The sequence below is a fragment of the Heteronotia binoei genome, chromosome 15 (assembly GCF_032191835.1).
Source record: "Heteronotia binoei isolate CCM8104 ecotype False Entrance Well chromosome 15, APGP_CSIRO_Hbin_v1, whole genome shotgun sequence".
Lineage (NCBI taxonomy): Eukaryota > Metazoa > Chordata > Lepidosauria > Squamata > Gekkonidae > Heteronotia > Heteronotia binoei.
In genome coordinates, this window is record NC_083237.1 from 62,889,353 (window position 1) to 63,033,531 (window position 144,179).

General features: G+C 48.3%; 1 protein-coding gene and 1 non-coding gene across 2 annotated transcripts; one reads left to right on the top strand and one right to left on the bottom strand.

Annotated features, from left to right (window-relative positions):
- Positions 1-29,825: 29,825 nt before the first annotated feature.
- Positions 29,826-92,440, bottom strand: ITGB3 (integrin subunit beta 3). Its single transcript, XM_060256008.1, has 14 exons — positions 92,351-92,440; positions 77,229-77,415; positions 73,009-73,261; positions 67,781-67,952; positions 61,995-62,156; positions 59,311-59,406; positions 55,932-56,021; positions 55,688-55,822; positions 52,282-52,711; positions 41,859-42,087; positions 37,000-37,100; positions 34,417-34,536; positions 30,482-30,648; positions 29,826-30,330 (listed from the first exon to the last, which is right to left on the bottom strand). Exons 2-14 carry the CDS (start codon positions 77,263-77,265, stop codon positions 30,262-30,264), a joined length of 2,061 nt encoding a protein of 686 aa, XP_060111991.1. The 5' UTR covers positions 77,266-77,415; positions 92,351-92,440; the 3' UTR covers positions 29,826-30,261.
- On the top strand, positions 82,703-82,774 carry TRNAT-GGU (transfer RNA threonine (anticodon GGU)). Its single transcript has one exon. It is a non-coding gene; the product is annotated as a tRNA-Thr (tRNA).
- Positions 92,441-144,179: the final 51,739 nt, after the last annotated feature.

A 144,179-nucleotide genomic window follows, 5' to 3' on the forward strand; every position in this document is an offset into this window, starting at 1 on the left:
CCGGCAACAACTGTGACCTGGGTAGGACTGCCAGTCTCCAGGTGGGTAATAAACAAAAACAACCCATAGGTGATAGCGACCAACATAACTAAGTTATAATAATAACGTTGACGGAGAAATAGACATCAATAGACAAAATTCTTCCAAAAAGGAGTCCCAATGTACAGGAAGTCGACTTGACCAGTCCTGTTTCGATTATTCTTCTGGCAAGGGGTGCTCCATATAAAACTTGTTGATATCTGTAAAAACAACGTGTAAACCTAATAAACCAAAATAATATCTTCAAAAGTGTCCTGATTACAGCTGCGTATTAGCCCAAATGGAATCATGCTCACAACACATAGGTGTGGGCAGGGGAATCCCCCAGTTTGGAGTCCCTCCCCCCACTTCAGGGTCATTAGAAAGTGAGGGGGGAGGGAAATGTCTGCTGGGCACTCCAGTATTCCCTGTGGAGACCAATTCCCATAGGGTATAATGGAGAATTGATCCATGGGTATCTGGGGCTCGGGGGGGGGGGTTTGCTTTTTTGAGGTAGAGGCACCAGGTTTTCAGCATAGCATCTAGTGCCCCTCCCCAAAACACCCTCCAAGTTTCAAAAGGAATCGACCATGGGGTCCAATTCTATGATCCCTAGGAGAAAGTGCCCCATCCGTCATTATTTCCAAAGGAGGGAAGGCATTTAAAAAGAGTGCGGCCCCTTTAAATGGGATGACAGAACTCCCTTTGGAGTTCAATCAGGCTTGTCACAACCTTGCTCCTGACCCCACCCCCATGTCTCCTGGCTCCACCCCCAAAGTCCCCAGATATTTCTTGAATTGGACTTGGCGACCCTAGATCTGGGTCTCCATAGAAAGCAAGGCGTCCAAGATCGAGCCCAAATTCTTCACCGTCAGCGTTGGCGTCAATGGCACCCCACCAAAGGTTGGGAGCTGGATCTCTAAATCTACCCCCTTTATGACTCAGGCACAGGGCCTCTGTCTTTGATGGATTCTGTTTCAGGTGGCTGTACTGCAACCAACCAGCCACGGCTTCTAATGCTCTAGCCAGAACCTCTGGAGTGGTATCCGGTCAGCTGTCCATCAACAGATACAGCTGGGTATTAGCAGCATGCTGATGATAGAAGAAGAAGAAAAAGAAGATATTGGATTTATATCCCGCCCTCCACTCCGAAGAGTCTCAGAGCGGCTCACAATCTCCTTTATCTCCCTCCCTCACAACAGACACCCTGTGAGGTGGTGGGGCTGGAGAGGGCTCTCACAGCAGCTGCCCTTTCAAGGACAACCTCTGCCAGAGCTATGGCTGACCCAAGGCCATGCTAGCAGGTGCAAGTGGAGGAGTGGGGAATCAAACCCGGTTCTCCCAGATAAGAGACCACACACTTAACCACTATACCAAACTGGCCAACTGATAACCAGCCCAAACCTCCAAACCAGTTGAGTTAGGGGGCAGATATAGGTGTTAAATAACATATCTAAGAAGGGCCACTTGGACTCATTCCCTGAAAAAGGGGTGAAGTGATCCAGAAACCTATACTATATATGCCAGGGGTGGCCAAACTGTGGCTCGGGAGCCATATGTGGCTCTTTCACACATATTGTGCGGCTCTTGAAACGCCCACTGCCCCGTTGGCTGACTTGGAAAAAGCATTTGTCTCTTTGAATCACTTCAACGAGTCAAGCCAGCTTGCGGCTTGGGAAATGCATATAAAGTTGCTTTCTTTCTGTCAAGCAATGTTAAACCTGTTATGATGGTAAATGTTTTCTGAATGTATTTGCAAAGCTTCATAGATATTACTAACCCTGAACTAAGTTGGGCACATCAAAGTAGAGAACAACCGGCGCCTCTTTCACGCTCCCCTTTCGCTTTTACTAACAGATGCAGGAATTTGCTCTTTGAAGATAACGCCTCCAGGGACAGGTTCTCAGGCCTCGTCCCAGGAAGAGAAACCACAGGGGAGATAAGAAAGTAACTGTGTGAATCTTCACACGTGAATACTGCTTTGTTTAGACTTTGTAGCTTTGTTTAGAGAACCTTTGATGCGCCATCTTTAAGTATGCTCTCAACTGTTACTGTGTATCAGTTCCAATACCTAGCTCAATAGAAGCGTATGGATTATCAATAAAACCATACTTTGTTTCACCTCAAGGACTGCTTACGTTGAAATCTGCTTGCTTGACACTTTCCAACTCTCCCCTCTCCATCTATATTCCTTCCTTCCTTCCTTCCTTCCTTCCTTCCTTCCTTCCTTCCTTCCTTCCTTCCTTCCTTCCTTCCTTCCTTCCTTCCTTCCTTCCTTCCTTCCTTCCTTCCTTCCTTCCCTCCCTCCCTCCCTCCCTCAAACATCTGACATTCAAGTCTTGCAGCTCTCAAGCCCAAAGGAAGAGGAGGAAGAAGAAGAAGATATTGGATTTATATACCGCCCTCCACTCTGAAGAGTCGCAGAGCGGCTCACAATCTCCTTTACCTTCCTCCCCCACAACAGACACCCTGTGAGGTGGATGGGGCTAAGAGAGCTCTCCCAGAAGCTGCCCTTTCAAGGACAACCTCTGCCAGGGCTATGGCTAACCCAAGGCAATTCCAGCAGGTGCAAGTGGAGGAGTGGGGATTCAAACCCGGTTCTCCCAGATAAGAGTCCACACACTTAACCACTACACCAAACTGGCTCTCATACACCAAACTGGCACCCTGCCAAGCCCCCCCCCCCAAAGCATCAGCAAACACAAAAGGCTGGCGGTTCCCAACCATAAGGTGGGGCTTGCAGCCACGGCCAGCCCTAGACTGTCTGGCACCCTAGGCAAAGCTAACTTTTGCCACTCCCCTCCACAATGAGAAGGTCATTGAGTCATATGGGGTACCTAATTTGGTGCCCCCGGAAGGCCAGCGCCCTAGGCAGTTGCCTACTTTGCCTAGTGGCAAGGCCAATCCTGCTTGCAGCTCTCCGAACATTACTGCTCGCCAGGGCTTTTTTTGCAGCAGGAGCTCCTTTCCCGATTAGGCCACACATCCCTGATGTAGCCAATCTTCCTGGAGCTTACAGTAGGCCCTGTAAGAAGAGCCCTGTGACCTCTTGGAGGAAGGGCTACATCAGGGGTGTGTGGCCTACTATCATAGAATCATAGAGTTGGAAAGGACCTCCAGGGTCATCTAGTCCAACCCCCTGCACAATGCAGGAAACTCACAAATCCCTCCCCCTAAATTCACAGGATCTTCATCGCTGTCAGATGGCCATCTAGCCTCTGTTTCAAAACCTCCAAGGAAGGAGAGAGAGCCCACCACCTCCCGAGGAAGCCTGTTCCACTGAGGAATTGCTGTAACTGTCAGGAAGTTCTTCCTAATGCGGAGCTGGAAAGTCTTATTTAATTTCAACACATTGGTTCTGGTCCTACCTTCTGGGGCCACAGAAAACAATTCCGCACCATCTATATGACAGCCCTTCAAATACTTGAAGATGGTGATCACATCACCTCTCAGCCGCCTCCTCTCCAGGCTAAACATGTCCAGCTCCTTCAACCTTTCCTCAAGGGACTTGGTCTCCAGAGCCGTCACCATCTTCATTGCCCTCCTCTGGACCTGTTCCAGCTTGTCTATATTCTTCTTGTGCCCAAAACTGGACATAATACTCCAGGTGAGGTCTTACTAGAGCAGAGTAAAGCGATGCCATCACAGCACGTGATCTGGACACTAGACTTCTGTTGATACGGCCCAAAATTGCATTTGCCTTTTAATATGCAAAGGAGTTCCTGCTACGATAAAGAAAAAACCCTGCTGCTCATCTCCAAACTACATAGATCAGTTGCCCTGGAGGCAGCACTGGCCCGAGGTCACATGGCACCCTAGGCAGAGTGGGTGGCCTGCTGCCCCCCTCCACAGCGCCCCCCACGCTTTCCCCTGCAGCGCCACGCCTCCCAAGCCGCCTCCTTCCTCCACCTCAGGTCAATTTCAAGAAGAAGAAGAAGATATTGGATTTATATCCCGCCCTCCACTCCGAAGAGTCTCAGAGCGGCTCACAATCTCCTTTCCCTTCCTCCCCCACAACAGACACCCTGTGAGGTAGATGAAGATATTGGATTTATATCCCACCCTCCACTCCGAAGAGTCTCAGAGCGGCTCGCAATCTCCTTTCCCTTCCTCCCCCACAACAGACACCCTGTGAAGTAGATGAAGATGTTGGATTTATATCCCGCCCTCCACTCCGAAGAGTCTCAGAGCGGCTCACAAGCTCCTTTACCTTCCTCCCCCACAACAGACACCCTGTGAGGTAGATGAAGATATTGGATTTATATCCCACCCTCCACTCCGAAGAGTCTCAGAGCGGCTCGCAATCTCCTTTCCCTTCCTCCCCCACAACAGACACCCTGTGAAGTAGATGAAGATGTTGGATTTATAGCCCGCCCTCCACTCCGAAGAGTCTCAGAGCGGCTCACAATCTCCTTTCCCTTCCTCCTCCCCCCCCCCAACAGACACCCTGTGAGGTAGATGAAGATATAGGATTTCTATCCCACCCTCCACTCCGAAGAGTCTCAGAGCGGCTCACAATCTCCTTTCCCTTCCTCCCCCACAACAGACACCCTGTGAGGTGGGTGGGGCTGGAGAGGGCTCTCACAGCAGCTGCCCTTTCAAGGACAACCTCTGCCAGAGCTATGGCTGACCCAAGGCCATTCCAGCAGGTGCAAGTGGAGGAGTGGGGAATCAAACCCGGTTCTCCCAGATAAGAGTCCGCACACTTAACCACTACACCAAACCGGCTCTTAGCCACTACACCAAACCGGAAGGGTGATCAAGAGCCACTCCAGGCTGTGTAAAGGCCCCCCCCCTGCCAATCAACTGATCGGCGGGTAAAACTACATTGCGCGCTCGCTCAGTGCCTGAGCGAGCCAGCGGCAGCTCGAATGAACTGCGTCCAGAAAGGGTGCCGTGACTGTTCCCTCCTCCACACTTCCTGGATGAGAAGGAAGGGAGGGCAAACTAAGCGTTTACCTAGGGGGGAGGGTAGGGGAAGGCCGAATTCATCACCCCCACCCTGCCGGCGCCCTAGGCAGCCACCTAGTTTGCCTAGTGGGAGAGCCGGCCCTGCCTGGAGGAAATGGTGGCTTCAGGGGGTGGGCTCTATCACATCCCCACTGAGCGACCTTGTCTCCCCAAACATCACTCCCCTCAGACTCTGTCCCCCAAATCTCCACGGATTTCCCAAGCCAGAGCTGTAACCCGAATGCTAGGCTGCTCCTGCTTACTGTTTCCTTTACTATCCTCGGCTTATATAATAAGTGCCCAACTGAGCCGCCGTATATACCGTAATTTGTACGATCTGTCAAAGTGTATTGTCCACATCCAGGGCCGCATTAAACCCTGTGGAGGCCGCTAGGCAGTCAAAATTTCAGGGGTCCTCTCACAGATTGGAGCAGCCGCCCTGCCGCCTGTTGCCCCCGCTGCAGCCGGCAGGCCCCTTCTCAAAAGCCCCTTTAACAAAGCTGCAGGGGAGAGGCAAAGAGAGGCAAACTTGGCGACGACGCCAGCAGCAGCCGCACCAGGCAATTCGAGCAAAGAGCGGTTCAGTTGCTGGCTGCGTGTGCAGGCTGGGAGGGCTGCAAGAAGGAGGGAAACCAGGGGGAAAAAAGCTGCCCAGGCCCCCTAAAGTCATAGGGGCCTATAGGCCAGTGCCTACTTGGCCTAATTGTTAATCCGGCCCTGTCCACATCACTCTGCTTTTAACTGTTGTTTTTATCCCATGCTCAGTACTGGGTCCCATGCTCTTTAACTTGTTCATAAATTATTTGGAGTTGGGAGTAAGCAGTGAAGTGGCCAAGTTTGCGGATGACACTAAATTGTTCAGGGTGGTGAGAACCAGAGAGGATTGTGAGGAACTCCAAAGGGATCTGTTGAGGCTGGGTGAGTGGGCGTCAACATGGCAGATGAGGTTCAGTGTGGCCAAGTGCAAAGTAATGCACATTGGGGCCAAGAATCCCAGCTACAAATACAAGTTGATGGGGTGTGAACTGGCAGAGACTGACCAAGAGAGAGATCTTGGGGTCGTGGTAGATAACTCACTGAAAATGTCAAGTCAGTGTGCGATGGAAATAAAAAAGGCCAACGCCATGCTGGGAATTATTAGGAAGGGGATTGAAAACAAATCAGCCAGTATCACAATGCCCCTGTATAAATCGATGGTGCGGTCTCATTTGGAATACTGTGTGCAATTCTGGTCACCGCACCTCAAAAAGGATATTATAGCATTGAAAAAAGTGCAGAAAAGGGCAACTAGAATGATTACAGGTTTGGAACACTTTCCCTATGAAGGTGAAATTGCTGATATATATATATATATATATATATATATATATATATATATATATATATATATATATATATATATATATATATATATATATATATAAATATAAATTTTTGGCCACTGTGTGATACAGAGTGTTGGACTGGATGGGTCATTGGCCTGATCCAACAGGGCTTCTCTTATGTTCTTATGTGACACAGAGTGTTGGACTGGATGGGCCATTGGCCTGATCCAACAGGGCTTCTCATGTTCTTATGTGACACAGAGTGTTGGACTGGATGGGCCATTGGCCTGATCCAACAGGGCTTCTCTTATGTTCTTATGTGACACAGAGTGTTGGACTGGATGGGCCATTGGCCTGATCCAACAGGGCTTCTCTTATGTTCTTATGTGACAGAGTGTTGGACTGGATGGGCCATTGGCCTGATCCAACAGGGCTTCTCTTATGTTCTTATGTGACACAGAGTGTTGGACTGGATGGGCCACTGGCCTAATCCAACATGGCTTCTCTGATGTTCTTATACTGCCACAAGAGGTGGTGGCGGCCACAAGCATGGCCACCTTCAAGAGGGGTTTAGATAAAAATATGGAGCAGAGGTCCATCAGTGGCTATTAGCCAGTGTGTTTGTGTGTGTGTGTGTGTGTGTATATATATATATATATATATATACACACACACACAGAGTGTGACACACAGAGTGTGACACAGAGTGTTGGACTGGATGGGCCATTGGCCTGATCCAACATGGCTTCTCTTATGTTCTTACTGTTTTGGGAACATTGTGATCCGCCCTGAGCCCATCCTTGGAAAAGGGCGGGCTCTAAATTGCCTAAAATAAAATAAAACAAATACTTGGAGGAAAGTGAGCCGTGGCCACAGGGATGGAAGCACCTCTTGGTTCCATAGGAGCTGGGTGTTTCTGCCACCTTTTCCTTCTTTTTCTGCCCAGTAGTGGTGATCCAAGAGGGGGCCTTCTTCTTGCTCGGAGGGTATCGCTCCGGTTCCTCCCGTAAAGTGTCGATCGGAACACTGAGAGTTCGGGGTGGGTTGTCTGTATCCGGCTCTGCTAGGCCTTCAGCATTGCTGTGCAGGGGAGAAGGAAGAAGTAAGTCCGAATGACAAACTCTATGGTAAAACTGTCTAACTCTTACTCTGGGGGCTGCCAACCCCCAGGAGGCAGAAGAAAGACAGCACACCCGAAGTTATAGTGACCAAATAACTAAGAATGTATTGAAACAAGATCATACAAATATGTCCAATAGAAGACAAAAAAGCAATAGGAAAAGGAAAGGTCCCCTGCGCAAGCACCGGTCGTTTTCGACTCTGGGTGACGATGCTTTCACAACGTTTTCACGGCAGACCTTTTCAAGTTTCCACTGGAATCGAACTCAGGTCGTGAGCAGAGCTAGGACTGCAGTGCTGCAGCTTTACCACTCTGCGCCACGGGGCTGACTAAAGGTAAAGGTCGTCTCCTGTGCAAGCACCAGTCGTTTCCAACTCTGGGGTGACGTTGCATCACGACATTCTCACGGCAGACCTTTTATGGGGTGGTTTGCCATTGCCTTCCCCAGTCATCTACACTTTCCCCCCAGCAAGCTGGGTAATCATTTGACCGACCTCGGAAGGATGAAAGGCTTAGTCAACCTCAAGCCGGCTACCTGAACCAGCTTCTGCTGGAATCGAACTCAGGTCGTGAGCAGAGGGTTCTGGCTGCAATACTGCAGCTTTACCACTCTGCGCCACGGGGCTCTTAAACAGCAATAACCATTCCCCAAAAGTTTCACAGTTCCATCAAATGAGTCCCAATGAACAGGAAGCCGACCTGATTATTCCGGCTTCCAATCCTCTTCTAGCATAGGGGGCTCCAACCACATTAGGGGAAGGACGGTGGCTCAGTGGGAGAGCATCTGCTTGGCAAGCAGAAGGTCCCAGGTTCAATCCCCGGCATCTCCAAAAAAGGGTCCAGGCAAAACCTCAGCTTGAGACCCTGGAGAGCAGGGGAAGAAGAAGAAGATATTGGATTTATATCCTGCCCTCCACTCCGAAGAGTCTCAGAGCGGGTCACAATCTCCTTTCCCTTCCTCCCCCACAACAGACACCCTGTGAGGTGGGTGGGGCTGGAGAGGGCTCTCACAGCAGCTGCCCTTTCAAGAACAACCTCTGCCAGAGCTATGGCTGACCCAAGACCATTCCAGCAACTGCAAGTGGAGGAGTGGGGAATCAAACCCAGCTCTCCCAGATAAGAGTCCACACACTTAACCACTACACCAAACTGGCTCTCCTGGAACGGTGGCTCAGTGGTAGAGCATCTGCTTGGGAAGCAGAAGGTCCCAGGTTCAATCCCCGGCATCTCCAAAAAAGGGTCCAGGCAAATAGGTGTGAAAAACCTCAGCTTGAGACCCTGGAGAGCCATGAATGGGGCTGTGGCTCAGTGGTGGAGCATCTGCTTGGTAAGCAGAACGTCCCAGGTTCAGTCCCCGGCATCTCCAAAAAAGGGTCCAGGCAAATAGGTGTGAAAAACCTCAGCTTGAGACCCTGGAAAGCCGCTGCCAGTCTGAGAAGACGATACTGACTTTGATGGACCGAGGGTCTGATTCAGTAGAAGGCAAAGGCAAAAAAGCTCAGAAAAGATATCGAAGTGTTTCTGATGCATCAATCAGTTGCAAAAGGACACAAAACTCACACGATTCTTTTCCAGCGCGTCCAAAGACTGCACAAAGACTGCATATAAAGGCCTTGAGCCTTTTGGAGTTCAGTGGCGTTTTGAAATCTTGCCGGAGACTTTCTGCCCCGTTTGTCCACCGGGAATTCTATGTGCAGTCTTTGGACACATCAGTTCATACATATCGGCAGAGGGTGAGCAGTAAATTAGCATGCGGCATAATGAAGATGTTTATCAGATTCAGGAACAACAAGCATAGTTTATATCATTACCGTTTGCTTGGTTCCAATTCCGGGGGGGGGGGGGTGAGGGGAACATAGTGAAGGAAATATAAAAAGGTCAAGGTAGCCCCCTGTGCAAGCAGCAGTCGTTTTCGACTCTGGGGTGACGTCGCGTCACGACATTTTCACGGCAAACTTTTTACGGGGTGGTTTGCCATTGCCTTCCCCAGTCATCTACACTTCCCCCCCAGCAAGAGGGTACTCATTTTACCGGCCTTCGAAGGATGGAAGGCTAAGTCAACCTCGAGCCGGCTACCTGAACCCAGCTTCTGCCGGGATCGAACTCAGATCCTGAGCAGAGAGCTTGGACTGCAGTACTGTAGCTTTACCACTCTGCGCCAACTAAATTGGAGGTCGATGTATCCTTAATTGTGGGATGCTGGGAGCAATTAATTGAGACCCAGACATCAGGTTCCATCCATCTCCTCTCAAGCACGAAGGGGACCTCATAGCATCATCCTCTTTGTTGTTAGCCGCCCTGAGCCTGCTCCGGCGGGGAGGGCGGGATATAAATAAAATTTATTGTTGTTGTTGTTTGAAGTGGGGCAATTGGCTGTGTAGACTGAGCTCCCCGTTCCCAGACAGGGAGGTTGGTTTCTTATCTCACTACGTATGTTAACATAAGGCCAGTTACATTTGCGGCCTTCCAAAAACTGCATCGTTCGTTTCCATATCGGAAGGAACATTCCATTTTGGGTCCTATATTAATCGTTTATTGATTTATAAGTGTAATTGGGACTTCGTTGTATTTGAAGAAGACCTCTGAAGAAGGCCTGTGCTGGACGAAATGCTAGGGTTGCCAAGTACCATAGAGTTTTCCTCCCAATTTGCTAGAGTGTCCAGGAAACCATAGAGTTCCCCCATACGCTCCTAGAGCAGCCGGTGCGTGACATTGCTGGTGTGATGACGTCACTTGTGGGTGACGTCATCGTGCTGGCAATGTTGGGAGGGGATCCCCTCACTGGTCCACTGTGGGCCAGTGGGTTGGGGAGCTCCAAAGCAGGAGAACGCCCACCCCACCCGGGAGCTTGGTAGCCCTACGAAATGAATCAGATCATATATGTATCTTTCATGTGCATTTGTCACTTTGATGATTTTCTGAGGCTTCATTTGGGCCCTTACAAGGTTTTTATAAAGGTAAAGGTAGTCCCCTGTGCAAGCACCAGTCGTTTCCGACTCTGGGGTGACGCTGCTTTCACAACGTTTTCACAGCAGACTTTTACGGGGTGGTTTGCCATTGCCATCCCCAGTCAGCTACACTTTCCCCCCAGCAAGCTGGGGACTCCTTTGACCTTCCTCGGAAAGATGGAAGGCTGAATGCCAGAGACACCACTTACTCATCCGAGCTGGGCTTAGGGGCAGTAACGTCATCTGTGGGGGTGATTTCCTCTCCTTCGGAACTAGAAGGTAGTGGGAACTCCTCCTTTTCCAGCAGCGACTTCTGTGAAACATCACTTTGTACCTCGGTATCACTTTCCAGATCCTGAGTTGTGCTGATTGAGGGGACCTGATTTAGGCCTGGCCTTTTGCTGTCCTCATGCGTCTCATTTAAGTCTTGGAGTCTGTGGTCTTGAGCTGGCTGATCTTGGGGTTCACTGTCTTTGGCCTGTTCATGTAGGTTTTTGTGGCTGCTTTCCTTAGGTGGTTCGACTAAAATGAGTGGTTTGTCGAATGCGGCTGGTACGTTTAGGTCCTTGGTCTCTTTGTCTAGATCTTGGGGTCTGTTTTCTTCAGCTGCCTCGGTTATGACTTGGGGCTCGTTGAGTTTGACTGCTTCGTTTAGGCCTAGGGATGTGTTGTCTGTAGCTGGCTCATTTAGGCTTTCGGGTTGTCTGTGCAGAAGAAAACAAGACATGATATCCACATTCAGAATTTTAAGAACATAAGAACATAAGAGAAGCCATGTTGGATCAGGCCAATGGCCCATCCAGTCCAACACTCTGTGTCACATAAGAACATAAGAGAAGCCCTGTTGGATCAGGCCAGTGGCCCCTCCAGTCCAACACTCTGTGTCACATAAGAACATAAGAGAAGCCCTGTTGGATCAGGCCAGTGGCCCCTTCAGTCCAACACTCTGTGTCACATAAGAACATAAGAGAAGCCATGATGGATCAGGCCAATGGCCCATCCAGTCCAACACTCTGTGTCACGTAAGAACATAAGAGAAGCCATGTTGGATCAGGCCAGTGGCCCCTCCAGTCCAACACTCTGTGTCACATAAGAACATAAGAGAAGCCATGTTGGATCAGGCCAATGGCCCATCCAGTCCAACACTCTGTGTCACATAAGTACATAAGAGAAGCCATGTTCGATCAGGCCAGTGGCCCATCCGGTCCAACACTCTGTGTCACAGAAGAACATAAGAGAAGCCATGTTGGATCAGGCCAGTGGCCCATCCAGTCCAACACTCTGTGTCACATAAGAACATAAGAGAAGCCATGTTGGATCAGGCCAATGGCCCATCCAGTCCAACACTCTGTGTCACACAGTGGCAAAAAAATTTATACACACACACACACTGTGGCTAATAGCCACTGATGGACCTCTGCTCCATATTTTTATCTAAACCCCTCTTGAAGGTGGCTATGCTTGTGGCCGCCACCACCTCCTGTGGCAGTGAATTCCACATGTTAATCACCCTTTGGGTGAAGAAGTACTTCCCTTTATCCGTTTTAACCTGTCTGCTCAGCAATTTCATCGAATGCCCACGAGTTCTTGTATTGTGAGAAAGGGAGAAAAGGACTTCTTTCTCTACTTTCTCCATCCCATGCATTATCTTGTAAACCTCTATCATGTCACCCCGCAGTCGACGTTTCTCCAAGCTAAAGAGTCCCAAGCGTTTCAACCTTTCTTCATAGGGAAAGTGTTCCAGCCCTTTAATTTTAAATTTTAATTTTTGATTCATACCCCCACCCTATCCCACAAGTGGGCTCAGGGGTGGCTGACAACGATAGAAACAAACATCATAAAAACCACTTCAATAAAATCAAAACAGTATATTCAGAAGAAAACAAACACTATTTCCGGCACAAGCGACAATAGGGTTGCCAAATCCAATTCAAGAACTATCTGGGGATTTGGGGGATGGAGCCAGAAGACATTGGGGGCGGAGCCAGGAGCAAGGTTGTGACAACCATAATTGAATCATAGAGTTGGAAGGGACCCCCAGGGTCATCTAGTCCAACCCCCTGCACAAGGCAGGAAACTCACAAATACCTTCCCTTAGATTCACAGGATCTTCATTGCTGTCAGATGGCCATCTAGCCTCTGTTTAAAAACCTCCAAGGAAGGAGAGCCCACCACCTCCCGAGGAAGCCTGTTCCACTGAGGAACCGCTCTAATGGTCAGGAAGTTCTTCCCAATGTTGAGCTGGAAACTCTTTTGATTTAATTTCAACCCATTGGTTCTGGTCCTACCTTCTGAAGCCCCAGAAAACTATTCCACGCCATCCTCTACAGCCCTTCAAGTAATTGAAGATGGTGATCCTATCACCTCTCAGCCACCTCCTCTCCAGGCTAAACATGCCCAGCTCCTTCAACCTTTCTTCATAGGACTTGGTCTCCAGACCCCTCACCATCTTTGTTGCCCTCCTCTGGACCCATTCCAACTTGTCTATATCCTTCTTAAAATGTGATGCCCAAAACTGAACACAATACTCCAGGTGAGTCTCTTTGTACAGGTGAAATGTAAACTTCCAGATCAGAGGCCAGAGATCCTTGGTGGGGGGTAGGTTGCTCCCCCAGAAGCTATTCTGGTGGTGCTCTGGAGAGACAATGATTACCTGTCAGGGTTGTTGAGAGGATTCTCCATCTTGTAGGAAATCTGGAGCAAAGATGTCAATCAAATCTAGGGAAGAAAAATCAAAGGTCACAAGAAAGAAGAAGAAATTGGATTTATACCCTACCCTTCTCTCTCAGAGTCTCAGAGCAGCTCACAATCTCCTTTACCTTTCTCTCCCACAACTGACACCTTGTGAGGTAGTTAGAGCTGAGAGAGTTCTCCCAGAAGCTGCCCCTTCAAAGACAACTCCTATTAGAGCTATGACTGACCCAAGGCCATTCCAGCAGCTGCAAGTGGAGGAGTGAGGAATCAAACCCAGTTCTTCCAGATAAGAGTCCGCACACCACTATACCGAACTGGCTCTTAGGCTTTAAGGCCTAAGATTCAGGGTGTCAGCTGCAGATGGGAACAGTCTTTCATCCAGACTTAGCCCAGGCCTACCCCTGGGGGACAAAAATAAAATGATACTTAGAGCACAAAATGCCTCCTAGACAATGATGATTATGATGTTGGATTTATCTCTCGCCCTATACTCTGAATCTCAGAGTCTCAGAGCGGTCACAATCTCCTTTGCCTCCCCCCCCACCCCCCACAACAGACACCATGTGATCGAGGTGGGGCTGAGAGAGCTCTTGCAGCAGCTGCCCTTTCAAGGACAACTGCGACAAAAGCTAAGGCTGACCCAAGGCCATTCCAGCAGCTGCAAGTGGAGGAGTGGGGAATCAAGTCCGGTTCTCCCAGATAAGTCCGCGCAGTTAACCGCTACACCAAATTGGCTCTCGTTTACAATATGTATTAATTATAGGGTGGCCAGATCTTATTTGGCTCCTGGCCATTGAGTTTATACGCAAATTGCTAGAGCATCCCCTGGGTGATATTTCTGGGTGACATCATTGCACTGGGCACATTGGGTGCGGTGGACATCCTTGGGAACGGAGATCCCCCTGCTGGCCAGCTCCGTGCCGGCAGGTTAGGGGCCCCAAAACGGGGGGAACCCCTGCCTAATCCATTAGTTCAGTTTCTATCCCTCCCTTCCCACTGAGCTGTGCATCTATAATACAATTATAAGATTGCCAACTGCATGTTGAGAATTCATTGTGATTTGGGGGTGGAGCCTAAGAAGAAGAAGAAGAAGAAATTGGATTTATATCCCGCCCTCCACTCCGAAGAGTCTCAGAGCGGCTCACAATCTCCTTTACCTTCCTCCCCCACAACAGACACCCTGTGAGGTGGGTGGGGCTGGAGAGGGCTCTCCCAGCAGCTGCCCTTTCAAGGACAACCTCTGCCAGAGCTATGGCTGACCCAAGGCCATGCTAGCAGGTGCAAGTGGAGGAGTGGGGAATCAAACCCGGTTCTCCCAGATAAGAGTCTGCACACTTAACCACTACACCAAACTGGCTCTCTATTAGAGCTATGGCTGACCCAAGGCCATGCCAGCAGGTGCAAGTGGAGGGGTGGGGAATCAAACCCGGTTCTCCCAGATAAGAGTCCAGACACTTAACCACTACACCAAACTAAGGAAAGGAAGAGCCTCAGTGTGGTATACTGCCATAGAGTCCACACTCCAAAGCAGCCATTTTCTCCAGGGGAACTGATCCCCAGAGATCAGCTGTCATTCCAGATCTCCATGTCCTACCCGGAGGTTGGCAACCCTCTATGACCAACATTTAATACTTTCTGCAGCGTTGAAAACACAGAAGAGCCTTTTGTGAGCCTCAGTTTATAAGTCATCTCTAAAGGCCTCCCTGCTCCCATGACTCACTGGCTCAGGAGGGTTGTAACTCCTCTGTGGTTACATCTGAAGACCCAGAATGAAAAGAGCAGGCAAGAGAGGCAGGATAACTAGGGCCCTGAACGTGAACGATGGGCTTTGTCCAGGACTGCCATTGCCCCAAGGACCACCAAGTCTGGTTCCAGCCAGGAGAGAGCTCCAAGGATTTGGGCTGAGCTCTTCTTCACAGCCAGGTTCTCTCTTCCATGGCCTTGATGTTAACAGTGTCTTGAGAGGTTCCGGCCTGATGAGGTCATAGAGCGAATGGTGACCCAGGTGGAGTCATATGCTATAAAATATCCTTCCAAACAAACATTGTGGGGGTTAGATCAAGATGGGTAGCCATATTAGTTTGTCTGTAGCAGTAGAAAAAGCAAGAGTTCAGTAGTGCTTTAAAGACTGACAACGTTTGCAGAAGGGTATGAGCTTTCATGAGTCATCGCTCACTTGGAATCATAGAACCATAGAGTTGGAAGGGACCTCCAGGGTCATCCAGTCCAATGCCCTGCACAATGCAGGGAATTCACAAATACCTTCCTCCCACACACACCCAGTGACCCCTGCTCCCTGGGCAAACAGGCCTGGAGAAAATAGCTTCCTGACCTCAAAGTGAATGGTTCCTCATCCTCTTGGAGAGGAATGAGAAGTGGAGTGCCTGAAGGATCTGTCCTGGGACCTGTTTTGTTCAACATCTTTGTCAGTGATTTGGATAAAGGAATAGAGGGAATGCTTATTAAATTTGCAGATGATACTAAATCGGGAGGGGTTGCAAACACAGAAGAAGACAGAAACAGGATACAGGATGACCTTGACAGGCTGGAAAACTGGGCTAAAATAAAAAAAGAATGAATTGTAACGGGGATAAATGTAAAGTTCTGCATTTAGGTAGGAAAAATCCAATGCATGGTTATAGGATGGGGGGAGACTTGTCTTAGCAGTAGTATGTGCAAAAAGGATCTAGGGGTCTTAGTGGATCATACGCTGAACGTGGGTCATGAATGTGATGTGCTGTTAACAGATGTTAATAACAGTTTTGCTGTTTGGAATCTTCACTTGTGCGATCAGTGTTCTGTATATTCATTAGTCATTTCTAGAGGCTTAATTATAAATTATTTGGTTGTTTTTCTGTTCTCTGGTTGCCTGGACATCTGAAAGGAGCTTCAAGGGAATGGGGACTTTGTAGAGATCTAGAACTCCTAATCTAAAGAGCCTGTCCTATTCTAACATCCAATATAGGGCATATAGAGAGAGAGGGATGGAGGGTTTGCATTTTATCTATTTCCTTTGCATCCGTTTCAAAATCTGGCGCCATGATAAAAGTCTGCTTGTAAACATTTCGCAAGCCTTTTTTTTTTTGTAGCAAGAACTCCTTTGCCTATTAGGCCACACCCCTTTCATGTAGCCAATCCTCCAAGAGCTTACAGGGCTCTTATTACAGGGCCTGCTGCAAGCTCTTGGAGGATTGGCTACATCGGGGCGTGTGGCCTAATAGGCAAAGAAGAAGAAGAAGACTGCAGATTTATACCCCGCCCTTCTCTCTGAATCAGAGACTCAAAGCGGCTTACAATCTCCTACATCTTCTCCCCCCACAACAGACACCCTGTGAGGTGGGTGGAGCTGAGAGGGCTCTCACAGCAGCTGCCCTTTCAAGGACAACCTCTGCCAGAGCTATGGCTAACTCAAGGCCATTCCAGCAGGTGCAGGTGGAGGAGTGGGGAATCAAACCCGGTTCTCCCAGATAAGAGTCCGCGCACTTAACCACTACACCAAACTGGCTCTCAAAGGAGTTCCTGCTACAAAAAAAGCGCTGAACATTTGTATTTTAATAAATACTTCATAACTTTGACGCTGACAGTGGTTCTAGACATAGGCTTCTACCCATCTCAGATATGCTATTTTAAAAGGAACACCAGGGGCAAAAGTGGCTATCCCTCCAGGGGCATACAAGGCAGTTGCTGATCGCCATGGTGACCAGGCGCTGGGCAGCAGGAGTTACAGAGGCAAGGCCTCAGTACTTGGAAAGGAAGCTGGGAGTAGGACTGCTAAGTTCCCAGGCTGGGCGGGTTTCCCCCCGTGCCGAAGGCTCCCAACCCACCGGCCTGCATTGGGGCCAGTGGGGGGGGGGGGTTCTGCCCCGATGTCACCGGCACAATGATGTCACTCGCAGTGACGTCATCGTGCCGGCGACATCGTGTGCCGGCCGCTCGAGGACCTTCCAGGAAAATGCTATGGTTTCCCCAGATGCTGTAGCAATTTGGGAGGAAAAACTCTCTGGCACCTATTGTACCATACCGTTTTCCCTCCCAAATTGCTAGAGCGTCCAGGAAAACCATAGAGTTTTCCTGAAAGTGCCTAGAGTGACCAGCTTGCGGCATCACTTGCTGGAGGCGGCAGGGAACTTGGCAACCCTTGCTGGGATTCCTGACCCTTCCAGTGGGCAATTCCTTACAAAGATCAGGTGGGAGCACGCTACCATGAGAGCGGAAGAAAAGCCCCTCCTGGTGTGGAGAAACACCTAGGAGTAGGGTTGCCAATCCCCAGGTGGGGGCAGGGGATCCCCCGATTTGGAGACCCTCCCCCCACTTCAGGGTTGTCAGAAAGCGGGGGGGGGGGGGAAATGTCTGCTGGGAACTCTATTATTCCCTATGGAGATATATTACCATAGAATATCATGGAGAATTGAACTGTGGGTATCTGGGGTTCTGGGGTGCTGTTTTTTGGGGTAGAGGCACCAAATTTTCAGTATAGCATCTAGTGCCTCTCCCCAAAATACCTCCCAAGTTTCAAAAAGATTGGACCAGGGGGTCCAATTCTACGAGCCCCAAAAAAGGTGCCCCTATCCTTCATTATTCCCTATGGAAGGAAGGTATTGAAAAGGTGCGCCGTCCCTTTAAACGCGATGGCCAGAACTCCCTTTGGAGTTCAATTATGCTTGTCACAGCCTTGATCTTGGCTCCACCCCTAATGTCTCCTGGCTCCACCCCCAAAGTTCCCAGATACTTCTTGAATTGGACTTGGCAACCCTACCTAGGAGGGCAGGAAGGAATAGGGTCTGTAAGCCAGAACTTTCTGCCACAAAAGCTGTGCAAGGTTTTGTTGTCGATGCAGGGCTGCCAGGGTCTCACTGGAGGTGGGGGATTCCCGCCCCCCCGCCCCCCTTTCCCATGTAATTTTTTGTTTAAAAGGTTGTCACGCTGATGGCATGACATCACTTCCAAAGAAAACCTGGAAGGGACATCCGTTTTCTCTAGGAATCAATAGGCACTCCGTTTATCATAGAGTTCCTGCTGGCTCCTAGAGAAGTATGGCGTCATTTCCAGGTTTTCCCAGAAGCGGCATCCTGCTGCTGCCAGTTGCTGTCCCTCTGTGTTCCTAACCCCCTGGTGTCCCATGCCTAGCAATCCAATGTTGATGGGGAGTCCCTTGCAAGCAGCCCTCAGCTCCCCCCCCCACCCCTCCTTCCGCCAGTTTGGTGGGAGAACCGGGTTCGATTCCCCACTCCTCCACTTGCACCTTCTAGCATGGCCTTTTGGGTCAGCCAGAGCTCTGGCAGAGGTTGTCCTTGAAAGGGCAGCTGCTGTGAGAGCCCTCTCCAGCCCCACCCACCTCACAGGGTGTTTGTTGTGGGGGAGGAAGGGAAAGGAGATTGTGAGTCGCGCTGAGACTCTGATTCAGAGAGAAGGGCAGGATATAAATCTATGGTCTTCTTTTTCTTCTTCTTCCTCAAAAGCATTTCCTTTCAAGGCACAGAATATGTATTCAAGATCCTGGTGCCATCCTTGAAACAGTTTATCTGCCTTCCCCCGATTTAGGCTGAGATGAATTAGCCTAGATCCCATTCTGACATAGATGGCTTTGCAGAAAAATGAGTTTAAACAAGGAGCCAGTTTGGTGTAGTGGTTAAGTGTGCGGACTCTTATCTGGGAGAACCGGGTTTGATTCCCCACTCCTCCACTTGCACCTGCTGGAATGGCCTTGGGTCAGCCGTAGCTCTGGCAGAGGTTGTCCTTGAAAAGGCAGCTGTTGTGAGAGCCCTCTCCAGCCCCACCCACCTCACAGGGTGTTTGTTGTGGGGGAGGAAGAGCAAGGAGATTGTGAGCCGCTCTGAGACTCTTCAGAGTAGAGGGTGGGATATAAATCCAATATCTTCATCTTCTTCAGCAGGACCCTGGCCTGGAGCAGACAAGGGTCCGGGTTAGTTGCTGCTACCTCTCTGGTTCAAGAGTTTGGTCGGGGAGGAGGGCTCAGAGTACCTTCACTGCCCCTTGGATTTCCTCTGCAGTCAAGATGTTTCACACTCTCTAGAACGGGGGTGTCGAACATGTGGCTCAGGGGCTGAATCAGGCCCCCGGAGGGCTCCTATCAGGCCCTCAAGCGACTGGCAGTCATCTGCTTCCTTCTCCCTCTCTCTTGCTTCCTTCTGCATCACAGCTTGCTTTGCCAGGCTTGCTCAATCGCACAGGATGGGGAGGCAGAGTTTGTTTTGCCAGGCTCTCTCAATAGCACAGTAGAGCTGCTGAGCCAAGCCTCTCTTCCTTCTATTGGCTGAGGCTCCTCCCCTCCTGGTCCCCTGAGGAAGAAAGGAAAGAACCAGAAGCCCGCCTTCTGGCGGGGGAGGGCGGGATATAAGAATAAAATTTACTTTACTTTACTTTACTTTACTTACAAAGCTTCCTTTCCCAAGTTCCCTGGATCCCATGGGAGAAACACAAAGAAAGCACCTTTAAGACCAACAAGTGCTAATGTTTTCAGTTTTTTAAAAACAAACGGTGTGTGTGTGTTCTTTATAAAGTTTATATCTCTGCTACCTAATCTTCAATAGGTACACACATGGCCCGACAAGATCAGATCTGGCCCTCATAGCAAACGAGTTCGACATCTCTGCTCTAGAGCGTCCAAGTCAGGACAGTATTTCTGATTGGACTCAATTGGAATATTTGATGAGAAAATAGCCATCCGTGGCTATTAGCCACAGTGTGTATATATATGTATATATATAAATTTTTGGCCACTGTGTGATACAGAGTGTTGGACTTGATGGGCCATTGGCCTGATCCAACATGGCTTCTCTTATGTTCTTAAAGGTGTTAGGAGAGAATTGCACTCAGTTTCTTTGATTACATTAGAGCTAAAAGAATCCCTAGGGGTTTCCTGATACAAAAACCACTGGCCATGTATAATGAAGAAGACCCTGACTTTAAAAGTCATTGGGCATCCATTCTTAATAAATGTTCATTAGACCTTATAGTGCTTATAGTAGAAAAATCTTTGGAAGAGTCAAAGAACATAAAGAAAGGAATATCTACCGTACTTTACAGGATTCTCTTAAAGAGAAAGTGTCTACTAACTTGGGAATTAGAGGGAAGAGTGAAAGCATTTGAGGAAAAAAATTAAAGAAATCAAGGTTAAGAAATTTTGCGTGAGACCAAAAGGATTACAGCCAGTCACAGGTTTATACTTGGAGGATACCTAAGATGAAGAACAAAGTAACTTAGGCTGATCAAGTTAAGAGATTTTCTGATTTGGAGACATCAGATTGCCAGTTTGGTGTAGTGGTTTGATTTGGAGACATCAGAGAGCCAGTTTGGTGTAATGGTTAAGTGTGCGGTCTCTTATCTGGGAGAACCGGGTTTGATTCCCCACTCCTCGACTTGCACCTGCTGGAATGGCTTTGGGTCAGCCGTAGCTCTGGCAGGGGTTGTCCTTGAAAGGGCAGCTGCTGTGAGAGCCCTCTCCAGCCCCACCCACCTCACAGGGTGTCTGTTGTGGGGGAGGAAGGGAAAGGAGATTGTGAGCCGCTTTGAGACTCTTCGGAGTGGAGGGCGGGATATAAATCCAGTATCTTCATCTACCTCACAGGGTGTCTGTTGTGGGGGAGGAAGGTAAAGGAGATTGTGAGCCGCTCTGAGACTCTTCGGAGTGGAGGGCGGGATATAAATCCAATATCATCTTCTTCTTCTTCAGATGGGGAAGATTTGGGAGAAGAGGATGAATGGGAGCATTTTAAACCATAAAGGAATACCCACAATCATGGGTATGGCGCTCCAATCATGGCATGACGCCCCAGGCAGGCTCACAGCACACCCTCCCCCTCCATGGGGCCACACCCCGCTGCCTGCATGGGGGACAGGCAACTGGGCCCCCCGGTGACTTGAGGGCTGAGGGGGTCCTTCCCCGGCTTCCCAGCCTCCTCCCCCCTCCCTTCTGCACCATTTCATTGGCGGGGAAGGGGCGGTGGAGCGCCGTGGCTTCCCAGGCGATTTCAAGCTCCTGCTGATCAGCGGGTAAAATGGCGCCGGAGGCTCTCGGCTTCTATGCCGGCTCTATGTTGCCTAATATGCAAAGGAGTTCCTGCTACAAAAAAAAAAAAAGCCCTGACTAGGTTGTTGTGAGAGATGTTTTCCACACTTACACGCCCTATGAAGGTGACTCGTTATTGCAGTGTTCTGAATATAGATTCAGGCGGGTAACCGTGATGACCTGAAGCAATAGAACCAAGTTTTGAGTCCCGTGGCACTTTTAAGACCAGTACTGTTTAATTCTGGGTACAAGCTTTTATGTGCATGTTCCCCAGAGAGCACTGAGATCTAGTTCCCCAAATCGTTTAAAAAATCCCTGGACCAAGGGAGGCTAGATTGAAAACAACGAGGGAGCAAGCCTTCTCAACAATGCCCCCCCCCCATGGTGGAATCAACTCCCAGAGGAGGTGCGAGCCCTGCGGGACCTGAATCAGTTTCGCAGGGCTTGCAAAACCGTCCTCTTTCAGCTCGCTTTTAAGATGGAACCCGGCTAAATTGACTTCTAGCCCTCCTACACATGTTTCTGAATTGTAGCACCTTAATTAATAACTCATAATGGCTAACTGTTTTATTTAATTTTTAACTTAATTTATAAATGTAATTCAACTGTATTTTAATCTGTTTTATTGTAATGATTGTATTTTATTGAAATCATGGTTATACCATGTCCTGTGAGCCGCCCTGAGCCTGCCTTTGGCAGGGGAGGGCGGGATACAAAAATAAATTTATTATTATTATGCATGCATCTTCAGACACTTCTTCAGAATAGGCGTGTGTGTGCTTTTTGAAGAAATCTTGTAAATGACCAGTGGATGTCACTGTTGCTCCGAATGAGACTTTAAAAACTTTTCATCCTGCTAGCAAAACCCAGTTGCAAACGAAGGGTGCTCCCAAGTAAGAAAATAGCAGAACGTCAGCTACACCACACCTACACAAGCCTCGTAAGAACTGTAGAGAATCCTGTTTGGATCACCACTTAGATCACTACCAGAGGGGGTGATACTTGCATTTTACACCAACTCTCTAGATTTCCTACCATTCCTCTGCAATGTTCCCTCTAAGCTGCAGGGTCTTACGAGCAAAAATTCTACTTTGTGAGCTACTGCTATTAAAAATTGTGAGCTCCTGGCATTACAGTTATCTCCTCCAAATTATATAAAAACTTTGTTTTTATATAATGCTGTTAGCCGCCCTGAGCCTGCTCCGGCGGGGAGGGCGGGATACAAATAAAATTATCTATCTATCTATCTATCTATCTATCTATCTATCTATCTATCTATCTATCTATCTATCTATCTATCTATCTATCAAATGATAATTTTAGTTATCCTCAGTGTTCCCTCTAAACTGAGTTAGTAGAGCTCGCTCACAGATTTTTAGCTTCCAGCTGACAGTTTGGTCTTAGCTCAGGAAAAATGGCCCCAGAGAACACTCATTGATGCAGGAGCTCACCACTTTAATGCCAGCAGCTCACAAAATAGAATTTTTGGCTCACAAGACTCTGCAGCTTAGAGGGAATATTGGTTATCCTTATCTGTACCTATCACTTTTTAAATGAGCCAGTGTGGTGTAGTGGTCAAGAGCCGTGGACTCTGATCTGAAGAGCCAAGTATGATTCCCCCTCCTCCTCCCAATGAAGCCTGGTGGGTGACCTTATCTTCTCCATGTTGTCCTACCTTGTGGTGACGGGAAAGGTGAGGCAAATAAGCCAGACCCAGTTCTCTCTGCTCTCTCAGCCCCACTTGCCTCATAAGGGGCCACTCATAAGGGACCGTGAACTGCTCTGAGACCCTTTAAGGTAGAGGAAAATGAGGTATAAAAACCTATTCTTCTTCTTTATCCCTCCCTTCCCTCAAGAGCTCAATGCAGTGGATACACTTATCTCCTCCATGTTGTCCTACCTTGTGGTGACGGGAAAGGTGAGGCAAATAAGCCAACCGGAAGACTTCAGGGCTGGATACAGATTTGAATCAGGATCTCCCAGTTCTAGATAGGCACCTCGACCAATACTCTAAGCTGTGTGGTCTTGTGAGCAAAAATTCTGCTTTGTGAGCTACTGCCATTAAAGTTGTGAGCTACTGCATCAATTAGTTTGTTCTGGGGCCATCCTTCCTGAGCTAAGACAAAAGAAGAAGAAGAAGATATTGGATTTATATCCCGCCCTCCACTCCGAAGAGTCTCAGAGCGGCTCACAATCTCCTTTCCCTTCCTCCCCCACAACAGACACCCTGTGAGGTAGATGAAGATACTGGATTTATATCCCGCCCTCCACTCCGAAGAGTCTCAAAGCGGCTCACAATCTCCTTTATCTTCCTCCCCCACAACAGACACCCTGTGAGGTAGATGAAGATATTGGATTTATATCTCGCCCTCCACTCCAAAGAGTCTCAGAGCGGCTCACAATCTCCTTTACCTTCCTCCCCCACAACAGACACACTATGAAGTAGATGAGGATATTGGATTTATATCTCGCCCTCCACTCCGAAGAGTCTCAGAGTGGCCTACAATCTCCTTTCCCTTCCTCCCCCACAACAGACACCCTGTGAGGTAGATGAAGATATTGGATTTATATCCCACCCTCCACTCCGAAGAGTCTCAGAGCGGCTCACAATCTCCTTTCCCTTCCTCCCCCACAACAGACACCCTGTGAGGTAGATGGATATTGGATTTATATCTCGCCCTCCACTCCGAAGAGTCTCAGAGCGGCCTACAAACTCCTTTCCCTTCCTCCCCCACAACAGACACCCTGTGAGGTGGGTGGGGCTGGAGAGGGCTCTCACAGCAGCTGCCCTTTCAAGGACAACCTCTGCCAGAGCTATGGCTGACCCAAGGCCATGCCAGTAGGTGCAAGTGGAGGAGTGGGGAATCAAACCCGGTTCTCCCAGATAAGAGTCCGCACACTTAACCACTACACCAAACTGGCTCTCCAAAAATGTGTAAGTGCTAAAAAAGTGGCTAATGGCTAAAAAACTGCATTCGCTCACACTAACTCTGCTTAGAGGGAACGGTGACCCCAACTCATTTATAGCTTATAGGCAGGGGTCCTTTTGTAGAAAAAAGAGATGCCAGAGCTCATTAGCACAACTCATTTGCATACGCCACACACCCAACATAATTGGAAGATGTACTAAATTATATCAGCTCAGCATCTACCTTAAAATGCTTCTCAAATTGTAATAGTCGTAATAAAACCTTACTTCCATCATACTTTTAAAATTACTTTTTCCTATGTGGCCACAGCGGCATGAGAAAGATTTCCATCTGTCTGCTTTATATGTTTTGGTGATTTTCCTGCTTTTTTGTGCAGAAAAATATTAGAACGTTTGTCAAATCTTAAGAGTTCAGCAAAATTCTCACAGGGAGTTTGAACAATGGAGCTCAGAAACAGGTGCGGTTTTTTTTGTGGGGGGGGAGGGAAGGTAAAAAAGAAAGCACAATAAAATTTAGAGGTTCCAGCTACTGCCCAAAATGAGACCTGGCTACGGGACAAAGATTTACCTCAGCGTGTGGAGGGAATGTTCCCCTTCCCACAATACGATTTATATGGATCGGGCTAAACGTGTCATTGAGCGACAAGAAAGTAAAAAGAGACGAATGAATAAGAAAGGACAAATGTTTTGATTATTTTCCTGTTTTGCGCAGAAAAATATTAGACAAAGTGGACAAAGTGGCAAACTCTGTGGGTCGAGACAGATTTAGTTTTATTTGCTTCTGCCGCAGATTCAGCTTCACCACATTGTGACTACAAAGAACTTGTGCGTTCGTCAAATTAAGGCACGACAGGCCTGTTCCAATCCAGCTCCCGGAGGGAGCATCCACTCCCCAACATCTCTGCTTCCAGAAGTGACAGCACTTGGTGACACAACATCAGAAAAGAGAGCGGCTCCGTTGGGACTGGGCCGCGCAAGCAATAAAGGCGGTATTCCAAATGCAAAAGGAGTTGGTCACATATAAACTATAAAGGGATTCAACCTTTTGTGAACAGAGAACCCCTGTTCTGCTTTCCCAAATATATCGTGCTTAACTGAAGTAGAACCTCATTTTGTCAACTCCAGCAGCAGTTGTTTGTGACTGACATTTGCACACTCTTTGGCTGGGGTGTGGAGGATCGCATTAGAGCGGTGGAAGCATAGTGCAGAGAGTTGGCAGGGCACCAAGGGAAATTCATGTGCCGTGGCTCCCTTTTCTAGAAATTGCCACTGGTCTCGAGGCTGCTCTGTTGCAGAGGTCTTTGGATTACGAGGGCTTTCCTCACAGAAACAGTCAAACGTGAACATTTCCGGTTTCGCTTAGGGGGGTGCTGGAATCTTTATACCCGTATTATATACAGACCGGGCATCAGAGAAGAGAAGGGTCTGTTAGCCAGGCAGTGTTAATATTTGGGTCCCTCTTCAACTGTAGCCCCAACCCTGAGAGGAATTTTGGAGGGTGCTTTCAGCTCAACCTAAAACAGTGCTGGCATTTTTCACCTTCCGTGGGCAAATCTCTAGCTCCCTGAAAGAACAACAGGAGATGATGACACAATGGTCGTGGGGTGGGGGGGATGTGAGGGACACTAAACGCTCAGTGCCAGATTGAGGTGATAAGAGAGGAGGTCCTACAACTGATTGACGAATTAAAATCTAATAAGTCACCAGGTCCGGATGGCATACATCCGAGAGTTCTGAAAGAACTCAAAGTTGAACTTGTGGATCTCCTGACAAAAATATGTAATCTTTCATTGAAATCTGACCCCGTTCCTGAGGACTGGAAGGTAGCAAATGTCACCCCCATCTTTAAAAAGGGTTCCAGAGGAGATCCGGGAAATTACGGGCCAGTCAGTCTGACTTCAATACCGGGAAAGTTGGTAGAAACCATTATCAAGGACAGAATGAGTAGGCACATTGATGAACACGAGTTATTGAGGAAGACTCAGCATGGGTTCTGCAAGGGAAGATCTTGCCTTGTTCTTTGAGGGTGCGAACAAACATGTGGACAAAGGGGACCAAATAGATGTTGTTTACCTTGACTTCTAGAAAGCTTTTGATAAAGTTCCTCATCAAAGGCTCCTTAGTAAGCTCGAGAGTCATGGAGTAAAAGGACAGGTCCTCTTGTGGATCAAAAACTGGCTAATTAATAGGAAGGATATAGCATTGGGAAAAGTCCAGAAAAGGGTAACTAGAATGATTAAAGGTTTGGAACACTTTCCCTATGAAGAAAGGTTAAAATACTTGGGGCTTTTTAGCTTGGAGAAACGTCGACTGAGGGGTGACATGATAGAAGTTTACAAGATTATGCATAGGATGGAGTAGAGAAAGAAATACTTTTCTCCCTTTCTCACAATACAAAAACACGTGGGCATTTGATGAAATTCCTGAGCAGTCAGGTTAAAAGGGATAAAAGGAAGTACTTCTTCACCCAAAGGGTGATTAACATGTGGAATTCACTGCCACAGGAGGTGGTGGTGGCTACAAGCATAGCCAGCTTCAAGAGGGGATTGAATAAAAATATGGAACAGAGGTCCATCAATGGCTATTAGCCACAGTTTGTGTGTGTGTGTATATAGATATATATATTGGCCACTGTGTGACACAGAGTGTTGGAGTGGATGGGCCATTGGCCTGATCCAACATGGCTTCTCTTACGTTCTTATGTTGTTATGCTCATTTGTCATTTTTGATTCAGACTATTCCTCCACCTAGAACATGAATGACAGTGGTTCTCTGAAAGCCAGAAAGATCCTCCAAGTCCCGATACCCAAGATCCTTTTACATGTAGATACATGCTGGGCACTTCAGCAGGCAAAACCAACACAACCGCAAAAGTATGGTTGGAAGCTCAAGGTGAACTATTATTCAAGGATTAATTTGAGTCAGGACTCAGGCTGGAACATTTATTGGCACAATGCAATAAGAACAACAGAAAAAAAAGTAACTCTGAAAAAATGCTCAACAACGTAAATACAAAAAATATATAATAAACGTATTTATACAAATGACTGTTGTTTTTATACCATCACAAATCATACAGTCATAGTGACAGTCATAACAACTAGAAAAAGTCGATAGTTATTATCTGTAATATAATTTAATTCTACTATGAAAATGTTATGAATGTATTTTCACTGGAAACGGAAGTTTTATGGGGAGAAAAAAAGCTGATTCTTGGAACCATTTCTTTGGATTTCTCTTTCATGAAAACAATTCCTTGTGAATTTAACCTATTGACTTCTCCTGGATATTATGTCACTATAACTATGATTTGTGATGGTATAAAAACAACACTATTTATATAGATGTCTTTATTATATTTTTAAATTATCTACAATGTTGAGCGGTTTTTTTTCACAGTACTTTTTTCTGTTGCTCACTTGAGTATAACCGTGAATCCTCTAGTTGGATTACAAAGCAATAAAGTACTTTTAAATTGGAACCAGCCAACTTTTTCCACTCAAGCTTGTTCCATATCCCTCCTTATCACAGCCACCGTACCACATGGCCTTCTGTCCATCCATCTCTCGTGATCCCTTCTCGGTACTTTCAGGGGATCACTGCCTTCCTTTTTCATCATGGAAGAGCTGGTTGGATCCCACTCTTTGACCACGTGCAGAGTGCTTTTCCTTCCTGCAGCAAACCTAGGGAACCAACCTTAAGCAGCTTGGAATGACAACCAGGACCGAGAGGTGTAACTTTAAGGCAAGCTTGAACACACCAACACAAACACACAAAAGTACCTCTTTCTTTTCAGAAATTCAACGTTGGATGGCTACAATTTCCCACACTGAGGACAAAGGTAATGGAAAGGAAGGGAAGGGAAGGGAAAGGAAAGGAAAGGAAAGGAAAGGAAAGGAAAGGAAAGGAAAGGAAAGGAAAGGAAAGGAAAGGAAAGGAAAGGAAAGGAAAGGAAAGGAAAGGAAAGGAAAGGAAAGGAAAGGAAAGGAAAGGAAAGGAAAGGTCCCCTGTGCAAGCACCAGTTGTTTCCGACTCTGGGGTGACGTTGCTTTCACAACGTTTTCACGGCAGACTTTTTATGGGTTGGTTTGCCACTACCTTCCTCAGTCAGCTACACTTTCCCCCCAGCAAGCTGGGGACTCATTTGACCGACCTCGGAAGGATGGAAGGCTGAGTCAACCTTGAGCCAGCTACCTGAAAACCCAGCTTCCACCAGGGATCAAACTCAAGTCATGAGCAGAGCTTAGGACTGCAGTACTGCAGCTTTAACACTGCGCCACAAGGCTCTTCTCAAAGGTAATGAGGTTTATTCTAAAAACAATATGCAACTTTAGGGAAAAGTAGAGATGGGCTTCCCTCCCCGACTCAGTTTGGAATGACTTTTGATAAATTATTTTCTAACTGGGAAAGAAACTATTTCTTTGCCTGTTCTAAAGGTCAGCTCCATAGCACTCCCAAGGATGTTGCAAGAAAATAGATAGGACCACCCAGCTCCCACTGGAGCACCCCTCTTTCCTTTCCCAGAACTTCACCGATGGAAGGAATGCTGTAGAAACAGGAAGTCTTGCTGGTGGGCCTGCATTGGGTCTTACACATAACTATGCCAGCTTCCAAATGGCAAGGATTCATGAGAGATGTAACGCTTATGGATTCTTGTTTCAGAGGGCAGACATATTGACCAATTTTGCAGTAGGGCTTGTTCCGGGTGGGGAGCCCTTTTGCCCCCGGCACTTCTCTCGGTTTTTGCACAAGCTGCTCCGGAGCTGCGATTTGGCCCACTGCTTTTCCGCAGCAAGCAGAATCCGCTTGTAAGAGGATCTCGCTTGCTGCAGAAAAGCGGCGCGCCAACTCGCAGCTCCGGGGCAGCTTGTGCAAAAACAGAGAGAAGCGCCGGGAGCAAAAGGGCTCTCCGCCCGGAACAAGCCCTAGTGCGAAATCGGGTCATTGTTCTGCAACAGAAAAGCTCAATTTGAGTCTAGTAGTGCCTCTGAAAAGAAGATTGCTGCGATGCAAGCTTTTGAGCATCCCTCCATCAGATATAGGCACTTTGACTCTCAAAAGCTCATATCCCCAAAAACATGTTGGCCTTTAAGATGGCACTGGACTGGGATCTAGCTGATATTCATAGTAAGACATCAGAATCCATGGCTGCTAACAGACAGGCAGTTTGGGGCGCATGGGGGGCATCCCAAATGGGGCCAGCTCAGAAAGAAGAATGCAAAACCATCCACACGCTCCCCCGAAAGCCGTTCCCATCCCGTCAGCAAGGCGACTTGGCGCTATCGGACAGCTGTAGTTTGGTTTGGGTTTCTTTTTTTCCCATTCATTTCTTGGTTATGCGCACGTGCGCTCATGTGCCCATGCACTTGAAATCATCATCATCATTTTTAAAAAGGCCAGAAATGGCTTTGGGCAGCTTGGCGGATTCACACCGCCAAGGCACATCACTTGTGTGCTTCTGCGTCCAGACCCAAGTGAGGCGAGCGGCATGCAGCACAGAAATCTGCTACCGCTTCGGAAGCGGTAGCTTTTTGAGCCGCTCTGGGGATGCCGGAGGACACATTAAGGGATGGGGGCAGGCAGCAGATGTGCTCGTTTGGACAGGTTTTTCTGGTCAATTTCTGAGGCGTCGCTGGGTCACCTTAAACTGCCCGTCTGTAAGCAGCCCATGAGCCATGGGCACCGAGACCACTGGTGAGGTTTCCACAGTCACATGCTGGTAAACTAAATCAGAAACTTCTGGATCGTGGGGGTAGAACTGGACCCCATCTGCAGAGGGGGCTTTGGGCTCAGTTTGTAAGACGCGTAGGTATTCCCAACGGTAGGAGTGTATTTTTCAATCCAGTATTTCCAAACTTCATCAGTATAAAACCCTTCTGAGTTATAACGTCCCAGGTTCCCGCCCCCCCCCCAAAAAACCCCACCCTGCTCCTGAATTTTATTCAACTAGAGCATCTTATGTCCGACGGGGCCTTGCAGCACTATCCCCGTTGAAGAGCGAGTCCCGTTTTCTTCTTCTTCAGTGTATGCGTGTGGCCCGCGCGCGAGCTGAGGTAAAAGGAGATTCGTGGAAGGATCGTAACGTGGGCCCCTCCTCACCTGACAGCGGAACGTGCGGAGCAAAGGCCCTCGAGCAAACTGCCGTTAAAATATCACACACACGCAAGCGTACAAAACATACAAGCCCAGCAACGACACGTATTCTGTAAACACAAGCAAGGAAGGGCCTTCAAGGCCCGCGCTCCCTTTCACGAATTCCCACGGTACGTGATGTTGGTGAATGTGGAGGTGGCTCCCCTGTATAGTGGGTTGTTGGCCTGGAACAGAAAAAAAAAGACAGGATAAATGAGGTGCAAACTCTTGACTGGGAAATTCTTGGAGATTTGGGGGTGGAGTCTGAGGAGGGCGGAGTTTGGGAAGGTAGGGGAAACATCATAGGCCCCGTCCCATCACCCTGACATTTCTCACCGTGTCCCACTTTGCTCTAGCTCTCTCTTCTTCAAACTTGGCAAATTCTCTCCGGTCGTGAATTGTAACGAGTAGTTTCCAGATGAGCAGGGCAGCCAAGCCGATAAGCAAGATGGCTCCCGTCACCGAAAGGAGGACTACCAGGACGTCAGGCCCTTTGGGACAGTCTGGAAGGGAGAGGCAAGCCGTCACACAGAGCTCGGCATTTCCCCCCACTCAGGGGCGGTTCCAGATTTCAGAGTGGCTCTCTCTGCTGCTTACCACCAAGCACCTCACCTGCATCCCCTTCCCTGAACTGCCTGCCAAACTTCCTACTGTCTGCACCCCTTTCTTAACAAAGCTGGGTGGAATTTGGGGCTAGGAATATGAATGGTGAAGCACTCACAAGCAGGCTGAAAGCCACGTGGGTCGGTAGAAGAGAAACCACACGGGTTGTTGGCAGCAGGCCCTGCTAGAAGCCCTAGAACTGGGCTGTCAAACATGCAGTCCGGGGGCCGAATTAGGCCCCCAGAGGGCTCCTATCAGGCCTCCAAGCAACTAGCTGTCATCTGCTTCCTTCTCTCTATATCTTGCATCCTTCTACAGAACAGCTTGCTTTGCAAGGCTTGCTCAATTGCACAGGAGCTACAGAGCAAAACCTCTATTTTTCTCCACTGGCTGAGGCTCCTCCCTTGGGGAGGAGGCAGAGTTTGTTTTTCCAGGCTCTCTCAATTGCACAGCAGAGTTACTGAGCCAGGCCTCTCTTCCTTTTATTGGCTGAGGCTTGTCCCCCTCCCAGTTTCCTGGGGGAAGGAAGGAAAGAAAGAGCCAGAGCTTCCTTTGCCCAGTTCCCTGGATCACATGGGAGAGATACAAAGAAAACACCTTTAAGACCAACGGGTGCTAACGTTTTAAGCATATTTTAAGTTTAAATATATTTAATTGTGTTTGTCTGTGTCTTTTATAAAGTTTATATCTCTGCTACCTGATCTTAAATAGGTACACACACGGCTCAGCCCAACATAGCCCGGCCCAACATAGCTCGCCCCAACCCAACATGGCCTGGCCTAACAAGGTCTCATTAATGTCAGATCTGGCCCTCATAACAAACGAGTTTGACACCCATGGCCTAGAAGCTGCCCCATTTGAGAGTATGCTGCCCGCAGCAGTCCGAGGTCCTCTATCTGCCTGACTTTGCTACTCTGTGCAACTCTGTCTCCGTCTCTCTCCCCTTACCATATACCCATGTGCTTGATGCCAACTGCTGGGTGTGAAGCGAATGGCTTGAAAATGTCAAAACACCCTATATTGATTCCTCTACTGAACTTGTATTTATGGACTTTTAATATTTCTGCACAAGCACTTTCTTGTAGTGCAATGACTTGGCATTGAAAGGATTACTCACTGTGAATTGTTTCGGATAAATACACTTTATTGAGTGGTTTCTGTGAATTATTATTAGTTATTCCAACCAGAAGGCAGGAATCCGTAGGCCATATGGACTGTTCAGCTGTCTGTAACTTCATGTTAATATTTTGATGATACTGGATTTATATCCTGCCCTATACTCTCAATCTCAGAGTCTCAGAGTGGTCACAATCTCCTTTACCTTCCCTCCACCCCCCAACAGACACCCTGTGAGGTGGGTGGGGCTGAGAGAGCTCTCCCAGAAGCTGCCCTTTCAAGGACAACTCCTACGAGAGCTATGGCTGACCCAAGACCATTCCAGCAGGTGCAAGTGGAGGGAATCAAACCCGGTTCTCCCAGATAAGAGTCCGCACACTTAAACACTACACCAAACTGGATCTCTGGTAAATATTTTGCCATGTGTCATATTTTGCATTTCAAAAAAGTATTTGTTGTAATAAAAATCAGCTGACTGAAAATATAACCAGCTGGGCCTACGACGGCTCAAGCAGGAGGGTCAAAGGTTTGAATTACCTTTTGGTTGCCACCCACAAACGTTTTGGTGAGCTGTTGGTTGCTCTCACAAAATCCTTCCCAGAGAGTTTACCAAAGGGTGACACGGCCCCTCTTCAGCTTCTCCTTTGCCATGTTTGTTTGGTTTCTTTCATTCCTGTACTGGGTACTCAGCAGTTCTTGGCTGTGCGGCAGAAGCTGAGGTTTCCCAGGAGGCATTAGCTGGCCTCAAATTGCTTCCTCCCCAGGTGCCTCCAAAACCCACCCAAGCCTCACCCCTGAAGAGTGTTCCAGTGGGTCAGCCTCCGCCGGTTCCTGAGGTTGTGTGTCAGAGACACCAGTCGCATTTCTACCCTCTGTGGTCCAGGGCATGTCTCTTGGTTTGCTCACCTTGTGCAATCACACATGACTCTTCTATCTTGTTTGGGGGCTGGGATAGCCACAAGGCCTCTTGCTCACAGCCCCCATCTACCTAGCAGGCACTCCTGCATTGCCGGAGGCTACCACAAAACTAAGCGCACCGCCCCCACCCCACCCCGCCGCCCTCTCTCCTCTTGTCTGATTTACCAGCAAGATAGTCAGAGAGCTGACAGAACTGTTGAAATAAACTTAATCAGAAGTGCAGACAAAAAACACTGTGTGAGTCACAGGCGACAATATTTTGCAACCTGTGTAAGTTAGTTCAGGTTTCTGTGACTTAAGAGTTTAAAATCAAGAAATGCCAGTGAGTAAAAAGCACTCTCATTTTGATTCACTGCGAGGAAAAAAGCATTCTCATTTTGATTCACTGCGAGGAAAAAAGCACTCCCATTTTGATTCACTGCGAGGAAAAAAGCATTCTCATTTTGATTCACTGCGAGGAAAAAAGCACTCCCATTTTGATTCACTGCGAGGAAAAAAGCACTCCCATTTTGGAATTTCTTGTTGTGTTATTTCCTATTCCTTTGTGGCATCAGATCCTTAGAAATTCTGAACCTCAAAACTTTACTGTTTCCACATATTTCCCAGTCTCTTTCCAAAGACACTCCAGGAACTGAGAAAGAAGCATTTTTAAGCAGCCAAAAAACAACAACAACCAACTGGACAGTGGGGGAACACCTCCCCTAAACAGGGGTGCTGCTGCACGACACTCTCAATGCAATGACGTCACCTGGAAGTGACATCATTGTATGGGGAGACACTGTGGGTGAATGTTCTTGTTTTTTGGGCAAACTCGATGGTTCAAGCCCAATTTAACCATCACACCACATCCCCCAGGTGAACGCCCCCCCCAAATACCCTCGGCAGATGGGCAAAGGGACCTGTCAACTCTAGAAGAACAGAACCTAACAACTCACCTCCCTCTGTACATTCTTCTATCCCCTCATCGTTCATAACTTTTCTGGCCCGCTTTGGGAGGGTGTTTCCTGCTAAATCTGTGGGCGCTACGATGGAGCCGGCATAAGCCTTGTGGTTATGAATCACACAACGTTCATTTCACACTGGGAAATATGTGGAAACGGTAAAGTTTTGAGGTTCAGAATTTCTAAGGATCTGATGCCACAAAGGAATAGGGAATAACACAACAAGAAATTCCACAAAAGCCCTCACGGATTCCCGCCAATCCTTTTCTGCCGGCTGCACACAAACAAATCCAGTCTGAAACATTCTTTCCCAGATCCTGGCTCCTTCATTCATTTACTACATGACGGAGCAGATTTCCCCAGCAGATTTCACTCCCCTCCCCTTTCCCACTTATGTGAAGCAGCTGCCCAAAGTAATTCTGGCAATTTTTCACCACACGGTTTCAAACCTCCTCAAATGTATAAAACACATTAGATCAGGGGTGTCAAACATGTGGCCCGGGGGCCAAATCAGGCCTCTGGAGGGCTCCTTTCAGGCCCGCGAGCAGCTCACTGTTATCTGCTTCCTTCTCTCTCGCTTCCTTCTGCATCACAACTTGCTTTGCCAGGTTTGCTCGATCGCCACATCACACTTGACTGCTCTCTAAAGATCAAAGCGGAGTTTTGATCAAAGCCTCTCCGTGAGGCACTCACCTGGCTCGTCGATGACGTACAAGATGGACTTGCCGCTGGAGTCCTCATAATACTGGAAGCGGACCACGCAGTCATTCTCGTCCTTGTACGTACAGTTCACAGCGTCTTTTCCATTGTCTCCTGCAAGGGGGAAGGGGGCAGGAGGAGAGAATATAAGAGCAGTCTGTCATTCAAGGGCCCATTCCAGAGGAGCATTCTGGGTCGTCAGCAGCGGTCACTTGGCTGTCCGTGGCAAACTCAAGCACAGAATGATTCAGGCGGGGTAGCCGTGTTGATCTGAAGCAGCAGAACAAAGATAGGAGTCCAGCAGCATCTTTAAGACGAACAAACTTTAATTCCGGATATACCCTGAATAAAACCTCTTACGGGTGACACTGAAGTCAAAGTGTGTTCAGGCCCAAGGTGCAATCACACAAGAGATTTGGCCCAACCTAGCCACACCTCCCCTCGTTTTGGGATGGGATGGGACCAGATTAAATAGCTACTGGGAACGTCTCAGTAGCAAATCTTTAAAATGTAGGCAGGTCATGTTTCCCAGCTGTTTGAACAGCAGGGGGGGGGGAGACACACAATGAGAGCGCCCCACACGTGCAGGAGCAGTCTGAATGCTCCTCTTGCGCATGTGGCTCTCCGAGCAGCAGAGCGTGGGTTCTGTGATTGCCGCAGCTCGCATCAAAGAGAACCGCAGGGATACTGCAGCACCGATGATCCCATTGTGATGGATAAAACTGCACTCTCTGATTGGACCCTTGGTCATAAGGGATATACAGGCTCTACGCTGCATTTAGCCTGCACAGCCTATGATAAGATAAGGCAACGATATTTCATTGCTTGTTGTATTTTTTAAATGATTTATATATCGCCTTTTATGATATTATATAGCACCTGTCGGAGGAGCCCCGCGGCGCAGAGTGGTAAAGCTACAGTACTGCAGTCCGAGGTCTCTGCTCACGACCTGAGTTCGATCCCGGCGGAAGCTGGGTTCAGGTCGCCGGCTCGAGGTTGACTCAGCCTTCCATCCTTCCGAGGTCGGTCAAATGAGTCCCCAGGCTTGCTGGGGGGAAAGTGTAGAGGACTGGGGAAGGCAATGGCAAACCATTCCACAAAAAGTCTGCCGTGAAAACACTGTGAAAGCAACGTCACCCCAGAGTCGGAAATGACTGGTGCTTGCACAGGGGACTACCCTTACCTTTTTAATAGCACCTGTTACTGATTGTTTTATGATTTTATGTTTTATGTCCTTAATGGTTTGTTAGCCGCCCTGAGCCCGCCTGTGGGAAGGGCAGGATAGAAATCCAATAAATAAATAAATACAATTATTCCCTTTTCCCCCTGCAGATCGGTTGAGTTGGGTGTGTGGCAGTGAATGCTGATCAACTTAGCAGCTGCAATGGCACACAACACTCTGAGTGTATGGAACAAATCCATCAGTACATTTTCAATCCGCTTTTTGCAGAAGGAGATGCTGTCAGTTTGGTGGAGACTAATGTCTCACACACCGACCTTAAGGACAGGCACTCTGGGGAGCAGACTGAGGACAAGGGAGGGACGGTGGCTCAGTGGTAGAGCATCTGTTTAGTAGGCAGAAGGTCCCAGGTTCCATCCCTGGCATCTCCAACTGAAAAGGATCCAGGCAAGTAGGTGGGAAAAAACTTCAGCTTGAGACTCTGGAGAGCCGCTGCCAGTCTAAGCAGACAAGACTGACTTTGATGGACCCTCCACCTGTGAACATATGAAGCTGCCTTATACTGAATCAGACCTTTGGTCCATCAAAGTCAGTATTGTCTTCTCGGACCTGCAGCGGCTCTCCAGGGTCTCAAGCTGAGGCTTTTCACACCTATTTGCCTGGACCCTTTTTTGGAGATGCCGGGGATTGAACCTGGGACCTTCTGCTTCCCAAGCAGATGCTCTACCACTGAGCCACCGTCCCTCCCTATTTGCACATTAGGCTCCACCCCTGACACCAAGCCAGCTGGAACTGCGTTCCTGTGTGCTCCTGCTAAAAAAAATCCCTGCCTAGGATTCTCGTATGAACAGCTGAATGAAAGTTGAATACTTTATTGAATATGTGGATTTATATCGTATTCACTGCTTGAAAAGGTTATGTCGTCATCATTGACATTATTCTTTGTACCCCTGAGGTTATAAACACACACGTTATGGTGTTTTGTGGAATTTATTCAGACGCTGTTACAGCTAATTCTCCTGTTGTACTCACGTTCTAGATGCTGTAATCCTTAAATATATTAGAGCCTCTCTGACTAGCCTGCCTTGAAGTTTGTTGTGTGAGGATAAAGAAACGGAGGAGAGAAGAACCAAGAGAAGAAACAACATTCTGAGCTTCTCGGAGGATGAGTGAGATAAAACCAGGGCGCTTTTTTTGTAAGTGGAACTCCTTTGCGTATTAGGCCACACACCCCTGATGCAGCCAATCCTCCAAGAGCTTACAGGGCTTTTCTTACAGGGCTTACTGTAAGCTCCAGGAGGATTGGCTACACCAAGGGAGTGGGGCCTAATATGCAAAGGCGTTCCCGCTACAAAAAAAAAAAAGCCCTGGATAAACTCAAGGGGCAGATGGCTCACCCAACTCCTGCACGGACTCGATTTCATCCCGGCAGTTTCGACTGCAAGTGTCTTGCTCCATCAGGGTCCCCCTCTCAAACTTCTTGCACTCCACGCACTCCCTGCATAGGAGGAAGAAACAGGGGATATGAGAGGAGGAAAGCAGTGGCTGTCGCTGGACCTGCCCTTGCCAGTTCCTGGCCAACAGTGTCAAGGCCATAACAGGTCAGGACAGGCTCGCCCAGTAGGCAAACAAGGCAGTTGTCTAGGGCGCTGGGAGGGTGGGGGTGCCAAATTGGGCTCCCCCCCTCTCAGTGCCCCAGGGAAGTGCCTACTTTGCCTGCCTCCTCCGCCCGCCGCCACCACCCACCACTCCTTTCCCTTCCCGATTGCCAACGCCTGTTCCTCCTTTCCCTTCCCTTCACCGCCCTGCCACTGTGATCACAGCACACCATGCAGCGGCACCCCCTTCCCTTCGCTCCCCCCACAGCCCGCGGCACCTGGGCCCTCCCGGGCCCGACAAGGCATGAATCTTATCTTTAGAAGGACGGGGCCGAAGTGAAGGCTTGGCTCCCCTTCCCTTCCGGTTCCGGGGGGATGCGAGGTGGGGCGCAGGGCAGGGGGAGGCCTGCCTGGGGTGCCACACACCCTTGGGCCGGCACTGTAGCAGGTCACAGGCAAGGCTTGCGCTTGTCCTGGGCTCAGTTCTCCTGGCATCCACAAGCACAGCACAGCTCCCTGGCGTGCAAGTGCCTCCTTTCCCTTGGTCCAGAATGTCAGACAGTGGAGGTTCAAAGCAAGCGGACTTCCATCGGTTACAACGTTAAGGCTTTTATTTGATAATCCAAAGGTTCTGAACAACGAAGCATTGGGAACTGATGCTCTTTGGCGGGAGCATGAATGCTTTAACCAAAATACATCAAAGGTTTTCTAAACACATCTACGTTCCCACACTAGAGTGATAAATGTAACACCTTGCTTTCCCTTATCTCACTGCGGGTTCCCATTCTCACGGAAAAGCCCTGCTAGCTTTACTTGAGGCATTTTATCTTCAAAGGGTTGTTGCTTTTGTTAGTACCAAGGAGAGGAATTCACAGCAGGGGTTAGTAACCTCTCTGTTTCTACTTTGGTATGCAAGGTCCCTGTTGCAGGGCTAATAGTAAATGTTCTAAAATAGAGTCAGTTAGGTCAGTCTATACATTGCATCTTAAGCATACTATCATACTTAAATATCTTAAGCATACTATCATACTAGTTAAGCTATCAGGAGAGCCAGTTTGGTGTAGTGGTGAAGTGTGCGGACTCTTATCTGGGAGAACCGGGTTTGATTCCCCACTCCTCCACTTGCACCTGCTAGCATGGCCTTGGGTCAGCCATAGCTCTGGCAGAGGTTGTCCTTGAAAGGGCAGCTGCTGTGAGAGCCTTCTCCAGCCCCACCCACCTCACAGGGTGTCTGTTGTGGGGGAGGAAGGTAAAGGAGATTGTGAGCCGCTCTGAGACTCTTCGGAGTGGAGGGCGGGATATAAATCCAATATCTTCATCTACCTCACTAGGTGTCTGTTGTGGGGGAGGAAGGTAAAGGAGATTGTGAGCTGCTCTGAGACTCTTCGGAGTGGAGGGCGGGATATAAATCCAGTATCTTCATCTACCTCACAGGGTGTCTGTTGTGGGTGGGGAGGAAGGGAAAGGAGATTGTGAGCCGCTCTGAGACTCTTCGGAGTGGAGGGCGGGATATAAATCCAATATCTTCATCTACCTCATAGGGTGTCTGTTGTGGGGGAGGAAGGTAAAGGAGATTGTGAGCCGCTCTGAGACTCTTCGGAGTGGAGGGCGGGATATAAATCCAGTATCTTCATCTACCTCACAGGGTGTCTGTTGTGGGGGAGGAAGGGAAAGGAGATTGTGAGCCGCTCTGAGACTCTTCGGAGTGGAGGGCGGGAGATAAATCCAATATCTTCTTCTTCATCATCTATTATATCATGTGTTTTCCAGTGTCTATTATATCACTGTGTTTTCCAGTGTCTGACACAGACAGGCACTGCCCAGAGCGTACTGCAGGTTTGAAGTTTGGGCCTTGTCAAGTGCCTTGCCCTTATCTGCACCTGTTTGATGTAACCTGAGGAATGGATGCTTAGACTGCTGGAGAAACGATACTTAACGGCTTGCCTCCTGGAAGCTGGGAAGCGGCCTGGCCCTCAAGGCCACCGCTTCTATCTTGGGAGGCTTTGTAGAATGCTTGGTACTGAACGCATGCCACTAGATTTCAACGGTCTTCGGGCCCTGAGTTCAGGCGCACTTGTAACAGCCCCTGCAAGATTATATAACCCAATGCCTGTTTCGCTGTATGCCGGTTTCAACACTGACTACATCTCAGTGTCACGTTATCCTGCCTTACAATAAATGCTTATCCAAATACATGGAGAGTCGTCCTTATTGAAGGGAAACTGGGAACCTGACAGGCATCCCTCCCAAAGTCTCTGCAGAAGGGATGGGCTATATCCTAAAAAGGGAGCCTGGACTTTCACAGAACTATAGAGTTGGAAGGGACCTCCAGGGTTATCTAGTCCAACACCCTGCACAATGCAGGAAACTCACAACCCCCCCCCCCCCCTAAATTCACAGGATCCTCATTGCTGCCAGATGGCCATCTAGCCTCTGTTGAAAAACCTCCAAGGAAGGAGAGCCCACCACCTCCTGAATAATCCTAGAGTTGGAAGGGACCTCCAGGGTCATTAGTCCAATCCACTGCACAATTCAGGAAACTCAAAAACACCTCCCCCTAAATTCACAGGAACTACATTACTGTCAGATGGCCATCTAGCCTGTTTAAAAACCTCCAATGAAGGAGAGCCCACCACCTCCCGAAGAATCCTAGAATCTTAGAGTTGGAAGGGACCTCCAGGGTTATCTAGTCCAACCCCCTGCACAATGCAGGAAACTCACAACCCCCCCCCCCCAAAAAAAAAAATTCACAGGATCTTCATTGCTGTCAGATGGCCATCTAGCCTCTGTTGAAAAACCTCCAAGGAAGGAGAGCCCACCACCTCCTGAAGAATCCTAGAGTTGGAAGGGACCTCCAGGGTCATCTAGTCCAACCCCCTGCAGAATGCAGGAAACTCACAAACACCTCCCCCTAAATTCACAGGATCCTCATCGCTGTCAGATGGCCATCTAGCCTCTGCTTAAAAACCTCCAAGGAAGGAGAGCCCACCAACTCCTGAGGAGGAAGCCTCTTTCACTGAGGAACCGCTCTAACCATTCTTGAAATCTCGTCGGTCTTTAAGGTGCTACGGTCCTTGAATCTTGCTCTATTTTCCTCTGATTTGCTCAATGGATTTTTCTGCCCCACTGAGGAACCGCTCTGACAGTCAGGATGTTCTTCATCTTAGATCATTTAGGAGCAGAGTCTACTCAGAAGTAGAGGCCAAAAGGGTTTTCCCTATTACCTATTTTGATAGTTTTGATAGTATAGTTTCACCCTGACGTTTCTTCAATTATAGTCTTTCTTAAACTCAGGGAGCCCCTCTTTTTCTCTATAGTACCAGCAGAGGAATCAGCAAAGAGGCCACGACTTATCCAGAAGGGCCAATGGTGAGATAAGCCCTCTGTGGCCGCCTTGGGGACTTGCGGTGCCCAGTTGTGGGCTGAGCCGGGAAGGCCCTAGGGTGACTCACTGCCTGCTGCCCTGCACCCCCGGGGGCCCTAGGTGTGTGCACCCCCCCACACACACAGGCTGAGCTGCCCCCCTCCCTTCTGCATCGCCGCAACGTGCACCACCCCCCTTCCAGTGCACTCAGAGGAGTGCCGCTAGAATCGGCCCTATTCGCTTCGATACGGCCCGAGCATCTGAGCGCTGGAGAAGGCTTCGCTTCCCCCTCTTTTCCGGGACCGGAAGGAAGGGGGAGCGAAGCCTCCTCCAGCAGTCTCTTAAGGGAGAAAGCTCAGGTGCCCGCGTTGAAGCGGGTAGGGTCAAGCTTAGCAGCGCTCCTCTTCAGCATGCTGGGGGAAGGAGGGGTGTTGTGGCAGCGGTAACACTGCTGTGTTACGGCACTGCAGAAGGGGAAGCAGCCTGGGGTGTGCGGACAAGTGGCGGTGGCCAATGCAGCGGGGGTGTGTGTGTGGAAGTTAGGCATTTGTCTTGGGTACCAGGAAGGGGAGAGAGCCCAATTCGGTGCCCCTGACAAATGCCTAATTTGCCTAGCGGGTGAGCTGGCCCTGGGGCTGAGACTGCATTTCTCAAAGCCTGCAGGAAAAAAGAGGGAGAGGTACACAGATGCCAGCTCCAGGTTGGGAAATTCCAGGAGATTTGGGGGTGAAGCCTGGGGACAGGAGGGTTTGAAGAAGAAGAAGAAGAAGATATTGGATTTATATCCCGCCCTCCACTCCGAAGAGTCTCAGAGCGGCTCACAATCTCCTTTCCCTTCCTCCCCCACAACAGTCACCCTGTGAGGTAGATGAAGATATTGGATTTATATCCCGCCCTCCACTCCGAAGAGTCTCAGAGTGGCTCACAATCTCCTTTCCCTTCCTCCCCCACAACAGACACCCTGTGAGGTGGGTGGGGCTGGAGAGGGCTCTCACAGCAGCTGCCCTTTCAAGGACAACCTCTGCCAGAGCTATGGCTGACCCAAGGCCATTCCAGCAGGTGCAAGTGGAGGAGTGGGGAATCAAACCCGGTTCTCCCAGATAAGAGTCCGCACACTTAACCACTACACCAAACCAGCTTTGGGGGAGGTGAGGGGCCTCAGTGGGCTGGAGCACCATAGAGTCCACCCTCCAAAGCAGCCATTTTCTCTAGCAGAAGCCGGCAACCTTCCCTGGAAGTCCTGCTCGCGGTTGAGACAAGCGGTGGGTTTGGAAGCGGCTCATCCCTTACTCACTTCTTGATGGTGCAGGCATCGGGGCAGGTGGGACACTTCTCACAGGTGTCTCCGTAAGAGCCCGGCTGGGTGCAGACGCACTTCCCGCAGGCGCAGTAGCCCCGCCCCAGCCCGCTGCAGATCATCCCGTTGCTGGAGAGGCAGGTGTCGGTCCGGGTGGTGCAATTGCAGTAGGTCCCCTTCCAGTCCGGATCGCAGGCACAGTCCCCGCAGACGCACTTCCCGTGACCTGCAAGTGAAACCGCACGATGAACAGGAGCAAGAGCTCAAATCTATAACTAGAGGTCTAATTAAAAAAAAAAACCTCTCAAAAGGCCTTTAAAAAAAACCTAATCTTATCAGTAGAACAAAGCAGGAATCAAGCTTCACCTTTAAGGCCAACAAAGTTTTATTCAGTCTTAAATGTGCCACTTGACTCCTGCTTTGTTCTACTGCTTCAGACCAACATGGCTGCCCACCTGGATTTAATTTTATCAGTAAGAACATTAAGAGAAGCCATGTTGGATCAGACGAATGGTCCATCCAGTCCAACATTCTGTGTCACATAAGAACATTAGAGAAGCCATGTTGGATCAGGCCAATGGCCCATCCAGTCCAACACTCTGTGTCACATAAGAGAAGCCATGTTGGATCAGGCCAGTGGCCCATCCAGTCCAACACTCTGTGTCACATAAGAACATTAGAGAAGCCCTGTTGGATCAGGCCAATGGCCCATCTAGTCCAACCCTCTGTGTCACATAAGAGAAGCCATGTTGGATCAGGCCAATGGCCCATCTAGTCCAACACTCTGTGTCACAGAAGAACATAAGAGAAGCCATGTTGGATCAGGCCAGTGGCCCATCCAGTCCAACACTCTGTGTCACATAAGAACATAAGAGAAGCCATGTTGGATCAGGCCAGTGGCCCATCCAGTCCAACACTCTGTGTCACATAAGAACATTAGAGAAGCCATGTTGGATCAGGCCAGTGGCCCATCCAGTCCAACACTCTGTGTCACATAAGAACATTAGAGAAGCCCTGTTGGATCAGGCCAGTGGCCCATCCAGTCCAACACTCTGTGTCACATAAGAACATAAGAGAAGCCATGTTGGATCAGGCCAGTGGCCCATCCAGTCCAACACTCTGTGTCACATAAGAACATAAGAGAAGCCAAGAACATAAGAACATAAGAGAAGCTTGCAAAACCGCCCTCTTCCAACTAGCTTTCTAAAACAAAACCTGGTAGTAACATCAAGCCATCTTTGTACATACTGGAGATTGCGGCACTGTTAAGCTATATTGGTTTTAGACTATTTATTTAACATATTTCATCTATGAATTGCATTTTAACCGTATTATCTTGTTTTTATTGTTATAACATGGTTTATACCATGTCCTGTAAGCCGCCCTGAGCCTGCTTCGGCGGGGTATAAATAAAAAAATTATTATTATTATTATTATTCCTCATTTTTCTCTCTCCTGCTGCTCCACAAAGCAAGGGTCAGAGTCGGCGTTCAGGCGGCCAACCGCGGCATCCTTTGCAAGACCAGGGAAATCTGGACTTTCTGGGCTAGCCATTTCATCTTAGCTACGATCTTTCCCAAAAGATCAAAGTAAACCTGCACACTCAGAGGCAATAAGCCTCCGAATGCCAGATGGGGTTGCCAGGCTCAATGTTTTCGTCAGCGGAAGGATTTGAGGGGCGTTCTGGGAGAGGGCGTGGCTATCCCATGATGACATCACGCCACGAGATGTCACCGTGTTCCTGATGCGAGGGATTGCATTGATGCATTGTTTCCCGATGGTATTCAAGCTGAGTCAAACAACTCATCCCTTTGTGTATTCTCCCTGTCTCCAACAAACCTCCTTTGTAAGTTCAGTGCTGGGAGATTGAAACAGGACAGCCAACGTATAGACCAGGGGCGTCAAACATGCAGGTAGGAGGTTGAATCAGGCCCCCGAGCAACTGGCTGTCATCTGCTTTTTTCTCCCTCTCTCTTGCTTCCTTCTGCATCACAGCTTGCTTTGCAAGGCTTGCTCGATCGCACAGGAGCTATAGAACAAAATCTCTATTTTCTCCATTGGCTGAGGCTCCTCCCTTGGGGAGGAAGGGGGGAAGGAAAAGCTTGCTTTGCCAGGCTATCTCAATGGCAGAGCAGAGCTACTGAGCCAAGCCTCTCTTCCTTCTATTGGCTGAGGCTCCTCCCTCCCACCCCCAGTCCCCTGGGGAAGGAAGGAAAGAGCCAGAGCTTCCTTTGCCCAGTTCCCTGGATCCCATGGGAGAAATCCAAAGAAAGCGCCTTTAAGACCAACGAGCGCTAATGTTTTAAGCATGTTTTAAGTTTTTAAAGAAATATATTTGTGTTTGTCTGTGTTCTTTATCAAATTTATATCTCTGCTACTTAATCTTAAATAGGTACACACGTGGCCTGGTCCGACATGGTTCCAGCCCAACACGGTTTCTTTTATATCACATCCGGCCCTCATAACCAATGAGCTTGATGCCCCTAGTATGAACATTCTGTCTAAGCTGGCACAGGGCAAGGCACAGACAGGTGCCCTCTAAATACGCCGCCACATGCCAGGATCCGTCTAGGGTTGCCAATCCCCAGGTGGGGGCAGGGGATCCCCCGGTTTGGAGGCCCTCCCCCCGCTTCAGGGTCATCAGAAAGCAGGGGGAGGGGAGGGAAATGTCTGCTGGGAACTCTATTATTCCCTATGGAGATTTATTCCCATAGAAAATCATGGAGAATTGATCCGCGGGTATCTGGGGCTCTGTGGGGGGGGGCTGTTTTTTGAGGTAGAGGCACCAAATTTTCAGTGCAGCATCTACTGCCCCTCCCCAAAATATCCCCCAAGTTTCAAAACGATTGGACCAGGGGGTTCAATTCTATGAGCCCCAAAAGAAGGTGCCCCTATCCTTCATTATTTCCTATGGAGAAGGCATTGGAAAGGTGTGCCGTCCCTTGAAATGTGATGGCCAGAACTCCCTTCGGAGTTCAATTATGCTTGTCACAGACTTGATCTTGGCTCCACCCCCAAAGTCTCCTGGCTCCACCCCCAAAGTCCCCAGATATTTCTTGAATTGGACTTGGCAACCCTAGATCCGTCCCTGCATATAAATTCAGTTCAGCTAGTGAACGATTGATGCAGCTGAGCCATTAATATGGGAACATACGTGTCGCAAGGTCAGAGGCCCCAGGCACCCATGCATATCTTCTGGGATATGCCTCCACCTCTACAAGAGAAAAATAAACAGGAAGGCTAGTTAATGAGCAACTCGAGTGAATGGCGGAGAAAGAGGAGGAGGAGAAGCAGCTGCTTGTGTGTGGGGGTGAATTCACTGCTGATCCTGGGGAGAAAGTACACCCTAGAGAACAGGCTGTGGGGTCCGTCACATCCATCAGAAATAATGACTGCCACGGAATGAGCCAGGAGACGACAAATTAGTCGATGGGGGTACGGGGAGAAAGAAGAACGGGCGGTGCAGAAATAGATTTGGAAAAGCAAGCAGGGTTGGGGGGGACCCTCGGCTTTTCAAATTTGCACTTCAAAATCCACACGATGAGATCAGGTTTACATAAGTCCCCGCTGGCCCTCCTCTTGTGTTTTGCACAATGGCCGTTGTGGATCACAGCACCCGAGGACCAGAACGCTCCAGTTCTGCGTGAAGGGCAAGGCCAATTTCTGCAGCTCACAACACCACAGAAAGTGTTCCTGGCGCCTTTATCAGTCCCTGAGTCACCCTCACGCCTATCCTGGATTCTGGAACTTCCAAGAAAACCAAACACAAGCCATTCTTTCCCTCGTGAGATTTGGCTAAAACAATCTCCAGTTGAGATTAAAAAAATCAGAACATTCAGTCACAGGGCTGGAAGTTGCCACTTCAGTATTGTTGTTTTTAATCCCTCAGTCCTCTTTCCCAGGGTAGTTGTTAAATAAATCCTCTTCTCCCTTGTGCTCAGATTTCAGCAGGCTGTGTGCGTTTTTGACTCCTCCTTCTTCAGTAGCCATTTTGTATAGGGTTGCCAGGTCTGAAAGCCCCTGACCTTTTTTCACAGGGCTTTTAAACCAAAAAACCAAGGGATCCCCCAGTTTGGTGAGAGCCAGTTTGGTGTAGTGGTTAAGTATGCGGAATCTTATATGGGAGAACCAGGTTTGATTCCCCACTCCTCCACTTGCAGCTGCTGCAATGCCCTTGGGTCAGCCATAGCTATTGCAAGAGTTGTCCTTGAAAGGGCAGCTGCTGTGAGAGCCCTTTCAGCCCCACCTACCCCACAGGGTGTCTGTTGTGGGGAAAGAAGATAAAGGAGATTGTGAGCTGCTCTGAGTCTCTGATTCAGAGAGAAGGGCGGGGTATAAATCTGCAGTTTTCTTCTTCTTCAGTCTCAACTGGGAAATGGCAATCCTAATGTGGTTACATTCACTGCCCTGTATCAGAATTCCAAATGCACCCACAAATTCACCAAGGTTGGGGAGTCCTGGTTTAACAGATTCATTTCCTGTCCAAAGAAGGATTAAGCATAACTCCTCACAAAAGCCCTGTGAAAAGGGACCAACAAAGACCATTAAAACTTCCTGCTGTGGCAAAGCACAAGGAACTCTGTAAGATAGAACAACTCTGTGTGGCATCCACAAATTTGTTAACTATGACTTTTCTCCAGAGTCCCCGCTAGAACTGAGGCCAAGGGTGCACTCACTTCCTAATTCCCTTCCATATCCAAACCACACGAATCTTATTCTTCCTTCCCTCTTCCCAGTTTCGCTAAACTTATTCCCACAAAACTGCTTTGCTTAAGGAGGCAAGAGACCTTGAGTGGAGAAAGTAGAAGCAAGAACCAGCAGATATGCTGCTTAGGAAAGAGGGTCATCTCTATGTTTTTCAAACCAGGTATGATCAGCTACTGGGCATTTTAGAAACTTAGTGGCATACTGCACATTTACCCTACATACCTTACCGAAGGAGCTCAAGGTCTTTAAAGCTGGGCGACCACAGGGCTTTTTTTTGAGCAGGAACACACAGGAGCACAGTTCCAGCTGGCTTGGTGTCAGGGGGTGTGACCTAGTATGCAAATGAGTTCCTGCTGGGCCTTTTCTATTTAAAAGTTCTGCGCTGAACAATGGTGATGCCAGGGGTGTGTGGCCTAATATGCAAATGAGTTCCTGCTGGGCCTTTTCTATTTAAAAGTTCTGAGCTGAACAATGGTGATGTCAGGGGTGTGTGGCCTAATATGCAAATGAGTTCCTGCTGGGCTTCTTCTATTTAAAAGCTTTGTGCTGGACGATGGTGATGTCAGGGGGTGTGGCCTAATATGCAAGTGAGTTCCTGCTGGGCCTTTTCTATTTAAACATTCTGCACTGAGCAATAGTGATGCCAGGGGTGTGTGGCCTAATATGCAAATGAGTTCCGGCTGGGCTTCTTCTATTTAAAAGTTCTGCGCTGAACAGCGGTGATGTCAGGGGGTGTGGCCTAATATGCAAATGAGTTCCCGCTGGGCCTCTTCTATTTAAACGTTTTGAACAATGGTGATGTCAGGGGGTGTGGCCTAATATGCAAATGAGTTCTAGCTGGGCTTTTTATACAAAAAAAGGCCCTGGGTGACCAGATGCTCTCTCTCTCTCTCTCTCTCTCTCTATATATATATATATAAATGTTTGTTCTCTTCTGGCACTTAAAAAAAAATGATGAAAATTTTATCTTTTTTGTTGATGTCCATCCTCTTTGGAGCTCTTTAAAGAAATTGATGAAAAATGTCCTCTTTTGTGGGTTTTTTTTTTAAATTTGTATTTGTTTGTGTGCATGCATGTGAACCTGGAAGTTAGGTCAACCTCTGGTGACTGATCCCTGCTGGGGACCTCCTCTGCCAGAGCAGGCTCAGGGTGGCTAACAGGCCAGAGAGGTGGCTGAATAAAACCTGCTTCCGCCTCCCAACTGGCGGTATCCCAAGGCAGTCTCCCATCCAAGTACTTGCCGGACTTGGCCCTGCTTAGCTTCCAAGCTTTGACGAGACTGGGCTTGCCTGAGCTGTCCAGTTGGGGGAAAACGTCCTCTTTTTTTTATTGGGAGGCTGAGCCTATATTGCCCTACAGATCCCTCGTGGAAAGAAGCTTCAGTCTGGCCACCAGCACTTCTTCCTAGTGTGCATTTTGAATAGGACTTCCCAGGGGTCGTTTTGTAGAAAAATAGGCGGCGGAGCTCATTAGCATATCTCCCCCCCGCCCGCCAAAAGCAACCCGATGCAAGAAAGGAGAGCCCCGGGCAAGTGAGGCATGCTTGGGCTGGCTAGAGATCCAGCCAGTCCAAGAAGGCCTTGCTTGCCTGGGGCTTTCCTGGGTGGCCGCCCCCCAGTCAAAAGGCCAGCAAGCCACCCGCTGCCCAAAATCACATAAGAAGTGGAGAAAGGGTGGTGCAGGCTTCTCCAGGGGTTAATGAGGGCTGCTGGGGGTATAGCAAAGTCCCTGGTGGCTGGCTGGCTGGCTGCCCGCTCTCCTAATCCAGGGATTCTTATGCAGCTGCACTGACTATGCAATGGACAGGGCAGGTAGGGGGGAAGAGGGGGGGCCCTCAGAAAGGTTCAGGAGCTATGCTCCTGCGAGCTCCTGCTGAATCTGAGGCCTGGGACTTCCTATCCAATTGTGTCATTATCCTCATAAGCCTCTGGACCGCTTCATGCCCTTGGCTCCTTCCCTTCCCACAGCAATGGAACAGAGTCCTCACCTACGAGACCAGGAAGGGCCTCATTCTTGTTAGCTGTTAAGTCAAGTTAGCTGTTGAATCACTTGTTAAATCAAGTGATATATTCTGAACCAGACTCAACAACAACAAGCCTTTATTGGCATAAAAGAGATTTAGCAGTGCAAATAACAATATAAGTAATATAAAATCCTGGATAATAGATTACGCAGGGGAGCTAATGTACATAAAATGAGTAAAACATATGTAATTTCAAAGTTTAACAAAATTAAATGAATAAAACAAATAAGATTCCAGAGTCAGTCTCTGTCGGATTTCCATGGCCTGTTCAGACTCCGTGTAAAAGGTTTCCTGAGCAGGAACAAAAACTGAAGCCGTCGCCAAGAGAGTACATGCTCCACGCCTCTGTTGCTACGGCAATCCAGGATTTAAATGAAATATTCTGCTTAGGTGTTTCCACAGACAGCAGCAGCTGTAGGTCACCAAAAACTGTTGCGACAGAATCTTTTCATAAAGTCCATGGTATTAAATCAAAATTAACACAGCTGAGTAGCGCGCCAGAAAAGGGCTACACGAACATCGAAGGACCGTGGCCTCCTTACGAAGTGTGTTGCATTCTCCGGTGACGACGCAAACACTAATTTTGGAGGAGTCGGTTGCTCCAGAAGCAAAAATGTCTTCCATGCCTTGAAGCATGAAATGAAGACAGAAGTAACCTATTGTTACTCTGTAATTAGATTTTATATATTTTAAATTGTTTTTTTTTACTGTTAATTGTTTTATGATGTAACCTGCCCTGAGCCTGTTCTATGGGAAGGGTGGGCTAAAAATCGAATATATATATATATATATATATATATATATATATATATATATATATATATATATATATAATATATATATATATATAGTAAGAACAGAAAGTCTTAAGCGTTACTGTGAAATCACTGATATAAACGACAGATGATTATTGGCACACAGCAGAACAAGATGGCTATCACTCTTTCCTGCTATAGAACGGTTACCACAGATGTTTCCTGGTGCGAAATCTTTTTTTCCCCCTGTTTCCATCCAATCTACCATTCATTTTTTTTTTAAATTTTTTTGACGATGACTTAGCAGAAATGTATCTGTGGCAATTACATTTCTTACAGCACAATCCAGAGAGGGGGAGTGGAAAGTCTTTTGGGAGCAGACAAGCCGCTACGTGGGCGCAGGAAGGGTGTGCGCCGACGTACTATCGGTGCCGCCATAGTGGAGGGGAGTTATGTGGGTGGGGGGCCACCTGAGAGCAGCTCCACCCAAAGGCAGCAGCGCCTGAGGGCTGCGCCCGAGCGCGGGCGGAAGTGAGGTGGAGCGCAGCGTTCAGGCGGAGGAGGGGGTGGAGTTGAGGGCATGGCCAGGCTTAGGCTGCTTCCTGAGCAGTCTGGCACATGACATGCCCCCCCCCCCGAGAGGCGCAACGTCACACCGGCAAAAATAGCGGCGTGTCCCATAGGCACTCGTTGAAACCAAAAACAAAGGTCACCTCCGCCACTGCGGAAGCTTGCAAACCCCTTAGCGTGATTGCCTCACCAATCCCCTCGCGCCTCAGCCTGGCGAGCCTCCTCCCCGGTGCCCAATCGCGGTCCCCCCTCCTAGAAATACTTCCGCTCTGCCTCGCACAACTCAGTTATTAGGGACAGGTTCGCATGGCGGGAAGTTCTGCCAGCGAAGCCCCGGCCATACAGACTTTGGCCACTGTGTGACACAGAGTGTTGGACTGGATGGGCCACTGGCCTGATCCAACATGGCTTCTCTTATGTTCTTCTGTGACACAGAGTGTTGGACTGGATGGGCCACTGGCCTGATCCAACATGGCTTCTCTTATGTTCTTCTGTGACACAGAGTGTTGGACTGGATGGGCCATTGGCCTGATCCAACATGGCTTCTCTTATGTTCTTCTGTGACACAGAGTGTTGGACTGGATGGGCCATTGTCCTGTTCTAACATGGCTTCTCTTATGTTCTTCTGTGACACAGAGTGTTGGACTGGATGGGCCACTGGCCTGATCCAACATGGCTTCTCTTATGTTCTTCTGTGACACAGAGTGTTGGACTGGATGGGCCATTGGCCTGATCCAACAGGGCTTCTCTTATGTTCTTCTGTGACACAGAGTGTTGGACTGGATGGGCCATTGGCCTGATCCAACATGGCTTCTCTTATGTTCTTATGTGACACAGAGTGTTGGACTGGATGGGCCATTGGCCTGACCCAACAGGGCTTCTCTTATGTTCTTATGTTCTCTGTCTTAATAATGTGCTGCTTTTCTGTAGTTTCATGTTAAATAAATTTAAGAGAGTGGCCTTTCAAACAAACCACCAGTCCCTTTCTCTCATCTGCTACCATGAAATGTGAAATACCGTCCTTGAAAACCAGGTTGAAAATTTCCGAAATGTGAAACTGGAGGTATATTGTAGGTTTTAAGTGGGTTAAAAATGACCTGAGAGTGAAAAATATTGCTTCTTCAAACGGTGCCCACCTCCAGCTGGACTTGAATGAATGTATTTATTTATCAAGGCCGTAGACCAGCAAACAATTCATAAAAGTTGAATTCATAACCAATAAAAGGTGATATAAAGATACAATAATTATTATACAATACTAAAAAGCAACAGTTTGGGGGGAGGGACTCCATTGCATCGGTCCTTTCCCTCCCCGAACTCTCTTCTCCTCAGGCTCCACCCCAAAATCTATGGGAATCTCCCCACCCAGAGTTGGTAACCCTACTTCTCCTAGTGTACACATGTGGTACTTTTGCACACTTTCATCTCTGATCAGATAAGATTCTCAGAGGACTTTTCCCCCTCCTGAAACAAGATTATAGAATCATAGAGTTGGAAGGGACCTCCAGGGTCATCTAGTCCAACCCTCTGCACAATGCAGGAAACTCACAAGCACCTCCAGCTAAATTCACAGGATCCTCATTGCTGTCAGATGGCCCTCTAGCCTCTTTTGAAAAACCTCCAAGGAAGGAGAGCCCACCACCTCCCAAGGAGGAAGCCTGTTCCACTGAGGAATCCCCTCTAACGGTCAGGAAGTTCTTCCCAATGTTGAGCCGGAAACTCTTTTGATTTAATTTCAACCCATTGGTTCTCGTCCTACCTTCTGGGGCCACAAGGATAGAGAACGTACAAGATTATGCATGGGATAGAGAAGGCAGAGAAAGAAACACTTTTCTCTCTTTCTCACAATACAAGAACTCGTGGGCACTCAATGAAATTGCTGAGCAGTCGGGTTAGAACAAATAAAAGGAAGTTCTTCTTCACCCAAAGGGTGATTAGCCCATGGAATTCACTGCCACAGGAGGTGGCCGCGGCTACAAGCATAGCCAGCTTCAAGAGGGGATTGGATAAGCATATGGAGCAGAAGTCCATCAGTGGCTATTAGCCACAGGATATCGATGGAACTCTCTGTCTGGGGCAAGTGATGCTCTGTATTCTCGGTGCTTGGGGGGGAGCAACAGTGGGAGGGCTTCTAGTGTCCTGGCCCCACTCATGGACCTCCTGATGGCACCCGGGTTCTGGCTACTGTGTGACACAGAGTGTTGGCCTGGATGGGCCATGGCCTGATTTACCATGGCTTCTCTTACGTTCTTACGAAACCAATGGCAGTGGAAATCCATATGCTCCGTAAGCAGCGATTCTTCTTTCAAGAGCCTCCCCCGGGTCTCGAACACTCCCCCCATCCCCCGAGGTGGGTTCCACTCACCAGAGCACAGCTCCCCCTTGAAGCGGACGCAGGAGAAATCATCGCATTCACAGTACTTGCCGGAGACCTTGCCGAAATCGCTTCCGTAACACACGCACTGGCCGCAGATACACTCGCCCCGCTGGTTGCAGAGAGGCTGCCCCTCCTGGGGGCTGCAGTTGTCCTGCTGGGAGGGGCTGTATTCTTCCTCGGAGCACTCACAGTGAGAGCCCAGCCGGCCTGGGTTACACCGGCACATGCCGCACTCAAAAGTGCCGTTGCCGAAGGAACAGAGGGGGCTGTCGGGCTCCGCACCTCGCTGGCACCTGCAGTCACAGTTGAAGTTCACTACCACCGTCAGGCTGTCCTTGAAGCCCACGGGCTTGATGGTGAAAGACTTCCGCCGCTCTTGGGGGCAGCCGCGCACCTTGGCTTCGATGCTGAAGCTCACCTGGGAAGGAGATGCAGACGAAACCCATTCTTAACCCACAACAAGGAAGCACTCTAAACCAGGGGTCCCTCATGTGGTGCCTACGGGGTCCGCCAACACCTTCTCTGGTGTCCATCGAGTGTTTTTAGGAAGTGGGTGAGCTCATGTAGGGCTTCTGATTGACTCTTGGAGATTTGATTGGCTCTACAGATCTTTTTAAAACGTCGCTTTGGCGGCAGCTGTTCCCACAGCACAAGGATCTGCACGGTGTGACTGAAATGAAGCTCATTTTGTGGCTGGCTCCGCCTCCTGCAGAAGCCATTTTAGAAGGAGATATTGGATTTATATCCCGCCCTATACTCTGAATCTCAGTCTCAGAGTGGCTCACAATACCCTTTACCTTCCCCTCCCCCCCCACAACAGACACCCTGTGAGGTAGATAAAGATATTGGATTTATATCCTGCCCTCCACTCCGAAGAGTCTCAGAGAGGCTCACAATCGCCTTTTATCTTCCTCCCCGCCCCCACAACAGACACCCTGTGAGGCAGATGAAGATATTGGATTTATATCCCACCCTCCACTCCAAAGAGTCTCAGAGCGGCTCCCTATTCTCCTTTCCCTTCCTCCCTCACAACAGACACCCTGTGAGGTAGATGAAGATATTGGATTTATATCCCGCCCTCCACTCCGAAGAGTCTCAGAGCGGCTCACAATCGCCTTTTATCTTCCTCACCGCCCCCACAACAGACACCCTGTGAGGCAGATGAAGATATTGGATTTATATCCCACCCTCCATTCCAAAGAGTCTCAGAGCGGCTCACAATCTCCTTTCCCTTCCTCCCTCACAACAGACACCCTGTGAGGTAGATGAAGATACTGGATTTATATCCCGCCCTATACTTTGAATCTCAGTCTCAGAGCAGTCACAATCTCCTTTACCTTCCCCCCCCCCGCCCAAAAAAACCCAGACACCCTGTGAGGTAGGTGTGGCAGCCATTTTGTTGCTGTGCCCACCATACCATGTCAGAATTCCGAATGTGCCCACAGGCTCAAAAAGGTTGAGTATACTTGTCCTTAACATTTCCCAAGTCAGCACTTACAAATCATACACACACAGACAATAACAGATCTCCTGCCAACTTTTTTTACTATGGCCGGAAAAAAAATTACGAGGTGAACACAGGATTTCCAACTCCACGCTTACCTCATACAAAGAATGATTTGAGGACAGACATGACTTGGAGGGAGGGGGGCAGGTTACAATCCTTTCTTTCCTGTTGTTTTTTCCCATTCCCTCAGGCTAACTTATTTCCCCAAGATTGGCTCCAAGATTGGAAACAAGCCTGAGTGTGTGTGTGTGAGAGATTTACTGTAGGGGTGGAAAGGCAGGAAAACTGTGGGTATTTGTCAAGTATGGTCACTGCAGAAATTTATACAAACATGGCTTGCATTATTTACAGTGCAGGCAATAAGATATCGGAAACAACTGAAAGGTGGAAGTATTTAATTATTTTAAGCCTAATATTTCAGACTTGAAAATTTTGGAAATTATATGTGTTTGTTGTTATTTGAAGGGTCTTTTGACTGTATTAAACATGGACGATGATGACACAAACATAGTCCGTTGCCATCTATCAACTATTGGAGTTGTTAGGCTTTCTTATGCCTTCCATTTGCCTGTCCCAAATTATATGAGAGCTTTTTTCAGTGTGGCTGTTCCCTGGGATACAGGTGGGTTTTCACAACTGACCAAACATCCATTTCAAGTTGGGAAGGATGGCTGAAGCCGCTTCCCAACATGGGATACAGTTCTGGTCTGAACTGCGCATCATGTGGAGGCACTGAGGCAAACCCATTCGATGAAACTGCTGAGCAGCCAGGTTAAAACGGATAAAAGGAAGTACTTCTTCACCCAAAGGGTGATTAACATGTGGAATTCACTGCCACAGGAGGTGGTGGCGGCCACAAGCGTAGCCACCTTCAAGAGGGGTTTAGATAAAAATATGGAGCACAGGTCCATCAGTGGCTATTAGCCACAGTGTGTGTGTGTATAAATTTTTTGCCACTGTGTGACACAGAGTGTTGGACTGGATGGGCCGTTGGCCTGATCCAACATGGCTTCTCTTATGTTCTTATGTTCTAACCCACAGCTCATGCTTAAATGTTATCCTTAATCCTACCTGCATGATCTCCAATGCATGAATTATTCATGAAGGCAAGACACATGATCTCCAATGCATGAATTATTCATGAAGGCAAGACACACACCCCTCCAATTTCAAATCATTATTTTCTAATGGCTTTTCATTAGATTTCATGCATCCCTGACGTGTGAAAGATGAGTGTTATTTTTGGCTAACACCCATCTGTCATACAGCAATGTGTCCATGTCACTGCCCATGTGACCCGGAAGTAACATCATCATGTCCAGGATGTCATGGTGATGCTCTGGTATTTGGACAAAAACTCTATGGTAAATTTGGCTTCTACCATAGAGCTTTTGCCCAAATACCAGAGTGTCGCCCCGATGTTACGGATGTGATGATGTCACTTCTGTGTTACATAGTGACAGAGACGTATTGCTATATGTCAGGTGGCTCTCCTTATTTTGGGGGTAAGTTCCCTCTGCCAGCCAGCTGATTAGTGGTAGAGAGGTGGGGACTGGCAGGGGGGGGGGACCCCCACCTCCACTGGGAGTCCGGCAACCCTATGTATGTAGGAAACAAAGACAACAAATTGTCTGTACACAAATTTGGGGGAATTGTTTTTAACAGATTTTTAATTAGTATTTGCTTTGACCTGGGAGGAGGGAGAGAGGTGATACCATTAATCTGTGAAGACACTCCTCCATAAAAACTCCCAACTAGTTAAACAAAGATGCTTGTTTGGCATTAATATCCTGTGACCAATGGTGCAGTTTCCTATTCCTTTGGCTATGTCCTCCAATCCTCTGCAGTTTCTAGAGATTTAGTGCTGCCACTTCTCAGGTAACTCACCGTGTCTCCAATCTTAAGACCCATGCAAGACTTAACACCTTGGATAACTTCACCATCAAGGCAGGTGGCGTTAAATGAGAGAGACAACTCCTCCGGCAAGTTGCGCACCTCGAGCTCAACTTTGGACCGGATTTTCTAGAAGAGGGGGAGAAGGCAAAGAAAATATCCGGGCGTCCAACCAGAGATGGAACGAAACTTCACCCTTTCGACAGCCCTTCCACACTCCACTGCCCCGTGTGCTCACCTCATAAGAATCCAAAATGAGCTGCAAAACATTGCTAGAATCACGGGTCAAGGTCCCCACAGTCGTGCCAGGAATCAACTCACTGTAGTTCTGAAAAAGAAAACAATAGGAGGTTCTGGTTAAGTGGACAGAACAGAAGCCAAGGAGTGTGGGGTGTAATCATGGTCTCTGTGCTTGCTGCTATGTTCGTCAGCCTCCAGGTGGGCAAACAAACACAGAAATCTCACAGGATAGGTTTGGCAAACCGCAATAATTACTGTGTGTGATATCAAAATAGCAATCTATGCAACTTGCTTCACCGTACCATTTATATTCTTTACTAGTATACAGTTGCCGCCACGCGTACAATTTACAAAGCGAGCGACCGCTCTCAAAATGCTTGCTGTAACAATATTCAATATACCATTACAAAATCAACCCAATAGTACAATGGGATGGAGAAAGTAGAGAAAGAAGTACTTTTCTCCCTTTCTCACAATACAAGAACTCGTGGGCATTCGATGAAATTGCTGAGCAGACAGGTTAAAACGGATAAAAGGAAGTACTTCTTCACCCAAAGGGTGATTAATGTGTGGAATTCACTGCCACAGGAGGTGGTGGCGGCCACAAGTATAGCCACCTTCAAGAGGGGTTTAGATAAAAATATGGAGCACAGGTCCATCAGTGGCTATTAGCCGCAGTGTGTGTGTATATATAAATTTTTTTGCCACTGTGTGATACAGAGTGTTGGACTGGATGGGCCATTGGCCTGATCCAACATGGCTTCTCTTATGTTCTTACAAAACTAAGAATAGTGATTGGATTGGTGTCCTCTTCTTCTTTGAGGCTTGATGACGACATGCACCCCGGGTTTTCCTCAATTTGCGTGTTTCAATATGATCTTCATCTAAAAAGGTCAAGGTCGTCCCCCGTGCAAGCACCAGTCGTTTTTCGACTCTGGGGTGACGTCTCTTTCACAATGTTTTCACGGCAGACTTTTTACGGGGTGGTTTGCCATTGCCTTCCCCAGTCATCTACACTTCCCCCCACTCAGCAAGCTGGGGACTCATTTGACTGACCTCGGAAGGATGGAAGACTGAGTCAACCTGGAGGTCCCTTCCAACTCTATGATTCTGTTCTATGGAGCCTCCAGGGGTGTGCTTACATTCAGTTTTGATCCAGAGTTATTGAGCATTCAAATCGCCTGCCACCGTTCCATTTCAATTATTTCCTTTTTAAAATTGTGGATTTGCTGCGCTCATTTTGCGGAGCTAAGCTTCTGTATTGCAGCTCATGCACAGACTGCTGATGTCAGTTACAGGAGCTGCAGATATACGGTTCTGAGACATCACATTTTATTCTGAAGCCTGATTGCTGCATTCTGCAGATCTTTCCAGTGTTCACAGTTTCCTTATTACTCTACGATGCGGATTATTGCGAGCAAAAATTAAACTTTGTGAGATGAGCTGCGATCAGGGCAGCCGGAATACCATTGCTTAGAACAGGGAGGTATACGATTGCTTAGAGATCATTGCCACACAAATGTAAATTGAGGCAAGCAATGAGATGTGAAAATTTCAAGTGCTGTCAATTCTCATGCAAGGGACAGGGGGGAGTGGGGTCTGAAAATACAGAGGACTTCTACAACCATTCATTTGACACGCCTCTTGAGAAATGTCCAGATCAAAATTAGTTTCAAGAAAAACGAGGCGACAGCAGAGTCGGCACCCATTTCGCCTAAACGAATGTAGATGTTTCGGGAAGCAACGATGCAAGACAAGTTGTGAGCACGTTCCGTAGTGTAAAAGGTGAGTTTCCAACTAACTGTCAGGTGTAAAAACACCCTAGGTCACCTTCTTCTAAACTGGAAGCACTGCTCACAAAATGTCTTCACAAAAGCAACTTTTCACAAGTTACTCTTTGACCCAGACCTGCTGCTGGATATGTGGGTGGCAGCTCTGACCAAAAGTGCTTTTTATTAGCTTTGTCTGTGGGCTTTCCTGGAGAGAAAAGATCTGGCCCTATAGCGTACTCTCTAGTTACATCTAAATTAAGTTACTGCAATGCATTATATGTGGGGCTTACCTCGAAAAGTGAATGGAAACTTCAGCTGGTACAGAATGCTGTGACCAGAACGCCGCCTGGAGCAGGTCACAGAGACCATGTCTTTCTGGTCTTGTTTCATCTACACTGGCTTCCATTTTGCTTCCGGCACAATTCTAAGTGGTTGCGTTGACCTTCAGAGCCTATATATTGGTTTGGAACCAACATAACCGAAGGACTGCCGTGGCTCAGTGGAAGAGCATCTGCTTGGCATGCAGAAGGTGTCAGGTTCAATCCCCGGCATCTCCAGTTAAAAGGACCAGGCAGGAGGTGATGGGAAAGACCTCAGCCTGAGACCTTGGAGAACCGCTGCCCGTCTGAGTAGGCAACACTGACCTAAGTGGACCAAGAACCTGATTCAGTATAAGGCAGTTTCAAGTGTGAAACCATCTGACTACTACAACTGTCTTTGGAGGCCTTGTCCAGGTGCCCCACCTTCTGAGATTCGGTAGGTGGAAACCTGGAAGAGGGCTTTCTCAGTTATGACACAAAACCTCAGGGATTCCCTCCGCAGAGAGATCTGTCTGTCCCCTTCTCTTGCAATCTTCCCTCAGCAAATGAAGATACTTTTTTGTTTCTATTTGTTTGCTGGGGGTCCACTCATTGATTCCTCCATCCTGGCTCATGTTTTATTGCTGTTTTTATGCCTTTGTACATATTTTAGATCTCCTTTCATTATTTCAACGATGTTTGTTTTTGTGGGAGGGTTGGCTTTAAATGACGAAAATGTGATTTTATTATGTATGTTTTAAATTTCTTATCCACCTTGGTGGCTCTTGGGGAGGGCAGACAGGCAGGATACAAATTCTATAAATAAAATAGAAATAAGTAATAAAGCTGTGACATGTTTGTTTTATTGTAAGCTCTGGAATTCGGCATTTTCTGCTTGGAACGACGGCAAAGAGAAGAGCAGTGCAACATTTACATGGGCACAGCATGGTAAAGCACATTTACGTGGCACAGCATGGTAAAGCTGCAGAACTGCAGTCCTAAGCTCTGCTCACAACCTAAGTTCAATTCTGGCAGAAGCTGGGTTCAGGTAGCCAGCTCCAGACTGATTCAGCCTTCCATCCTTCCGAGATCGGTAAAATGAGTCCCCAGCTTGCTGGGGGGAAAGTGTAGATGACTGGGGAAGGCAATGGCAAACCACCCCGCAAAAAGTCTGCCGTGAAAATGTGATGTGACGTCACCCCAGAGTCGGAAACAGCTCGCACAGGGGACTACCTTTACCTTTTTAAGACTAACCCTCTTTCAGCGAACCCACCTCCAGACCCTATCAGCAAAGAACAGCTCTTACCTGATACAGCCCCACAATGGTCTGAGTCACAGCAAAAATCAAGTTAATGTTTTTCTGGGAGAGTTTATCAGTCATCAGGCCAAGGGATGGATAATCCTTGAGAGAGAGAAAGAAAGAGAGAGAAAATAAGAAAGAAGACCAAATAAGTCACTTTAGTTTTGGGGAAAAGAACAATGGTAGGTTGCATGTTGGGAAACAGAAGCACTTATCTCATTTGCTTCACAATGGCTGGGCCCAGGCGGGCAGTTTCAACAGCTCCTGATCCAGTCATATACTCACAGGTGTTATCTATATACCCAAACATATGCAGAAGCCGAATTCCAGCCATCCGCCCCACTCTCCCAAATCTCCATGCAGTGAGCATCAGCCTTTTCAGATCTTGGCACCCACTCAGTGTGAGATCTACTTGTCGGCAGAATGCCTATGTAGCAGTTAGGATACAGAACTGATTCAAGGTAACGAAACCTTTATTTATGGAGCTAACAAACTTGCTAAGAAAAGAGATAAACCTTGCTGCCTTACTAGCTGAGAGAGTTCTGAGAAAAAAGCCCTAAAATGTAAAGACATCATGATGTGAGAGTAAGAGCGGCCAAATTGGTCCTTGGCGGGGCTTCAATTCAGCAGGAGCTCACAGGTGTCAAGAGTCACTCCATCTTTGTTCCTCTTGCCATATATATTCAATGTATAACCTCTTGCCATATATGCTCAATGTGCAACTATATAACGCAGTGCTGTGCTATGCTGGCTTGGAAGCATCCCCGCCGCTTATCAGAAGGGAGGTTAGTATGCCTGGGAACTGGCTAGTTACTACGCAACCATGGTCAAAGAGCTGGAGGAGATGTAACTAAGGGGTGATAACGGGCACCTGGGGTGATGACTGAATAATAGAGAACCCGTGCATATGAACATATGAAGCTGCCTTATACTGAATCAGACCCTCGGTCCATCAAAGTCAGTATTGTCTTCTCAGACTGGCAGCGGCTCTCCAGGGTCTCAAGCTAAGGTTTTTCACACCTATTTGCCTGGACCCTTTTTTGGAGATGCCGGGGATTGAACCTGGGACCTTCTGCTTACCAAGCAGATGCTCTACCACTGAGCCACAGCCCCATTCATGACTCTCCAGGGTCTCCAGCTGAGGTTTTTCACACCTATTTGCCTGGACCCTTTTAGTTGGAGATGCCGGGGATTGAACCTGGGACCTTCTGCTTCCCAAGCAGATGCTCTACCACTGAGCCACCATCCCTCCCCAACATATGAAGCTACCTTATACTGAATCAGACCCTCAGTCCATCAAAGTCAGTATTGTCTTCTCAGACTGGCAGTGGCTCTCCAGGGTCTCAAGCTAAGGTTTTTCACACCTATTTGCCTGGATCCTTTTAGTTGGAGATGCCGGGGATTGAACCTGGGACCTTCTGCTTACCAAGCAGATGCTCTGCCACTGAGCCACAGCCCCATTCATGGCTCTCCAGGGTCTCAAGCTAAGGTTTTTCACACCTATTTGCCTGGACCCTTTTAGTTGGAGATTCCGGGGATTGAACCTGGGACCTTCTGCTTACCAAGCAGATGCTCTACCACTGAGCCACCGTCCTTCCCCAACATATGAAGCTACCTTATACTGAATCAGACCCTCAGTCCATCAAAGTCAGTATTGTCTTCTCAGACTGGCAGTGGCTCTCCAGGGTCTCCAGCTGAGGTTTTTCACACCTATTTGTCTGGACCCTTTTTTGGAGATTCCGGGGATTGAACCTGGGACCTTCTGCTTACCAAGCAGATGCTCTACCACTGAGCCACCGTCCCTCTCCAAATTCCCCGCTTTGGCTTGGCGCGCTTGGCTTGAGTGGCAACGGTCAGGGCGAGGGGTTATAAGTGCCAGGAACTGGGGGGAGAGCCAGTTCCGACAACGCCTGTATCTGCTTATGATGCTAGAATAAAGATCTTGAACTCTATGTGTCTTATTCTTGCCTCTGGGTCCGGCAACAGGAGCACAGCTCCTGAACCTCTAGCTGGGGTCTGCATGCAGTGGGGAGTTCTCTCCGTGCTACACGGATTGATTGATTGCGAACAGTTCCGCAGGGCCTGCAAGACCACCCTTTTTCGATTGGCCTTCACCGACTAAGGGGGAAACTGCTAGTGGAATCTATATAATAGCACCAATTATGTTAATTTTAATGATTTTATTGATTTTAGAGTTTTAGTAGAGTTTTAATTAATGTGTTAATTAGTTATGTTCAAAATACCTGTAAAACTATTGTATTGATTATGTTGTTAGCCGCCCTGAGCCTGCTTCGGCGGGGAGGGCGGGATACAAATAAAATTGATTGATTGATTGATTGATTGATACACACAGATCCTGGGGCATACGCAAATGAGATATGCTACTGAGCTCCTGGCACCTTTTTTCCTACAAAACAGCCCCTAGTCCTCAGGGAACAGAGAGACAAGATGAAGAAGGTCAGTTTTTATACCCTGCTTTTCTCTAACTCAAGGAGTTTCAAAGTGGCTTATAATCTTCTTCCCTTCCTCTCCCCACAACAAGCACCTTGTGGTGAGGTAGGTGGAGCTGAGAGAGTTCTCAGAGAACTGTGACTGGCCCAAGGTCACCCAGCGGGAAGCATATGGAAGAGGAGAATGGCCTTAGGAGAAGTTGGTCCCCGGGCCCCATAGCTAGGGGACTCTGCCCTTACTAGTGTGGTAGAAGCCGCATAGTAGTTGTTGCTGTCGATGTGGCACTGCCCATCATTGGGCGTTACGATGCCTGCCAGTCTCCCATCTAAAGCGATGTGTGTCTTTGCATCTGTCGTGAAAACCAACAAGTGGGAGGCCTCCGGTCTCCAGCCAATCTTTTCCTGCAGAGGAAGAAGAAGATCTTATTAGATTAATATCCCACCCTCCACTCTGAAGAACCTCAGAGCGGCTCACGATCTCCTTTATCTTCCTCCCCCACAACAGACATCCTGTGAAGTAGATGAAGATATTGGATTTATATCCCGCCCTCCACTCCAAAGAGTCTCAGAGCGGCTCACAATCTCCTTTATCTTCCTCCCCCACAACAGACACCCTGTGAGGTAGATGAAGATATTGGATTTATATCCCGCCCTCCACTCCGAAGAGTCTCAGAGCGGCTCACAATCTCCTTTCCCTTCCTCCCCCACAACAGACACCCTGTGAGGTAGATGAAGATATTGGATTTATATCCCGCCCTCCACTCCGAAGAGTCTCAGAGCGGCTCACAATCTCCTTTCCCTTCCTCCCCCATAACAGACACCCTGTGAGGTAGATGAAGATATTGGATTTATATCCCGCCCTCCACTCCGAAGAGTCTCAGAGCGGCTCACAATCTCCTTTCCCTTCCTCCCCCACAACAGACACCCTGTGAGGTAGATGAAGATATTGGATTTATATCCCACCCTCCACTCTGAAGAGTCTCAGAGCGGCTCACAATCTCCTTTACCTTCCTCCCCCACAACAGACACCCTGTGATGTGGGTGGGGCTGAGAAGACTCTCACAGCAGCTGCCCTTTCAAGGACAACTCCTACGAGAGCTATGGCTGACCCAAGGCCGTTCCAGCAGCTGCAAGTGGAGGAGTGGGGAATCAAACCCGGTTCCCTCAGATAAGAGTCCGCACACTTAACCACTACACCAAACTGGCTCCCAGCAAAATAAAAACAGCAGTGTGGTTCCCACAGTGGCAAAGCTCAGAGAAAAGGGCTCACACTCAAAACCCACAGATGCAAACTAGCTATTCTCTGCAGTTAGAGTAGGGAAAGCGCGCTCTTTTTCAATTCCTGAGATATTCAGGAAACTGTGGGTTGACAGTGTGCGTGGGAAGTTCTTCGGTTTGAGTAATCTGATAAGTGCAGCTCCAGCTGCTGTGCTAAAAAGACAAACTCCAAACAGCCGTTTAAACAGATATATTTGGGGTAAAGGCGGTAGAGGCAGTTATGGTCAGTCCAAATGGTCATACACAGATAATCCGTCCAGTCAAGGCAACAGCACAGAAGCAGTATCCAGTAGAATACTCAACATACCAGTCCATACATCAATCCTTATCCAGTCCTTCAGAGTAACAGTCTGAGTACAAGATATTGCTCCTCTCTTACACACCGTTCTCCTCTCCTCGTATCACCCACACTGAGTGAGAGTTAGGCTTCTGCTATTATAGTACAGCTAGCCAATCACTTGCATTGATCTGTTAATTAGCTGCACATGCTACTCACCTGATATGCATTATCCTGTATAGCTGGAGTTACATAACTATTACTCAGCATTTTGCTCTCTTAAAGAACCCAATGCTGTCATGGGTCACAACCCAAATGAGGCCCTTCTACAAACTCGTGAACATAGGGCACAATCCATTGGGGAGTTGGCTGGCAGGGAGTTTATGGCGCCCTTTTATTTCAATACGAATCCATGTGTTTTCGTCACACCTCCCACAACGTTACACTCAAGCTCTAATGAGATTATTATTATTAGTTATTTGATTTAAGAATTGCCTTATCCCAGCTGATGCCAGGCTCTAGGCGATGTACATCAACAAAAAATACATATAAAATCAGTAAATCCAGCTACTTAAAAAAAAGATTAAAACCTGATAACATCCTTTGTAGTGTGCAACGATGGGCACTCTCTTATGCTGCGAGTCCAAAATGTGCTTCAGCGACTTGCTCCTTTTTTGCTGCTGCTCTCAAGGAAGAGTCAGATAATCCTAAAAATGCTAGTACCATGTTGCTTGTATCTGGGTTTGCTCACTCAACAATATAGTCATTTTATTTAGTTACTTACTTGTCTAAACCATGCTTTTCTCCCCAATTTGGGGACTCAAAGCAACTTAAACCATTGTTCCCGCCTCCTCTATTTTACCTGCACAACCAGAAGTAGATTAGGCTGACATAGACACAGAGTAACTGTACCAGGCAGGGGTGGCCAAACCGTGGCTCAGGAGCCACATGTAGGCACACACATGGTGGGGCTCTTGAAGCCCCCGCTGTCCTGTCAGCAAACATGGAGAAGGCATTTCTCTCTTTAAAGCACTTGCCCAAGCCAAGCAAGCCAGCAGCTTGGAGAATGCATTTAAAGTTAAAAAGCTGCTTTTCCCCCCACCTCTCCCTCCCACATCTATTTTCCTTCCTTCTTTCTGGCTCTCAAACATCTGACGCTCATGTCTTGCGGCTCTCAAACATCTGATGTTTATTCTGTGTGGCTCTTATGATAGGCAAGTTTGGCCACCCCCTGGTATAGCCGCTATAACTCCATCTTTGTTACAGGCTGGTGCTTAGCTTTTCTCCACTCCTCCACTTACACCTGCTGGAATGGCCTTGGGTCAGCCATAGCTCTCGTAGGAGTTGTCCTTGAAAGGGCAGCTGCTGTGAGAGTCTTCTCAGCCCCACCCACTTCACAGGGTGTCTGTTGTGGGGGAGGAAGATAACGGAGATTGTCCCCTTAAGTTTTGTGAAGGGACAGCCATGAAGCCACTTCCAAGAGAATATTTTTCTCTCTCATGCGTGTTAGCAGACCCTGTCTGCAAAGCCTGCTTTGTTTTCTCTCACCAGTAGACACCAGGTGTGAGATGGCCTGGCTCATCTAGTATTGGGGAACTGAAATAGCTTGATGAATAGTTTGTTTTACTCATAGCCAGCACGAGGGTATAAGATGCTCACTTTTAGCTCTGCATCTCGTCTTGAGGTCTGGCTAAGTTTCACTCTGTGTGTGTGTGTGTTGGAGACCCAGCAGATGGGAGCTTGGCCTGCTATCCCTTATTCTTGATCGCTGCTTATTAAAATATCCTCGTAAGCAAACGTGGATCTTGCATCATGCTTCTTTGGGATTTCGGCCCACCTGGAGCTCCTGGCCAAAGCCCCAAACACAAAGTCATCGGGCAAGCTTCCATGGCAGAGCAGGGGATCTGAATCCCAGGGCTTCTAGATTGAACTGTTTCCCCATGCTGGTTATGTTTTCATAGTCCACTGGGGTCTTAATTTTGCAATACAGGCCAACAGTTGAGCCAGCCACCCAAGGACTTTGGAGATCTTGAACAGCTGCAGTGACTAAGAATAGGGAAGGGGCCAGGCTGCTGCAGGATTCTTTTCTGTGGCCCCAGAAGGTAGGACCAGAACCGGTGGGTTGAAATTAAATCAAAAGAGTTTCAGGCTCAACATTAGGAAGAGCTTCCTGACCGTTAGAGCGGTTCCTCAGTGGAACAGGCTTCCTCCTTGGGAGGTGGTGGGCTCTCCTTCCTTGGAGGTTTTGAAACAGAGGCTGGATGGCCATCTGACAGCAATGTGGGTCCTGTGTTTTTCTGGGGGGAGGGGCGGTATTTGTACCATACCATACCAAACCTTTAATGGCATAATAGATTCAGATAAAAATACACAGAATATAAAAATTTAAACACTGGAGATAAAATCAAAATGAAACCGAGCTTACGGATGCATTCAAACATGGTCAGAATTAAATTTAAGGATGTCAGCCAGAAATTTTGCCACAGCCTCACTAACCACCCCCCTCAGTATCGCTCAATAAATAATAACAGGGTGGCAGAATAGACAAATCAGGGGGAAAAGAAAGCTTGCCAAATAAATCTTTGCGGAGGTTATGGTAAAAAGAACACTCAAGCAATATATGCTGGATTGAGTCAGGAGTATTTGCTCCACAGGAGCAAAGTCTGTCGGCTAAAGGGACTCGCTGATATCTCCCTTGTAAAACTTTGGAGGGAAACGCATTTAGTCTAGCCAGCATAAATGCCCTGCGATGACTTGGACTGGTTAAGTCTGATAGATAATTGGGCATTTTGCCACAGAAAGCATAGAGACCTAAGGAAGCTGGAGAGCAAATATAAGGGTCAGTTGGCCGTATTTGTGAGTTTCCTGCCTTGTGCAGGAGGTTGGACTAGATGACCCTGGAGGTCCCATCCAACTCTGTGATTCTATGATTCTATGCTGCAACACTAGTACATCTGATGGGGGGAGAGTTTCCTCTGCTTTTGGGGCCTCCAGCCCACTGCCATGGAGTGGGCCTTGCAGGGGAGTTCTGTCCCTGAAGACAACCATTGCATCTAACATGCTTGGCACAACGATGTCACCCAGTGATGACGTCATTGTCCCATGCACATTGCATGGGGGATGCTCTAGCACAGGGGTGGCCAAACTGGCTTAACAGAAGAGCCACGTAGAATAAACATCAGATGTCTGAGAGTTGCGAGACGTGAATGTCAGACGTTTGAGGACTGCAAAACATGAACGTCGGGTATCTGAGAGCAAGAAGGATGGAAGGCAAATAGATGGGGAGGAAGAGGTGAAAAGAAAGCAACTTTAACTTTAAATGCGTTCTGCAAGCTGCCGGCTGGCTTGGCAAAATGATTTAAAGAGAGAAATGCCTTCTCCAAGCCGGCTGATGGGGCAGCGCGAGCTTCAAGAGCCACACAATATATGTGCAAGAGCCACATATGGCTCCCGAGCTGCAGTTTGGCCACCTTTGCTCTAGCGTTTGGGCAAAAACTCTACGATGACCACAGAGTCTCCCCTCCCCCCCAAAAAAGATAGAGCGTCTCTGCACAACATGCCTGGAGTGATGATTTCACTTCTGGCCAGCGTTCCTTCTAAGCTGAGTTAGCGTGAGCTAGCTCACAGATTTTTAGCCTCCAGCTCACACATTTTTTGTCTCGGCTCAGAAAGGACGACCCCAGAGCATAATAATCGATGCAGCAGCTCACAGCTTTAATGCCAGTCACTCACAACTTTAATGCCAGTAGCTCACACAGTAGAATTTTTGCTCACAAGACTCTCTACAGCAGGGGTCCTCAAACTTTTTAAATAGGGGGCCAGTTCACTGTCCCTCAGACTGTTGGAGGGCCGGACTGTTGTGGTGGCTGCCGTTACTGTACAAGGCTGCGGGCCGTCAGTTCTCCATCTTCTGCATCTCTCTCCCTTCCCCACACCACACACCCCGGCCTGGGAACTCACCTCACCTCGGTATCGCCTCACACTCTGTCTCTGCCGCCTCAGCCCAGTGCCGGAAGTGTGCATTGCTAACGCGAGTTTAGGTCAAACGTCACTTCCGGTCTGATTTTGCCATAACCCGGGGGGCCGCATAAACGTCCTCAGCGGGCCGCATCTGGCCCGCGGGCCGTAGTTTGAGGACTCCTGCTCTACAGCTTAGAGGGAACATTGCTTCTGGGTGATACCATCGTGGCGCGCACATGCCTTGCGCGCGTGAAAAGAACCCCACAAAGAGGACTGGAGTCCCCTGCCAGCAGTGACCTAAGTTCTGGCAACTCTAAAAAAGGCTGAGGTGAAGACAACGCAAAAACCCCACAATCTGAGACCCTGGAGTGCTGCTCCCATCAGGGGTGGGCCACAGCGACGCTGACAGGCCAAAGGTCTCGCTCTGTAACTTCATATGGAGCACCAGCCCTGATACTCTACCCGCAGAACCCCTCCCCCCCCCACTGACCCCTGGCAAAGGGTCTCTTACGTCACAGACAATGGCCTGGATGACTGCATCGAATCCTCCTTCGGGTGCATCGCGGTTCCTCGAAACTTGCTGCTTCCTCACCTCCTCGTTGAAACGGCTCACCTTATTCGTGAGTGCCAGAACGTGCTTGTAGCCAAACATCGGGAGGCAGCGGTTATCCGGCGGGGCCAAGCTAGGGAGCAGTGGAAACAGTTTCAGCTTGTTTCAATTTATATCCCGCCCTTCCCGCCGAAGCGGCTCAGGGCGGCTCACGACATATAAAATCTAACATAAAGTTTGGCCTTAAAATACATCAGTTTACAACAACGGCTTTTAAAAACGCATCAATTTAGACAATTTAAAACAGTGAAATAGTAAAACATACCGAACAAGCGATCTGCCAAAATGATACACTACAACCTTCCATAAAGTTTCCAAGGTCAGTTAGTTATAGGCCAGCCGGAAGACGGCTGTCTTGCAGGCCCTGCAGAACTGCCCAAGGTCCCGCAGGGCCCTCACCTCTTCCGGCAGCTGGTTCCACCAGCAAGGCGCCATTACCGAAAAGGCCCTGTCCCTGGTGGATTTCACCTCCTTTGGCCCAGGGATTACAAACAGGTTTTGAGAACCCGATCTCAGTACTCTCTGGGGAACATGTGGGGAGAGACGGTCCCTAAGGTAGGCAGGTCCTAGGCCATATAGGGCTTTAAAGGTAATAACCAGCACCTTGTACCGAAACAACTTTGGATAGGAACACGGAACTGGAATTTAAGGGCAGCAACAGGGATCCCTGGATTCATCCCAAATTCCCACCAACACCGCTACTGTCGTACACGCCCATTCCTCCCAGGCAAACTCCTCTTCCCGCGACACTTACACAGACTCAAAGTTCAAAGCGAAAACAGGAGAAGCCAATGATTCTGTTGTAGCTTTGAACTCTGAGTTCGTGTAAGAAATTATTGGAATTGGGTTCCATTTTAACAGTCTGATTAACTGAAGAAGAGCAGTATTGAAACATGTTAAAATCTAGAGGAGATGTCTTACGAAGGCTGCAAGGATTTCCTGGCGTCTCCATTTGAAAGAATTTCACAAGAAGTTATGGACTGCATTATGAACTCTATTTATGGGAGGAAGGATTTCTGAAAATTCCTCCATTGGAAAGTATTGGTAGTATTGTAGTTTGTTAATAATTTGTAACTTTTCTGGAGGGAAGAAACTGGAAATTGATGTTGATCTTTGTATACATGGGCTTAAAGTTGCATACAGCAGGGGTGGCCAACGGTAGCTCTCCAGATGTTTTTTGCCTACAACTCCCATCAGTCCCAGCCAGCATGGCCAATGGCTGGGGCTGATGGGAGTTGTAGGCAAAAAAACATCTGGAGAGCTACCGCTGGCCACCCCTGCTATATAGGATAGATCCTATATAAGGACTGAAGTAACCTTCAGGTGGGGCCAGGAAAATTCCCAGATTTGCAGCTGATCTCCAGAGTACAGAAATCACTTCCCTTGGAGAAAATGGCTGCTTTGGAGGGGAGACTATATCGTCATCGTCATTGTCATCGTCATCACCACCACCATCACCACCACCAGGGGTGGAATTCTAGCAGGAGCTCCTTTGCATATTAGGCCACACACCCCTGATGTAGCCAATTCTCCAAGAGCTTACAGGGCTCTTAGTACAGGGTCCAGAGATAGAATTCTAGCAGGGGTTCCTTTGCATATTAGGCCACACCCCCTGATGTAGCCAATCCTCCAAGAGCTTACAGGGCTCTTAGTACAGGATCCAGAGAGAGAATTCTAGCAGGGGTTCCTTTGCATATTAGGCCACACACCCCTGATGGAGCCAATCCTCCAAGAGCTTACAGGGCTCTTAGTACAGGGTCCAGAGATAGAATTCTAGCAGGGGTCCTTTGCATATTAGGCCACACACCCCTGATGGAGCCAATCCCCCAAGAGCTTACAGGGCTCTTAGTACAGGGTCCAGAGATAGAATTCTAGCAGGGGTTCCTTTGCATATTAGGCCACACACCCCTGATGGAGCCAATTCTCCAAGAGCTTACAGGGCTCTTAGTACAGGGTCCAGAGATAGAATTCTAGCAGGGGTCCTTTGCATATTAGGCCACACACCCCTGATGGAGCCAATCCTCCAAGAGCTTACAGAGCTCTTAGTACAGGGTCCAGAGATAGAATTCTAGCAGGGGTTCCTTTGCATATTAGGCCACACACCCCTGATGTAGCCAATCCCCGAAGAGTTTACAGGGCTCTTAGTACAGGGTCCAGAGATAGAATTCTAGCAGGGGTTCCTTTGCATATTAGGCCACACACCCCTGATGGAGCCAATCCCCCAAGAGCTTACAGGGCTCTTCGTACAGGGTCCAGAGATAGAATTCTAGCAGGGGTTCCTTTGCATATTAGGCCACACACCCCTGATGGAGCCAATCCCCCAAGAGCTTACAGGGCTCTTAGTACAGGGTCCAGAGATAGAATTCTAGCAGGGGTTCCTTTGCATATTAGGCCACACCCCCTGATGTAGCCAATCCTCCAAGAGCTTACAAAAGGAGCCTTGTGTAAGCTCTTGGAGGATTGGCTACATCAGGGGTGTGTGGCCTAATATGCAAAGGAGCTCCTGCTAGAATTCCACCCCTGATCATCATCATCTTCAATTTATAACCTTGCCCTCCCCAAAACCAGCTGAGAGTGAGTGACAACAATTTAAAAAACATACATTCTAAAACCTTCTGAACGTTACAAAAAGGCAATTTCAATAAATACAATAAAATCAGTAAAAAACTACTGTACATCCCTTACTGCCATCTCTCCCCATCCCCAAACTCTGGCTTTGCTCCCACATTAAGGTTAAGCCTGGTTAAGGTATTTATCAGTGTTTGATAATATTACTGTCAAGTCCAGGTATGAGTGTGACGGCCCGCCCGCTACAGGCTCTGCCCCAAAATGAGGTCAGGAAGCAATTTCTTCCAGGCCAGTTTGGTCCGGGTCCTGGAGGCCTTTCCCCCCACCCCCCCTCTTTTGGGCATGGAGCAGGGTTCACTGGGGATGTATGTGTGTGGGGGAGGTCTTTGTGAATTCCCTGCACTGTGCAGACGGTTGGACTAGATGACCCTGGAGGTCCTTTCCAACTCTATGATTCTATGTTCCTAACTTAACCAGGATTCTTGCTCACCACACATACCGATATTAGGTTGACATCAGCGTTCCCTCTAAGCTGAGTTAGTGTGAGCTAGCTCACAGTTTTTTAGCCTCCAGCTCACACATTTTGGTTTTAGGGAGGATGGTCCCATTGAAAACTAATTTATGCAGCCACTCTCAACCTTAACGCCAATCACTCGCGAAGTAGGATTTTTGCTCACAAGACTCCACAGCCTTGGTTGACATTATCAGTTAATGGCCTTCATGGCAGGAATGGGGAATTTGATCTAGGATAACTACGACTGTCTTAGAGTTTCAGCCAATTCCATGAGGGAATCATAGAATCATAGAGCTGGGATCTCCAGGGTCATCTAGTCCAACCCCCTGCACAATGCAGGAAACTCACAAACACCTCTACCTAAATTCACAGGATCTTCATTGTTGGCAGATGGCCATCAAGAGGCATGATGTCACTTTTTCTCTCACCGTTATATAAGAAACAGCTTGCTAAATACATGGATGAAATATAAGAAATATGGAGATGAGAGAAAACCGTTATGGTGCCAGCAGAAGTGATAAAAATAACAGCTGAGACGGGTGAAGAAAAGTGGTTGTCATATAATCAACTATTAAAAATACAAAGTGGCAAAATAGAATTGAAAACTGCTGAAGAGCTGAATAATAAATATGATTGGTTTCAAATGCAACAAATAAAGAGCTTGGTGGAGAATGACATTAAAACTGAAGGAATAAGAAAAGAGCAAACAGAAATGGAAAAAGTTCTGCTTGGAGACAACGAAAAATTAATTTCAAAATTATATAAATTACTTTTAAAATGGTCTACGGAAGATGAAGTAGTGAAATCTCAAATGATTAAGTGGGCAATTAATGTAAATAAAGAAATACAGATGGAAACTTGGGAATATTTGTGGAAGAACTCTATGAAGCTTTTGACGTGTCATAGTATTAAAGAGAACTGTTTTAAAATGATGTATAGATGGTATATGACTCCTAAGAAATTAGCAAAGATGAATAATAAGATGCCAGACAGATGTTGGAAATGTAAAAAACATGAAGGCTCTTTCTACCATATGTGGTGGACTTGTGAAAGACCAAAAAAGTATTGGCAGATGATTCAACAAGAAATTTCTAGGTTCTTGGGATATGAATTTAAGAAAGTTGCAGAGACTTTTCTGTTGGGATTAGAAATGGAAAAATTTCCAAAAGAAGATAGAACTATAATTTGGTACTTGCCTTCAGCTGCTAGGACATTATATCCGCAGTTGTGGAAGCAAGAAAAAATACCAGAGAAATGGGATTGGATTGTAAAAGTTATGACATGGAGTGAAATGGACAAATTAACAAGAATTTTAAGAGACTATGATTTAGAAGTTTTTAAGATGGAGTGGGAAAAGTTCAGAAGAAATGTAGAAAAAGAGTGGAAAATAAAAGGACATTGGACAATTTTTGATAATGATTAAGTCTTAGAAAAAAGAAGAATATTAATTTTTGTTTTTATTAGTTAAAGGTACCTTTAAACATTAGTACTTTAAGTTAATAACACCGGCGGGGGGTCAAGTAACGGGGGGAGGGGTGGGTAGAAAGTAATATATGGGATAGATATAAGAAGTTATTAATGATGCAAGAAATATAATTTGTTACCATACGTTACCAAATAAAATTGTTTTAACACAAAGAGGCATGATGTCACTTCTGGGTTTTCCTGTGAATGATGCTACACTGTTGGTCAACAGCTATTTTTTCAATTTTTTCTTCTCTCACTGCTCAGAGTTTCAGCCAATTCCTAGAGAGGTGTAACATCACTTCTTCTTTTTTAACTTTTCACTTCTGGGGCTCCTTGAAATGAACCAACCCATTGGTTGGCAGCTAATTTTTCTTAAAAAAATTCTTCTGCTACTCCCACCTAGGAACTAGCATGAAACCCACTCCCATTTTCTTAACCTACATTGACAGAGGTCCTTTGTTATGTACTCGCTGCCTCTAAATGAACAGGGAACAGGATTAGTGATTTGGCAATTTTACAAGTTTTATCTAAAAACAGTTTTTATACCCAGCAATATATTTCCTCTGGTTAGAGAACTTACTCATAACATGGATTCTTAATGGCTTCCGGTGGGGAGATGTACATATAAGGGGGCATGGGCTTGTCCACGAAAGCTCCAAAACCGATCATCAAGTTGCTGGTGACTTCAGCCATTTTCTTAGCTAGCTGGGTACCTAAGTTCTGGATGTTGAAAAGATCGTCCTTCATGGAATTCGAAAGATCCATCAGGTAGTAGATGTCCACAGGGTAGTCCTCCACCTGCCGCACGTGAACTGAGAAGATCTGTGAGTCATCTAAAAAATTAAAAAGTGGAGAAGGGGGTGAAGACTACGGTTATGCCGTTTACTTCAGTAGATTCCAGCCTTGTCTCTCTAACTGCTTGAGGAGTCATTTCATGCGACTACAGATCCACGCTGACCAACATGTCTGCTACCCTCTTTCCCATGGTGGGATCTCTGGTCATATATTCAAGATGGTGGGCCTCATATGTCCATCTTGAATGTAGTTAGGTATACCTGGTATTATATGTAGCCACAATTCAAGATGGCGGGCCTCATGTATCTGTCTTGAATGTAGTTAGGTATACCTGGTATTATATGACTTAAAGCTCCTTAGAATGCAGAAAAAATGGATAGGCAGGCATACTATGGCACTACTTCAGTTCTAGCCATGTGACGATGATGAAGATATTGGATTTATATCCCGCCTTCCACTCCGAATCTCAGAGTGGCTCACAATCTCCTTTATCTTCCTCCCCCACAACAGACACCCTGTGATGTGGGTGGGGCTGAGAGGACTCTGCCAGAGCTATGGCTAACCAAAGGCCATTCCAGCAGGTGCAAGTGGAGGAGTGGGGAATCAAATCTGGTTCTCCCAGATACGCGTCCACACACTTAACCACTACACCAAACTGGCTCTCCTTTTAAATAAAGAAGAAGACTAAAGATTTACACCCTGCCCTTCTCTCTGAATCAGAGTCTCAGAGCGGCTTACAATCTCCTTTATCTTCTTCCCCCACAACAGGCACCCTGTGAGGTGGGTGGGGCTGAGAGGACTCTCACAGCAGCTGCCCTTTCAAGGACAACCTCTGCAAGAGCTATGGCTGACCCAAGGCCATTCCAGCAGCTGCAAGTGGAGGAGTGGAGAATCAAACCTGGTTCTCCCAGATAAGAGTCCGAGTACTTAACCACTATACCAAACTGGCTGTATTGTTAGCTCTGACTGATGGTATATCTCCAAGGTCCCATCCTTTTACCTGGATTCTGAGGATGCACTTTCTTCTGCATGTGTTGGCGGTGCTGTACAAAGAACTATACCCAGCATATGGCAGTGAAACCCCGTGTGAGATCACAAATAAGATCTCTTAAGAGGTACACCTCTCTGCGCCCTTTGAAGGCAATCCAAATCCGACTGGGAAGAGGACATGGTAAATAAATTGCCACTCTTCAGGTGATGGCTGGAGATGTCCCAGAATTTCAACTGGGCTCCAGGTGACAGAGATCAGTTCCCCTGGCAAAAATGGCTGCTTTGGGAGTTGACTCTAAGGCATTATACCATGCTGAGGTCCCTCCCCTCACTGAACCCCGCCTCAAATAGGGTTGCCAGGTGCAACTCAGAAAATATCTGGGGACGTTGGGGGTGAAGCCAGGAGACTTTCCCATTCCCTAAAGTAAATAAAAATATAGCAGTGCAGTTCCCCTGAATAAAGTCTTCATTTCCTCAACCCCCAGCGGCTGCGCTTCCACTAAATGAAAGTGAACATGCACACACACTCTGTCACAAAGCAGCCAAAATAAACACAGTTAGCATACACACGCTTTTGTGATCTTACTGGGGCAATTTACTCATGGGAGTTGCTGAATGTAACCATCTGCTGTATTTCAACCAATTTCTTCAGATTAACTGGAAAATGAAAGCAGAGCAGCCTAGGCTGTTTTCCTCCAAACAAATAGAGGAAAGTTGCCAGCTTCTCTTCCTTTCCCACATGCTTCACACACTCACCAGGAAGTCCCATGTGGCTCTGCCTACTCACCCTGCCCATTCAACTTTCTTCTTGCTCAGATTTAAAGGCACACACGCAGTCTAAAACACAGGCAGTTTGCAGGCTTTTAAAAAGCCTGCACAGATTTAAAGGCATATAGTGGCTGTTGGAGGGGGGCTTCCCCCTGGCAGCCAACTGGCTGGAGCAGGGAGGAACCTGCAAAACCTGGAGATCCCCCACTGGGAACTGCGGACTGGCAAGCCTACATTCAAAATCTCCAGGAATTTTCCAACCAAGAGCTAATAACTCTAAAGCAGGGGTGAAGAACATGCGGCCTGGGGGCCAAATCAGGTCCCTGGAGGACTCCTATCAGGCCCCCGAGCAACTGGCTCTTGTCTGCTTCCTTCTCCCTCTCTCTTGCTTCCTTTTGCACCTCAGCTTGCTTTGCAAGGCTTGCTCAATTGCACAGGAGCTACCGAGCAAAACCTCGATTTTTTTCCATTGGTTGAGACTCTTCCCCTTCTTGGTCCCCTGGGGAGGGAGGGAAAGAGCCAGAGCTTCCTTTGCCCAGTTCCCTGGATCCCATGGGAGAAATACAAAGAAAGCACCTTTAAGACCAACCAGTGCCCATGTTTTAAGCATGTTTTATTTTTAGTTTAAAAAAAAAAATCTGTAGTTGTGTTTGCCTGTGTCCTTTTCAAAATTCATTTCTACTAGCTAATCTTAAATAGGTACACACATGGCCCAGCCCGACACAGCCTGGCCCGGCCTAGCAAAGTCTCATTTATGTCAGATCCAGCCCACATAACAAATGAAGAAGAAGAAGATATTGGATTTATATCCCGCCCTCCACTCCGAAGAGTCTCAGAGTGGCTCACAATCTCCTTTCCCTTCCTCCCCCACAACAGACACCCTGTGAGGTAGATGAAGATACTGGATTTATATCCCGCTCTCCACTCCGAAGAGTCTCAGAGCGGCTCACAATCTCCTTTACCTTCCTCCCCCACAACAGACACCCTGTGAGGTAGATGAAGATATTGGATTTATATCCCGCCCTCCACTCTGAAGAGTCTCAGAGCGGCTCACAAGCTCCTTTCCCTTCCTCCCCCACAACAGACACCCTGTGAGGTAGATGAAGATATTGGATTTATATCCCACCCTCCACTCTGAAGAGTCTCAGAGTGGCTCACAATCTCCTTTACCTTCCTCCCCCACAGCAGACACCCTGTGAGGTAGATGAAGATACTGGATTTATATCCCACCCTCCACTCCGAAGAGTCTCAGAGCGGCTCACAATCTCCTTTCCCTTCCCCCCCCCACAACAGACACCCTGTGAGGTAGATGAAGATATTGGATTTATATCCCGCCCTCCACTCCGAAGAGTCTCAGAGCGGCTCACAATCTCCTTTCTCTTCCCCCCCACAACAGACACCCTGTGAGGTAGATGAAGATATTGGATTTATATCCCGCCCTCCACTCCGAAGAGTCTCAGAGCGGCTCACAATCTCTTTTCCCTCCCCCCCCCCCGCCCGCAACAGACAAACTGTGAGGTGGATGAAGATATTGGATTTATATCCCGCCCTCCACTCCGAAGAGTCTCAGAGTGGCTCACAATCTCCTTTCCCTTCCCCCCCCCCCACAACAGACACCCTGTGAGGTAGATGAAGATATAGGATTTATATCCCACCCTCCACTCCGAAGAGTCTCAGAGCGGCTCACAATCTCCTTTACCTTCCTCCCCCACAACAGACACCCTGTGAGGTAGATGAAGATATTGGATTTATATCCCGCCCTCCACTCCGAAGAGTCTCAGAGCGGCTCACAATCTCCTTTCCCTTCCTCCCCCACAACAGACACCCTGTGAGGTGGGTGGGGCTGGAGAGGGCTCTCACAGCAGCTGCCCTTTTAAGGACAACCTCTGCCAGAGCTATGGCTGACCCAAGGCCATGCCACCAGGTGCAAGTGGAGGAGTGGGGAATCAAACCCGGTTCTCCCAGATAAGAGTCTGCACACTTAACCACTACACCAAACTGGCTCTCCAAATGAGTTTGACACCCCTGCTCTAAAGGATCTGCTGGGCATGCAGAAGGTCCCAGGTTCAATCCCCAGCCTATCAAGTTGATAGGATCAGGCAAGCAGCGATAGGAAAGGCCTCAGCCTGAGAACCTAGAGAGACCCTGCCAGTCAGAGCAGACAATACTGACCTTGATGGACCAATGGGATGACCCCGGTTAAGACAGTTTCATACATAAATGATTAAATACTAAATCTGTCTTTACCTGGTCGCAGGTGAAGCTCGATCTTCTGTGGGGCCATTTGGGTGATGCTCCCGCCAGAGCCTTTGTTGCTGAGGGGCCTGTTTTCCAAGATTTTGGTGGTGCTGGTTGGAAATTCCAGATCATCTGCACAGCCATTTTGAATAAGATTGTATTTCAGGTCACAGCGAGAGAATCCTGAGGGCAGAAACTGTTTGGAGGGAAGGAAAACACTGCGGTGAAGAAGAGGAAGTTTCGAGAGATTCACAGTCGCTTTTGTGCCAGTTTGCGATCATTTCTACAGCCAACGGAGCCCTGGACTTCAAGCCTGACTCAAAAAAGGAGAAAAAGCCCCTCACCCTTCTGCCTCGATAGGGTTACCAATCCCAGGTGGGGTCACAGCAGGGTTGCCAATCCCCAGGTGGGGGCAGGGGATCCCCCGGTTTAGAGGCCCTCCCCCCACTTCAGGGTCGTCAGAAAGCGGGGGGGGGGGGGGGAGGGGAGGGAAATGTCTGCTGGGAACTCTATTCCCTTTAGAGATTTATTCCCATAGAAAATCATGGAGAATTGGTATCTGGGGCTCAGGGGGAGGGCTGTTTTTTAGGGTAGAGGCACCAAATTTTCAGTATAGTATCTAGTGCCTCTCCCCAAAATACCCCCCAAGTTTCAGAAAGATTGGACCAGGGGGTCCAATTCTATGAGCCTCAAAAGAAGGTGCCCCTATCCATTATTTCCTATGGAAGGAAGGCATTGAAAAGGTGTTCCGTCCCTTTAAATGTGATGGCCAGAACTCCCTTTGGAGTTCAATGATGCTTGTCACAGCCTTGATCTTGGCTCCACCCCAATGTCTCCTGGCTCCACCCCCAAAGTCCCCAGATATTTCTTGAATTGGACTTGGCAACCCTACGCCTAGAAAGCCATGCTGCTGATCCCAAACTTGTGGAAGTCAGTGGCTGTGGTCACTAATACGGGAAATGCAGCTGTGGAGCTCAGGGGGAGACCTTGGGCCACACATCCCCTCTCAGCCTGATCTACCTTGCAGGGCTGTGGTATGGATAAAGCGGAGGAGAAAACCAAGTACCAGACTGAGCAAGCATGGTGTAACAATTACTATATTGGAATAGGCCTGGAGAGACAAGTTCAAATCTCTGCTAAGCCTTGAAGCTTATAGCCAGTTTAGGCTGTTGGCCGAAATTTGCCGCAAGCCTTCTCAGCAATCAGGGTTGCTGAAGGTTTGCAGCCATTTGAATCACATCTCCGAGTCAAGCCAGCTGATGGTTTGGAGAATGCAATTAAAATTAAAGTTGCTTCCCCCCCACCTTTCCCTCCCTCCCACCCTCTCTTGTGGCTCTCAAACATCTGACATTTATTCTACGTGGCTCTTACGTTAAGCAGGTTTGGCCACCCCTGATAAAGACAGATACAGGAAGCAAGACTTCTTTTGCTGAAACTGGGGGCAGGGGCCTCAGTCTCTTCTGATATAGGTTCAGGACCATCCGTTACACTAGGGTTGCCAATCCCCAGGTGGGGGCAGGGGATCCCCCGGTTTGGAGGCCCTCCCCTCGCTTCAGGGTCATCCGAAAGCGGGGGGAGGGGAGGGAAATGTCTGCTGGGAACTCTATTATTCCCTATGGAGATTTATTCCCATAGAAAATCATGGAGAATTGATCTGCGGGTATCTGGGGCTCTGGGAGGGATGTTTTTTGGGGTAGAGGCACCAAATTTTCAGTACAGCATCTAGTGCCTCTCCCCAAAATACCCCCCAAGTTTCAAAACGATTGTACCAGGGGGTCCAATTCTATGAGCCTCAAAAGAAGGTGCCCCTATCCTTCATTATTTCCTATGGAAGGAAGGCATTGAAAAAGTGTGCCGTCCCTTTAAATGTGATGGCCAGAACTCCCTTTGGAGTCCAATGATGCTTGTCACAGCCTTGATCTTGGCTCCACCCCAATGTCTCCTAGCTCCACCCCCAAAGTCTCCTGGCTCCGCCCCCAAAGTCCCCAGATATTTCTTGAATTGGACTTGGCAACCCTACTTTGGAGTCATCCTTCCTGAGCTAAGACAAAAATGTGCGAGCTGGAGACGAAAAATTTGTGAGCTAGCTCGCGCTGGCTCAGTTAGAGGGAACACTGCCCTGGAGACAAGAGGACCTCCAGGGTCATCGAGTCCACCCCCTTGCACAATGCAGGAAATTCACAAATACCTCCAGTGACCTCTGTCCATGCCCAGATGATAGCGAAGGAAAAAACCCCTCCAGGATCCCTGGCCAAACTGGCCTGGAGAAAAAATTGCTTCCTGACCCCAAAGCAGCAAACAGCATTTCCCTGGGTGTGTAAGGGACGGCCTCAAGAACTGAGCACTGACGCAATCCTTCCTGCTCTCCGTTCTCCTGATCTCCATGCTCTTCTTTTAAAAAGAAATGCTCCGGCTTTTGTCTTTTTTTTTTGGCACACAGTACAACACTGAGTTCAGCATAATACATGCAAATCGAGTATTGTTGCAGACAAAGAGGACTGTGTTTTTAAGGAAGGCAGGGCAGATGATCAAGGATTTTTTGGGGGGTGAGGGGGATCTAATTTCTAAATTAAGAGAACAAGCTGCTAGGATGTTGCCGACGGAGGAGGTTTGTGCTTGAGGGAGCCTGGCTTTTGGCAGGAGCCAGAGATGGTTCCTTTGCCAATTGTTACATCTCTTCAGTAAACAGAGCCCCACCACCGCCCAACTGGGGAAAAGCATTGCCATTTTTGGAAAGGCTCCTCCGAGGCAAGGGAAACAGTCCTGTAGCCGCTGTCTAGGAACAAGGAAAACGAAAAAAGCTCAAGGGGGTGGGGGACTGGGGCGGGAAACGATGACGTATCAGCCGGCCCCAGCCAGATTTCTTTCTTAAAAGTTCCCTTACCGCATTACACGCAAAACTGGCGAGGATTCCTGGCACGGGGCCTTGTGGTTCAGCCGTCACACGCCCTCAGAGAGCGCATGTAATCGGCCGTCTGATGAGCCATGCTAAGCCCGAGACACAAAATTGAAGCAGAGGCTCTAGATCTTTGTTATGAGGGCCGAATCTGACATAAAGGAGACCTTTTTGGGCAGGGCCGTGTCGGGTTGGACCAAGCCACGTTGGGCCAGGCCACGTGCGTACCTAGTTAAGATTAGGTAGCAGTAGGGTTGCCAAGTCCAATTTAAGAAATATCTGGGGACTTTGGGGGTGGAGCCAGGAGACATTAGGGGTGGAGCCAAGATCAAGGCTGTGACAAGCATAATTGAACTCCAAAGGGAGTTCTGGCCATCACATTGAAAGGGACGGCACACCTTTTCAATGCCTTCCTTCCATAGAAAATAATGAAGGATAGGGGCACCTTCTTTGGGGGCTCATAGAATTGGACCCCCTGGTCCAATCGTTTTGAAACTTGGGGGGTATTTTGGGGAGAGGCACTAGATGCTGTACTGAAAATTTGGTGCCTCTACCTCAAAAAAAAGCCCCCCCAGAGCCCCAGATACCCACGGATCAATTCTCCATGATTTTCTATGGGAATAAATCTCCATAGGGAATAATGAGTTCCCAGAAGACATTTCCCTCCCCTCCCCCCGCTTTCTGATGACCCTGAAGCGGGGGGAGGGCCTCCAAACGGGGGGATCCCCTGGCCCCACCTGGGGATTGGCAACCCTAGGTAGCAGAGATATGAATTTTATAAACAACACAGACAAACACAAACATATATATATATATATATATATATATATATATATATATATATATATATATATATATATATATATATATATATATATATATATATATATATTTAAAACTTAAAACATGCTAAAAACGTTAGCACTCATTGGTCTTAAAGATGCTTTCTTTGTATCTCTCCCATAGGATCTAGGGAACTGGGCAAAGGAAGCTCTGGCTCTTTCCTCCCTTCCCCAGGGGAGTGGGGGGGGGGGAGGAGCCTCAGCCAAGAGAAGGAAGAGAGAGGCTTGGCTCAGTAGCTCTGCTGTGCAATTGAGAGAGCCTGGCAAAGCAAGCTACTCCTGCCCCCTTCCTCCCCAAGGGAGGAGCCTCAGCCAATGGAGAAAAGAGAGGTTTTGTTCTGTAGCTCCTGTGCAATTGAGGAGGACTTGCAAAGCAAGCTGTGTTGTAGAAAGAAGCAAAAGTGAAGGAGAAGGAAGCAGAGTCTATTGGGGCCTGATAGGAGCTCCCCAGGGGCCTGATTCGGCCCCCAAACTGCATAAGAACATAAGAGAAGCCATGTTGGATCAGGCCAATGGCCCATCCAGTCCAACACTCTGTGTCACACAGTGGCAAAAAAAATTATATATATATATATATATATATATATATATATATATACATACATATATATATATACATATACATACATACATACATACATATATATATACATACATACATACATACATACATATATATATATATATATATATATATATATATATATATACATATACATACACACTGTGGCTAATAGCCACTGATGGACCTCTGCTCCATATTTTTATCCAATCTCCTCTTGAAGCTGGCTATGCTTGTGGCCGCTGCCACCTCCTGTGGCAGTGAATTCCACATGTTAATCCCCCTTTGGGTGAAGCAGTACTTCCTTTTATCCGTTTTAACCCGTCTGCTCAGCAATTTCATCGAATGCCCACGAGTTCCCGTATTGTGAGAAAGGGAGAAAAGGACTTCTTTCTCTACTTTCTCCATCCCATGCATAATCTTGTAAACCTCTCTCATGTCACCCCGCAGTCGACGTATCCCTGCTCTAGACAATTAAACCAGAACAAGGGCCTAGGGTCGGCATGTCCCTTCTGGCCACGGGGGGTGGGGGGTGGGGGGTGGGGAGGGCTGCCACTAAGGTTGCTAGCCTCCCAAGTGGGGCCTGGAAATCTCCCACTTTTACAACTGGTCTTCAGCTGGCAGGGATCAGCTCTCCTGGAGAAAGTCTGCTGCTTGAAGGGCACTCGGTGTAGACTAATCAAAGCCACCAAGTAACACGCCGTCTTTCAGTTTGCAAAATTATATTACAAGATTTGTGTACAACACATAATAAACAATATACAATAATGATAGAGGCCGGCGGTGCTGGGCTTTTTTTAAAGTAACAGAAACCCCAAGGGGCCAAAAAAACCTATCCCCAATTGAATAGATATAAGTCCTTTGCATATAATTATTGTTCTGATATGTTAGAGTGTATTTATTTATTGGGGAGGGACGGTGGCTCAGTGGTAGAGCATCTGCTTGGGAAGCAGGAGGTGCCAGGTTCAATCCCCGGCATCTCCAAAAAAGGGTCCAGGCAAATAGGTGTGAAAAACCTCCGCTTGAGACCCTGGAGAGCCATGAATGGGGCTGTGGCTCAGTGGCAGAGCATCTGCTTGGGAAGCAGGAGGTCCCAGGTTCAATCCCCGGCATCTCCAACTAAAAAGGGTCCAGGCAAATAGGTGTGAAAAACCTCAGCTTGAGACCCTGGAGAGCCATGAATGGGGCTGTGGCTCAGTGGTAGAGCATCTGCTTGGTAAGCAGAAGGTCCCAGGTTCAATCCCTGGCATCTCCAACGAAAAAGGATCCAGGCAAATAGGTGTGAAAAACCTCAGCTTGAGACTCTGGAGAGCCGCTGCCAGTCTGAGTAGACAATACTGACTTTGATGGATCGAGGGTCTGATTCAGTATAAGGCAGCTTCATATGTTCAAATATGTTCATATGTATTTGTTTGTTTAAGCCTTGGTTGGTTATTATTATTATCACTGCAGTTCCTAAATAACTGAGCCGTTAAACTGAAGAAAGAATTGAAACGTCATCAAAATCGAGAGAGACGTCTTTTTAAGAAAGCGGCTGCATTGAAGCTACACTCCTCAGGAGCACCGACCTTGTGAATTTCAGTTGGACTATTTCCAAGTTTGGACTTATATCTGTTCATTTGGGCACGGGTTTTTTTTTTTTTTTTTGCCCCTTGGGGTTTTCTGTTACTTTAAAAGACCCTAGCACCGCCAGCCTCTATCATTATAGCATTGTTTATTATGTGTTGCACACAATCCTTGTAATATATTTTTGCAAACTGAAAGACGGTGTAGTACTTGGTGGCTTTGATTAGTCTCCTGGAGAAGATGGCTGCTCGGAGGGGTGGGCCCTGTGGCATCGTCCCGTGCTGAGGCCACTCCCCTCCCTGCCCCCAACCCCACCCTCTCCTGGATCCACCCCCAATGTCTCCAGGTATTTTCCAACACACACCTGGCAACCTTTGAAAGGATTGTCAGGAGGTACGGGCTAGGGTGCCATCAATACGCGGATGACACCCAGCTCTATGTATTGATGCGTGGCCGATTCGACTGCGTCTCGGACAATCCGGACGTGGCAGTACAAGCCGTGACATCCTGGCTCAGACTGAGTTGACTGAAGTTAAATCCGACAAAGACGGAGGTTCTCTATCTTAGCCACGGTGGCCCGGGGATGGAGATCTCCTTGCCGGCCTTTGACGGAGCGCCACTAATACCAGCCTCAAAGGTCAGGAGCCTGGGAGCGCTCCTGAAGCCAGTTTGGTGTAGTGGTTAAGTGTGAGGACTCTTATCTGGGAGAACCGGGTTTGATTCCCCACTCCTCCACTTGCACCTGCTGGCATGGCCTTGGGTCAGCCATAGCTCTGCCAGAGGTTGTCCTTGAAAGGGCAGCTGCTGTGAGAGCCCTCTCAGCCCCACCCACCTCACAGGGTGTCTGTTGTGGGGGAGGAAGGGAAAGGAGATTCTGAGCCGCTCTGAGACTCTTCAGAGTGGAGGGCGGGATATAAATCCAATATCTTCATCTACCTCACAGGGTGACTGTTGTGGGGGAGGAAGATAAAGGAGATTGTGAGTCGCTCTGAGACTCTTCGGAGTGGAGGGCGGGATATAAATCCAATATCTTCATCTACCTCACAGGGTGTCTGTTGTGGGGGAGGAAGGGAAAGGAGATTCTGAGCCGCTCTGAGACTCTTCGGAGTGGAGGGCAGGATATAAATCCAATATCTTCTTCTTCTTCTTCTCCCTGACTATGCAGGCCCAGGCAGCAGCCACTGCCAAGTCTGCCTTTTTCCAATCTGTGGCAGGTATGGCAGTCGGCCCCTTTCTTGGAGCACTGTGACTTAGCAATGGTGATCCGTGCTACAGTCACCTCGAGAATAGACTACTGTAATGCCCTCTACATGGGGCTACCCTTGACTCTGACTCGGAAAGAAGAAGATAAGATGATACTGGATTTATATCCCGCCCTCCACTCCGAAGAGTCTCAGAGCGGCTCACAATCTCCTTTCCCTTCCTCCCCCCACAACAGACACCCTGTGAGGTAGATGGAGATATTGGATTTATATCCCGCCCTCCACTCCGAAGAGTCTCAGAGCGGCTCACAATCTCCTTTCCTTCCTCCCCCACAACAGACACCCTGTGAGGTGCGTGGGGCTGAGAGAGCTCTCCCAGAGACTGCCCTTTCAAGGACAACCTCTGCCAGAGCTATGGCTGACCCAAAGCCATTCCAGCAGGTGCAAGTGGAGGAGTGGGGAATCAGAGAAGAGTCCACACAATTAACCACTACACCAAACTGCCGCTAGCGCAGACGGCAGCAGCACGGTTGCTAATGGGGCTCACTCGATGGGAGCACATTCAACTGGCGCTAAAAGAGGTGCACTTGCTGCCTATTATTGTATACCAAATCTGTTTCAAAGTGTTGGTATTGACCTTCAAAGCCCTATATGGCCAAGGACCTATCTAAGGGACCACCTTTCCCCATATACACTCCAGAGAACACTGCGTTTGGGAGCCCAAAATCTGTTATCCATTCCCGGACCAAGGGAAGCCAGACTAAGCTCTACATAGGCCAGGGCCTTCTCACTGGCAGCACCGACGCTATGGAATGCTCTCCCAGAGGCCGTAAGGGCCCTGTGGGACTTCTCTCCATTCCCCAGGGTCTGTAAAACTGAACTCTTTCGACAGGTCTACAACAACTAATGGGGGGGGGGGATGAGGCTGCCACTGTTATGCCGTTGAGCAATATTATCTGCAGACCACTAACAGGCTAACAGAAGAACGGAGATATCTATAGTGGAGGGATGGTGGCTCAGTGGTAGAGCATCTGCTTGGGAAGCAGAAAGTCCCAGGTTCAATCCCCGGCATCTCCAAAAAAGGGTCCAGGCAAATAGGTGTGAAAATCCTCAGCTTGAGACCCTGGAGAGCCGCTGCCAGTCTGTGAAGACAATACTGACTTTGATGGACCGAGGGTCTGATTCAGTATAAGGCAGCTTCATATGTTCATATATAAACCGCCTGAGTTCACAAAAACTTTTTCATAGCACCAAATGTTTGGTTTCTTAAATTGTCTATATATGTTTTTTTTTCTTTTTACAACTGTAATTTTAAAATGCTTTATTATTATTGTTAGCCGCCCAGAGTCTGCTTGCGGAGCGGGTCACATATAAATCCAAAGTAAATAAAATAAATAAAAAATAAAACACCACTTTGCATTCTAAACCACTGCCCACCAGCTCTACGTGGCTCTACGTACCTCATTCCTTGTCTGAAGAAGTCCACATGGATAAGAAAGCTTACATTCTGAATAAAACTTTGTCGGTCTTAAAGGCGCTACTGAGCTGCTGCTTTGTTCTACGGTAGGGTCAGTAACATTTTTGTTGGCAAACCTTTAACCCTCCCCAAAAAGCATCCTTTAATTTTTTGAAGTTCAATTAAAGACTGGTTACTGCAGAGTCATGCAGCATGCAACAGATGCAATAGACTTTTCAAAATGTTATATTAAGCGGAAGTTAACAGGGTGCAGACAAGGATCTGTGATACTATAAGCAAAGTGTTAACATTCTACGCAATGTCATTGTGAGCTCCTCAAGCGCAGAATGAGGTGACCCAGGCTGGACTCAGGTTTCCTGCCTCGGTAAGAATTAGTCTGTGTCATGTGAGCGTAATCTGACTGAGGGCTTGCCAGGGCTTGGCACTAAGGCCTAGGAGCTTAGAGACTGTGAGGGCTGCCAAAATCCCCAGGGGAGAAAACCTATCACTAGCCGGCTTCTGGGACTTTAGCAGCAGCTTGATGAACGGAAACTGGCCTGCAAAGTATTTCTCAGCAGGGAGGGAGTAAATATTATCAACATCAAGCTCTAGGCTTCCCAACCCTCCCGCCCTGGCGGGGGACCCCAGGATTTCCAGCCTCTTCCCCCGCTCCCCAAAAAAACGGAAGCGGGGGGAGGGGGGGAAACGGTGCCAAGGAGCATGGCGAGCCGCCCCATCTCGGAGCGGGCGACACCGCCGCGCCGCTGCCGCCCCCTCCCCGCCCACCGCAGCTGCTCCTCCGAGATGGGCCCAGGCTGAGCCCATCTTGGAGGAGCAGCCACGGCGAGCGGAGAAGAGGCGGCAGCTGCACAGCGGCATCGCCCGCCCCGCCTCCGAGGCAAAACCAGAGAAGGGGAGGACGGAGGCAGGCCAGGAGCAGCTGCCCTTCTAGGACCCGGACTCGCGGCTTGCCACGCCCCCGGCCCGCCTCCACCCCCCCTCCGATTCTACCACAGCTGCTCCTCCGAGATGGGCCCAGCCTGAGCCCATCTAAGAGGAGCAGCCACGGCGAGCGGAGAAGAGGCGGCAGCTGCGCAGCGGCGTCGCCCGCTCCGAGACGGGGCGGCTCGCCATGCTCCCCGGCGCCGGTTTCCCCCCTCCCACCTAGCTCCACCTCCAAAGTCTACTGGCTCCACCCACAAAGTCCCCAGATATTTCTGGAGTTGGACTTGGCAACCCTATCAAGCTCTATATGGTCTAGGGCCTTCTCAGTGGCAGCCCCGATGTTATGAAATGCTCTCCCAGAGGCCACGAGAGCCCTGCGGGATCTCTCCTAATTCTGCAGGGCCTGAAAAACCGAACTCTTTCGACAGGCCTACAACAACTAACCTGGAAGGTGGCTGTCACTGCTATGTCACTGAACGATATACTCTGTAAGTCCGCCAATAAAGTAACAAAGGAATCAAAGAGCTGACATACTGATAAACTGCCTTTGTTATAAAATCTTTCTTATAGCGCCTTTTATGTCGTTTAAATTGTTTGTGTGTCCTTATTCCTTTAGAATTGTATTTTAAACTGTTTTATCGTGACTGTTAGCCGCCCAGGGTCGATTTGCGGATTGGGCGGCATATAAATCTAAAGCAAATAAATTAAAATAAACTATCCAATGCCTGCACAGTGTACGTTCGCCGACATCCCAAAGTTCTCCCAGAATTACCCCACCCCCAGACAGGGATGTCATTACACGACGTCCCCACCCCCAGACAGGGATGTCATTACACGATGTCCCCACCCCCAGACAGGGATGTCATTACACGATGTCCCCACCCCCAAACAGGGATGTCATTACACGATGTCCCCACCCCCAGACAGGGATGTCATTACACGACGTCCCCACCCCCAGACAGGGATGTCATTACACGATGTCCCCAATGGGATGATGTCACTTCCAGGTGATGTCATCACACCGGGGATGTCATGTTGGGGACACTCTGGTGTTTGGTCAAACTCTATGGTTTTGAGGGCAAAAAAAATCCCATAGAGTTTCACCCAAACTCCAGAGCAATCCCATGCAACATCCCAGATGCAATGACGTCAGGGACATCACACGACATTCCCACCCACCCCCGGAATACCCCCTAATTCCCCCTGCCGGACAGGCAAGGGGACCCGGCAACCCTATCAGGAGAGTGGAAGCTTTCCTGACCTCCTCAGGAAAGCCATTCCACAAGGCAGGGGCCACAACAGAGAAGGTACCGCTAGGAGCAGTTGTTTGTCCCTCTCCTCCCCAAGCCCCGCCCCTCCCCAGGCTTCATCCCCAGCCATTTCCCCAGCCAGAGTTAGAAATCCTGCCTCTAATGCATTCTGAATTCTACAGCAGCTTTTCCTGCCATTCTTAATGAACAGAAGCCACAAGGAGCTTCCGGTGAGCCTCAGGATTGCTCAGAACATGCAAGCCTAACAGGAGAGAATAGGGTTGCCAAGTCCAATTCAAGAAATACCTGGGGGCTTTGGGGGTGGAGCCAGGAGACATTGGGGTGGAGCCAGGAGACATTGGGGGTGGAGCCAGGAGCAAGGTTGCGACAAGCATAATTGAATTCCAAAGGGAGTTCTGGCCATCACATTTAAAGGGACGGCACATCTTTTAAATGCCTTCCCTCCATTGGAAATAATGAAGGATAGGGACAGCTTCTTTGGGGGCTCATAGGATTGGGCCCCCTGCTCCAATCTTTTTGAAACCTGGAGGGTATCTTGAGGAGAGGAATTGGATGCTGCGCTGCAGATTTGGTGCCTCTATCTCAAACAACAGCTTCCCCAGAGCCCCAAATCAATTCTCCATATCGGTCTCCATAGGGAATAATGGAGTGCCCAGCAGACATTTTCCTACCCCCTCCCCACTTTCTGATGACTCTGAAGCAGGGGGAGGGCATCCAAACTGGATCCCCTGCCCCCACGTGGGGATTGGCAGCCCTAGGAGAGAAACTCTAAAAAGAATGACACCCAAATGGCCTTTGGAATGGCATGGAAAGCCAGTTTGGTGCAGTGGTTAAATGTGTGGACTCTTATCTGGGAGAACCGGGTTTGATTCCCCACTCCTCCATCTGCAGCTGCTGGAATGGCCTTGGGTCAGCCATACCTCTCTTATCTGGGAGGTTTGATTCCCACTCCTCCACTTGCACCTGCTGGAATGGCCTTGGGTCAGCCAGAGCTCTCTTATCTGGGAGAACCGGGTTTGATTCCCCACTCCTCCACTTGCAGCTGCTGGAATGGCCTTGGGTCAGCCATAGCTCTCTTATCTGGGAGAACCGGGTTTGATTCCCCACTCCTCCATCTGCAGCTGCTGGAATGGCCTTGGGTCAGCCATAGCTCTAATAGAGAGCCAGTCTGGTGTAGTGGTTGAGTGCGCGGACTCTTATCTGGGAGAACCGGGTTTGATTCCCCACTCCTCCACTTGCAGCTGCTGGAATGGCCTTGTGTCAGCCATACCTCTCTTATCTGGGAGAACCGGGTTTGATTCCCCACTCCTCCATCTGCAGCTGCTGGAATGGCCTTGGGTCAGCCATACCTCTCTTATCTGGGAGAACTGGGTTGGATTCCCCACTCCTCCACTTGCAGCTGCTGGAATGGCCTTGGGTCAGCCATAGCTCTCTTATCTGGGAGAACCGGGTTTGATTCCCCACTCCTCCACTTGCAGCTGCTGGAATGGCCTTGGGTCAGCCATACCTCTCTTATCTGGGAGAACCGGGTTTGATTCCCCACTCCTCCATCTGCAGCTGCTGGAATGGCCTTGGGTCAGCCATAGCTCTCTTATCTGGGAGAACCGGGTTTGATTCCCCACTCCTCCACTTGCAGCTGCTGGAATGGCCTTGGGTCAGCCAGAGCTCTCTCAGGAGTTGTCCTTGAAAGGGCAGCTTCTGGGAGAGCTGTCTCAGCCCCACCCACCTCACAGGGTGTCTGTTGTGGGGGGAAGAAGATAAAGGAGATTGTAAGCCTCTCTGAGACTCTGATTCAGAGAGAAGGGCAAAGGTATAAATCTACGGTCTTCTTCTTCTTCATGGAGACCTTCCTTCCAAAGCTCATGCATCCCCAGGCGGGAATCTGAACATGCAAACCACCCTTGAATGTCTCGTCATCCTTGTTTAGCAGCGCGCTCTAACAACACGGCTTCATTCACTGGCTCTGGAGCCAAGTACAGATGGAGCTGGTTAAAAAGCAGAGCTAAGCGACTCACTGGCCAATAGCAGCTCGCAGGGAGGAAAACATGCAGAAAAGCACAGGGCCTGGCTCTCCTTGCTGAAAGCCAGTCGCTGCTGGCTCCTATGTGCCAATTAATAAAAAGCATCCTGGGAGCAGCATATTTAGAAGGCGCTGAGGAAGCAGGGGAGGGGGGGAGGGAAGGGGGGGCACTTCTGCTTCTCTGCCCTCTTCTCCCTCTCTTCCCATTCGCCTGGAGCCAGCGAGTCTTGCTGCTTGGGGTTTTAACTGCCACTAAAAACATTCCTCAAATACTTCAAGAGGATTCTACTTTTAATTGGGGTTTTCATTATTTAAAAGACATTCCTCTAACATATGTGCAACGGTACCCCCTTTTCTCTCCACCTAAGGTTGCCAGCTCCAGGTTGGGAACTTCCTGGAGATTTGGGGGCGGCACTTAGGAGAGGACAGGGACCTCAGCGGGGCCACAGAGTCCACTCTCCACATCATCCATTTTCTCCCAGCTTGTGGGATCCCCAGGTCCCCCTGGAGGTTGGCATCCCTGTCTCTACCTCATTCCCAGCTTTTCCAGGCTATCAGCCATGATACTACCAGCACGGAAGGAAAGAGAAGTGTTCTCTACATATACAAGTCCTCCCATTACCAATGGACTGCAAATTTCAAATATTATGAGGAGACAGATACTATCAAATTGCATTTATAAATAGTTGCCAATTTGTAAAGTCCTGGAACTTGAACTTGCCTGGGGAGAGTCTTTCATTTGAAACTCTATCATTCTTCTGCTCCTCCAAGAGCTCATTTTTGACACCGCAAACAGGCTCTGGGGTTCAACTAGGGTTGTCAAGTCCCCCTTGGCTTAGGGATGCCAGCCTCCAGGTGGGACCTGGGGATCCTCTGGAGTTCCAGTTCATCTCTATACAGAGATCAGTTCCTCTGAGGAAAATTGGATGGTGGGCTCTAGGGCATTGTACCCCACGGAGGTCCCTGTCCTCCCTAGACTCCACCCCCAAATCTCCAGGAGTTTTCCAGCCTGGAGTTGGCAACACTACCCTGGCCACTGGTGCAGGATAGGGGATAGCATTGCCAGATCCATGTTGGGAAACTCCTGCAGATTTGGGGGTGGAGCCTGGGGAGGACAGGGACCTCCGTGGGGTACAATGCCCTAGAGTCCACCCTCCAATTTTCCTCAGAGGAACTGATCTCTGTAGTCTGGAGATGAACTGTAATTCTGGGGGATCCCCAGGTCTCACCTGGAGGCTGGCATCCCTAAGTTCAACCCAGCCTCAAACTTTGTATTTTTTCTAAGCATAGCACTTCGTCGGCGGCCCATTTTCATGTAAGGTTTCTCTGTGACTGAGAGCTTCCTTTACTAGTCTTCACCCCGCAAGCCACCCCATTATTACTTCTCTCCCCCTTTCCTGCTCAGAGCACAGACTCTCTCCTTTTTCCCCCCAGGCCTTGTATGGGTTGCATCCAGCAGCTAAAATGTGTGCTCTCTCACATAAACTGCAGCCAGTCAGCATTTAAAATGCGAACATTCTGTGACCTCTCATCCGCTTGCAATAACTCAGTCAGTTAGGGTGTAGGGCCAACTTAGAGCTAGGCCATAAAACTTTCTAGTGGCAGTGCAGGCTCAAACAAAACAGAAAACACTGTCAGCTCGAATGAGACATCAGTTCCTTAGGGCAGCGCATGCCTAGTTTAAAGAAAGCAACTTTAACTTTAAGTGCATTCCCCTTGCTGCCGGCTGGCTTGGCTTAAAGAGACAAATGCCTTTTCCAAGCCAGCTGACAGGGCAGTGGTGGCTTCGTAGTGAAATTAAGCAGTGAGTGTGGTCAAGTTTAAAATAAAAATTAAGTCGTAAGAGTGGTCAACTTTAAAATTAAAATTACCGTATTTTTCGCTCCATAAGACGCACCTAGTTTTTAGAGCCCTTTGTGTGAATTTAGAGGCATTTGTGTGAATTTTTTGCAGTATTCGCTCCTTAAGACGCACACACTTTTCCCTCCACTTTTTTTTGGGGGGGAAAGCGAGTCTTATGGTGCAAAAAATACAGTAAGTAGTGAGTGTCGTCAACTTTAGCTTACAAGCTCCTGGTGGATATTTATTATTTACTGACTTCCATTTACACCCCATCTTTCTCCCCGAGGGGGACCCAAAGGTGGCTGACATCACTCTCCTCTCCTCCATTTTCTCCTCATGACAACCACATCGTGAGGTAATTTTAGTGGAGTATGTGACTGGCCCCTGGGCATGAATGGGGATTTGCATCTGGCTCTCCCAGACTCTGGTCCAGTGCTCTACCCATGACATCACACCTTCTCAAAACGACACAACTAAAATTAAAAGCAAGCAAGCCTCGTGAGGTAACTTGCACTCGGTTTTGCCTCACCTCCCGGGAGCACCAACCACAAAGTGGGCTGACGGCCAGGCACTGTTGGCATGAGTTGGCCCCTCGCGTGGTACAGATATTGCCACCTGAAACAGAAAAGTAAAACCAGGCATGAATTATACTGAAGCTACCAGATGATGCAAGCCCCTCTCCCCAGTGCTTGCTTAGTAATTCTTTAAAATCAGGTGGCAATTTAGTGACAGGTTGTGTCACTGAGGCCATTAAAACGTTCTCAGAAAGCCCCCCCCCCCTCAGAAACAACATGAGGCTGCCAACTCCAGCTTGGCAGATTTCTGGAAATTTGGGGATGGGACCTAGGGAGAGAGTTCAGTGGGGTGTGTCAGCTGGCGATTTGAATTAGGAATCAGTATGTAAGAGTCCTGCAGGGACAAAGAGTCGTTAAGCAATACTCCTCTCCCTCTGAGAAAGTGACAGTGGTGTAAGGTTTTGCCCGAAATCTATCACAAGACTTCTTGCGTAAATACAGAAGAAACTTTAATGAAGAAACATATCGCAAACAGTTGTAGCATGCCTACGCAGGGCTACTGACCTTACCACACTGATACAAAATGAAACTTACAATCCATATGCCACTCTCCTCCCCTCCATTATAAATTAACTCTCCTTTCCTCCATTATAAATTAACGGCCCATTATCTCCTCCCACCTAAATGTCTCTCGACTCAAGAGTCTTGGAATTATTTCTCAGGAAGCGACAGGCCTCATTTTGGGCAGGGGCAAAGCTCTGGAACCTCTACATTTTACTGTGTTCTTTCTTTCTTATCCTCCCCACCCCCACCCCCCCCCAAAATACTTGCTTCTGGGCTCCTTCGTTCAAACCCCCCTGTGAGAATTTTGCTGAACTCGAAGATTTGACAAACTTTCTAATATTTTTCCCCACAAAAAAAATTGGGAAAATAACTAAAACGTACAAAGCAGACAGCTGGAAGGAAGTTTTCATCATGTTACTGTGGCCACGTAGGAGAAAGTAATTTTAAAAGTATGATGGAAGTAACTTTTTATTATTACAATTATAACTCAAGAAGCATTTTAAGGTAAATGCTGAGCTGATTGTGTGGCGTATGCAAATGAGTTGTGCTAATGAGCTCCAGCACCCCTTTTTCTACAAAATGACCCCTGGAGAGCAGTGTTAACTCTTTCCCAAGGTCGCATCCCAAACATCTTCCATTGGTACCTATCTCCTGTTACCAAGGAGACGAGATTAGGCTCCTTCTTCCTTCAGTAGTTCACCCTCCATGGTGGTCTCCTTTGTTACTAATACTATCTGACATACAATTTAAAAGAATAAAACAACCATATTTTTGGGTTACTGTATACTGATGTTATAACACATGGGTTAATACAGGTCTGAATATATGTGCATTGATACATGTGTGAACACATACAACAATGCAGTTATTATGGGTATATGAACATACTTTGGATAACTGGCTCTTCATCAGCAATGACAATACTACTAGGAAAATCCATAGGCTGTTCCCTAGGCCACAAGCCAGAAACCAGTCTTTTGTCAAGGATTTGTACCTGACAAGAGGACCTATTTCCCAAACTGCTACCAAGAGACAAATACCAAGGCTCGAGGCACAACCTAAATATCGTGTACTTCAACAGCATACAAAGTTGAGAAGGGGTGTTGGAATGAGCCATTTACTGCGTCTGGACATTGGGAGGGAGGGCCTACATCACTCCAAGTGTGCCTAGGTGTTATCTTCTTGAATGGGATGCCTCTTTGTCTTAACCTCTGAGCTGTCCCCTCTTCTGTTTCACTGTGTTCTCTCCCTCTCTTTCCATGGCTTTCCATGGATATCATGTCTCTGCAGGTACAATGTCTACAAACATAATGCTGGACAAGCTGGGCTTTTGTGATAGGGAAAGGCCTCTTTAGATTAGACTTCTCTCTTTCCTCTCGGCTGCAGCCTGAATGTGAACTGTTATATTAACCAAATATCGCAATAGCGATGCCACCATCCAAAGCTGCTATTTCCTTTAGAGGAACTGACCTCTGTAGCCTGGAGATAAGTTGTAATTCCAGGAGAATTATGGGATCCATTCCCACATTGGTAACCTTAACCATGACAAAGCAACCACAATGACAATCTTCTCCGCCCCAGTCTGGTCCTGAAATAGATCCCCAATTGCCATTTCCTGGCAAGGCTACAAAAACCTCTTAAACATTTAACAACAACAAAGATGAACTTCTGCCACACTCACACAGAAAACAGGCAAAGGTGGCACAAAGATTTGATTTTGTTTTAATCCCTCACGTGTCCCCATCCTAATGTGGCAGCCAGATAAAAGCGGCAAGCAAGATCTAAATAGAGAAGTAGAGGCTGCCTTCTGTAGATGAAAGAGGGAAGAAGGAGGAGGAGGAGGAGGAGAAGAAGAAGAGGAGGAGGAGTTGGATTTATACCCCGCCCTTCAGTCAGAGTCTCAGAGCAGCTTACAATCTCCTTCCCTTCTTCCCCCCACAACAGGCACTTTGTGAGGGAGGTGGGGCTGAGAGAACTGCTCTTGAGAGAACATTCTAGAGAACTTGTGACTGGCCGAAGGTCACACCAACAGCTGCATGTGGAGAAGTCGGGATGGGGACTCGTTTCTCCAGATCAGAGTCCACCACTCTTAACCACTACACCAAACAGGGTCTCGTGAATACTTTAATAAATGAATGAATAGAATAACTTTGCTCAGCCTTGTGCAGGAGTGGGGAATCAAGCCCAGTTCTCCAGATTAGAGTCTGTTCCTCTTAACCACTACACCATGGTGGCTCTGGATTTCAGGTTCTGAATGAGGGGTGCTCCAGGTCTACGGAAGATGAAGTAGTGAAATCTCAAATGATTATGTGGGCAATTAATGTAAATGAAGAAATACAGATGGACACATGGGAATATTTGTGGAAGAACTCTGTGAAACTCTCAACATGTCAGAGTATTAAAGAAAACTGTTTTAAGATGATGTACAAATGGTACATGACTCCTAAAAAGTTGGCAAAGATGAACAATAAGATGCCAGATAGATGCTGGAAATGTAAAAAACATGAAGGCTCTTTCTACCATATGTGGTGGACTTGTGAAAGAGCGAAAAAGTATTGGCAGATGATTCAACAAGAAATTTCTAAGATCTTGGGATACGAATTTAACAAAGTTGCAGAGACTTTTCTGTTGGGATTACAAATGGAAAAATTTCCAAAAGAAGATAGAACTTTAATCTGGTACTTGCTCTCAGCGGCTAGGACATTGTATGCGCAGTTGCGGAAGCAAGAACAAATACCAGAGAAATGGGATTGGATTGTAAAAGTTATGACATGGAGTGAAATGGACAACTTAACAAGAACCTTAAGAGACTATGATTTAGAAGTATTTAAGACAGAGTGGAAAAAGTTCAGAAGATACGTAGAAAAAGAGTGGAAAATAAACGGACATTGGACAATTTTTGATAATGACTAAGTATAAGAGGGAGGAGGATATTAATTTTGGTTCTTATTAATTAAGGGTACCTTTAATATTAAGATTTTAAGTATATAACACCAGCGGGGGGTCAAGTAACGGGGGGAGGGGTGGGTAGAAAGTAATATATGGGATAGATAAAAAAAGGTAATTATTAATGTTGTAAGAAATTGAAATTTATTACCATACGTTACTAATAAAATTGTCTGAAACTGAATGAGGGGTGCTCAATTCACAATTTAAATTGACAGTTTCTTTCCTGGGAAATTGGATTGGGAAATAGAAGGGAGCACCCCATGGTCTCCTAGCTGGTCTGTAGCATGCCAACCCTTTAAAGGGCCATTATTTTCTACAGGCAGACAATCCTTCCTCCGGAATCCATACATAGAAAGTAAGGGCCCTTTCAAAATTAAAGGGCCAATGAGCTCATAGCCCAGCTGGGGAAGACCATGTTCCCTTTCTGTTTGCATCCCGGCAGGGGGTGGGGGGTACAGTTGCCAGCTCCAGGTTAGGAAATTCCTGGAGAGGGTGGAGCCTGGGGAGGACAGAGTCCTCAGAGGTGGACAATGCCATAAAGTCCACCCTCCAAAGCAGCCATTTTCTCCAGGGAGACTGATTTCTGCAATCTAGAGTGGAGCTGTAATTCAGAACTGGATATTGCTGAACTGGTCCAATAACCAGAAAAACTGGTAGATTCAGGTGGGCAGCTGTGTTGGTCTGAAGCAACAGAACAACAACAAATGGTATCTAAACCGAGCCTGCTGTTCTTTCAATTTATTAATTGTAGACCAATTTCCCACTCGCCTTAGCCACTCTCACGCTCCTCTTCTCTGCGGAGGGTTCACGCTATCTGCCCCGGGTCTGCAACTAGCTTCGCCTTTTTCGCATGGCCAACAGAAACTGGTTTTTAGAGGTCTCTGTTTGCCACACGAAAAAGGTGAAGCTAGTTGCAGCCCCGGGCAAACAGTGTGAAATTCGACGGAAGCACTGCTGAGAAGAGTAGCGTGAGAGCGGCATAAGGTGAGTGGGAAATCGGTTTTGCCATAGATTCTAACTTGGTACTATTTTGCGTACTTAACCACTGCCCACCGGCTATATAGAACTCTGCTCACTGTACCTCATTTCATTGTCTGATGGAGTGTGAATGAACCCAAAAGCTTACATTCTGAATAAAACTTGGTCTTAAAGGTGATCCAGAAATGCTGGGCTGGCAATATCCAGTTGCATACCCCAACTCTGAACCAGTTTCTCAGTTTGGAAGCGGGTTTAACTTCTGGAATATATAAACACGACAGAAGAGGTTGTTTCACCAACCAAAATGACACAAATTAGTGAGCAAGCTTTATTTGTTCCCTCAGTATTATTCATCAGACTGGGTGTTTGGAACAAAAAACAAAAAAGAAAAGGAGGAAGAGAGAGAAGGACCTTTAAAGGCTCTTTCCATCATGTGCTGAAATATCCTTTTTCTCCACACGCACCTCAGCTTTTCCCACAGGAATGTGTGTGTTGATTCAACTTCTGACAAGCTTTGGGCTTCAGCGCCTATAACATGTGGTAAGTGTGGCATTCTTTGTCTCTCAAATAATCAAAACACAGCACACTTACGTAACATCTTGAGAGCCAGTAGGGGTAGTGGTTAAGTGCGTGGACTCTTATCTGGGAGAACCGGGTTTGATTCCGCACTCTTCCTCCACATGCTGCTGTTGGAGCGACCTTGGGACAGTCACAAGTTCTCTCATAGCTGTTCTCTCAAGAGCAGTTTCTGTCAGAGCTCTCTCAGCCGCACCTACCTCACAGGGTGTCTGTTGTGGGGAGGGGAAGGGAAAGGCGATTGTAAACTGCTCCGAGGCTCCTTTGGGTAATGAAGGGTGGGGTATAAATCCAATCTTCTCCTCCCCCTCCCCATCCCAGATAAAGATGATTAGGTAATAACTGTGCATGTCAAATTGCCAGTTGCGATAGAACAAAGTTTGAGACCTTTATTGCTGGTATAAGCTTTCGACACAAAGGCTTACACCTGGAATAAAACTTGGTTGGTTTTAAAAGTGCCAATAGACTCCGACTCTGTTCTGCTGTCTCAGACCAACACGGCTACCCACCTGAATCTGCCAGCAGCCGTGTCCGCCTCTAATCTCAATTTCTGATTTAAGAAATCCCAAATCACTAGATTTTAAAATCACGTTTAAACCTCCTTCCACCTGCCACACCCCCTTCCACGCACCATATACACGACCAATCTGTAAGAGGGCAAGGTGTTCAGTCTACAAGGGAAAGTGGGGAATGCTACCTGGGGAAGGAAGAAGATGCTGATGATGCTATTGGATTTATATCCTGCCCTATACTTTGAGTCCCAGAGTGGTCCCAATCTCCTTTACCTTCCCCCCCTGCCCCCGCCTCCCCACAAAAGACACCCTGTGAGGTAGGTGGGGCTGAGAGAGCTCTTACAGCAGCTGCCCTTTCAAGGACAACTCCTGTGAGAGCTTTGGTTGATCCAAGGCCATTCCAGCGGCTGCAAGTGGAGGAGTGAGGAATCAAACCCAGTTCTCCCAGATAAGAGTCCACACTCTTAAGCACCACACCAAACCGGCTCTCCCTATTACAAGAAGGATTCCCACAGACCTGGGCCCCAGCATTTCTTGCAGAATTATCCGCACCAATGCACGCAGGGAGTAATGGATTAACATATCTCCCTTATCTGAAACATCCTCCTTGAAATGAAAAGAGATTTGTTTCAGACCACTTCGCACATTCCACAGCGGCAATTCTGTGTGTGGAGGAGCGTGACCAATCCCATTTCTCTGGGGAGCAGACATGTATAATACATGCATTCAGAAGTATAGGTCTGTCATGCTCACAGTATGACATCAGGGTGCAGAAAGTTTTTTAAACATTACAGGTAGATGTAGGAACATGAGGAAGGTAGTTAGGCACTCAGTGCTTCAGTCTTTGCTGGATCTACTAAGAAAGAGCAAAGAATAGGTCTGCCAACTCCCATTTGGGAAATTCCTGGAGATTTTAGGGCTAGAACCTGGGGAAAGTGAAGTTTGCAGAGTGGAGGGACCTCAGCAGAGTCTAATGCCACAAAGTTCACCCTCCAAGGCAGCCATTTCCTCCTGGGAAACTAATCTCTGTTGTCTGGAGATCTATTGTAACAGTGGGAGATCTCCAGCCCTCACCTGGAGGCTAGGAAGGGCATTGGCGCATGATCAAGCGAGCAGGGGATGGCAAGGGGCCAAGCTAGACAACACATCTGCCTGCCACATGTTGGGTTGGCATTCCTTGAGCCAACTTGCAGGGAGATGTTCTCTCGGGCCGTCTCTCCCCATATGTTCCCCAGAGAGTGCTGCCATCTAGCTCGCAAAAATCTGCTGACAATCCCTGGGCCAAAGGAGGCCAAATTAAAAATGACAAGAGAGAGGGCCTTCTCGGTTACAGCTCCCCGCTGGTGGAACCAGCTACCAGAAGAGGTACGGGCCTTGCGGGACCTTAACCAGTTCCGCCGGGCCTGCAAGACTGTCCTTTTCCAGCTGGCTTCTTAATGTGGAATTATTACACCACCGTTATGCAAAGCTATGCTATATTTGTAGCACCAAACTAATTTGTGGTTTTAAATTCTGGTTTTATTGATGTTTTAATGTTTAACTGATGAATAATTGTAAATTGGGGCATTTTGTTTTGTTTTATTATTGTACTACTGCATACTGTATTTTATATTATGTGAGCCGCTCTGAGGCTCTGTTTAAAAACCTCCAAGGAAGGAGAGCCCACCACCTCCTGAGGAAGCCTGTTCCACTGAGGAACCGCTCTAAGTGTCAGGAATCATAGAGTTAGAGGGGACCTCCAGGGTCATCTAGTCCAACCCCCTGCACAATGCAGGGAACTCACAAACACCTCCCCCTAAATTCACAGGCTCTTCACTGCTGTCAGGTGGCCATCTAGCCTCTGTTGAAAAACCTCCAAGGAAGGAGAGCCCACCACCTCCCGAGGAAGCCTGTTCCACTGAGGAATGGCTCTCAAGGTCAGGAAGTTCTTCCTAATGTTAACTCTTTTGATTTAATTTCAACCTATTGGTTCTGGTCTGACTTTCTGGGGCCACGGAAAACAATTCCACACCATCCTCTATATGACAGCCCTTCAAGCACTTGAAGATGGTGATCCTATCACCTCTCAGCCGCCTCCTCTCCAGGCTAAACATGCCCAGCTCCTTCAACCTTTCCTCATAGGACTTGGTCTCCAGACCCCTCACCATCTTCGTCGCCCTCCTCTGGACCCGTTCCAGCTTGTCTATATCCTTCTTAAAATGTGGTGCCTAAAACTGAACACAATACTCCAGGTGAGATTTTACCAGAGCTGAGTAAAGCGATACCATCTCTTCATGTGACCTGGACATTAGACTTCTGTTGATATAGAGGGAGAAGAAAGAGGGAGAAGGGACCAGATAACAACCAGTTGCTTGGAGGCCTAATACGAGTCCTCTGGGGGCCTGCGCATGTTTGACACCCCTGAAGAAGATGAAGAAGAAGATGATATTGGATTTATATCCCGCCCTCCACTCCGAAGAGTCTCAGAGCAGCTCACAATCTCCTTTCCCTTCCTCCCCCACAACAGACACCCTGTGAGGTAGATGAAGATATTGGATTTATATCCCGCCCTCCACTCCGAAGAGTCTCAGAGCGGCTCACAATCTCCTTTCCCTTCCTCCCCCACAACAGACACCCTGTGAGGTAGATGGAGATATTGGATTTATATCTCGCCCTCCACTCCGAAGAGTCTCAGAGCAGCTCACAATCTCCTTTCCCTTCCTCCCCCACAACAGACACCCTGTGAGGTAGATGAAGATATTGGATTTATATCCCGCCCTCCACTCTGAAGAGTCTCAGAGAGGCTCACAATCTCCTTGCTCTTCCTCCCCCACAACAGACACCCTGTGAGGTGGGTGGGGCTGGAGAGGGCTCTCACAAAAGCTGCCCTTTCAAGGACAACTCTGAAAGAGCTATGGCTGACCCAAGGCCATTCCAGCAGCTGCAAGTGGAGGAGTGGGGAATTAAACCCGGTTCTCCCAGAAGAGTCCACGCAGTTAACCACTACACCAAACTGGATCTCCCTGCTCTAACCACTACGCTATGCCGGCTACCTCCAATGACTAACATGATTACCTCCCCTACCTCCAACGGTTCACAACGACAAGTTTCAACCAGCCCTGCTCTAAGGGAGAGCAGCCTTCAGGGTAGCCCTCTAATTTCTCTCCTCTCTCGTGCCACTGTGTTCCCCCCTCCATCCATCTAATAAGCATGTCCGTATGCTGACTCACAGGCTGCGGTTTCTGCAGCTCCCACAAGCCAAGGATTATGCAGCTCTGAGAGACTGTTGATTAAATGGTTGTGGGTTATTATTAACCCTACGCTGTCTCATCCCTAAGATCCTGCTCTCCGCTTTCCCTGAGAGGTTTCCTTCTTTGTATGGCCTTCGCTGAAAGATTGCTCACCAGACCTGTTTGCTTCCCTTCCGCCTTGCTCACAGTGTGGGAAGAGATAACTGTGTGCGCACATACGCATCTCTTTTCCTGATAAGGCAATCATACCGGAGGGGGTGTGTGTGTGTTCACGACACGTTTGGTAGAGGAAATGATTCATGGATAGGTGAAGAAGGGACATACGGTCAGGACAATAAAACTGGAGATCATGAGGAAACCATGAGCAGAACATTAGAGGGCAGTGCCACGGAGCCATTTGGAACACAGACGCTCCGGTGACCCCCGATACTTTTGTAGACCCAGTATTTATATTTTGAACATTTGAAAAAACACAAGGGCATAGCGCACACATCCCATTGAAGTCAAGGGCACAAGCATGCAATTTCTTTTAAGCAGGCCTCATTTTGGGCAGCAGCTCACAGGAGCAGAGCTCCGGAACCTCTAAATTTGATGATGCTTTTACTCCCCCCCCCCCCACTTGCTTCTGGGCTCCATTGTTCAAACCCCCTGTAAGAATTTTGCTGAACTCTAAGATCTGACAACTTTTCTAATATTTTCCCCCACAAAAAAAAAAGGGAGAATAACCAAAACATATAAAGCAGACAGATGGAAATCATCAGGCCACTGTGGCCACATAGCAGAAAGCAATTTTCAAAGTATTATGGGAGCAAGGTTCCCTCTAAGCTGAGTTAGCATGAGCTAGCTCACAGATTTTCAGCTTCCAGCTCACACATTTTTGTCGTAGCTCAGGAAGGATGACCCCAGAGCACACTAATTGATGCAGCAGCTCACAAAGTAGAATTTTTGCTCACAAGACTCTGCGGCTTAGAGGGAACATTGGATGGGAGGAAGGTTTTATTTGACAATTCTAAATTCAAAAAGCATTTTAAGGTAGATGTAGAGCTGATCTAATTTAGTACACCTTCCAGTGACGGCAGGGGGGTGCGGCATATGCAAATTAGTTGTGCTAATGAGCTCCGTCACGGCACCTCTTTTTCTACAAAACGACACCCTGCACACCTCCTATTGAAGTCAAGGGCACAAATTTATTCTAAGAGCATTTGGCTTGCTCCGCACCAAGAAAAGGAACGGAAGCTCCAGTCTCCCAGGAAGGGGCTAAAGTTTCTGAAGAAATCTAGAAACTTGAGGAAAAGAAAGCAAGCTGATGTCCCCAGAATAGGCAGCAAAAAGCAGCATCCATCTGCCTGGAATTCCCATGTGCTCTGCTTATTGATGTCGTTTTGAGAGTAGGAAGGTAAAAATCTTTAATTGGTAACGGCGACTTCATTTCACTTTTTAAATATATATATATAAGAACATAAGAGAAGCCATGTTAGATCAGGCCAATGGCCCATCCAGTCCAACACTCTGTGTCACATAAGAGAAGCCCTGTTGGATCAGGCCAACGGCCCATCCAGTCCAACACTCTGTGTCACATAAGAGAAGCCCTGTTGGATCAGGCCAATGGCCCATCCAGTCCAACACTCTGTGTCACATAAGAACATAAGAGAAGCCATGATGGATCAGGCCAATGGCCCATCCAGTCCAACTCTCTGTGTCACATAAGAACATAAGAGAAGCCATGTTGGATCAGGCCAATGGCCCATCCAGTCCAACACTCTGTGTCACATAAGAACATAAGAGAAGCCCTGTTAGATCAGGCCAGTGGCCCCTCCAGTCCAACACTCTGTGTCACATAAGAACATAAGAGAAGCCATGTTGGATCAGGCCAGTGGCCCCTCCAGTCCAACACTCTGTGTCACATAAGAACATAAGAGAAGCCATGTTGGATCAGGCCAGTGGCCTATCCAGGCCAACACTCTGTGTCACACAGTGGCAAATTTTTTTGTGGCTAATAGCCACTGATGGACCTCTGCTCCATATTTTTATCTAAACCCCTCTTGAAGGTGGCTATGCTTGTGGCCGCCGCCACCTCCTGTGGCAGTGAATTCCACATGTTAATCACCCTTTGGGTGAAGAAGTACTTCCTTTTATCCGTTTTAACCTGTCTGCTCAGCAATTTCATCGAATGATTTTCATTTATTGAGTAAATCGGTACCACCATGCGTGGCAGACGGGAAAAGAATACAACCATAAAATGCCAATATTAGCTTTTCAGAACAACAAATTGACAAAAACTTGAAACGGAATATTAAACTATCACAAAATGTAAGGCGGTTATGTTATGCAAGATAACCAATTCCTAAACTGTAATCAGTATAAACGTTTACCTAAGAAAGGTTTCCATTTTTCCATCAACTGCGTAAACTTAAGAGAATTTATCTTGACTGTTGGCAACTTCAGACTCTCAATCCTTTTTTTTTTTTTTTAATCTCCACTGAAACTACAGGCAGGGGTGTAGCTAAATTCCAGCAGCGTGATGTTCCCCACTCCCACCCCAGTGAGACTTCGTTTTCCAGTCACCTGGGAATGGAAACCCCCTGGAATCACAGTCTCCTGAGTCCTTTGCTTCCACAGACATCCCACATGCGGAAAGTATAACAAACACAGATTTCTGGCTCACGATCAGCTGAATGACTTTGCAAGGTGGTGTGACTATCGAGAAGCCTGGAGCCTCCATCTCCCCTCTCCTTACTCCATGCCGCGTCTTCCTCGCTTTGCAGTAATGTGCCCCCCCCCCCCGCAGCTGTTTACAAGATAATGCATGGTATGGAGAAAGTAGAGAAATAAGTACTTTTCTCCCTTTCTCACAATACTAGAACTCGTGGGCATTCGATGAAATTGCTGAGCAGACAGGTTAAAAAGGATAAAAGGAAGTCCTTCTTCACCCAAAGGGTGATTAACATGTGGAATTCACTGCCACAGGAGGTGGTGGCGGCCACAAGCATGGCCACCTTCAAGAGGGGTTTAGATAAAAATATGGAGCAGAGGTCCATCAGTGGCTATTAGCCACAGTGTGTGTGTATATATAAAATTTTTTGCCTCTGTGTGACACAGAGTGTTGGACTGGATGGGCCACTGGCCTGATCCAGCATGGCTTCTCTTATGTTCTTCTGTGACACAGAGTGTTGGACTGGATGGGCCACTGGCCTGATCCAACATGGCTTCTCTTATGTTCTTCTGTGACACAGAGTGTTGGACTGGATGGGCCACTGGCCTGATCCAGCATGGCTTCTCTTATGTTCTTATGTGACACAGAGTGTTGGACTGGATGGGCCACTGGCCTGAACCTACAGGGCTTCTCTTATGTGACACAGAGTGTTGGACTAGATGGGCCATTGGCCTGATCCAACATGGCTTCTCTTATGTTCTTATGTTTTGGCAACTGAAAAGACACAGGACAAGGGGAAAGAGCAGCATGCCAAGGGTACTTGCTGGATCGGGACATGCAGCATTTTTTTTTCCCTACTATATTTCCTCATTGTGAAGAAGCTGAGTCTGCAAAGACAGCATCGAGCTGAGACTTGCAGTTGCCAAACTCCAGGTGGGGGCTGGAGTTCTTGCAAAATCGCAACAGATCTCCAAAGATCAGCTCCTGTGGCAAGAATGGGTGGAATCTATTGAGTCACATTTCCCTTCCTCCCCGCCGCCCCCAACTCCACCCATCCTAGGCTTTGCCCCCAACTCTCCCTTGGGGGGAAAATAGCTGCTTTGGACGTTGGAATCTGTGACAATTCGCCTCAGCCTCACTGTCCCGTCACCACCCTCAATCTCCAGGAAGAGAGCCAGTTTGGTGTGGTGGTTAAGAGTGGCGGGAGAACTGGGCTTGATTCCCTGCTCCTCCATATGCAGCCAGCCAGGTGATCTTGGGTCGGTCACAAGTTCTCTCAGAGCCGTTCTCTCAAGAGCAGTTCTCACAAGTGCTCTCTTGACTCTTCCTCCCTCACAGGGTGTCTCTTGTGGAGAGAGGAAGGGAAGGAGATTGTAAGCTGCTCTGAGACTCCGAGTGAAGCCTACGTCGAACTCTTCTTCTTCCCAACCCAGAATCAACAAACCTAAGGGGATGTGACCCCCAGATAAACAAGAGAGGCTCCATGCTGCAAACTCAGATAGAAAATCTGTGTCTATTTACATGTTTTTCTCCCAACTTAATGTGTTTCCGCTGGGCCACTGGGAACAAGGCTTAGGCGGGAGAGAAGTATCTCCAAGGCTCTGCCGTGCTAGGGCGCCCCAGCCTTGTCGGAACTGCAAAGACTTTTGGGATTTTCAAAAAAAACAAATCAACAGATACGACCACAACCGGGCTATTTTCCAGGGCTTAAAACTCCCACAAAAATATTCTAAATAAAATTTCAATCATGTGAACCGTCCAAGGAGGAGAGAAGGAGAGCTTTTTGATTAGGGGAGGGACGGTGGCTCAGTGGTAGAGCATCTGCTTGGGAAGCAGAAGGTCCCAGGTTCAATCCCTGGCATCTCCAAAAAAGGGTCCAGGCAAATAGGTGTGAAAAACCTCAGCTTGAGACCCTGGAGAGCCATGAATGGGGCTGTGGCTCAGTGGTAGATCATCTGCTTGGGAAGCAGAAGGTCCCAGGTTCAGTCCCCGGCATCTCCAAAAAAGGGTCCAGGCAAATAGGTGTGAAAAACCTCCGCTTGAGACCCTGGAGAGCCATGAATGGGGCTGTGGCTCAGTGGTAGATCATCTGCTTGGGAAGCAGAAGGTCCCAGGTTCAGTCCCCGGCATCTCCAAAAAAGGGTCCAGGCAAATAGGTGTGAAAAACCTCAGCTTGAGACCCTGGAGAGCCACTGCCAATCTGAGAAGACAATTCTGACTTTGATGGACCAAGGGTCTGATTCAGTATAAGGCAGCTTCATATGTTCATATGATTTTTGGAGGGAACCCAGAAAAGTTTGAGTGAACCATGAAATAGCTCTGGACTTGCTAGTATTCAGTGAAAATAAATTCTGGCGGATGGCCTTCGTTTTCATCTTTGTAGTAGGGATGCCAGCCTCCAGGTGGGACCTGGGGATCCCCTGGAAGTACAGCTCATCTCTGAAGAAGTGAGCAGCGACTCACAAAAGTTCATACCCTACCAACATGTTCCTAGTCTTTAAGATACTACTGCACTTCTTACTCTTTGCTACAGCTCATCTCCCGACAACAGAGATCAGCTGCCCTGGAGAAATGGTGACTTTGGAGGGTGGACTTTACGGCATTAAACCCTACTCAAGTCCCTCACCCTCTCCAAGCCCCACCAATCCCCCAATATCCAGGAATTTCCCAACATGTTGTTGGCAACCCCAGCACTACACGGGCAACTATAAGTCAAAACATTACGACATCACTGCCCTGCAAATTTTGTTAGCACTACATGTTGCGCTTGCAAGCAAGAGAATGGAGCGGGAGAGGAAACTCACAGTACAGCACAGTGGAGGTCCCTCAAGCATTCAATATATCTGGGTGTTACCAGAGGAGAGAAAAGGAGAAGGGGGGTGGGAGAGGTTGCAGAGGCCATGCGCCCACCAGAAGGAAGAAGAGGAAGAGGAGGTGGAAGAGAAGGAAGAAGAAGAAGAGGAGGTTGGATTTATACCCCGCCCTTCACTTAAGAGACTCAGCGTGGCTTACAATCGCCTTCCCTTCCTCCCCCGCAACAGGCACCTTGTGAGGTAAGAACATAAGAACATAAGAGAAGCCATGTTAGATCAGGCCAATGGCCCATTCAGTCCAACACTCTGTGTCACATAAGAACATAAGAGGAGCCATGTTGGATCAGGCCAGTGGCCCATCCAGTCCAACACTCTGTGTCACATAAGAACATAAGAGAAGCCATGTATGATCAGGCCAACGGCCCATCCAGTCCAACACTCTGTGTCACATAAGAACATAAGAGAAGCCATGTTGGATCAGGCCAACGGCCCATCCAGTCCAACACTCTGTGTCACATAAGAACATAAGAGAAGCCATGTTAGATCAGGCCAATGGCCCATCCAGTCCAACACTCTGTGTCACACAGTGGCAATTTTTTTTTGTGGCTAATAGCCACTGATGGACCTCTGCTCCATATTTTTATCTAAACCCCTCTTGAAGGTGGCTATGCTTGTGGCCGCCACCACCTCCTGTGGCAGTGAATTCCACATGTTAATCCCCCTTTGGGTGAAGAAGTACTTCCTTTTATCCGCTTTAACCTGTCTGCTCAGCAATTTCATCGAATGCCCACGTGTTCTTGTATTGTGAGAAAGGGAGAAAAGTACTTCTTTCTCTGCTTTCTCCATCCCATGCATTATCTTGTAAACCTCAATAATGCATGGGATGGAGAAAGCAGAGAAAGAAGTACTTTTCTCTCTTTCTCACAATACAAGAACTTGTGGGCATTCGATGAAATTGCTGAGCAGATGAAATTGCCGAGCAGACAGGTAGGTGGGGCTGAGAGAGCTCTGAGAAAACTGCTCTCGAGAGAACAGCTCTGGGAGATGTGGCTTGCCCAAGCACATCAGCAGCCTTAAGGAGAAATGTGATTTTTCTTAAACTGAAAGCTAAGCCTTAGTGTATGTATATATAGATTCAGGCGGGCAGCTTTGCTGGTCTGAAGCAACACAACAATGCTTGAATCCAGTGGCACCTGGGTATAAGCTTTTATCTGCATGCAAACTTCAGATACATTAAAACAAGACTTCCTCAAGTCTTCTATATAGTTAAAGAGAGGGAGGGTTTAGTTGGCAGGAAAGGCTAGTTAGAGTCAAGATGCGTAAGCAACTGAGCCGTAAACGCTGCTAAGATTAGATTAAAGCAATCGGTCAGACCTGTGAACAGTAGCAAATTAACTTACAAATCAAAGAGTTAACAAACGGATGTGAGAACTAAGTTCGAGACTAGTAGCACCCATAAGACTAACAAAGCTTCACTCTGGGTAGAAGTGAGATCTGAATTGACTTAACATGTGTACATGCACGCATCTTCAGGCACATTAAAACAAAACTTCCTCAAGCATTGCATATAAGAAGTGTGCGCGCATGTAAAGCAGTGTTAAGTCACTGCTGACTTATTGCAGCCCCACTGGGTTTTCAAGGCAAGAGAGGTGGTTCAGAGGTGTTTTGCCATCGTCTGTCTCTGTGTAGCAACTCTGGGCTTCGTTGGTGGTCTCCCATTCAGGCTTCATTTGGGGCAGGAGCTCACAGTAGCAGAGATCCAGAACCTCTAAATTTTATTGTGCTTTCTTCCTTGCTTCTGGGCTCCATGGTTCAAACCCCCTGTGAGAATTTTTCTGAACTCTGAGATCTGACAAACTTTCTCGTATTTTCCCCCCACAAAAAGTGGGGCAATAACCAAAACGCATCAAGCAGACAGGTGGGAATCTTCATCATGCCACTGTGTCCACATAGGAGAAAGTAATTTAAAAAGTATGACGGGAGTAAGGTTTTATGATGACAATTATAATTCAAGAAATATTTTAAGGTAGATGCTGAGCTGATATAATTTAGACAATAATGGGAGCGACGGTTTAAACAGTTTATGAAAACACCCAACACTTAGGCAAAAATATTCTAATAATAATTATAAATTATGAGATAATTGAGTCCAATGCAGTGGTCTTATAGCCCAGTTCCAAATTAATGTCCTAGGTATATTTTACTCTGTTTCAATTTGGCTGATCAAAGGCTGACCTTCAATCAATTTATATCCAGGACGTCAATTGTAAGTTGCATACAATTGACGTCCTGGATATAAATTGATTGAAGGTCAGCCTGTACGAATAATAATATATGATATTAATTATGTAATTAATTTTATTTTACATGTGACTAACCCAGAATTATGTATCATATTTTAGAGCCCTAACCAGTGTGGTAGAAAAAATTGAAACGGAGTAAAAAAATACCTAGGACCTTCGTTTGGAACTGGGCTATAAGACCACTGCATTGGGCTCAATTATTTCTAATTTATAATTATTATTAGAATATGTTTTGCCTAAGTGTCGGGGTTTTTTCATAAACTGATATAATTTAGTACACCTTTCAGTGATGGGGGGTGTGTGGCATCTGCAAATGAGTTGTGCTAATGAGCTCCGTTTTCACAGCAGACTTTACGGAGTGGTTTGCCATTGCCTTCCCCAGTCCTCTACACTTTCCCCCCCAGCAAGCTGGGTGCTCATTTTACCGACCTCGGAAGGATGGAAAGCTGAGTCAACCTCAAGCCGGCTACCTGAACCCAACTTCCACTGGGATCGAACTCAGGTCATGAGCAGAGCTTAGGACTGCGGTACTGCAGCTTTACCACTCTGTGCCACGGGGCTCTTGTGAATTTAGGGGTTGGGGGGTGGAATTTATGAGTTTCCTGCTTTGTGCAGAGGGTTGGACTAAATGAACCTGGAGCTCCCTTCCAACTCTATGATTCTACCCTGGGCACTATCAATTCTACAATATCAGCTCCCTATCTGAATCAAGTCTTTAAAAAGTTAGCATCCACATAGCATGCTCTCAGACTTTCAGAAAAAAGGGAGAAATAAGAGGAATTATTTCCCAACCTGCCACCTCCAGGTTGGGAAATTCCTGGAGATTCGGAGGTGGAGCCTGGGGAGGTCAGGGACCTCAATTGGGGGGGAAGGGGTACAATGCCATAAAAAGTCCATCCACCAATGCAGCTATTTTTCTCCAGGGGAGCTGACCTCTGTAGTCTGGAGATGAGCTTTAACGCCAAGGGATCTCCAAGTCCCATCTGGAGGCTGGCTGCCAATGTTCCCTCTAAGCTGCAGAGCCTTGTGAGCAAAAATTCTACGTTGTGAGCTACTGGCATTAAAGTTTTGGGCTACTGCATCATTTAGTGTGCTCTGGGGTCATCCTTCCTGAGCTAAGACAAGAACGTGTGAGATGGAGGCTAAAAAACTGTGAGCTAACTCACGCTGACACAGCTTAGAGAGAACACTGGCTGGCACCTCTAGCCAGTAAAACCATTTGCACAGATTTACTGAGACTCCAAACCCTTGCAAAACGTGTTGGGTGTTTTGCAATCCAGAATCTAAGTTAGACTCCTGGATTCGAGTCATGACCCTACAGGCATCTACATCTGAAGTGTCAGCAGAACAGCTCCTACATGCCTCGGGCTGCAACAGTCTTAGAAGAATTGCTAAGGCCGTTTCCTATTGCCCAGGCGTTCACTTCAAATGCACATCACTCATCCCCCACCAGCGGCCAGGGGGGATCTTGGTAACCAGCATTCCCTCTAAGCTGAGTTAGTGTGAGCTAGCTCACCGTTTTTTAGCCTCTAGCTCACACATTTTTGCCTTAGCTTGGGGGGGGGGGGGAGTCCCAGAGCAAACTAAGTTATCCAGTAGCTTGACACAACTTTAATGCTAGTAGCTAATGCAACAGAATTTTTGCTCACAAGCCTCCTCAGTTTAGCAGGGGTGGCCAAACTTGCTTAATGCAAGAGCCACACAGAAGAAGAAGAAGAAGATATTGGATTTATATCCCGCCCTCCACTCCGGAGAGTCTCAGAGCAGCTCACAATCTCCTTTCCCTTCCTCCCCCACAACAGACACCCTGTGAGGTAGATGAAGATACTGGATTTATATCCCGCCCTCCACTCTGAAGAGTCTCAAAGCGGCTCACAATCTCCTTTATCTTCCTCCCCCACAACAAACACCCTGTGAGGTAGATGAAGATATTGGATTTATATCCCGCCCTCCACTCCGAAGAGTCTCAGAGCGGCTCACAATCTCCTTTCCCTTCCTCCCCCACAACAGTCACCCTGTGAGGTAGATGAAGATATTGGATTTATATCCCGCCCTCCACTCCGAAGAGTCTCAGAGCGGCTCACAATCTCCTTTCCCTTCCTCCCCCACAACAGACACCCTGTGAGGTGGGTGGGGCTGGAGAGGGCTCTCACAGCAGCTGCCCTTTCAAGGACAACCTCTGCCAGAGCTATGGCTGACCCAAGGCCATTCCAGCAGGTGCAAGTGGAGGAGTGGGGAATCAAACCCGGTTCTCCCAGATAAGAGTCCGCGCACTTAACCACTACATCAAACTGAATAAATGTCAGATGTTTGAGAGCCACAAGACCTGAGCGTCAGATGTTTGAGAGCCACAAAACATAAGGGAAGGGAAGGGAGGAGAGGAGAGGAAGGGAAGAGAGGCAAATAGATGGGGGAGGGATAGGTGGAAAGAAAGCAACTTTAACTCTAAATGCATTCTTCAAGTCTCCAGCTGGCTTGGCTTGGAGAAGTGATTTAAAGAGACAAACGCCTTCTCCGACAGGGCAGTGGGGGCTTTGAGAGCCACACAATATGTGTGAAAGAGTCTGGCCACCCCTGGCCTGGAAGATTGTTAGTAACCCTCAGGAAACACGCATTCACACCCCCAAGACCACACTACCGTGTTGTTGTTTTATAAATGGCCCTCTTACAAATGTTTAAATGGAGTCCTGAGTCGATTCCCACCCCCCCCAAACATATTCTCACCGCGGAGGGCCCCAAGCGCGTCGGTTTCCACAGTTTTGCAAGCAGCGCCCTCCTAGCACAGCCACCAGAAAAACATTCAATCGGGGGTCGGAACTTGAAGCAAACAGAACAAACGTGTGAGATCCGCCCCCACCCCAGGTTTTTAGTCAGTGTTCCCTCTAGTTGAGTTAGCGTGAGCTCGCTCACAGATTTTCAGCCTCCAGCGCACACATTTTTGTCTTAGTTCAGGAAGGAGGACCTCAGAGCGCACTGATTCATGCAGGAGCTCACCGCTTTCAGGCCAGGAGCTCACAAAGTAGAATTTTTTTGCTCACAAGCCTCTGCAGCTTAGAGGGAACATTGGTGGGGACCATTGTTCCCTCTAAGCCAAGTTAGTGTGAGCTGCCTCACAATTTCTGAACCTCCAGTTCACACATTTTTTGTCTTAGCTCAGGAAGGCTATCCCCAGAGCACACTAACTCATGCAGCAGCTCACAACTTTAATGCCAATAGCTCACGAAGTAGGAACTTTTTGCTCCCAAGGCTTCGCATCTTAGAGCGAACATTGGTGGGGACTAGGGTTGCCAATCCCCAGGTGAGGGCAGGGGATCCCCTGGTTTGGAGACCCTCCCCCCGCTTCAGGGTTGTCAGAAAGAGGGGGGAAGGGAGGGAAATGTCTGCTGGGAACTCTATTATTCCCTATGGAGATTTATTCCCATAGAAAATCATGGAGAATTGATCTGCGGATATCTGGGGCTCTGGGGGCTGTTTTTTGGGGTAGAAGCACCAAATTTTCAGTATAGCCTCTAGTGCCTCTCCCCAAAATACCCCCCAAGTTTCAAAAAGAGTGGACCACGGGGTCCAATTCCATGAGCCCCAAAAGAAGGTGCCCCTATCCTTCATTATTTCCTATGGAAGGAAGGCATTGAAAAGGTGTGCCGTCCCTTTAAATGTGATGTCCAGAACTCCCTTTGGAGTTCAATGATGCTTGTCACAGCCTTGGTCTTGGCTCCACCCCCAAAGTCTCCTGGCTCCACCCCCAAAGTCCCCAGATATTTCTTGAATTGGACTTGGCAACCCTAGTGGGGACCACTGTTCTCTCTAAGCCAAGTTAGTGTGAGCTGCCTCACAATTTCTGAACCTCCAGTTCACGCATTTTTTGTCTTAGCTCAGGAAGGCTGTCCCCAGAGCACACTAACTCATGCAGCAGCTCACAACTTTAATGCCAATAGCTCACGAAGTAGGAATTTTTTGCTCCCAAGGCTTCGCATCTTAGAGCGAACATTGGTGGGGGACTAGGGTTGCCAATCCCCAGGTGAGGGGCAGGGGATCCCCTGGTTTGGAGACCCTCCCCCCGCTTCAGGGTTGTCAGAAAGAGGGGGGAAGGGAGGGAAATGTCTGCTGGGAACTCTATTATTCCCTATGGAGATTTATTCCCATAGAAAATCATGGAGAATTGATCTGCGGATATCTGGGGCTCTGGGGGGGCTGTTTTTTGAGGTAGAGGCACCAAATTTTCAGTATAGCCTCTAGTGCCTCTCCCCCAAGTTTCAAAAAGATTGGACCACGGGGTCCAATTCTATGAGCCCCCAAAGAAGGTGCCCCCATCCTTCATTATTTCCTATGGAAGGAAGGCATTGAAAAGGTGTGCCGTCCCCTTTAAATGTGATGTCCAGAACTCCCTTGAAGTTCAATTATGCTTGTCACAGCCTCGGTCTTGGCTCCACCCCCAAAGCCTCCTGGCTCCACCCCCAAAGTCCCCAGGTATTTCTTGAATTGGACTTGGCAACCCTAGTGGGGACCATTGTTCTCTCTAAGCCAAGTGAGTGTGAGCAGGCTCACAATTCTGAACCTCCAGTTCACACATTTTTTTTGTCTTAGCTCAGGAAGGCTGTCCCCAGAGCGCACTAACTCACGCAGCAGCTCACAACTTTCACGCCAATAGCTCACGAAGTAGGAATGTTTTGCTCCCAAGGCTTTGCAGCTTAGAGAGAACCCTGGTTGCAAACCCCGGGTCTCACTTTTCCTAAAGTGTGCTTGCATGCACACTTTTTGTGGCATGCACACTTTGCGGCATGCGCCCGAAGGCTGAGACCCAGCGGGGAACTTTGCGGGTCTCCCAAGCGCGCCTTTGGACTCAAGCAAAGAGAAAGAGTTTCGGAACCAAAACGGATCCCCCCGGGTTCTGGGGCCAGGGTCCGGCAAACGGGCCGGGGGGGGGGGGGGGAGGAGGGGACTCCCTTACCGCAGACGCCGGCGGCCCACAGGCTGCTCAGTCCCCACAAGAGCTGCAGAGCGGCGGGGAGTCGGCTCATCTTCTCCGGGAGCGCCGCGGCGTGGCCACTCGGCAGGGCGAGCAGGGCGGACTGGGGGACTCGCCCGACAGGCGACAGCGCAGAAGTCCCGCATTGGAGGCTGCGGGGGGAGGCCAGGGCTGTCCGGCCCCGGAGTCTGGAGCGCCCCCGCCTGGCCACTCGGCGCTTGGCAGCTCCCCGCTCTCCTCTGCGCCCTGCCCGGGAGCGCCTCTGGGAGGGAGGAGGCGGGACTTTAGGACCGCGCCGACGGGTATCCGGCTGCCTCCAGCCGTCGCTCTTTGTTCTCCGCGGAAGCTAGGGTTGCCAATCCCCAGGTGGGGGCAGGGGATCCCCCGGTTTGGAGGCCCTCCCCCCCCCCCCTTCAGGGTCCTCAGAAAGTGGGAGGGAAATGTCTGCTGGGAACTCTTATTCCCTATGGAGATTTATTCCCATAGAAAATCATGGAGAATTGATCCGCGGGTATCTGGGGCTCTAGGGGGGGCTGTTTTTTGGGTTCGAGGCACCAAATTTTCAGTATAGCATCTAGTGCCTCTCCCCAAAATACCCCCCAAGTTTCCAAAAGATTGGACCAGGGGGTCCAAATCTATGAGCCCCCAAAGAAGGTGCCCCTTTAAACGTAATAGCCTATGGCTATTATTGCCTATGGAAGGAAGGCATTGAAAAGGTGTGCCGTCCCTTTAAATGTGATGGCCAGAACTCCCTTTGGAGTTCAATGATGCTTGTCACAGCCTTGATCTTGGCTCCACCCCAATGTCTCCTGGCTCCACCCCCAAAGTCTCCAGATATTTTTTTGAATTGGACTTGGCAACCCTAGTAACTGCAAAATCAACTCCCTACTGTGAATCTCAAAAAAAGATCTGGGGGACTTTGGGAGGGGGGGGGGGGTGGGGTGGAGCCAGGAGCAAGGGTGCGACAAGCGCAGTTAGACTCCAAAGGGAGTTCTGGCTATTACGTTTAAAGGGACTGCACACCTTCTTTTCAATGCCTTCCCTCCATTGGGAAATAACATCCAGTGCCTCTCCTCAAAACATCGGGTTGCCGATCCCCTGGTTTGGAGGGGCCCCCCCTTCAGGGTCGTCAGAAAGCGGGGGGAGGGGAGGGAAATGTCTGCTGGGAACTCTGTTATTCCCTATGAAGATTTATTCCCATAGAAAATCATGGAGAATTGATCCGCGGGTATCTGGGGCTCTGGGGGGGCTGTTTTTTGGGGTAGAGGCACCAAATTTTCAGTATAGCATCTAGTGCCTCTCCCCAAAATACCCCCCAAGTTTCAAAAAGATTGGACCAGGGGGTCGAAATCTATGAGCCCCCAAAGAAGGTGCCCCTATCCTTCATTATTTCCTATGGAAGGAAGGCATTGAAAAGGTGTGCCGTCCCTTTAAATGTGATGGCCAGAACTCCCTTTGGAGTTCAATTATGCTTGTCACAGCCTTGATCTTGGCTCCACGCCTAATGTCTCCTGGCTCCACCCCCAAAGTCTCCTGGCTCCACCCCCAAAGTCCCCAGATATTTCTTGAATTGGACTTGGCAACCCTAGCATCTGCAAAATCAACTCCAACTGTGAATCTCAAAAAAAGATCTGGGGACTTTGGGAGGGGGGTGTGGTGGGATGGAGCCAGGAGCAAGGGTGTGACAAGCGCGGTTGGACTCCAAAGGGAGTTCTGGCTATTACGTTTAAAGGGACCACACACTTTCTTTTCAATGCCTTTCCTCCATTTGGAAATAACATCCAGTGCCTCTCCTCAAAACACCTTCTTTAGGGGCTCCTAGAATTGGAACCCCCCCCCCCCCGATCCAATCCTTTTGGAACGTGGAGGGTGTTTTGAGGAGAGGTATTGGATAGCCACCTTCAAGAGGGGTTTAGATAAAAATATGGAGCAGAGGTCCATCAGTGGCTATTAGCCACAAAAAAAAATTGCCACTGTGTGACACAGAGTGTTGGACTGGATGGGCCATTGGCCTGATCCATCATGGCTTCTCTTATGTTCTTCTGTGACACAGAGTGTTGGACTGGATGAGCCACTGGCCTGATCTAACATGGCTTCTCTTATGTTCTTATGTTATGCTGCTGATTTGGTGCTTCTGCCTCAAAACACAGCCCCTCCAGAGCCCCAGATACCCACAGATCAATTCTCCAATATACCCTACGGGAATCGGTCTCCATAGGAAATAATGGAGTAGACAAGTCTGACTTTGATGGACCAAGGATCTGATTCAGTATCAGAGAGCTTCATGAGTTCTTTTCCGCTGCTAAGTCCAGGCTTTCCATGAGTCTCGTGCTTCTTCTGTCTGAGACATTTGGCTAGTCAAGAGTGCTCATTGCATCTGTTCAAATATTTATTTATTCATCCACACCCTAATTTTTGCTCAGCGAGGACTTGAAGCGCCTTGAAAGATTCTGCCCTCCATTTTATCCTCACAGCCATGCTGTGAAGTAGGATAGCCCACAAATGTGTGACTGGCCCAAGGTCACCCAGCCAGCTTCCACGTCAGGGTGGGGATTTGAATCCAGGTCTCCGAGATCCTAGCCTGACCCTGGAACCACCACACAACACTGGTACAATCTTCTTAGCGCTCTCTAGCATGGGGGTGGCCAAACTGGCTTGGGAGCCATGTATGGCTCTTTCACACATATTGTGCGACTCTCAAAGCCCCAACCTCCCTGTCATCCAGCTTGGAGAGGGGATTTCTCTCTTTCAACCACTTCACCAAGACAGCCAGCAGCTTAGAAAATGAATTTAAAGTTAAAGTTGTTTTCTTCCCGCCTCTCCTTCCCCATCTCTTTTTCCTCCCTTCCTAGAATCATAGAGTTGGAAGGGACCTCCAGGCTCATCTAGTCCAACCTCTGCACAAGGCAGGAACTCACAAATACCTCCCCCTAAATTCACAGGCTCTTCATTGCTGTCAGATGGCCATCTAGCCTCTGTTTCAAAACCTCCAAGGAAGGAGAGCCCACCAATCTTCCTTCCTTCCTTCCTTCCTTCCTTCCTTCCTTCCTTCCTTCCTTCCTTCCTTCCTTCCTTCCTTCCTTCCTTCCTCCCTGCCTCCCTCCCTCCCTCCTTCCTCCCTCCCTCCCTTCCATCCTACCTCCCTCCCTTCCTTTCTTCCTCTCTCCCTCCCTCCCTTCCTTCTTCCCTCCCTCCCTCCCTTCCTCCGTCCCTCCCTCCCTATCTTTCTCCCTCCCTCCCTCCTTGCCTCCCTCCTTCCTTTCTCCCTCACTCCCTCCCTTCCTTCCATCCTCCCTTCCATCCTCCCTCCCTCCCATCCTCCCTCCCTTCCTCTCTCCCTCCCTTCCTTACATCCTCCCTCCCTTCCTTACATCCTCCCTCCCTTCCTTCCTTCTTCCCTCCCTCCCTCCCTTCTCCCTCCCTCCTTCCCTCGCTCCCTCCTTCCTTTCTCCCTCCCTCCCTCCCTCCCTTCCATCCTCCCTCCCTCCTTTCTCCCTCCCTCCCTCCCTCCATCCATCCATCCCTCCCTCCCTTCCTTCCTTCCACCCTCCATCCCTTCCATCCTCCCTCCTTCCTTTCTCCCTCCCTCCTTCCCTCCCTCCCTCCCTTCCATCCTCCCTCCCTCCCTCCTTCCTTTCTCCCTCCCTCCCTCCATCCATCCCTCCCTCCCTTCCTTTTCCTTCCACCCTCCCTCCCTTCCATCCTCCCTCCCTCCTTCCTTTCTTCCTCCTTCCTTCCTTTCTCCCTCCCTCCCTCCCTTCCATCCTCCCTCCCTCCCTTCCTTCCACCCTCCCTTCCATCCTCCCTCCCTCCTTCCTTTCTTCCTCCCTCCTTCCTTTCTCCCTCACTCCCTCCATCCATCCCTCCCTCCCTCCTTCCTTTCTCCCTCCCTCCCTCCCTTCCATCCTCCCTCCCTCCTTCCTTTCTCCCTCCCTCCTTCCTTCCCTCCCTTCCTTCCATCCTCCCTCCCTCCCTCCTTCCTTTCTCCCTCACTCCCTCCATCCCTCCCTCCCTCCCTTCCATCCTCCCTCCCTCCCTTCCATCCTCCCTCCCTCCCTTCCATCCTCCCTCCCTCCGTCCCTCCCTCCATCCCTCCCTCCCTCCCTTCCTTCCATCCCTCCCATCCTCCCTCCCTCCCTTCCATCCTCCCTCCCTCCCTCCCTTCCTTCCATCCCTCCCTCCCTCCCTTCCATCCTCCCTCCCTCCCTTCCATCCTCCCTCCCTCCCTCCCTTCCTTCCATCCCTCCCTCCCTCCCTCCCTTCCATCCTATGCCGAGAAGGGAGGAGCCTCCTCTGACTGAGACTGCTTTTGAGCTTCGTGGGACAGGTACTCAGGCTGTACTTGAGGAAGGTGAATCTCATTGATTTATTTAGATCTTTGTTTTTGCCCCGCCTCATCCTGCTGCATATGTAGACTAGGACTTGAACTACTCTGCAAGGCTCATAAGTTCCTCAGCCTAGGAGGATTTGGGAAAGGCTATAGGCCTGTAACTACGGGGGGCCCAGATAGGACTGCCAAGCCCCCAGGCCGGACGGAGGTTCTCCCACCCTGGAGGTTCCCAATCTGCCAGCCCACATTGGGCCAGCAGAGGGAACCTCCCCTGATGTCACCGGCACGATGACATCACCCGGAAGTGACATCATCGCACCGGCATCGCTTGCCAACCGCTCTAGGCATTTCTTTGAAAACTCTATGGTTTTCCCAGATGCTCTAGCGATTTGGGAGGGGAAAACTCCATGGTACCCGGAGGCCGCAGGGGACTTGGGAACCCTAGGCCCAGGCCTCTCCATTCAACCCCCCCTCCCATCTGTGTGGCTTTTGCCTGGCCAGAGAGACTAGCAGGGAGGGGCTTCAGATCGGCACAGAGAGGGAGGAGGGTAGGGTTGCCAAGTCCAATTTAAGAAATATCTGGGGACTTTGGGGGTGGAGCCAGGAGACATTGGGGTGGAGCCAAGATCAAGGCTGTGGCAAGCATCATTGAACTCCAAAGGGAGTTCTGGCCATCACATTTAAAAGGGACGGCACACTTTTTCAGTGCCTCCCTTCCATAGGAAATAATGAAGGATAGGGGCACCTTCTTTTGAGGCTCATAGAATTGGGGAGAGGCACTAGATGCTGTACTAAAACTTTGGGGCCTCTACCTCAAAAAACAGCCTCCCCAGAGCCCCAGATACTCATGGATCCATTCTCTATTATTTTCTATGGGAATACATCTCCATAGGGAATAATAAAGTTCCCAGCAGACATTTCCCTCCCCACCCCCGCTTTCTGATGACCCTGAAGCGGGGGGAGGGTCTCCAAACCGGGGGATCCCCTGCCCCCACCTGGGGATTGGCAACCCTAGAGCAGGGAGAGAAGCCTACTTGCAGCCAGATCCTCCCGGAAAGTTTACTGAGTTAGTCAAATTTGGGGGGGGGGGGACTGTTGCATTACTTGAGAAGCAGAGAAAGTGTTTAGGGCCAAACTGGGTGTCCCCCTGGCCTCCCCCAGACAAAAAGATGCTGCCGTGGCCGCCCCCAACCCTAACCCCCAAACATGAAATCCTGGCTACAGCCCACTGGTGTCCAAAACCATAACATTCATTTTCTGCCTCATTTCTCTCCCACTGCTCATTTGACTAGTAGCAGGACACAGGGCTGCCACTACCAGGTTGGGAAACTCCTGGAGATTTGGGGGGGGGGGGGGGGGGCGGGGTGGAGCCTGGAGAGAACAGGGACCTCAGGGGGACGGTGCCACAGAGTCCCCCCTCCAAAGCAGCCATTCCCTCTCTAGTCTGGAGGTCCGTTGTAATTCTGTGACAATATCCTGACCTTGCCTGGAAGTTGGCATCCCCAAGTGCACGACTGGGCAGGCAGCCTATCCGTGTCCCTAGCTCTCCCGAAAGAAACTCAGATTTACACAGTGCACTTTACAAACTCAGAAAACTGTTCCCTAAAAGCAGAATAGCTACTAGGGTAGGTGTGTATATGTGACCTCCTCCAATTTCATCTTCGCAACACCTCTATAGAGTGACCCACGGTCGATCCCTGGCAAATGAGGATTTGAGCTCGAGTCTTTGCACTGCCCCGGTTCTCCACGCAGTCCTATTTATAGATCGAATTAGACCATTTGATTAAAATGTCCAGCACAGAACTTAGAAGGCTCTGCAGTCTAAGCAGAAAGAGACAGACACTGAGAGAGAAATAATTCTGCGAAAATGACCTGTGTCATTTTTCCCCCAAGCAAGGCCAAGCAAGGAAGGTTAATTGGCATAAAAAGACCTGGCTTTTTAATGCTTAGGTGATTTAGAGATAGTTATATGTGGATAGGACGGGCTAGCCTGATCTCATCAGATTTCAGAAGCTACTATTTGGACGCGAAACTTGCCTCCAAGGAGTACCATGGTTGGTTTGTGGAAGCAGGCATCTTTTGCCTTGAACACCTACGTGGGGGTGTCAAACACGCAGCCTGGGGGGCTGAATCAGGCCCCCAGAGAGCTCCTATCAGGCCCCCAAGCAACTGCTGTCATCTACCTCCTTCTCCCTCTCTCTTGCGTCCTTCTGCATAACAACTTGTTTTGCCAGGCTTGCTCTATCGCACAGCAGAGCTACTGAGCCAAGCCTCTCTTCCTTCTCTTGGCTGAGGCTCCTCCTCTCCTGGTCCCCTGGGAAAGGTCAGAAGGCACCTATTGCACCATAGAGTTTTACCTCCCAAATGGCTAGAGCGTCCAGGAAAACCATAGAGCTTCCTTTGCCCAGTTCCCTGGATCCCATGGGAGAAATACAAAGAAAGCACCTTTAAGACCGAGTGTTCATGTTTTAAGCATGTTTTTAAGGAGTTTTTTTTTTTTTTTTAAAAAAAACACCTTTAATTGTGTTTGTCTGTGTCCTTTACAAAGTTTTATATGTCTGCTCCTTAATCTTAAATATGACCCGGCTTGACATGGCCTGGCCCAACAAGGTTTCATTTATGTCAGATTTGGCCCTTAGAACAAAATGAGTTTCACTCCTGCCCTACATAAGAACATAAGAGAAGCCATGTTAGATCAGGCCAATGGCCCATCCAGTCCAACACTCTGTGTCACACAAGTGGCAATTTTTTTTGTGTGGCTAATAGCCACTGATGGACCTCTGCTCCATATTTTTATCTAAACCCCTCTTGAAGGTGGCTATGCTTGAGGCCGCCACCACCTCCTGTGGCAGTGAATTCCACATGTTAATCCCCCTTTGGGTGAAGAAGTACTTCCTTTTATCCATTTTAACCTGTCTGCTCAGCAATTTCATCGAATGCCCACGAGTTCTTGTATTGCCCACGAGTTCTTGTATTGCCCTACCTAAACCAACTGCGAGTTGATGACCAAAAAGAAGACTCAAACATGGATCGAATGCCCACGAGTTCTTGTATTGCCCTACCTAAACCAACTGTGAGCTGATGACCAAAAAGAAGACTCAAACATGGATCATCAACAGGATATGTCAGCAATACAGTAAGAAAACAAATTGACTTATGAAGTGTCCTGAGTAGGAAAAACATGAATATCTTTTAAAAAAAAGAAGAAGAAGAAGCACTTCCGTCAAAATCGCAAAGCAGACTCACTAACGTTAGACTGATTTTCTTCCCCTTGGGCGAATATATAGAAAGAACACACTGGACTAGTTGTGCAGCATCTTCCTTGCTGTTCCTATACTGCCCTCTTGTGTCCACCACATAGTTCACAACAGATAGGAAATACACCTCGTTGCCAGACTTTCCCCTGAAATCAGGGGTGGGGTGGGGGTTAAATTTGGGTGGAGTAGCCCTGTTTGGTCATCTCCTGATCTGAATCTGACCATTATTCCAAAATCCAAACGTTTGAATCACTTTGGTTATTCGTTACCCTGACAACTGTCAAATTCTTAAGACGCCTGAATTGTTTCCACAAAGCATCAGAACTCGGTATATTTTAAACCAGGATGTAGAACTCGTTTATTATGAGGACCATATCTGACATAAATGAGATGTGTGGGTCATAAAATGTTAATGCCGGGTAGGAGAGGACATAAACATTATAAAACACACAGACAAGTACAATTAAAGATTTTTGTTTTTTAAAGCTTTAAAAAAAGAACATGCTTAAACCATTAGTACTTGTTGGTCTTAAAGGTGCTTTCTTTGTATCTCTCCCATGGGATCCAGGGAATTGGGCAAAGGAAGCTCCCGCTCTTTCCTTCCTTTCCCAGGGGACGGAAGGGGGAGGAGCCTCAGCAACTGCAAGGAAGAGAGGCATGGCTCAGTAGCTCTGCTGTGCGATTAGGGTTGCCAAGTCCTCTTCATCCCCCAGCGGGGGACAGTCGTGTGCGCACTGCGCGCTGTGCGATGAAATGACGTCGCCCGAAAGTGACGTCATCAAAAATGGCGGCGCCCGTGCAGGGCTGCTCTAGGCGTTCTGGGAAGACTCTATGGTTTCCCCCCCGGACGCTCTAGCCATTTGGGAGGTTAAAACTCCATGGCACCTATTGCACCATAGAGTTTGACCTCCCAAATGGCTAGAGCGTCCAGGAAACCATAGAGTTTTCCTGAAAACACCTAGAGCGGCCCCTGCAGGGCGCCGCCATTTTGATGATGTCACTTCCGGGTGACGTCATCATGCCAGCGACGTGGAGGGAGGTTCCCCGCCCAGATGGGGGGGGGGTTGGCAGCCCTACGTGCGATTGAGAGAGCCTGGCAAAGCAAGTTGCTATGCAGAAGAAAGCAAGAGAGAGGGAGATGGAAGCAGATGACAGCCAGTTGCTTGGGGGCCTGATTCAGCCCCAGGCCACATGTCGCCAATCCCCAGGTGGGTAACAACTGAAATAAACCACTGCATTACTTATATATTGCAAATAATTGCTCCACAGATATTTCTTATATCCTATTCATGTATTCTTCACCAGAATTCTTACAAATGTCCATAAATACAGCACAACTCAAAATACAAATCAATGTTACTAATCAGTACACTGTGGTTTCCGGTTTTGCATAATCCCCAGGTGGTGGCAGGGGATCCTCCCCGGGTTTGGAGGCCTCCCCCCACTTCAGGGTCATCAGAAAGCGAGGGGAGGGAGGGAAATGTCTGCTAGGCACTCCATTGTTCCCTATGGGGACCAATTCCCATAGGGTATAATGGAGAATTGATCCTCGGGTGTCTGGGTTCTGGGAGGCTGTGTTTTGAGGTAGAGGCACCACATTTTCAGCATAGCGTCCAGTGCTTCTCCCCAAAATACCCTCCACGTTTCAAAAAGTCCAGGAGGTCCAAATCTATGAGCCCCAAAAGAAGGTGCCCCTATCCATCATTTCCAGTGGAGGGAAGGCATTTAAAATGGAGACAGTCCCTTTAAATGTGATGTCCAGAACTCCCTTAGGAGTTCAATGATGCTTGTCATACCCTTGCTCCTGGCTCCATCCCCAATGCCTCCTGGCTCCACCCCAAAGTCTCCTGGCTCCACCCTCAAAGTCCCCAGATATTTCTTGAGTTGGACTTGGAAACCCTATGAAAGACCCACAAAATTTGTGGCAGGGGAGGAGCTTTTGCAAGTCGCGGCTCACTTCTTTGAAATAAGCAGTGACTCAGGAAAGCTCATCCCCTCCCACAATTCTGTTTGTCTTTAAGGTGTAACTAGACTCTGGCTCATGTAAAATAGGTAAACAAGAAACTGAACTGAAAATGGAATGTTCCAGAAATGTTTAACTAGGCACACGTTACCACTTAGCCTCATGTTCCAGCAGTGCTTTATAAATGGTTGCGTTTTTAAAGCTTTCATTCAACACAACCCATCCCCACAAGCTACTCAGCGACTGCGCTTGGGCCCTTTTTCTGCTAACTTTGTAGAAAAACCTCAGTGGGAGCTCATTTGCACATTAGCGCAAAGTTTTTCAGTGGCCTGGACTAACTGTAACGTTGGCACCCATCTCGTTCAGCAAGCATTCCATTTCCTATACGGCTAGTCAGATGTTTCTGAGAAACCAACAACCATCTCACCAAGGCGGCAGCTTCCCCCCACAACGAACCCCAAGCAAGTGGCGTTCCTTTGCATATGGAGGTTCCTTCCAGCCTCAGACCTCCCTCTCCTCCTCCAGTCCTCCCTCTAATCCCTCCTGGGATTCTAAGAAACTCACTCTTGTGCAGAGGTGGCCAAACTGTTTCGTACATATTGTGTGGCTCTCTATGCCCCCATCGCCCCATTGGCCAGCTTAGAGAAAGCATTTGTCTCTTTAAATCAATTCTACAAGCCCAGAATGCATTTAAAGTTAAAGTTATCCTCCCTCCCTCCCTCCCTTCCTTCCTTCCTTCCTTCCTTCCTTCCTTCCTTCCTTCCTTCCTTCCTTCCTTCCTTCCTTCCTTCCTTGTGGCTCTCAAACATCTGATGTTTATTCTGTGTGACTCTTCTTACATTAAGTAAGTTTTGGCCACCCCAGCTCTAGGCAGCACTTGAGAATGGACCAGATGACCTCTGGCTCCTTCCCACTCGGAGAAACGGACTTCTTCAGAGGCTTAAAGACCGCACACCTGTTGTTTCCTCCAGTCAGGACTGCAGTGATGGGGAATTATTTAAAAGCCTCAAAAGGGAAGACCTGTGCAGGCAAATGACCTGCAGGCAAACACCACTGAATGAGAGATGCACACGGATGAAGTGAAGATTTCACAAATCTGCCCTGCTATCCCAGGGAGCCGGGCAGTTGAAGGGTGAGGTGGCAGCCCTTTCAGTCCAGGAGACGCTTTAGACACAAGTCAGGTCCCCGCTGTTTTTCTGACCATGCCTGTGCATCGTTGAACTGAACATGGTTGTCTGTTTTAGGAGAAAGGGGAGGCAGAGTAGGCAGACAGCTCTCTCTGGCTGCAGGGGGGTGGGAGGGATTGAGGCGGTGCTTAGGATCAGTAGTGATGGAGTTTTTTTCAGCGAGAGTTGATTTTTGTCATGCTGCTTAGAGATTTGCACAGTGCAACGTGTGTCTCCCAAGTTTCCAGCTGCCTGCTTGCTTTCCTCTGTGCGTGGAAATTTGGCGACTGGATTGCCTTGTTTTCTGTAAAAAAGATCTGGTGGAAGAGCACCAAAGAAGGCTTACTTTCCATCCCTGGACTCTCCTGTGCTCACAAAATGCCCTGGCAAGGAAGAATCAAGGAGTGAACTATATTGGCTACTGGCAGGGAAGAACTTGTCTCTTTGAGATCACCTTTGTGCTCCGGCTTCTGTTTTTTTATTTCCTTCCCCAACAATTTTCTGCGGAGTCTGGTGGATCCAAATAGAAAAATGAATGGGACCTTATTTAACCAGACGTTGGCAGAACAAGGAGTCTATTCCAACCGATCCCAAGACTTCGGCACCCTGATTGGCTGCTGCAATGGGACGGGGATCGTGGTGGCCAGCGATGGAGGGGCCTCGGTCCTGCTTCCAGATGAGAGAAGCCTCTTCATCACCCTGAGTGGTTCAGATTGCTGTTCTGTGCGTGCTCTCCTTGACTGTGTTGTTTGGGGTCTTCTTTTTGGGGTGCAACCTTCTCATTAAATCGAGAGCATGATCAACTTTTTGGTCAAAAGACCGGCGGCCATCCAAAGACGTCGGGCATCGCGATCATGGGGCTGTATTGAAGGAGAAGGCGGGGCGGCTTCTCTCCGGGGGACAGGCATTCACGAAATCGTACCGCAAGTCTAGAACTCTGTTTCGATGTCAGAAGACTGGATGGTCGGGGGCTTCACACTGCTAGACAGTGCCTTCAAGAGAGATGGAGGAAGCGAGTGGAGGAAAGGGGAAAGCTTTGTCTATGTGTGCAAAGGATCAAAGACCTTGCCTGTAAAAAAGAAAAAAGTGAAAAAGAAAAAATTAAGGTAGCCAGTTGTGTGCGCAATGGAATTTCTGCCTGCATGTAGAAATGCTGTATGTTTTTGCACAAATGCTCCATCCGGGGGAGGGGGGGAGTGAAGATGTTGAATAATTTTGTGCCGTCTCCCTTGGATACCAGCGACTGGCCACAAGCTGTACCGAACCAGAGCCAGGTGTTTTGCATCCAGGTGCTTCTCCAAATGCCTTCAGTCCTACGTGAGAGAAAGATGTCTCAAAGTCGTGCATGCTAAGTTATGCGATGCTGCGTTACCCCATCAGACCCGAGGTGCAGAGCCTTTTTCCGGTGGAGCAAAACTTTTATAAAGTGGCAAAAGTGTGTTCACAGTCTGTCGTCATCCCGATGATATTTTGTGCTTTGGAAGAGGCTGGATTTGATTATTCTTGTCGTTTGTAAAAGCCCCCCCCAAAAAAACCCCTGATTAAATTAAAGGCATGTTTTGAAACCGTATACAGTGAACTTTTTCAAATGCAACGGGACGTTCTCTTGGAGATGCTAAAACTGGAAGAGAGGAGGGTAGTAAAAAAAAAAGTTATCTATGAGAATGTAGTCTTTCTGTCTCTCTGTTTGCTTTGTATCTCTTCCCCCAGAGTGTGAACGATCTGTTGCTTCAGTTACAGGTTCCAACGATTAAAGAATAAATAACTTGGAGTTTATTCCTAGGATGAATCCATCTACTGAAACTTAAGCCGGAGTCAATGAGTGAGAGACGACTCTGTTAAACCGCGAACAGCCAGAAATTCACAAAAGATTTTGCAAAAAGGCATCTCAGACGAAATGCACCCTCTTTTTGACCAGGTAAACCGAGAAGTCACCTGTTTTGTTAACCTTATTTGGTTTTCAAGACACAAAAGCATGACCACTGAACAAAACCAATTCAAGGCCAAGTGACTCGGGCCTCTGTTCTCTGGTCCAATTGTCACCAGGCTGGTGAGCACAGGATCCGGTCTTGTTGCTTTCCATGCTTCTGGGGACAGAAATACAGCGCTGAGAAATGAAGGAAGCAAAAGTTAGCCTCTAGAATCAGATTCAGAGAAGCTTTTGCCGAGGCAGAACAGGACGTTGCAAGCGCTTGGCAGTTTTGACTATGTGGTTAGAAACCCACTGTGCCTTACATAGTTTGCCATTTGCATTCTTCTCTCATACCGTAATCCCAGCCCAACTGCATTGTTCACGCATTTGTCTTATGCTGTCTCATCTTATGCAATCCTTTTGGGATCTATGGAGGGACAAGACTGTGCGTCAGTGGTAGAGCATCGTCCTCGGGCAACAGAAGGTCTCCAGCAGGGGTGGCCAAACTTGCTTAATGTAGAGCCCATCAGATGTTTGAGAGCTGCAAGACGAGGGAGGGAGGAAGAAAGGGAGGGAGGGAGGGAGGGAAATAGATGGGGAGGGAGAGGTGGAAAGAAAGCAACTTTAAATGCATTCTCCAAGCCGCTGGCTGGCTTGGCTTGGAGAAGTGATATAAAGAGGCCTTCTCCAAGCCAGCCAATGAGGTGGTGGGGGCTTCAAGAGCCACACCGTGTGTGTGGAAGAGTCACAGTTTGCCCACGCCTGGTTTCCAGCATCTCCGGTTATTTATTTTTACTTGCGTTTCAGTGAGAGAGGTGGGCGATCGATGAAGTAAATAAAATAATGAGGAGAGCTGTTGTATCAATTTTACAGAAAATTACAGAAAGGGAGGGGGAAAGAGGGAAGAGTTGGGCAGAGAGTGGAGCAGAAAGAGAGCCCTAAATACGGTAAACCAGGTGAGATTCTCTATGTGGGGACTTGAACTCCTTGGGAAGTTTAACAGGGATGATGAAGAAAACCAGAAGTGAAATACAGTGGGGTAAATGGCAAACTAGGGGTGTGAAAGATGGACAATGAAGAAAGCTAACAAAGAAAGCAGATTCATTTGAAATCTGGTTGGGCTGGAGAGTTTTTCAGAGACCATGTACCACTGAAAAAAAGATAAATACATGGATTTCTAAATTAAATCAAGCCTTTTCCTGGAAGAAGATATTGGATTTATATCCGCCCTATACTCTGAATCTCAGTGTCTCACAGCAGCTCACAATCTCCTTTACCTTCCCCCCCCCGCCCCCACAACAGATACCCTGTGAGGTAGGTGGGGCTGAGAGAGAGCTCTATAGCAGCTGCCCTTTCAAGGACAGCTCTGCGAGAGCTATGGCTGACCCAAGGCCATTCCAGCAGGTGCAAGGGGAGGAGTGGGGAATCAAACTCAGTTCTCCCAGATAAGAGCCCGTGCACTTAACCACTACACCAAACTGGCTTTCTAGAAGCTAAATTGAGTAACCTGAGGCTATCAGACTTTGGTCATATTATAAGTAGACCAGAGTAAGGATAGCCATGAACCAGGGAAAATAGTGGTTTGCCTCTGTTCATGGTTCGTGAGGTCCCACGAACCACAGACCATGAATGAACCTCCTCTGGTTTGCAAACCAGTTTATGATGTTTGCAGATCTTCCCTCTCTCCTTTCTGTTGGTGGCTGCTCCCAAGGCCAACAGAATGGAAAGGGGGAGAGAGCTTGCAAAATCCTTTTTAAAAAGAACATTCCCTTTGAATGGCTTTTTGCGAGATTTTTCAGCAATCCCTTTCGCTCCGTGAACATTCAACCCAGATTCCCCCCCACCCCTCCTATTCCCAGGAGGGGCAACATGGAGCAAGTCCACTCCATCCTACAGGTACAAACCCTGCTTCCTTATGTGCCATTTCCTCTGTGGATGAGACCAATGTTCCCTCTAAGTTGCAGAATCGTGTGAGCAAAAATTCTACTTTGTGAGCTAGCATTAGAAGAAGATGAAGATATTGGATTTATATCCCGCCCTCCACTCCAAAGAGTCTCAGAGCGGCTCACAATCTCCTTCCCCTTCCTCCCCCACAACAGACACCCTGTGAGGTAGATGAAGATATTGGATTTATATCCCGCCCCTCCACTCCGAAGAGTCTCAGAGCGGCTCACAATCTCCTTTACCTTCCTCCCCCCACAACAGACATTCTGTGAGGTAGATGAAGAAGATATTGGATTTATATCCCGCCCTCCACTCCGAAGAGTCTCAGAGCGGCTCACAGTCTCCTTTCCCTTCCTCCCCCACAACAGACACCCTGTGAGGTAGATGAAGATATTGGATTTATATCCCGCCCTCCACTCCGAAGAGTCTCAGAGCGGCTCACAGTCTCCTTTACCTTCCACCCCCACAACAGACACCCTGTGAGGTAGATGAAGGTATTGGATTTATATCCCGCCCTCCACTCCGAAAAGTCTCAGAGCGGCTCACAATCTCCTTTCTCTTCCTCCCCCACAACAGACACCCTGTGAGGTGGGTGGGTCTGGAGAGGGCTCTCACAGCAGCTGCCCTTTCAAGGACAACCTCTGCCAGGGCTATGGCTGACCCAAGGCCATGCCAGCAGGGCAAGTGGAGGAGTGGGGAATCAAACCCAGTCTCCCAGATAAGAGTCCGCACTCTTAACCACTACACCAAACTGGCTCTCTTAAGTTGTGAGCTCCTGCATCAATTATTGTGCTCTGGGGTCATCCTTCCTGAGCTAAGACAAAAATGTGTGAGCTGGAGGCTCAAAAATATGTGAGCTAGCTCACGCTAACTCAGCTTAGAGGGTACACAGGATGAGACCAGTTTGGGGCTGACCAATCCTAAACAAGCATATCTAAGTTCAGAGAAAGGAGAGAGGAAAACAGACCTAGGAGCAGTCTGTAAGTGATTAATTTCTAGAATCAGAGAGGCTGTTCCCTGCCAAGCAGCTGTTTCCATTAAACCTTTTTTAAAAAATGCTACCGAACCACAACTGGGATGGAGAATATGGATGACAGGGTAATAAATGGGAAACGACATCTGTAATTCTTAGCTTCGTCCACAGTGCTGATTGGAAATTCACGCTGTCAAGTTGTATTTCTAACGCGGGGGGCGGGGGGGGGGAGGATGCCATCGCGCAGACAAAACATCGGAATTCAAAACCACCTTTGCAAGAGACTTACAAAATGACACTTGCACATCAAATCGGATTCACTCTAGAAAGCATCAGGGCTGTGTATATTCTGTGCTGGGGAAAATATAAAGGCAAAATCAGTCCTGGACTCTGTGATGAGGACAGGATGGAAGACAGGAAAACAATAGAAGCTGCTTCTGGTCTTATCATAGAATCACAGAATCATAGAGTTGGAAGGGACCCCCAGGTCATCTAGTCCAACCCCCTGCACAAGGCAGGAAACTCACAAACATTTCCCCCTAAATTCACAGGATCCTCATTGCTGTCAGATGGCCATCTAGCCCCCTGTTTAAAAACCCCCAAGGAAGGAGAGCCCACCACCTCCCAAGGAAGCCTGTTCCACTGAGGAATTGCTCTGTCAGGAAGTTCTTCCTAATGTTGAGCCAGAGACTCTTTTGATTTAATATCAACCCGTTGGTTCTGGTCCTACCTTCTGGGGCCACAGAAAAAATTTCACACCATCCTCTATAAGGCAGACCTTCAAGTACTTGAAGATGGTGATCATATCACCTCTCAGCCGCCTCCTCTCCAGGCTAAACATGCCCAGCTCCTTCAACTTTTCTTCATAGGACTTGGCTCCCAGACCCCTCACCATCTTCGTCGCCCTCCTCTGGACCCGTTCCAGCTTGTCTATATCCTTCTTAAAATGTGGTGCCCAAAACTGAACACAAGACTCCAGGTGAGGTCTTACCAGAGCAGAGTAAAGCGATACCATCACTTCACGTGATCTGGACACTAGACTTCTGTTGATACAGCTCAAAATGGCATTTGCCTTTTTAGCCGCTGCATCACACTGCATCATGTTGACTCATGTTCAGCGTATGATCCACTAAGACCCTGAGATCCTCTGTTCACACATACTACGGCTAAGACAAGTCTCCCCCATCCTAGAACCATCCTATAATCATGGGTGTGTGTGTGTGTGGAGATAAGGTATGAAATAAATAAAATGAATATATACATATGGAGATGGAGGCAGAAAAGACAGCACCTGTTCATACCATTACTCATTATAATAGGCATTTGAGGGGCCTTACTTACTTACATATTAAAATATTTTAATCCCACTTTTTTGTTGTTCATAAGTATATAAGAACATAAGAGAAGCCATGTTGGATCAGGCCAATGGCTTCTCCAATCCAACATTCTGTGTCACACAGTGGCCAAAAAAACCCAGGTGCCCATCAGAAGGTCCACCTGTGGGGCCAAGGCACTAGAAGTCCTCCCACTGTTGCCCTCCAAGCACTAAGAAGATAGAGCATCACCTACCCCAGACAGAGTTCCATCTATAAAGGGAAAGGTAGTCCCCTGTGCAAGCACTGATTTTGTTACCGACCCATGAGATGACGTCACATCGTGATGTTTTCTTGGCAGACTTTATATAGGGTGCTTTGCCATTGCCTTCCCCAGTCATCTACACTTTCCCCCCAGCAAGCTATACCCTGTGGCTAATAGCCACTGATGGACCTCTGCTCTAAGAGCATAAGAGAAGTCATGTTGGATCAGGCCAATGGCCCATCCAGGTCCAACATTCTGTGTCACACAGTGGCCAAAAACCCAAGTGCCATCAGGAGGTCCACCCGCAGGGTCAGAAGTCCAGAAGCCTCCTGCTGTTGCCCCCGCCCCCCCCGCCAAGCACTGGAGCATCACTGCCCCAACAGACAGAGTGTGCCATCTATACCTTGTGGCTAATAGCCACTGATGGATCTCTGCTCCATACGTTGATCCAGTCCCCTCTTGAAGCTGTTTATGCTTCACATATTAATTATTCGTTGTGTGAAGAAGTCCTTCCTTTGATCTGTTCTAAGCCGGCTGCTCATGAGTTTCATTGAGTGCCCACCAGTTCTTGTACGGTGAGAAAAGTGGCTTACAAAAGTAGTTCAAAATATCCCCAGCTAACACCCCCCCCCAAAAAAAAAATTAACAAACCCCAGATCTCTGGTCCTGAGGAGCCCACTACCGCAGCCTTCCCTATTGTCGCTCTTGCTATCCCATCAAAGTGCTCCAACTACAATTTGCTGCTGATTTCTGGGGAGTCACCTACTCTCCACCCAATCTACCCTCCACCCAATATGGTCGAGGACCTGCCTACCTGAGGGACCGTCTCTCCCCATACGAGCCCCAAAGAGCACTGAGGTCAGCAGGGAAGAACAAGCTGACTACCCCTGGGCCAAAGGAGGCGAAATTACAGAGCACCCGCGCACGGGCCTTCTTGTACAGCTCCATGCCTGTGGAACCAGCTCCGGGAAGAGGTGCGGGGCTCTGCGAATCTGGACCAATTCCGCAGGGCCTGTAAGACCATCCTTTTTAGGCAGGCCTTCGCAGACTGCTGACAAAGATGGCTGTTCAATCCACCAAATTGATTCTATCTAGTGACCTCTGCCACCATGTAAATGGACAGAATAGCGCCAGGAACATCACCGCTGCTGTTAAATTATGGAATGTTTAGATAATTGGAATGGTTTTAGATATTGTTGTTTTAAATTATTGTACAACTTAAATGCTGCTTTTAAACTTACTGTATATTGTATAATTTTATTGAACCTGTTGTTAGCTGCCCTGAGCCTGCCTAGGCGGGGAGGGCGGGATATAAATAAAATTATTTATTATTATTATTATTATTACCCTCTGAAACCAATCAATCAATCCATTTATTCGGCCAATGACCAGTACAAGTCAAAAGCAAAAACTATTCAATAAAACATTTAAGAATAAAATTGATCTAAATATAACAGGAATATCTCTAAGATTTAACATTTAAAAGCCATACGTAAGAATTTAAAATCCGGACCTCTTATATAGCTCTAAAGTTTAGAATCTATGCCTAAAATTTCACGCCGAACTCTACAAGCTGCTGAGAAAAATTTAGCGCAGCTAATAGTGGCTTGTGGATTTGCACCCATCGAAAGTTTCCTTAAAATATCAGCATCAGAACTACCTGAGTAATTATTAAGCAGAGGAGAAATTACATTAGATTGAACTTCCTGATAAAAATTACAACAAAACAGTTCATGTTCTATAGATTCCCTCATCAGTGCCACACAGACAGGTTTTCTCCTTCACGGGAGTTTTTTTAAATCTACAACTTCTACAACTGCAGATAAGAGGGCTCACCGTCTTGCCAAGGTGAAAGCCGTCCGTTGACTAGGAACCTCCAAAATGGAGAGGTAGGGTGCTGGGGCAACTACATATTTTAGCTTCTCTGGAGTTAGGAAATTTGGGGTACCATTGCTATCCCTTTGGCGCTCTATATCCAGCAATCTTTCTTTGATTATGGATCTTGCTTGATCATAACCCCTTTGTAAAACAAATTCTAAAGAGAAACCCACCCACCTCTACTCCTCTGAAACGTTTCAGTTTTGTTTTGGTGTGTGTGAGTGTGCGTGTGTTTTAAGAGTAGGGTTGCCAATCCCCAGGTGGGGGCAGGGGATCCCCGGTTTGGAAGCCCTCCCCCCGTTTCAGGGTCGTCAGAAAGCGGGGGGAGGGGAGGGAAATGTCTGCTGGGAACTCTATTATTCCCTAGGGAGATTTATTCCCATAGAAAATCATGGAGAATTGATTCACGGGTATCTGGGGCTCTGGGGGGGGCTGTTTTTTGAGGTAGAGGCACCAAATTTTCAGTATAGCATCTAGTGCCTGTCCCCAAAATACCCCCCAAGTTTCAAAAAGATTGGACCAGGGGGTCCAATTCTATGAGCCCTAAAAGAAGGTGCCCCTATCCTTCATTATTTCCTATGGAAGGAAGGCATTGAAAAGGTGTGCCGTCCCTTTAAATGTGATGGCCAGAACTCCCTTTGGAGTTCAATGATGTTTGTCACAGCCTTGATCTTGGCTCCACTCCTAATGTCTCCTGGCTCCACCCCCAAAGTCTCCCGGCTCCACCCCCAAAGTTCCCAGATATTTCTTGAATTGGACTTGGCAACCCTATTTAAGAGACAGGATTGTTGTGATGATAAAACAGAAAAGAGGTGAACTGCAAGCCATTTTGGGTCTCCGGCTGGGGAGAAAAGATGGGGTATAAAGAAAGTAAACCAGTAAATAAAATTCAATCCAGAAGTGCCATTTACATTTCACAAGGAGGGGTATTCCTTGAATACACCCCTCCGTTTTGTGCCGTTTCCCCCACTCTGTGGCATCTACCTACTCCCAAGCCTGCACTTTCTGCCTTCCCTGCGTCTGGGGCTTCTCGGGCAGAAGAGGCAGCCACCCCACTGGCTTCCAGTCAGGAGAATATCAGTCACTTTATTTCTCTGTAAGGAAAAAAAGCAGCTCAGAGAGAATAAATTTGAACTCGGAAAAGGCAGTAGGAAGACCCAGGGTTTCCAGCTCTAGGTTGTGAATTTCCTGAAGATTTGGAGGGTGGCACCTGAGGAGGCTGGGTTTGGGAAGGAGGAGGACTTCAATGGAGTATAAAGGCCACAAAGTCCACCTTCCAAAGCGACGGTTTTCTCCAGGTGAACGGATCTCTGTCCCCTGGAGAGCAGTTTGTAATCCCAGGAGATCTCTTAGCCACCACCGGGAGTTTGGCAACCCTTGACACCCACCCACCTCTACTCTTCTGAAACATTTCAGTTTTGTTTTGTTGTGTGTGTGTTTAAAAAGAGACAGCTCTCTGAGGCCTAGAAGAAGAAGACCGTAGATTTATAACCCGCCCTGCTCTCTAAATCAAAGTCTCAGAGCGGCTTACAATCTCCTTTTTATCTTCTTCCCCCACAACAGACACTCTGGGCGTTTTCGCACTTACCTGAAGCCGGAGCAACGTCCCTCTTCACCGCGCAGCGTCTGCACGGTTTTCGCACTAATTGCTCCGCAGCACCTGGAAGAGCCGCAAAGTCCCGCGGCTTTTGCGTCGCAAATGTAAACTGGTTTTTGGCGGTTTACATTTGCGAATCAAAAGCCGCGGGACTTTGCGGCTCTTCCAGGTGCTGCGGAGCAATTAGTGCGAAAACCGTGCAGACGCTGCGCGGTGAAGAGGGACGTCGCTCCGGCTTAAGGTAAGTGCGAAAACGCTCTCTGTGACGTAGGTAGGGCTGAGAGAGCTCTCACAGAAGCTGCCCTTTCAAGGACAGTTCTGCGAGAGCTATGGCTATAGGGAAGAAGCAGCTAGTCTTCAAATGGCATGAGATACAGTGGTGCAGGAATGGAGCCTGAGGAGTGAAAGATGGGACACAACATAAAGATTCCTAATGGAGGGAAGCCCACAGCTGAGAGAAAACTGATTTTGAGTGCCAAGCATCCAACCCCCCAGCTGGCAGTGGAACATGACCAGACCCAAGCGGGACTAAAGAATCAGCTTCTCTCTTCTGCTTGTGAGCTGGGGTGGATTATTATAATTGGGCCCTTTTCCCCCACAAGTCTTCCTGACAGAAAGACTGAGGTCAGGAAGGGCAGGGGGGAAGAGCGTGTGAAACGGTAACAAGGGAGTCTTAATGAAGGGCTCTTATTCAGAACGGATTTTGCTTTCCCTTCCATAAAGAAGCCAGGCAGGTCAAGGTTCATTTATTTATTTATTTTGAGGGGGAAACTTTTTAAAAAAGGATCAGGAATGTACAGTACTAATGAAATTCTTGTTCGTCCTTCTTTTTAACATCGCAGCCACTTCTTTTTAACATTTCAGTGGTGATTGGCAAACCGCCCCGGCTGACTTCAGATCCGGGCTCAGGGCCGGAGCATGGGAGTAGACCACGTAGGCGGCCGCCTAGGGGTGCCACCTGGCCTAGGGGCATCATGAGGCGCACCCTCTCCCACCGCAGCCACTTTGGGAAGACAGCGGGCACACTCAGAGCCGGCTCTGAGTATGCTCGCTTCCACGCCCCTCTCAGCACCCTAGGCAAGGCTAACTTCTAGCACTCCCTCCCTTGCACTGATGACATCACTCAGTCACATGGGGTGCCCAATTTGGCACACGCAGAAGGCTGCCGTCCTAGGCAAGTACATAGTTTGCCTAGTGGCAAAACCGGTGCTGCTTTAGAGCCTTTCTAGGGGCGCAAGCAAATGCCATTACACAACCCATGTTGTAAATTTTTCAAAAAGAGAGGGAGGGAAACGCCCAGCTGGGCTTGCTCTAGGAATGCCAAGAAGCAGTGACTGTGAGCTCGCTTTTTAACTGTGCTTGCATATGCTCGGCGGCTGATAGCAGCTTCTTGGATTGAACGGCACGGGAAGGCTGGCTCAAGCACAAGTCTCGAGCAGCATCCAGCCCTCCTTCCTCTTTCAGCTCATCCTCGACGGCTCCAGAATCTATTATGTGCCTTTTGGCAGACTTAAAGCACAGAGGCAGACAAAGAATGGGTGAGATTTAACGAGAGATAAATTACCTCCTTCAGATGAGAGTTATTTTATGCAAATCAGGTTTGGAGCAAGCTGAAAGCTGACATGGTCGGGCATTAGAAGTAAAGGGGAAACACCCCCATTGCAAGAGAGAGCGAGATGGGTTACAGGTGTGCCAGTTTTATCTCTCTCCTCCCCCACCAGCATTTCACAGGTGCAAACTGTAAAACTCCACCAGTTGTAAATAGGGCTGCGCCTGGTTTTCATATGGTACCATAGAGTTTTCCTCCCAAATTGCTAGAGCATCCAGGAAAACCATAGCGTTTCCCCGGGTGGTGTTCCTAGAATGGCCGGTGCGCGACATTGTCGGCATGATGACATTACTTCCAAGTGACGTCATGACGCCGGTGATGTCGGGGGAGGATCCCCCCGCTGACCCTATGGCACCGTACGGTTTTCATATGGTACCATAGAGTTTCCCTCCCAAATTGCTAGAGTGTCTGGGAAAACCATAGAGTTTTCCCAGATGCTCCTAGAGCGGCCGGCGTGCAATGTCGCCGGTGCAATGACATCACTTCCGAGTGATGTCATTGTGCCGGTGACATCGGGGGAGGATCCCTCCACTGGCCATGTGTGGGCCAGGGGGTTGGGAACCTTCAGAGTGGGAGAACCCCCACCTGAACATATGAAGCTGCCTTCTACTGAATCAGACCCTTGGTCCATCAAAGTCAGTCTTGTCTACTCAGACTGGCAGAGGCTCTCCAGGGTCTCTGCAAATCCCATGAGAATACCCTTCTCCCCTTCCCCACAAACACACACTTCACATCACTAGTACATCACTAGTAGTAGGGAAGGAATTTTACTATCCATGAGATGACTAGGGTTGCCAAATCCCCCACAGCCTCCGGTACCAATAATAGGTGCCATAGAGCTTCCCTCCCAAATTGCTAGAGCATCCAGAAAAACCATAGAGTTTTCCTGGAAGCTCCTAGAGCGGCCGGCACGATACGGCACTCATAGTGATGTCATCACACCAGCAACATTGGAGGAGGATCCCCCACACTGGCCCAATGCAGGCCTGCGGGTTGGGAATTTGTAAGCCCTAGGAATAAAACCTGGTTCTCCGAATTAGAGCCCAGCACTCTTAACCACACTGGCTCTCGTAAATACTTTAATAAATGAATGAAAATAATAAGAAGAAGGTATTGGATTTATATCCCGCCCTCCACTCCGAATCTCAGAGTCGCAGAGTGGCTAACAATCTCCCATATCTTCTCCCCCCACAACAGACACCCTGCAAGGTAGGTGGGGCTGAGAGGACTCTCACAGCAGCTGCTCTTTCAAGGACAACCTCTGCCAGAGCTATGGCTAACCCAAAGCCATTCCAGCAGCTGCAAGTGGAGGAGTGGCGAATCAAACCCGGTTCTCCCAGACTAGAGTCCGCACACTTCACCACTACACCAAACTGGCTTTGTTCAGCATAAAATAAACTTTGTTCCGCATAGTGGCAGGATGGAGGTAAGATCCACCCCAGTAAGCATAAACTTCTGCACAGCAGCATTCTATTAAAGGCACAGGAGCAGAGCTGGTTGAAAAGCTGCCCCTCCCCATCCTGGAGTGTAGTGAACTGCCTGAACGCTCTTTTCACATTGGATTAGGCCACCCTGCCTGCATCCATGGAGTGATGCTATTTAGGCTGATTGACGGATGGCAGCATCAAGCGGTGGCGCTGTGCTGAGACCTGGGGCCTAGGCTTGATTTGTAGTGAGTGTGTCTAGTCTGGTCCCCGCCCCCCAGCAATTAGCTGGAAGAATGAGTATGGCTAATTGAGGGTCTAATTACATCCCTCCTGCTGCATCAGCTGTCCGGACCCATTAGAACTGAGGTCTGGGGCTCGGGGAGGCGGGAGAGCCAAAGGAAAGAATCTCTGTGAAGACCAAACAGGAAGGGCTGGATTTAACCCTGCCATCGCCACAGCCACGTGCTGACTGAGGTCAGAACTGCAGGCTTCAGACTTTGAGGGACAACCTTGATAACGCCTTCTACACAATGAGGCAAGGAAACCCCAAAACCGCTCTCCACTGTTTTGGTTCAGGGAAGTGGTGCATGTAGCAAACACTAAAGCCCTTCCTTGCCCCAACCATGATCCTGAGCAGAATCAGGCCCTACAGCACTTAAAATCGATGAGAGTACATATTAATGTAAACTGGGTCAGAGTGGGGGGAGACCAACCTGACTTGAATGTGCAGGAGCCTCAGTTTGTGCACGTAACCAGTGGTCTTGGGCGCAGGCCGCAGGGGGGGGGGGATTTTTGTATTTGTGTGTGTGACCTCTGGTGACTGACCCCCTACTGGGAGCCTGGAGAATATTCAGACAGGTAGCTGAATAAAGCCTGCCCCTGCTTCTGGCTCTGGTATTCTAGGGAGGTCTCCCATCCAAGTGCTCGCCAGAGTTGACCCTGGGCTTGCCTTGGCTATAAAAGTCAGTGTATCTGTGGTCTTTTTGATCCCCCCTCCGCACCTTGAACACTACATCTCTACAGTTTCAAAAGCAGGTTGCTAGGGGAGCTGAAAAAGGAGGAGGCTCAAGCCATCCTTGCTTTTTGTGAATGCCAGTAGGATTGTTATATGCCCAGCTCTGTAGCCAGAAAATTGTGGGTGGAGGGGCCCAAGAGCTAAATAATTTAGGGGGGGGGCGGCGCAGGGCTTCACTGCTGTCCCTTTCTCTCTCGCACTGCCGCCGTCCTGCTCTGCTGTTCTCTCTCTTGAATGCTACCACTCTCTCACTGTCCCCCTCTCTCTTGTGCTGCCGCTCTCTCGCTGTCCCCCTCATGCTGCCGTTCTCTCTCTCTCTCGCTGCCGCTCTCCCACTGTCCCCTGTCTCTTGCACTGCCGTTCTCTCTTGCACACGCTGCCGCTCTCTCACTTTCCCCCTCTCTCTTGTGCTGCCGCTCTCTCACTGTCCCCCTCATGCTGCCATTCTCTCTCTCTCTCGCTGCCGCTCTCTCACTGTCCCGTCTCTTGCACTGCTGTTCTCTCTCGCACACGCTGCCACTCTCTCACTGTCCCCCTCTCTCTTGTGCTGCTGCTCTCTCACTGTCCCCCTCATGCTGCCGTTTTCTCTCTCGCGCTGCCGCTCTCTCACTGTCCCCTGTCTCTTGCACTGCCGTTCTCTTTCGCGCACGCCGCCGCTCTCTCACTGTCCTCCTCGCTGTTGCATGCTCTCTCTCTCCCTTGCTGCCCCTCTCTCTCTCTCTGCCACTCTCCCGTTCTCTCTCTAGCTGCCGCTGTCCCTCTCTCTTTCTCTCTCTCTCTTGCTGGTCCGGGCAGCCCTCCAATGGAGGGGCCCTACATAGGGAAGGGGTTTTTAATAGATTGGTCTGGTCCCCTCATCCCCCCCTCCGAAGCTATGGGCCTGTATACGCCCACTGAGGTTGGAGATGTTTTGCCCCCAGTAGGGTTTGCCTGCTTGGCACTCTAGCAGCCAGTGAGAGGGGGGAAAGCACCAGGAATGCTGTGGGCAGCAGAATGACATTGCTTCAGGGGAAAACATGGAAGTGATATATCTTTTGGGGAATTGCTAGAAACTCTATGGTTTTACCATGGGCATCCTAGCAATTCCTAGAGAGATGAGATACCAGTTTGGTGTAGTGGTTAAGTGTGTGGACTCTGGGAGAACCAGGTTGGATTCCCCCCTCCTCCACTTGCAGCTGCTGGAATGGCCTTGGGTCAGCCACAGCTCTCTCCCAGAGACTTGTCCTTAAAAGGGCAGCTTTTGTGAGAGCTCTCCCAGCTCCACCCACCTCATAGAGTGCCTGTTGTGTGTGTGTGTGGGGGGGAGCTAAAGGAGATTGTGACTGCTCTGAGACTCTTGAGATTTGGAGTCAAGGGCAGGATATAAATCCAATATCATCTTCATCTTCTTCTCCTTCTTTCCTGAAGTGATGTCATTCTGTTGCCCACAGCATTCTTGGTGTTTGGTTTCCCCAGAAGTGATGCCATGCCATCACCAATGTCCCCCCCCCCCCCGTTCCCCACTAGCTGCCATGCTGGCTCTGGCAATCATAATGAACAGTGAATTTATCACAAGCTAATTGCCTCAAAATAGAGTCTTTAAATGCCTTTAAATACAATGACCGATTCCTCGTCGGCAGTTACTCCACCTCTGGGCTTCCGCTTTCTCCGGCTCAAGCGATCAATTCCTCACCGGTTGCTGCAGGGGCACATTTTGTTCCGCAGCTCCTTCCAATTTCCCTCACAGCTTCTGAATCCCAAAAAAACAAAAGCAGGAAGCTGTGAGGGAAATTGGAGGGAGCCGCAGATCAAAATGCACCCACGCAGCAACTGGTGGGGAATTGATCACTTTGGCTGGGGAAAGCAGAAGTCCAAGGGCACAGCAACTGCTAGTGAGGAAGCAGTCAAAGTATTTTAATAAGTATTGTTGATGTCAGCAAGTTCAAGTACTACCATGTGAAGGGCAGGATCCTCAGGCTGCAGAGTCGTACAAGATTTAAAACATTTTTCTCATCTTTCTCTAGGTTAAAGTTACCGGTGGTATTCTTTATAGAAAGCCTCAGAATCAATTGCCATGGTAATGATGAACCCAATTAAGTTGCTATGGTAACTGCGATTTTTTAAAAAAAAATGTTTGTATTTGGATATAAATATTTTGAAGCACATACTTTCCTTCCTTCTAATTCTGCCCTTCCCCTCGTGCTACATTTTTTCATTGTTGTTCCTTTCGTAGACTGGATTTGTGCAACGGAGATGGTTCTCTGAACTGTCAAATAAGAAGATGGGGTGGGAGATGAATGACACAAGCATTTGTGACGTATGTTAAATAATAAGCGGGGGACCCGCAAGGAATCGCAGCATGGTGGTGCATAAATTATTAGGAAATCCTCCAGACCAGAATTCTATAAACTCAAAGGGTCTTGTACAGGACAATTTTACCATAACCCTCAACCTTCCCTTATATTGGTCTCCCATTTACTAGCCTGGAGTGAGGAATTACCAGCCACCAGCCCCGATTTCACCATTGAGGAGTGGGAGAAAAAATGGCCCCTGCATAGTGATGCTTTAGGAATTTCTCCTGGTCTTTGTGATAAAGACCATAGAGACCAGGGGAGGCAGCCTAGATCATCACCTGGAAGTGACATCATATCTTGGCCATTGGGAGCAGAGCCAGGAGCAAGGGTGTGACAAGCATCATTGAACTCCAAAGGGAGTTCTGGCCATCACATTTAAAGGGAACGGCACACCTTTTCAATGCCTTCCTTCCATAGGAAATAATGAAGGATAGGGGCACCTTCTTTTGGGGCTCATAGAATTGGACCCCCTGGTCCAATCCTTTTGAAACTTGGGAGGTATTTTGGGGAGAGGCACTAGATGCTATACAGAAAATTTGGCACCTCTACCTCAAAAAACAGGCCCCCCCCCAGAGCCCCTGACACCTGCGGATCAATTCCCCATCATTCCCTATGGGAATCGTTCCTGGAGGTGCATAATGGCTGTGGGGGTGGAGCTTCCCCCGCCGGCCAGCTGGCTGGGGGAGGGGGGAAGCCTGTAAAACCAGGGGATCCCCCGCTGGGACCTGGGGATTGGGAAGCCTATGAGCCGCCCTGAGCCTGCGGGAGGGCGGGATATAAATAAAATAATAAATAAATAAAACACAAGAATGGTGCGATCACTCCATTTCTGGTGCATCCTCCCTCCCCCCCCCCCACTCTGAGGAGCACTCGTGCGCTTGCCCGCTCCTGCGCATCCCTGGTGGGACTTTAAAAAAACAACAAACCCCTCCCCCTGTGGTTCCATGGTCGAGAAGTGTTGCCAATGTGAATGGCCAACCATGGGCCCACAGCACTGTAATGGCGACTTAGCAGGTGCTATTTGATCAACGCAACTCATCTGAAACTCAAAGGTTTTCTCCAAAAGCGAGATACTGATGCAGCAACCTGCCTATCTACTTTCATCCGTTGATTATAAGCAGGGGTGGAATTCCAGCAGGAGCTCCTTTGCATATTAGGCTATACACCCCTGATGTAGCCAATCCTCCAAGAGCTTACAAAAAAGAGCTCCACCTACTTCACAGGTAATGTTCCCTTGGAGGATTGGCTATATCAGGGGGTGTGGTCTAAAATGCAAAGGAGCACCTGCTAGGATTCCACCCTGCTTATAAGTATTAAGAGGAGGAGGAAGAGGATGAAGAAGAAGATATTGGATTTATATCCCGCCCTCCACTCCGAAGAGTCTCAGAGTGGCTCGCAATCTCCTTTACCTTCCTCCCCCACAACAGACACCCTGTGAGGTAGATGAAGATATTGGATTTATATCCCGCCCTCCACTCCGAAGAGTCTCAGAGCGGCTCACAATCTCCTTTCCCTTCCTCCCCCACAACAGACACCCTGTGAGGTAGATGAAGATACTGGATTTATATCCCGCCCTCCACTCCGAAGAGTCTCAAAGCGGCTCACAATCTCCTTTATCTTCCTCCCCCACAACAGACACCCCTGTGAGGTAGATGAAGTTATTGGATTTATATCCCGCCCTCCACTCCGAAGAGTCTCAGAGCGGCTCGCAATCTCCTTTACCTTCCTCCCCCACAACAGACACCCTGTGAGGTAGATGAAGATATTGGATTTATATCCCGCCCTCCACTCCAAAGAGTCTCAGAGCGGCTCACAATCTCCTTTACCTTCCTCCCCCACAACAGACACCCTGTGAGGTGGGGCTGAGAGGGCTCTCACAGCAGCTGCCCTTTCAAGGACAACCTCTGCCAGAGCTATGGCTGACCCAAGGCCATGCTAGCAGGTACAAGTAGAGAAGTGGGGACTCAAACCCGGTTCTCCCAGAGTCCACACACTTAACCACTACACCAAACTGGCTCTCTGGATGAGAAGGTTGGATTTTTACCCCACCCTTCACTCGGAGTCTCAGAGCATCTTACAATCTCCTTTCTCTTTCTCTCCCCACAAAAGACACCCTGTGAGGTAGGTGGGGCTGAGAGGAGAAGGAGAAAAGGAGAAGAGATTGGATTTATACCTCACCCTTCACTCGGAGTCTCAGAGTGGTTTATAATATTCTTTCCCTTCCCCTCCCCACAACCACGTGATTGAGGTAGGTAGGGCTGAGAGAGCTCTCTGGAGAACTGCTCTTGAGAGAACAGCTCTGAGAGAACTGTGACTGGCCCAAGGTCACTCAGCAGGTGCACAAGGAGGAAGAGGATCAAACCCAGCTCTCCCTCCCAGATTTGAGTCTGTGCACTTAACCACTAAACCAAACATGCTGAAAATGTTGGAAATATAGAGACCTAAGAAGGGCTTTCAATGCCACATCCTGCTTGTAAATGTCCTTGGGGCATCTGCTGCACACAGACAGATCCCAATGAGATGCCCCATGCTGCTTTTCTTATAACAATTTTCAAAAGTGGACATCTCTTGGAAGAAACAAAAAAAGCCACCAAATGTCAAGAACTGATTTTTGTCATGATATGAGGTAGTCGGATAACCATTGTATATTAGGCTTTGTGTAATTTTGCTTTTGCACCGTCTGCACTGTTATGTCTTGGAAATGAAGATACTGGATTTATACTTGGAAATGAAGTTATAAGTATTGGCACCTCATTTGCACTGCTTTTTTTTTGTGCTTCTATGCTTACGCAATTAATGGTTATGATAAGGTATGAATGTATGGTCTGACCTGTGGAGGTCAGTTCTAACAAAGCTGGTCTTGACTGTGAATTTGCTAATCATTTAATAAAACCTGATTTGACTTATATCAGACCATATTGATTGACTCCCATATTCGAAGGGCATTTATGTTAGCCCGTTTTAATGTGCTTCCTACTGCCGTGCTATACGGGAGGTTTAAAAAAATACAATTCCTTGAAAGGCTATGTCCCTGTGGGCTGAAGGAAACTGAAGGAACAGACCATGTACTTTTATCCTGTAGATTCTACTGTGATTTACGTGCATCTTACCTGGATCCTATATTGCAATCTCTGGAGGGTAAATCTGATGAAAGCAAGATAGTAAGCTTACTAGCCTCAAATAAGACTGAAACCATCGAAGTGGTGGCAAACTTCCTTCACTGTGCTTATCAGAGGAGAAGTCTGTTTAGAATGTTTAATTAACCACTTTTTTTCCTGCTTCCTTGATTTGATACTGTTGTTGTTATGCCAATAAAG

What these genes read in the sequence shown, in the direction of transcription:
- ITGB3 (XM_060256008.1), bottom strand. Translation starts at nt 77,265, where the DNA reads ATGGCCCCACAGAAGATCGAGCTTCACCTGCGACCAG. An exon ending in GTCTTAAGATTGGAGACACG is followed by an intron (nt 52,712 to 55,687) that starts GTGAGTTACCTG and finishes TCTCCTTCCCAG; the next exon opens with GTGAGCTTCAGCATCGAAGC. An exon ending in CGAGTCCGTGCAGGAGTTGG is followed by an intron (nt 34,537 to 36,999) that starts GTGAGCCATCTG and finishes TCCCCCTTGCAG; the next exon opens with GAGACAATGGAAAAGACGCT.